At 40.0% G+C, this 144,179-nt stretch overlaps 6 protein-coding genes across 8 annotated transcripts; 2 read left to right on the top strand and 4 right to left on the bottom strand.

Annotated features, from left to right (window-relative positions):
- The first annotated feature begins 205 nt into the window (after positions 1–205).
- On the top strand, positions 206–9,087 carry lrrc47 (leucine rich repeat containing 47). Its single transcript, XM_079359103.1, has 7 exons — positions 206–812; positions 1,286–1,738; positions 1,836–1,952; positions 2,057–2,172; positions 7,794–7,896; positions 8,096–8,185; positions 8,595–9,087. Exons 1-7 carry the CDS (start codon positions 231–233, stop codon positions 8,814–8,816), a joined length of 1,683 nt encoding a protein of 560 aa, XP_079215229.1. The 5' UTR covers positions 206–230; the 3' UTR covers positions 8,817–9,087.
- A 1,197-nt stretch (positions 9,088–10,284) lies between these two features.
- On the bottom strand, positions 10,285–13,754 carry LOC306834439 (L-rhamnose-binding lectin SML-like). Its single transcript, XM_079360333.1, has 9 exons — positions 13,693–13,754; positions 12,399–12,431; positions 12,237–12,299; positions 11,976–12,111; positions 11,380–11,489; positions 11,251–11,295; positions 10,987–11,119; positions 10,727–10,830; positions 10,285–10,466 (listed from the first exon to the last, which is right to left on the bottom strand). Exons 1-9 carry the CDS (start codon positions 13,721–13,723, stop codon positions 10,414–10,416), a joined length of 708 nt encoding a protein of 235 aa, XP_079216459.1. The 5' UTR covers positions 13,724–13,754; the 3' UTR covers positions 10,285–10,413.
- Positions 13,755–14,444: 690 nt separating this feature from the next.
- On the bottom strand, positions 14,445–17,648 carry LOC306834431 (L-rhamnose-binding lectin SML-like). The gene is made up of 9 exons (XM_079360325.1): positions 17,544–17,648; positions 17,427–17,459; positions 17,278–17,337; positions 16,705–16,840; positions 16,494–16,603; positions 16,150–16,194; positions 15,922–16,054; positions 15,693–15,796; positions 14,445–15,076 (listed from the first exon to the last, which is right to left on the bottom strand). Exons 1-9 carry the CDS (start codon positions 17,566–17,568, stop codon positions 15,027–15,029), a joined length of 696 nt encoding a protein of 231 aa, XP_079216451.1. The 5' UTR covers positions 17,569–17,648; the 3' UTR covers positions 14,445–15,026.
- Positions 17,649–21,641: 3,993 nt separating this feature from the next.
- On the bottom strand, positions 21,642–24,886 carry casp9 (caspase 9, apoptosis-related cysteine peptidase). The gene is made up of 10 exons (XM_079359107.1): positions 24,575–24,886; positions 24,284–24,476; positions 24,070–24,153; positions 23,911–23,972; positions 23,616–23,792; positions 23,440–23,529; positions 23,204–23,351; positions 22,892–23,080; positions 22,661–22,770; positions 21,642–22,073 (listed from the first exon to the last, which is right to left on the bottom strand). The coding sequence occupies exons 1-10, from the start codon at positions 24,704–24,706 to the stop codon at positions 21,969–21,971; spliced, it is 1,290 nt and encodes a 429-aa protein (XP_079215233.1). The 5' UTR covers positions 24,707–24,886; the 3' UTR covers positions 21,642–21,968.
- Positions 24,887–25,135: 249 nt separating this feature from the next.
- On the top strand, positions 25,136–31,029 carry dnajc16 (DnaJ (Hsp40) homolog, subfamily C, member 16). 2 transcript variants are annotated; one of them, XM_079359098.1, is made up of 16 exons: positions 25,136–25,326; positions 25,735–25,916; positions 25,992–26,058; positions 26,195–26,367; positions 26,464–26,519; positions 26,631–26,815; positions 26,949–27,053; positions 27,123–27,281; positions 27,428–27,558; positions 27,673–27,856; positions 28,934–29,113; positions 29,205–29,281; positions 29,489–29,569; positions 29,719–29,808; positions 29,905–30,075; positions 30,191–31,029. In XM_079359098.1, the coding sequence occupies exons 2-16, from the start codon at positions 25,744–25,746 to the stop codon at positions 30,636–30,638; spliced, it is 2,280 nt and encodes a 759-aa protein (XP_079215224.1). In that variant the 5' UTR covers positions 25,136–25,326; positions 25,735–25,743; the 3' UTR covers positions 30,639–31,029. The 2 variants fall into 2 exon arrangements, with proteins under 2 accessions (XP_079215224.1, XP_079215223.1); XM_079359097.1 differs by having other exon boundaries at positions 26,195–26,519.
- Positions 31,030–47,643: 16,614 nt separating this feature from the next.
- On the bottom strand, positions 47,644–136,873 carry mtcl2 (microtubule crosslinking factor 2). 2 transcript variants are annotated; one of them, XM_079359089.1, is made up of 24 exons: positions 135,304–136,873; positions 130,185–130,286; positions 129,722–129,844; positions 116,640–116,789; positions 80,037–80,099; positions 76,267–76,434; positions 75,486–75,639; positions 74,541–75,111; positions 72,503–72,800; positions 71,500–71,733; positions 68,615–68,752; positions 66,354–66,470; positions 65,698–65,928; positions 65,436–65,552; positions 65,181–65,348; positions 58,087–58,239; positions 57,714–57,830; positions 55,445–55,509; positions 54,979–55,120; positions 54,102–54,695; positions 53,622–53,889; positions 53,234–53,452; positions 52,532–52,959; positions 47,644–51,475 (listed from the first exon to the last, which is right to left on the bottom strand). In XM_079359089.1, the coding sequence occupies exons 1-24, from the start codon at positions 136,264–136,266 to the stop codon at positions 51,329–51,331; spliced, it is 5,730 nt and encodes a 1,909-aa protein (XP_079215215.1). In that variant the 5' UTR covers positions 136,267–136,873; the 3' UTR covers positions 47,644–51,328. The 2 variants fall into 2 exon arrangements, with proteins under 2 accessions (XP_079215215.1, XP_079215216.1); XM_079359090.1 differs by having other exon boundaries at positions 68,615–68,749.
- Positions 136,874–144,179: the final 7,306 nt, after the last annotated feature.

The following is a 144,179-nucleotide window of genomic DNA, read 5'->3' as shown; positions in this document are numbered from 1 at the left end:
AAGCATAGTATGTTCCGGAAACTTAAAAGTCTTCAGCAAGCCTGCATGGCAATTCAAACTTAAAACTTACAAAGTATGTAGTTTTAACAAAAAATACAATTCTGCAACGAGGCAGCACATATGCCAATATTTACAGTCCATGGGTGTATTTAATGGACATTGAATTTTATTCTGAAATATTCAAAAGGAAGTGGTAATGCTTTTTAGTCTCTCTTCCTACTTGCCAACTGATGTCTAGCAGCATGGATGACATGGAGAATTGGCCAGAAATTGAAAAGGCAGCGACAGGGAAGAGACGTGAACTGGTCCTACAGGGTTCACCCGTCGATGAGAGAATCTCCTCTAGCGGGGGACTCAGCCCTGCCATCTATTCTCTCACTCTGCTGAATTATCTGGAAGTTAGCCAGTGTCCAAGTTTAACTGAGATCCATGAGGACATCCAGCGCCTGACAAACCTTCAAAGCCTCATCCTGTGCAGAAACAAACTCGCCTCCGTGCCAAATGTAGTCGGAAAGCTCAAGTCCCTGAAGGTCCTGGACCTATCAGCCAACGACCTCGGTGTTTTACCAGAGGGACTGACTGAGCTGAAGGAGCTAACCACTCTCAATGTGAGTTGTAACAATCTGCAGTTCCTGCCGGAGGGACTCAGCAAGTGCACAAAGCTCTCTTACATCAACATCTCCAAAAATCGCATCTCGGATTTCCCGTCTGATTTCTATTCTGAACGACTGGATCTCCTCAGCACACTGGTGGCCTATGATAACTCCATTGAGAAGCTGAGTGGAGATGTTCAAAAGCTAGCAGCTATAAAGGTGAGTTGGAATTTGTTCCCTGTTGCCCACCCAAACACACACGCAGCCAGGATAATGAAACACAATCTAACACGTTATTGCTTTCACCATACACCAAGCAGTTCGTACAGAAAATTGGATTTTTATGTTACACAGATTCTTATATGTTGGTTAAAAGTATAACCGAATTTGAGAGGAAGTGTCCCTGTTCGGGGTGTACATCTTTCATCCTAGCTATCAACTAGACAGACAGACAGACAACAAAGAACAAAATGCACATTTTTTTAAACAGAGTTTGGTCTGTACCATCCTAACAAGTTTGACTAACTACTGTAGCATTTATCAATGTACTCTCCAAAGCAATGCACTATTTTTTGTTGTGTTTTCACTCTTTGCCTGTTACTTGAAACTGTGGAAGTAGCTGGTACTTTTTTACCAGAGTTATTAAACTACCCCCTGGGTTTACTTTTTCCTCTTTGCACATATTTTCCCAGGTGCTGGATCTCTCAAACAACAAGCTGAGTGATATCCCCTTCACCCTGAGCGACTGTCCCAAGCTGAAGGAGATCAATTTCAAAGGCAACAAATTGAACGACAAACGTCTGGAGAAGATGGTCAACGGCTGTCAGACCAAGTCCATCCTCGACTACCTGAGGGCTAAAGGAAGGCAAGGAGAGGATGGAGGTGAGGCAGACAAGGGTCGCAACGCAGACAAGGGGAAAAGGCAGCAGAGGAAGAAGAAGGACAAGGTGGCAGATGATCCGGATGAGGTTGAGGAACTGAACAAGATGGTGGTGAGGGTCCTCCATTTTTCAGAAGCTCCTGCAGCTCTCACAGTCAAAGTGAGCGCAGAGGTGAAAGATGTGCGACCATACTTGGTGTGCTGCATTGTCAGAGGCATGAACCTGAAGTCTGGGAATGCTCTCAAACGATTCCTGATGGCTCAGGTAAGTTCAATCTCATCTTTCATTATTTGAGAAGTGCTTTTCTATTAATGAAACCAAGTGATTAGTCTCCTAACAAAAATGTTTCTTGTTTTTCTAGACGAAGCTTCATGATGACTTGTGTGATAGAAGGACAATTGCAACCATCGCAACTCACGATGTGCAGCTTCTCAAAGCGCCCCTGACTTATGATGTCAAGCCACCTACCGAGCTAAAGGTACAATTACACATAACGGTTGGCTCTTCTTCTTTACATTTTCTCTGAAAAGCTCTGGGGGGAAAAAATACGAAACGTTCACATAAAACTGTAATGTTTGTTAGATTACATCTCTGGGCCGTAAGGAGATGACGGCCGTCGAGCTGATGAGACACATCCAGCTGGAGGCTGATGAGTTGAGGAAGCAGAAGAAGAGGCAGAATGTCTCTGGACTCCACAGGTCAGTGCAGCATATCACTCCTCAGTTCAGAACATGCTGCCCAGCAAACACTGCGATGATTCAATTCAATTTAAAAAAAAACCTTATTTTTTACCAAAAAAAGAGAGGTTTTTAATGTTTTCAGGATACTATTTAAGGTCACGTTTTAAATGTGTCTTATTTAATGATGCCAAGATGAATACATCTACCGATTGTCAGTCTTATATTATACAGTACTACATATTAATCAATTTTTTAAAGGAGGTGTTTGCACATCCAAATATGGCAGGAGGTAGGAGTGTACATCAAACGATCACCCTGAAGAGATAAAAATCTTGCACACTGTTCCTGCAGGGCATCACTAACATTTTAAGACATACTGAACCTTTGTCAACACTTGAAAATCTGAAGACACTTTTTTTATGTTTACCAAATACTCCTGCCAGAAAAAAGAGCATGCACTGTCTCAGTTGCACAAATACAAAAATGTTGCAAAGATATTTGTGCAATTAAGATGGTGCACAGGAGTTAGCCAGTATTTTTTGTTGATTAAAAACATCACATAAAAATCAAAAATAGTTACATTTTGGTGTGGGAGAGTCTCAGTGTTCAATGTGTTGTTTTTTTTGTGTTTTTGCCCTCATATACTGTATGTGAATGGGTGACTACCCGTGTCACTGCTGTTGATTGTAATCAGACTAAATGTCACACACCTGATCACACACACAGCAGGTTTGCTGTTTGTCTTCTTAACATCATGGTGGGGAATTGTTTGAGAACGAACTTCACAAAGGTTCAGGGGGACCAAACGATTGATGATGTGATACTTAGCAAGAGCAGTGTGCAGGATTTTTTGTAGTATTGTAACAGGACCTTTGTTTGAATTTTACCAGTAACGTATTGAATTCCAGACAAAAAAATCCATCTACTTGAATGACACTTGATGCTGAAGTACGTGATATAGTTCTAAATGGATCGAGGTTCGAGGTCACTGAAGCTATTAAATGAAAATTGAATGTTTTAAGTGTACAAGGGCTCAAAGATAGCAAGATAGCACCTGTGCGCCGACGTGAGTGGCCGCACTTTCAGTAGCTCCGTCCCTGTCGCACTCGTCTGATATGTTATTCGTTTGTTGTGGCTCTGTGCCAACTTCTACTTTTATAGTTTTTATAGTACTATACTATATAGTTTTTATAGTACACCTTCAGTGTATAACTTTATGTATCCTATGGATACTTTTTCGTGCCTTCGTGGAAATAGCAGCGGAAAACTTTCCTATTCAAGGGAAACGCTGCTCTCGCTCCGGTCAGCGGGACAAGCCGGCATCGTTCACCCGATACCAGAGGAGCTGAGGCGGCGGTATAGAGGCTGTAGAGCTGGGGCTCTGTTAAGGGCTAAGCTCGCGGCTAAGCGATGGAGGTACAAGCCCTCGGTTCCGGTGATAGTTATGGGGAACGTAAACTGTCTAACCAACAAGACAGACGAGCTGGCTGCTCTTGTGAGGAACAACCGGACATTTAGAGAGTGCAGTTTAATGTGCCTCACAGAAACCTGGCTGACTAAAAACACCCCAGACGCTAACGTGGATTTACCGGGCTTCACTACAGTGAGAGCGGACAGAGACACGAAACGCAGCGGCAAACGGAAAGGAGGAGGACTCGCGCTGTTTATTAACAACAGATGGTGCCACCATGGACATGTTACTGTGAAGGAGGCAACGTGCAGCAAAGACATCGAGCTGCTGGCGGTGGGTCTCCGTCCTTACTACATGCCGAGGGAATTTTCTCACGCGATCGTGCTCTGTGTTTACATTCCTCCCCGGGCACACGCCGAAACTGCGTGTGACGTCATCCACGCGACCACCTCAAGATTACAAACGCTACACCCGGATGCTTTCATCGCCATCTCAGGGGACTTTAACCATGTCACTTTGAACTCCACACTACCGGACTTTCACCAGTTTGTAAGCTGTCCCACCAGGAAGAACAGGACAATAGACCTCCTGTATGCAAACGTGAAGGACGCCTACACAGCCACCCCCCTACCACCTCTGGGTAAGTCCGACCACAACCTGGTCCTACTAAAGCCACAGTACAAAACTATGATCCAGAGACAACCGATAACTACACGCACCTTCAGAAAGTGGTCTCCCGAGGCAGAGGAGGCCCTCAGAGACTGTTTTGAGACCACTGACTGGAGTGCCCTACAAGAGACTCATGGCGATGACATTGAGGGGGTCACACACTGCACAACTGACTACATGAACTTCTGTATGGACGTTGTGGTTCCCACTAAAACTGTGCGCTGCTTCCCGAATAACAAGCCCTGGATCACCAGCGATGTCAAGGAGATCCTTAACAGGAAGAAAAGGGCATTCAAGGAGGGAGACCAGGCAGAGCTGAAGCGGGTGCAGGGGGAACTCAAGGTCAGACTCCGAGAGGCAAAGGAGGAGTACAGAAGGAAGGTAGAACAGAAGCTGCAGAAGAACAACATGAGAGAGGTCTGGGAGGGCATGAAGACCATCACAGGCTGCAAAAAGAAAAACAACAACGCAGAAGACGGGGACCCTGAGAGAGCAAACCAGCTCAACTTGTTTTTTAACAGGTTCGACAGCCCCGTCGCTGCAGCCAGTGCCTGTCCCCCCAGCACCCCTCTACACACCCCCTCCCCCCCTCTCACTCCTCCCCCCCCCCCAGCACCCCTCTGCACACCCCCTCCCCCCCTCTCACTCCCCCCAACACCTCCACCAGAACAGATACAACCTCCAGTGACAATCCATCCCCCCTCCCCCCCACCATCACCAGAGACCAGGTGAGCAAGGAGCTGAAGAGACTCCGCCCCAGGAAGGCAGCAGGCCCAGACAAGGTGTGTCCCAGGATGCTAAAGGCCTGCTCTGCTGAGCTGGGGGAGCCACTTCAGCACATCTTCAACATGAGCCTGCGGCTCGGAAAGGTTCCTGTGCTCTGGAAGACCTCGTGCCTCACCCCTGTCCCCAAGAAGAAGAACCCCAGTGAGCCAGGCGACTTCAGACCAATCGCTCTGACATCCCACGTTATGAAGACCTTTGAACGGCTGCTGCTCCAACACCTCAGACCCCGGGTACAACACGCACAGGATCCCCTGCAGTTTGCATACCAGGCAAAGGTGGGCGTGGACGATGCCATCCTTTATCTTCTACACAGGGCTTACTCTCATCTGGACAAAGGGCGCAGCGTGATGAGAATCATGTTCTTTGATTTCTCAAGCGCCTTCGACACCATCCATCCCCTCCTACTGAGAGACAAGCTGACCGAGATGAGGGTGGACTCGCACCTGGTGAGGTGGATCACGGACTACCTCACAGAGAGACCACAGTACGTCAGACTGAAGGACTGCACATCTGACACTGTGGTCAGCAGCACCGGAGCACCACAGGGGACCGTGCTCTCCCCTGTCCTGTTCACCCTGTACACCTCTGACTTCCAGTATAACTCTGAGCTCTGCCACATGCAGAAATACTCGGACGACACTGCGATAGTTGCTTGTGTCAGGGATGGACAGGAGGAGGAGTACAGGAGCCTGATCGAGGACTTTGTGACGTGGTGCAGTGCCAACCATCTGCAGCTAAACACCTCCAAGACCAAGGAGATGGTGGTGGACTTCCGAAGGAACAAACCACATCTAGAACCTGTTTCCATCGGCGGGGTCGACGTGGAGGTGGTCAGGACCTACGGGTACCTGGGGCTGCAGCTGGATGACAAGCTGGACTGGTCGCCTAACATGGACACTACCTGCAGGAAGGGACAGAGCCGTCTGTACTTCCTGAGAAGGCTGGGGTCCTTCAACATCTGCAAAAAGCTGCTGCAGATGTTCTACCAGTCTGTGGTGTCCAGCGTCCTCTTCTACGCAGTGGTGTGCTGGGGAGGAAGCTGCAAGAAGAGGGACGCAGCACGCCTGGACAGACTGGTGAGGAGGACCGGCTCTGTGGTGGGCACAGAGCTGGACTCACTGGTGACAGTGGTAGAGAGGAGGTCTCTGGACAAAATGCTCTCCATCATGGACAACACACACCACCCTCTGCACAGCACCTTCACCGGGCAGAGGAGCATGTTCAGCGAAAGACTGCTGTCACAGTCGTGCTCCACGGACAGACTCAAGAACTCTTTCGTCCCCCTGGCAATAAGACTGTACAACACTTCACTGTCACGGCAGGGAAGAAGCGCACGGTGATCCCTGGACTCTTTTTTCACTTTTTTATCACTCCTCATCTGCACTGCTGACCTCAGAGTCAGCCCCCAGTTGGACACTGTAATGCATATTGATAGTCACCTTACTGAGCACAGGTCACTTTAAAGATAATCACCATAATCATGTCTGGTTTCATCCTACTGTTGTGTTATGCTACATCTGTAATGGTTGACATGATCACCCTAATTAGGTCAAGTTTCACTCTATTGTCTTCAACACTTAATGCTAATCTGCCCCTCAATAGTTGGGTACTTAACGACAATCACCCTAATCACTCCTGGTTTCACCATATTGTCTAGGACACGTAATGCTAATCACTGCTCCTTTAAGTTGGTGAGCCAATATGCATCCCTGCATTGACTGTTTAACGACTGTACTCGCACCTCTGGCATAAGCTCAAACACCTCTGTACATGCACATGTAACTAGTTTCTAGAAGGTCAGCACTTTGTTTTTAAGGCTCTTTAACTGTTTACAGGTCTCTTTTAACCAACACATGTTTTTCTCTCCTCACAGGTTATGTACATTATGCTATATTAGTTTTAAGTCTAACTGCTAATGCTAACTGCACAGGTTTAACATGTAATTATGTTTATTCTTAGTCACATAGGGGCTGCTATATCTTGTTTGGGGGATTTTGTATACAGAGGGGAGGGGGGACAGCGGGTGTGTATTGTAACTAATGTCTTGTGTCCTGCCTGTCTGTATACTGCTACTGGATGCCTTGAATTTCCCTCGGGATCAATAAAGTATCTATCTATCTATCTAGGACAAAATATACCACGGGCTTAAAGGATTGAACAGAAATAGAATGTATAGATATGCTGTACAATACATAAAAGCATGAATTGTTGTTGTTATGGACTCAGAGTGACAGGAGTCTTTGTACATAATGTGAACTTTGGTTCACAAATAAATGTCTGATTTTTTTAAACATTGTCTTCAGCTACAAGCATGTGCTGTATTTGCTGAGCATAGATCTTTTTTTCCCCCCTGTTACCTTCACTTTGACATACGGGTTGTCACAATCCTAGAGTGTAAAAGTTTTCATAAAAGTGTTATCAAAGTGTTGAACGACAGCTTGGGTTTGATGTATTTCATCCTCGGATATTTTAATGTTGTGTTTCCAGGTCAGTTCAGACCTTTTATTGTTCGCGGAAAGGAAATGTTGATCTACAGCAGTGGACAAAAACAAAGCAGATAAAAAGACATGGTTGAAAATGACCAAGAAAAATGTCCCTGTGTGTCAAAGATTACACTGGAATGGTACAGTAAGAATAAAAATAAAGTGCTGTAGTGCTTGAAAGTGCACTCATCATTTAATCCATATTAAGAGCATTAGTTGTACTTGTAATATACAAATGTTTGTTTCTGTTGCTCCTAGATAGTCTCTAAACTAATCACATTTTTCCACAGATACTTGCAGATTCTAAAAGGAAAGGCCCTCTATCCCTGCCTCGTGGATGCAGAGGGTCATGTGATCTCCTTTCCGCCAATCACTAACAGTGAGAAAACCAAGGTGAGTCTGTTGCTTTACTTGTTGCTTTTCATTATCGTGTCTTACAGTCATCTATAATCAAAGGCTTACAATGGAGCTGATTTTTCAGCAAACGAAAGAAAAAAAAAAAAAAAAACGTTAATTTTGAGATGCATTGTCTCTGTTTCTTTACATTAAACAGAATAAATAATAACACGGTGAGCTTATTGTGAACCCTCAGATCAGGAAGACAACCAAAGAGTTGTTCTTGGAGGTGACGAGTGCAGCCAGCCTGCAGACCTGCAAAGATGTTATGGACGCCCTGATTGCAGTAAGTTCAACTTTTCTGTCATTAAGTTAAAGATAAGTTTACAAAAACGTTATTTTTATTTTCATATTTATGTTTAGTTTTTCCTCTTGGTTAAAGCACCTAAAGTTGATCCTTATATTCCGAAGAGGTCCTACTGAGGGTAAAGCAACTCAACCCAGTATACTCAATACACTAGTTGACACTATGGATGTTGTACTGAGCTATGCTGAGGACAAACTGTAATAGAATTTATGGGTGTTAACAACTCAGAGCCTTTCTTTTCTTGTTGTTGTGTTATTGAAATTCAGCAACTCAGGAAGACGGCAGAGGGCAGGCTGCTGACATTTTCTTGAAAACTTCAGGAATGCATACGTAAAAATATGTATCGTATCTGTGATTCCATTTGTAAACATTTCCTGTTTCCACGCAGAAAATGGCAGAGTTGAACAAGTTCACAGCAGAGCATAAAGAGGAGGCGGGGTCAGATGGGGAAGGAGACGGCCCACAAGAACCTGCAGCCAGCTGTGAGAGCTCCGGTGAACTCACAGTCCAGCAGGTTCGAACAGTGGACCAGGACGGAAACCTGAAGGTGGTCTACCCATCAAAGACTGACCTCTCTCATGAAATCAGCAACTTGACTGTAATCTGGTAGTCGCTCAGCAGGGAAACTTTTTTTTACACCAAATCTCACGCAACATGAAGTAACACAACATGAAAACTAAGGTGTAATAACATGCAATAAAAATCAGTTCCCTTTACTTAAGGGATAGAGTAGAAAATCTAGTTCCATTAAGTTATTTTGTAATTGAAATAACAACGTGCATCTGTTTTCTTTTGTATTTACTAAAAGTGTCTGAATGTTTACATTTATGACTTATGTACTACTTTTAATAAATCCTTGTTTTTGCTGCTTCCTAAAATCACCAGCTGCGTCATCATATCCTTGTTTTTGTGTTTCTTGCAAACTGACGACACTTTTTCTTGCTTAGAGTTGTTTTGTATAGACTTGAGTTTGGTCTGGTTTAACTGTCTGTTGTAGTGGGAGACGTTTTTGATAATTTATTATTTAAGGATTGAATTTATTGGCTTAATCACAAACAGTCTGAAATATACTTCAACCAATTCATTATATTTTACCATCATTCAGTATAATGTAAACTGCAGAATGTTTGTATGTTCAGAAAAAGATTTCTTAGAATCAGTGGAGGTTCAACACCTGTAGGAGACTACAGGCCCTCTCCTTAGTGATGTTTTTTTTGCTGGCATGCAAGAAAACCATTACTATGATGACATCGTAGGTTCACTGACAAAATATGACTTTTTGGTTAAAAGCTCATGAACTGAACCATTTGGTATCCCGAGTGCCCCATTTCTGTTGAGTGCTTACCTGTATGTGCTGAATTAGAGTATTAGTAGTTTGACTGGTGATGCTGAAGTCATCTCCAGGAAAACTTTTTTTCTTTTTTTTAAGGTTTACTTTTGGCCTTTTATTCAGAGATTGATAGAGTGAGAGATCAGGGGGAGAGAGAATGTGGCCTTACATGCAGGAAAAGATCCGCAGGTCATGTTTGGACCGATTCCGCCCACTTGGTTTGGACCATAGCCTCCGCACATGAGCCATGCACACTGACGTCTAGGCCACAGGGTCCCCCCCCCCCCCCCCCCCCCAACAAATATATTCAAAAATTTGATTTTTTAGTTTGCCCAAAGATGTATATCCTGTGTCTGAGACAGATATAGACTGGAGCATCTGGTCAAACATTTTTTTTTTTATTCTCACATTGCACCTCCAAATCCAATTTTTTTTAGATCATCATAAAAAAAATACAATCTGTATGTGGTTTGATTTTTTTATTTTTTTTATTTTGCAAGTCTGGACACAAGAAGCCACATTTTCCAAATCGGATTCACAACCCCAAAAAGGGAAAAGCGGGAAAGATCAGGGATGGATTGAAACTTTTGAAATAACATGGTCCAGATAACAACCACAGCTTAAAGAGCTGAGTCCAGAATACGCTGATCTGGTTGGCTTCATGAAGCTTTGCTTGTGCACTTTTATTTACAATCTTTTAATTATTAGGCGCAGCACTACACAAATATTCATAAACAGACAAGACTAATGCTGTTCAAAGTATTTTATTGAAGACATGTTTATTGTATTTTATAGTAATTTTAACACCTCTGGAGTGCTTACAGGACATTTTCTACTGATTATTGTTTGTTTAATTCATGTGTAATGGGATCTTGTTTTATTCAACCATGTGTTCGGATCCATCTGGCATGCTCAGAGGACCCAGAGGATCTGCATCAGAACAAAAGAAGTGGGGAAAAGAATAGATTTGAGTGGTTGTGTAACTGCATGACAGTCAAAAAAATACATTAACTCTGTATCAGAACAAAGACTTAAATTTAAAAAAATTTAGTTAGTTAGTGCAAAGATAATTGTTTCATTTACATACTGCCTCTTTCCTTTAGTTCTATTATCCCATTTTACATCATGTTTTTTTTTCATTTATACATCACAGACCAGCTTTTGAAGGCATGAGAGAGAACAGTTCTTACATTCACACACGTAGGCAACCTCCAGGTACTTGTAAGTTCCCCCACAAGGGTCTCCAAACACTGAGTTGCTGGATTTCACCATACAGCTGTTCTTTCCATTGCACCTGTGGACACAGTGAAATAAAGAGTTAGAATAGGCTTTATCTACAGGCATTCTTCAGTAGCTGGCATTATGAGAGTGTAACCATCACCTTGATAGTATAAAGTGATTTCAGTTCCTTTAACCTCAGGTATAAGTTGAAAGGAAGTTAGACTTGTACCTTTCAGCTACTATTTGACTGGGTTGTGAGCAGTCCACATCTTCGAGTTGGGAGGGGGGTCTCATAAAAGAGCATGTGGTGTGGTCATGACGCCCATAATCGGCACCGTAGACATAAATAACCTGTCCCACATCTGATTAGAAACAAAAGAAAATTTTGGCACAAAGGGGGAAAATAGTCATTGTTTTTTTTTTTTTTTTAGATACCATCCAAATATAACTGTTTATCAAATGTTTCCTTGAATGCATAATAAAAGTCACCTACCACAATGCAAATATGCATACGAGTGCTCACATGTAGTAAGATGAACTGAAAAAGTAACACCAATGAATTAGACATTAAAATGAAGAAGATGCAGCGTCATGCATTTTTTGTTCCAAAGAAGTGACTAACAGGCTGGCAGGCAGGTGAAGTTGGTTTCCAGATATTTGTAGATGCCCTCGCATGGGTCAGAAGTACGGACTACGTTTAGGTTGAGCTCACACATCTGCTTGCCGTCACACCTGTGGGTAAGTCACACAAAAGTGTGTTTAACACAAAGCAAAGATGAATTAGTGCAACACCTTAGACTGATGTCAGCATGCTTAATATGTCCGAATTCAGATCACAAGTGTCAAACATCCCTTTTGAAAGAGTTGTCCACTTATTCCAAACGTCCTGTGTGTCAGAATGGTCATTCAACTTAAACTTGATTGCTGTCAGTAAAAGAAAGGGTTTACCCAGCACAGAGAGATAACCAGTAATCATTTCTGTGATGGAACAATTTAGAGCATTCAACAAGAGGAAAGACCAAGTCATCTGTTCTGTCCAAACTGCATTTCTGGTATGATTTGTGCTGGGCCAAACAGAGGCATCCTCAAGGTTATGTTGTTGTTTTTTAAGCCTCGTTGGCATCATTGAACTAATTAGGAACCTCAGTGCCAACAACAGCCACATTTAGGATTGAACATTGTATTTCTTTTTTTCAGCATTGTAAGAGTATTGTGTACCTTCTCTTGAGGACGTCCATTGTGCCTTCCTGAGCACACTCTGTATCGGCGAGCTGTTGTGGTGGTTTGCCATCGCTGCAGGTCATAGAGTTTGTGCGCCCGTACAGGACTCCCTGCACACTGATCACTCCATTGTCTGATTTACACAAATCAAGACATACGGGATCAAGACCCGAGAATGATGTGGATTTTGTCATGAAACGTCTACAGAGATGGCTGATGCTTACAAAGGATTAAAAACAATAATGAGTTCAGTCATACCACAGGTCAGGCGATGGACATTGTGGCTGTCATCGCAGGTCACAACTGTGTCCGTGGAAGCAACTAAAGCAGCAAATATAGAAGTGTAAGTTGAGACTGTTTCCATTCCCATATTGCATAAACAATAATAAACACAATCTTGTTATTTATGCTGATACTTACCTGATGTCACGAGCATACATATTGCTGCCAGCACTGGAAAAGACAAATTAAAACACAAATAAGTAAAAAAAAAGTGGAGAATAGGGTCACATGGATTTCAAAGTACAAATGTTATCATCATCATTGAAACGGTGTTACCCCTAAATCAAACATTAGTTAACATGGAATAACACTTGTTTGTCTTTTAATATAAACATTTCTGAGTGTACATAGGACTGCAGTACAGATAGCACAAACAGGTGTCTATATTGTCAGACAGGACAGACTCCTCCAGATGACAACCACAGAAAATATTTGAGTCTTGTGGGTCCTATATTGCAGTTCCTGATACTTTCAGGCGAACAGAACTGCCTGACATATTTTTCTTTTGATATGCAATGATGATCAGCCGCTATCCTTTTTGTCAAAATACATTTGTTACAAATAGCCGGCAGCAATAAGACACTGTTAAATGTAATATTTAAATAAATGAATACAAATAATTGCCGTCGTCCAGTTGCCTCTTTTTTTTTAGATTTAGCTATTGTTCATTTAATTTATTTTGTCTGTTATATTGTGTTCCAGTCTGTACAGCAATTTGGTCAAGCGAGGTTGTGTTTAAGTGAAAAACTTGGACTTGACTTGACTTCCCCGATTCTGTAAACTCCAGCATTGAAAGGACAGTATTTAAGTATTACACATTGCTTGACGGAATGTTTTACTGGCACATAAAAGTGATGCTAATAAGCAAAATTTTAGGAGTTGGGACACACCTCAACCACGCCTGTTTTGGCTATCCCATAAAATCAATTTGAAACCTTTCCTCCCTTTTTGTCCTTGAATTTCACAACCCTCCTTCAACTTGTTTCTTTCTTTCCTTCTATCTGTAGGGTCCGAAGGGAATTTGTCCTGCCAGCTGGCTTTATCAAATCCCAGAAAAAGCTTCTCTAATTCAATGATAGCAAGATGTTTAACATCGCCAAATTCAGATTAATCATTCCAGTGTATGAATCAACACTGGAAGAAAAGAAGCACTAAATCATTATGGGTAATATTGATTCAATACAAATACATTATATATGTATTTGTATATGTATATGTATCTTATACTGTTTTTTTATACGTTGTATAAAAATATGATATATGTAACTTATATAAACATAAGTGATCTAATTGTAGTCTCAGTAATAACTCCAAATATATCTAGACTTTTGAGCTCTTCATCAAGACAGCAACAAAACCAAAATGCACTTAATTCTCTGTATAAAATCCCTCATTAGATATTTTTAGTCCTCATCACACAGTGTGTACTCACATAGGGTGTTGCTGAGTCTGAAGTGGAGCATGATTGTTTTTAGAAGATCCTGTCTGGTGTGAGCAGCAGGACTGATGGTGGTTCATTCTGAAACACCTACATTTAAGCTGCTGTTGCTTCCTTGTTTAGCAATAGCTTGACATTTTGCAACCTGGCCTCCCTCTGTGTAGAGTATGTGAAAGCATCATTCAGACCAGAATGCACCCTTTGTTAGGTCACACACAACAGAAAATGGATGATTATTTCCTGGATAAGGACAATGGTGATGTACCAAAGGAAAAGATTGATCGATATATTGACTCACACAAGAGAAAACAAACACAAGATAAGACTTTCGCAATGCTGCTAAATGGGACTTGGCAGAGTGGCTGCTTCAAGTCCTGTTACTGACCAAGTCCATAATGGGGAGCAGAGTTAGTTTTCTTCCTGAGAACTGCCGAGGTGTGCTAGACCAAGGCACCAGACCCTAAACTGCTTGGGGGCCCAAACATGATTGCACCCACACCCTTACTCTGATATCTCTCTGCATGTGTCTATGAATCTGAGGCTTGTCTGTGTGTTACTTGTCTGTGCTTGTCTGACCAACTGTATATGCATGTAAAGCACGTCTCCCAATGCAGTACAATACAGTACATTTTACAGTTAAATGTTGGATTTCAACTTGGGGATTAACAAAGTGTGCAAAATAAAGAAATAAAAATCATTGGGGTTTTTTATATTATTGGAAATAATGAGTCATGAAACAGCTCTGATGAAAAGCACGGAATTTATTTCAAAAAGTGCAGGTCTAGTCTGTTTGCAAACATTGATCATAGACTTGTCCTTGCCTTTGAGTTACATACATCTTGCAGGGTCAGGTGACTCTTCTATGACTTTTCATTGAAACTAATGAAACAAAAAGGTTCTCCCATTGTTCTCAGCTTACAATAACATAACTTGGGTATCGAGCTGTTGCTCATTTCTTCATCTTAAAATAAAGTCCACATTGTTAACATTACTTTGCGTTGTTACCCAGAAGTGACACACACATGATGTGTTGCATTGTTAGTTTTGTGGGTATGTCTATTTTTTTTTCTAACTTCCTGGACTACTCTGAACCAGTCATTGTTATTGTGTCTGTGCTGTCCGTGGAAGAACCAGAATGACCTGATAAAATTACACTTACCATGATAGACCTTAACCTGAAGTTCTCATGAGGCTTTTCTTGAGCAACGTTTTCTTGGATTAATATAAATTCAATATTAATCCAAAAGCAAGTGATGGAACATTATTAAACGAGACAGTTTGTGTTTAATGTATTTTCTTAATGCTGTTTGTTCTGGTTTGTCGTGCTCTTATTGTTCATTCAATTGGTCAGTAGACTCATCTGGAGAGTTCAAAGGATCTGTAAAAAAACAACAACAGAAGATTAAAGATCCCCTTTAGATACATTTATGAGCTACTGGTTATAGTACAAAGGGATAATCTAAACAAGTGGTTCTCAAATGGTGGGTGGGGACTCACAGGTGGGTTGTGAAGCCATTTTTAGTGGTTCGCAAATTTGGGCTAGGAAAAAAAGTCTGTGAAGCACTTTTTTAAACACGTTTCAATTGTTCAGCTTCTTTCTTACATTCTCACATTTTGTATTGACTGAGGTCCAGAAGGCACAATTTAGTTGGTACAAATCTGATCGGTGAAACAATATCAGAAATTTGGGTTGGAGGAAAATAGGTTTTTGTAGTTTTAGTATGTTTTAAGGGGGCCTCAGTTTCGAGATAGGACTTATGGGTTACACAGGTGGGTCCTGAGGCTAGACAAGTTGAGAACTAATGATCTAAACAGAATCTACACTTTGTCAACACAGAAACTTCAACACAACTCTTATATTTGAATACTTTGATAAAGGGCTTCCATTTTGTGTATTATTAATGTTGCAAAGAATTGCAGGAACATTTGATAATGGTATGGACCACAGAGCAGCTTTTTAGTATGAGGTAGAAACGTTTTTTTGAACCACTTACATTCACACATGTAAGCCACTTCCAGGTACTTGTAAGTCCCCTCACAGGGGTCCCCAAACACAGAGTTGCTGGCTTGAATAATGCAACTTTTCTCCCCATTGCAGCTGTAAAAGCAAGGTAAACAATGTTGTAGTGAAAAGTACATAGTGAGAAGTAAATTCCAGCATGATTTTGATATTAACAGCCTTTCTAGATAGGCAGTTGTGCAATGAGGAGTTGGTAACTGGACCTTTCAGCAACTTTGCTAGTGGGAAGTGAGCAGTAGCGGTTTGTCAACTGAGAGGCAGGCCGTTTGTAGGAGCATTTGTTCGGGTCAGTGCGTCCGTATTTCGCAGCCTTGACAAATATAACCTGCCCTCCGTCTAAAAATAAAGGGAGGAGGCATTGTGATGAGTGCTGATGCTGAAGCGCAATTAAAAATACAACAATACATACTCTGAAGAGGATGTGAGCTTACCACACTGCAGGTGTGCAAAGGAGTGCTCACATGTTACTTGGTAATCTGTGAAAACACAGCAGGGTTTACAGAGATGAACAGATGATCATTTTCAAACCTTAACATGGTACATAAATGTTGCCAATTATCATCCACACATATTACACCATCATGTGCTGTTTGAATAATTTTAAAGCAATCCAAGCATGGCCAAAAGCCAAACACATATTAGAAAAGACAAAGGCCCTTCTTTAAAAAACATTTCTGTGACGAGTGATGTCCGTTCAATGTGTTGTAAAATCAACAAATGTTCAATTATTCAGAAGTAATTGCCCATGACCTATAATCTTCAACATGTGATTTACTTGCTGGAAGGCAGTTATAGTTGGTCTGCAGGTACTTAAAGGTGCCCGGACATGGATCAAGTTCAGTGAAGTGAGCTGTGCCAAATTCACACACAGTTTTTCCATCACACCTGCAGGGACAAGATCGAGGAAGACAGTAAGGCACAGTGACATTCTACTAATTAAAGCATACGAGGTTACACATGTGAAAAGAAACACAGTAGGGTTGTACCATGATTTGAGGACATCCTCAGCCTCCCTCAAAGAGCAATCTGTGTTAGAAGTCTGTCCTGGAGGTTTTCCCTCACTGCAGGTCAGCGTGTCTCCACGTCCGTACACTGTAAACTGAATACTGATCACTCCAGAATCTATTACACAGCAGAGAGGGAGAAAAAAGAGTTTTAAAATTCAATTCAAGTTTAGTTCAGTTCATTTAGGAAGAGGACAGTACAAATTAATAAAACACATGGTAAAACATGGTTTAAAATTTGTAGTCCCCTGGCCCCGATGTTAAAGAGGTGAAATATAAAGGATGGATAAGAGCATCTTATCTATCAATATATTTTTAATAAATTGTTTTTTAGAAATACGTGGATCAATATTACTGTGGCAACTAATCCAGTGACTCTATTCAACCCTCACAATCACATCTAGATGTTTGGCTTTTCATCCATATTTAAAAAAGCAAACAAAAGTTAGATGATTTAAAAACAAGAGCAAAACACAATAATAAATAAGCAAACAAGCTCTTCAGAGCTGCCAAAGTAAACTCAAGCACTGTGTTTTAATAAAAATCAATTCATACCACAGCTGAGGCGATGGACATGGTCGCCCTGACATGTAGTAACTGTATAAGAAGAAACACCTATAAACAGAAATTAAAGTATAGTTACGGTAATACAAAGGAACAAATGTGAAAACATTTCTTCCACCCTCATATTTATTTATATTTACCTTCACATGCAAGCAGGCAGAAGGCTGCCAGCCCTGGTGTAAAAAAACAGCTATTTAAAGTCATTACAGTAGTAAAGAGTTGTTGTGCATTTATTCTAGGGTTATCAGTATACTCACCGACAGTGATGCTGATGTGGAGCATGGTTATACAGGAACCAGTTGTGAGCAAGCAGTGAGACGTTGGGAACAAATACCCTCAGTATTTATTCATTTGGATCTTGGGAGAACTTTGCCAAAAAACTGCCTCCAGTGGCTCCTTTTCAGTTGGCTTTTTTTCCCCTAAGCATTTTTTAAAAAGAGAATAACACAACAATCCAATGTGGGATGGCAGGCCTCCAGTAATCCAGTCTCTTTTCTCAAACGGCTGATGCCAGAGGGGTTTGAGCAAGAAAACATTTGAAGACTTTAAGCTCTGTTTACATGTGGAGTTGTGAAATATGTGCAGTGCTGGAGGGGACAATATTGTTTCATTTAGCTGTGAGGGGACATCATAGGGGAAAAATGTCTTTATTTACTATTTAGTTCAGTTTCACGACTGAACTACCCTCAGGATCCAGATATACCATCAGAGTTTTAACTCCTAAAAAAAGGTGTTCCACAAGGATCCATTGTGGGTCCTCTTACAATATATCAAAAATATTGTCTCTTTGATAAGACACGATAATCAGTGCAACTCAACTACAGGCGTCCTTTCTTTCACACGGCAATCCAGACTACCAAAGTCCAACATGCCTTCTACAAGCTGTGGACGGAGGGCCTTAAGTCTTTGAAGAACAGTGACACATCTCTGTGAATGAAATAGGACACAGACATAAAGTCCATCCGTCATTGCACGCAGTTGTGCAACTTTCTGTTAAAGCCAAACATTTTCTTGCTTGACGTTTCCTTTAAACGTAAACGTAAGTTAAAGATAGATAGAAATCACATTCAGCAAAACCTTTTTGTCAAAACAGAAACAAATTCAGTTTTCGTTTTAGTATAAGGGGAAAAGAAACCTGAAGCAGCATTTCTTTCATTTTTTGATTATGGTCAAATAATCAACAACGTCTGTTATTGTATTCTGTCAAACAAAGTTTGTTGGTTCCTTCTTCAATGAGTTGTCAGTAACACCAAACATAACTCCCATACTAGATGTATGTCACTATTTCTAGCTTTTGGCTGGACAAGATGCACTAACTGCCTTATTTGTCAAGCCTCATGTTTTTTTCCCGAAGATTAAACATTGATCTAATCTTAGCATCAAGGAATTTCTTCCTCTTTTGTTGTGTTTTGTTAATACTCTGTATTCAAACATCATTGCAAATAAGGTTTGATTATCTGTTTAATAAATTAACAAATGAAAGAATAACAGAACCAAAATAAACCATCATAATATCTTATTATGGGAAAATGCAAAGGTTCATAAATAATTGATAGGCATCCCCTTTTTTTTGTTTATGAATAGCAAAGAACAGGTTTTGCAGTTTTTGTGAAGGATTAGGTAATCGAAGCCCCAAATAAAGGAAAAAGGTTGTACTTTTGTGATGAAGACAAGTAAACAATTCTGCTTGTTTTCAATACTTTACCGTGACCGTTCCAGGTGCTTTAAGCTTCCTGGACAAAGAGATATTATCTTTACATCAGGACACGTGAACACTTGGTTGATGATAATCAGTACAACCAGTTTAACACACCACTGGTTGTGCAGCAGGAGCTCATTGGGGTTCAGTGTCGTCCCTAGGGACACTTGAAAGGAAGTGTGACTGCAGAAGCTTGGGATCAAACCTTACAGTTTAAAGAAGAACAACCACTCCTATACGGTATATGAATAATGCAAGGAAAAAAACGATGAACTGTGACAGCACTTTTGAAATAAAAAGGCTCGACTATGGTACAGAATGAAATAAAGAATTTCTATAATCTGTTTCAGTGCACTTGCACATTTGAGAGCTATCATGTGAGGCATGTGCACAACCAGTTTTGGATAACATTGGGCTGAGTGGGTTTACAAAATACAACCTCAAGTGTACATAAATCATAGTGTTCTTGACATAATGAGTGGGGAGAATTAAAAAAAGTAGGATCCAAAATGAGGAGAAGAAATCCACAATAGCTGTTGCGCAAATGTTTTGTTGGTGCCTGGATGTCTCGGGGAATAGGCGTGTTGTGTAATACTTTGTCACTGTAGGTTTGATGCCAAAAGGGATTAAGTCTAACAGAACAACAAAAATGATGTATGACGAGTAAAAGGAGGAAGAAGAAAACACTTATATGTCATCAATACAATCACAATAAGGTTAAAGCAACTTTTCAAAAGTGAGACCCAGCCAGGACATGTCCAAACAGCTGTGTCCAGACAGCAACGTTTAAAGACCAAAAATTGATGACAAAAAACTTAGAGGCAAGGCCATTTTACAAATACTTTATTACAAGCACATTATTATATTCTCTCTGTTTGTCCAGTTTTATTTGACGTTTCTTGTCTTGTTTTACTTCCTCACTTCGTCTGGTTTCCCTCCTTTTTGATTGCTCCGATTGTCTTCACCTGTGATATTAGTCTCACCTGCGTCTTATTACCCCTGAGTCTATTTAGTCTCCTACCCCTGTGAGGGCTCTTCATTGCTGCTTTTTGTTTCTCCTGTGAAGTATTTTATGTTGGGCATTTAAAATAAGTATGCTTTGCTTTGCCTTTTGTCTGAATAAGTCTTTTACTTTTTCTTATCTGCCCTTAATTCCTCCTCTTTGCCCTTTTACAACCTGACATGATAACTAAACAATCAAAAACTCTAACATTAAATTTGGCTTATAACTTATTGAGTTTAGTATGCTCAGAGACTGTAAATATTAAGACCATCCTGCTGTATTTGATCCTAGGATCGTGAAGAGATGACCTGCCCCACTCTGTAGCATTCAGTAGCGTTGGCCCTAATCCCTTGGCTAACCTTAGCTCCCTGTGGGGCATCTTAGAGGTGCATTATTACGTCACCCCCCAAAAAAGTCTCATTTGAACAGAGTTAACTGAAGTGGCAATAAATAAATGTAGATATGTGTTTCTCTCAAGGTAATGGTGAGTTCTCAGGTGTAAAATAAAATAGTCATTGTTGTTTCAAATTAGGATGGACCATGTTTTTATTGCTAACCTCTGTGGGCCTCAGGGCTGGGCCCCATAAAGTTTTCTTCCTTTTCGGCTGCCTTTTTTTTCCCCAAGTATTGTTTTTGTCTTTTTGGCAACAAAAAGAAGCAAGAATACATGTTTCACTAATACTGCTTATTAGAAAATTAACAAAATAACTTGAGTTGCAAAAGCAGTTTCTTATGAACTTTGTTATAACAAAAAAGTAATCAGAATACACTAGTGTGATGCTTTGCAATGCATTATCCCCAACACATCTTAAGAATAAGGAATAGTTCATTCAAAATGCAACATGATAGAGTTGTGTCAGTCTATTGGCCATTTAAAATGACCAAATATGCTTATTTTTATTAATTTCAGAACGATCTCAATTACCTTAAGCAGCAGAAGTTGAGTAGTAATTGGCAAATAACGAAGGCTTTTTTTACGGGAACTAAATATGCCAGGGTAGTTTTTGCATGTCACTATTTAATTTCAAGATTACATAAGAATATATTCATTACTCTCCCAAATTTTTTGTTAGCAATTTGAACCCTGGAACATTGAAGTGGGTCTGCACAACTGTTGCTTCACAGTCAGTAGGATCCTGATTTGAAGCCACGTCGAGCAGGAGCCCTTCTGGGTTTCAGTTTGCATATTCTCCCTATGCATGCATTGGCTCTCTCCAGGTACTCCAGCTTTGTCCCACGGTCCAAATTCATCAATTAGTGACTCTAAAGTGGTTGTAGTTGTGCATGTGAGCGTGGCTGGTGGTCAGCCCTGTGACTATCTGGTGGACAGTCCAGGGTGCACCCCACCTCTCGCCCAATGACATCTAGGATAGGCTCCAGCCACCCCAAACAGGAAAAGTGTAAGAGATAATGAATGGATTGATACATTCAATTATCACATTTGACATATTTCCTGAAAATCTTTTCCATCGCTGTGTAATACGCTGAAGTTGGCACTTAAGAATTTAACTTAAACAGGACGCATCTAACTCATTTGTGGCTGCTATCTAGTCTTTTTTCCCCAGCAATCTCCATATTAAAAAAATCCCTCTAACTTACAGTCAGTCCAAATGTATCAACAAAATCAGGAAATAACCAGACTTGCAAAAGGAATCAGCAAAAACCTTTATGTTGATTGTCTATAAATGTACAAATTGAAGCTGCTGCGCTCAAGGAGACACCAAAACTATAAAAAAAACACCACAAACCACATTTTTCACAGTATGTAAATGTAAACACAGATCATTAATGTATTAAACGTTTCAAAGAGCACAGTTCGAAATACCTGTACCAGTATAAGACCACAATTTAGCAAGTGCAGACTTTTCAAGTCGCATCAGACAAAATCCAAAGAAATGTTGGTCGTGACCCATGATTGGGTTAAAATTGGCGGAAATTCCCTGAGAGTGTAAATGGCTGGTATTGCGTTGGATCTGGCAGCTAGGCTTGTGTCTGAAAGTGGAGCAGTTTGCGTAGGAAGTTGAAGGATCCAGGCATTTGCTTGTAGACGCCTTTTGCAGAGTTTTGGGAGACTTCATTGTTGACCTAAAAGAAAGAGCAATCATTTATACGACACATTTATTTGTTTGTTTGTTTGTGTTGTAGTAGTTGTTTTTTAGGCCATTTTTGCCTCTATTGGATAGGACTGCCGAAGAGAAACAGAAAATGGTGGCAGGCCAGGTCTTAATCTTGAGTGTTTATGTCTTCTTAAAGTTAACAGATTATTGTTATAGTTGGCTAAAAAAAAGGTTGTATGTTGTTTAACTGCTCAGATAACTAATCTTTGTTTCCTGTATCAGCGAAAAAAATGCAGATGTATTTCAGTGTCTGCTTGTAACAAAGCTAATAATTCATTACTGTTAAAACTCACAAATAGAGTCATTGAGAATCCACCTTAAATGGTAGGCGTATACGTGAAAATCTAATGAATTAGTTTGGGGCTGTTTCTCTTCATTGGTTAGGACTGCTGAAGAGAGAGAGGAGATGTTGGGAGCGAGGGATGAATTGCTGCAAACCCACAGCTACCGCTAAGGACGAGGACTATGGCATCATTACATTGGGAGCAGGACGTCACTATTAGGCTATCTGTTACGCTAATTTTGTTTGCATATTGCATCATAGAAGAAACTTACCATCATCAGCATTGTGACCAAGTCATCAGTGGCAGCATTTTCCTCAAGAACACGATCCAGTATCTCGACGTACCAAGAGCCTGACTGGGTGTCTCTCCAAGATACATAACCTTTTTTTGAAACATAGGCAAAGTGGAAAATGACATTCAAGACAAGTCTGTGACTCTGGTATGCGTCCAAAAACAATACAACGTGAATGCATAGATGCTGCTCACACACACACACACATACCAGGAAAAGTAGAGTAGGACACTAAAATGTCACTCGGGGTGGGCAGCGTGGCTCGGGCATCCGGCTCATCTGACATGCTCAGAGAGTCGCTGCTGGACGACATGGGTATGGCGTCGGTCTGATCATCTGCTCCCCCGAAGGATGGTTCAATCCCATCAGGGGACACCTCAAAACCTGTGTCTCTCTCGTCTCAAGGACAAAAACAAATGTTCCTTCGTGTAACCACTTCATGTTTAAAGTGTGTTGAGTGGGATTATGGATTTGTATACATGCGATGGTGCTTTGAGTTATTCACCGACGTACGTAACTCACCTCCACCACAGGCTTGGATGAAGAAAAGTTTGGGCTTGCCCTGCAGAGATGGACAATGCTGCCCATTGAGGAAGTTTGTGATGTGTTGAACTGGGACATGCTGCCCGTCCACACCGTACACAGCACCAGGGAAGCGACTGTGACTCACCTATAACCGTAAATATAAGCCTATGTTAGCTTTTTATACGTCATAGAAGCAATATAATAATCAGGAATTTTTACAAGGAATTTATTACCTCAGTTCCATGGGATAGCATGATGACCACGCAGCAGTCATAAAGTGAATGATCCTTCTTCGACAAAGCTGACAGTTCATGTTTGATTTGCTGAAAGAGATAAGAAACTGTGAGCAACCCCCCCTTTTTGAATCTGGTAACAGATGTGGAAATGAAAGAAGAAAAAAAAGTCTTACTCTTTGTTTAAGGTTTGTTTTTACTTCCACAAGAAAATTGAGCCCCTTGAATCTTCTCTCCAGCCTATCACAGTCTATGTTGGACCCTTTGCGATTGCTGAGCTCGCTTTCAGGCTCAAAGTCCACGTTGTTTATTATGAGGCAATGTCCACATGGGTTCGCATCCATTTTATAGCTCTGACACATAGAGAAAAGACAAATGTTGGGTTTAGGTTCAACAGGATGGAACAAAGCAAAGTAATTAGCTTTGCCTTTTTAATGGTTGGTAAGTGCATGATAATTAACTGGTGATCACCTGTATGCTATCCCGGCGAGTCCTGCCGGGAGGCCTTGGTCCTATGAACTCGCTTTCAGGTGCTGTGATGTAAGCATCAGTATGAGTTGAGCATCAAGGAAGTTGCTAGACTTCATCCTAATATTGTGATGATTATTTCAAACAAATGGCATGTCTTACATGGAGTTGGAGTTGTGTTAAGTTTCTGTACTGGAGAGACAGGAACATTGTCTTTTCTTTGCTGATCAATATCCACAGCAGGGGCTATTCAGGGAACAAAGTGTACAAACAGAAACAAAACATGACACCAAATATTTCACATCCAGATAAGAAGTCATTGCAATGACTTTTGTAGGGTGAAAAACCTGTATAACATATAGTATGACACACTTACTAACTGGGAGAGGTCGTAGATGTGGTGTTGCTGGCTGCACATAAACAGCTGGAGCTCCATTCTGCAGGTGCTCTGCCAAACTGTGCTGCCCTGCCTCCTGAAGGCACTCCAGAAATAATGGAAAGGCCCGACTCCCACGTCTCTCCAAGTCCCGAACTAACTGTCTGGCTTGGTCCCGTCGGGTCCCTGAGCTCTGAAAGGAGACACAGGTACAGGTGCGTTCATCACCATTTTCACAAACAACGATATCAAATAAAGAAAGACAAGGAACTGAAAGTGTGTGTGTCTTACTTTTATCTCATCAATCATGTCTTGTGTGAAAACTCCTTTTTCCAAAAGTAAGTCACACATACTTGAAGAGTCAAACTCTCTGACCAGATTGGTCCTGTTTCGCTGAAGAATTTTTTTGTGTCTTTCTTCCATTTTTCTAATAAATACAAGACAACCACAGAGAAGCAGATGGAGACGACAGCCTAAAATGCGATCAATCCACACACACACACACACACAGGTGCTGTTAAACGGCGAAATATACTTAATACGTATTTTAAGTTTCTCTTTTCATGTTATTATATTAGGGTTAGGCTGTACGTGCTCGGTTACGTTCGCTACTTCCTTGTTTACATCATCGTTGTCTGTTATTGGTCCAATGCAAGAGTACAGCGGGGGGGGGGTGCGTTTGATTACACAACTGAGCGCTGCGATATGATCAACCCACTCCTATTCACACGACACGACACGACACGACGAGCAATAAACCGAACATACTCAGGTGAGGGCTAAGCTGTCCCTCCATACTCAGTTTCCCAAAAGCACTTTCGGCATTGGACGCCTCCCCCCTCTCCTCCTACTCCTCAATGGATGTGCTCCTCCTGATTCGCAGCAGCTTCTTCTCAGTCTGCCCTGAAGGAGCTGTAGGATGCGACTGAACGCACCATTTGCAATCCGCTGACTTTTCAAACAAGCATTACCCAGCAATCTTAGGAACATCTCCTCCTCCTTTAAATATGTGGCGTAGTGCTGGTTGACTGCACCTGCTTGAGGTAAATGCAGAGCTGTTGAGACTACTCGACCGCTAGCTCGTGTAGCAACGCATCTAACCTAAATGAAAAAAAAAAAGATGCGAACATTTATAACCTTCCTCGAGGAATTGAGTGTTTCCCCTTCATGTCCTGTCAGAGTACTTATAATATTCTAGTGTTTGTTGCTGAATAATATGGCTGACATTTGTTACATCGCTTGCCTTGCTGCATAAGTTGAATGCAACCCGTGCATGCATAAAGAACCACTAGACTGTTTTGATCCTTTTGCATGATTACACAGCTGATGTCAGCGCAGAGGAAGAGCTGTATGACATGTGCATGTCAGCAAAAGTGTCTAGATTGAACGTTTGTCTTGATGAGAGTGTTTCCATTGTACTTGCTAGTAATAGTTCATCTGTTACTCTACAGGTAACAGTGATGGCAGGGTCAAACATCTTTATGACGTTGGCTCTCCTGGTGGTCCTCTCAGTGATGCTGGCAGGAGCATCCCAGGCTGGGCCTGAGATGGACCCGTACAAAATCTTAGGGGTAACTCGGAGTGCAAGCCAGGCGGAGATCAAGAAGGTCTATAAGCGTCTTGCAAAAGAATGGTAAATATTTTCACCTGTCACTGACTTGTAATGGTATTCACTTATTGCTAATCTAATTGGAATTTTCATTTTAAGGCATCCTGACAAAAACAAAAATCCAGGTGCTGAGGACATGTTTATCAGGATTACCAAATCTTATGAGGTCAGTTGTTGATAGTAGAAATTATAAATGTTTTGTCTTGTGTGTTCCCAAATACTTTATGATGTGTTCGGTATGTACGACCATATGCATAAGGAAACGGTCTGCCATATTGATATTTGTAATGTTCAAAATCTAGATCCTGTCCAATGAAGAAAAACGTGGCAATTATGACCGTTATGGGCAGACTGATGACACCCAGCCATACAGCAGCGGTCGCTACGGTCATCGCCATGACAACTTTTACTTCGACGAGTCCTTCTTCAACTTTCCCTTCAACAGCAAGAACCACAGGGACTTTGCTGACAGCAGGTACATTTTGCACTTCAATCAGTACGTCAGCGACGTGGTGCCTGACAGCTACAAGAGGCCATACCTGATAAAGATCACCTCTGACTGGTGCTTCAGCTGCATCCACATCGAGCCTGTCTGGAAAGAGGTTGTGCAGGAGATGGAGACTCTAGGTTCGGATAAAAACCTGTAAATTTTCCAAAATTGTCCCTCATGTCATGAATTGTAAAGGGCGAATGGAAGACACTGATGTGTGCATGTTTGCCAATATCCTGTGTTTGCAGGTGTTGGAATAGGTGTGGTCGATGTTGGCTATGAGAGAAGATTAGCAAATCATCTTGGGGCTCATCGCACCCCATCAATACTTGGAGTCATTAATGGCAAAGTGACGTTTTTCCATTATGCAGTAGCAAAGGAGCACCTGCTGCAGTTTGTAGAAGACCTACTCCCTCAGAGACTAGTGGATCGGGTAAATATCTGTGTCCTCTGATCACCTTAGAAAGTACAGTAAAGGAAGGGTGTTTAAGTGAATCATAAAGGACATGCACACGATTTATTGACAGCACAAATTCAAAATGTTTTTTTTTTTCCGTTGGTTTTAGGTCACAGACAAGAACGACCTTCAGTTTTTGAACAGCTGGCATGAACTTAACAAGCCACATGTGCTTTTATTCGACCAAGTTCCTGTAGTTCCTCTCCTCTACAAAGTAAGTTGTTGGTTTGCTGTTTTTACACCAACACGAACAGAAGAGTAATGTGTTTCTGCTTCTCCACAGCTGACAGCTTTTGCATATAAAGACTACTTGCAGTTTGGCTATGTGGATCAGGGCCTTTCAGAGACGGCCGATCTGCAGAAACAGTTTAATATTAACACTTACGCTCCAACCATGCTGGTGTTTAAAGAGAACACAGACAAGCCTGCTGACATCATACAGGTAAATCACAGACACAGGGAGCTCTAGAGAAGAACATATTATCAACATACCATTTCATGTTCAGGGCTGTCTATTAGCTGATCCAGTTTCAGTCGATTTCACTGACACGTCTTCTTATCTTTGTGTTTGTGCTTCACTTTACACAGGCTAAAGGAATGAAAAAGCAAATTATTGATGAGTTCATGTCAAACAACAAATTTCTCCTTGCGCCAAGGCTGGTCAACCAGAAACTCTTTGATGAGCTCTGTCCTGTCAAACAGTTCCACAGACGAAGGAAGTAAGAGAGCGTAACACTTAATCTCATGGCATCTGTTGAACTTGATAAAACAATCGAGATAAGGGATTAAGATTTACTTATTGCTAATAGAGTTCTCCCCCCCTCCCCCCTCAGATACTGTGTCCTGCTGATCACAGGTGATGAAGAGACCTTCTCTTTGGGGAACCAGGCATTTCTCTCATTCGCTTCTACAAACACCAAGGACATTTTGAGATTTGCCTATGTGTACCAGCGACTGCAGCAACCATTATGTGACATACTAGTGTCGAATAAGGACAGTACACAGTCACACCCTCAGGTGAACTCATTTATGTTCAACACTGTGAAATATGAGTTTTGCGGTGAATGTATAAAATCTATTGGAATTTAAGAATTGGTTTTGTTCATAGTATGACGTGTGTAAAAATTCAGCATATTTGTTAATACGCCGCCGCTAAATGTGTAAATTGATTGAAGAAAAAGTCGGGATTTCAGGCAGTTCTCAAACAACAAGATGGGCGCAAAAAATATTTTTGATTTAAAACAACATGTAAAACTTCATGTAAAAATGTTGTTTGATGCCCTTTTGTGCTCACTGAAGGTTTCTATGAGGGACCGAGGATTTTTGAGAGCGATATCAGGGGAAAAAAAAAAGTTTTATTTCTTTTTATGATCTATAGAGTTGGATCCTGCGTTGATCCTCCAAAAGCAGTTATCAAGCACGTGGAAAAGATTTATAACGAAGACAAGATGAAAGTGACTTGGCATGTCTGGCATCCCCACAGACTGAGATGATGCTTTCCGTATAACACACTCTGCTGGTGACAGCCAGAACGAAAAATGCTATTGTAATACAATGGAACTCAAATGAAATGCTATTTGACAGCCTACAGCCTGTTGATGAGACAACATTTGGGTAAAGATTGGATTCAAGCTTGAGACACATCTTGTATTTGATGACCTTAAAAAGCTGCTAAACATAAGAAAACCAGACAGATAACAATAGATGCTACGTCTTTATCTGTTATAAAAAAAATACCTGCAGGCATGTCCACTCAGCCTTCTAGCTTCATCCATCACCGGTCTCTTCCATGTCTCAGCCTTAGCCATCATATCAAACGGTATCAAAATGGGCTAATGAGCAAGTAGGCCGACCATAAAGCCGTAGGCTCTTCTCATGAGAAAATAGCAGTCTGCTGCCAAATTTACATGTGCCATAAGCAGGAATTCGGGGTGATGTTCAGACACATGCCATTCCATCTGACAGTTTCTGTACTTCTTGATCAACTTTGAAACTTCCTTTTAAGGTGGAAAAAGGACACGTTTTTGCTTTAAATACTCAAGGAAAGTGAATTATTCAACATTCATATTAATCAGTTTTAAATGTTGTCCTTAGGTGGTGATCCTGGAGAGGCGTAACGCTGCAGGCAAGGCTTTGTTCAAGTCTGTCACAGCCTGGAACGGCAGTGAGGAAGACAAGCAGCTTCTTTTAGAGGAGCTGGAGAGACTCCAGAAGGACCCGTCCATCCTCATCCATGACGCCGTGCTGCCCGAGCTCAACAATGAGTTTGCTTCTGTATGTCGTCTTATTGTAGAAATATTTATGACTATGATCCGTTAAACATCACCCACCAGTCCTGCAATTAAAAGAGCTCATGTTTTTATAGATGTTTGTAATCAGATGGATCTACGCGTCTTACGATTACCTCTCTGAAGTCATTGACGATATTCTGCACAACAACTGGTAGGTAAAAGTCTTTAAAGTTCAAAGTCATGTTTTGTTTCAGGTTGTTGAATCACTCGAGGTCAAATAATTTGATGCTAGGGATAAAATTGTAATAAGCCGTTTTAAATATGCAAGCAAAGTGTTTTCCACGGTGTATAGAAAAATAAGTTCTTGAGACGTAAATAAAATGTGTGGTTTCTCTTTAACATCTTTGATGGTTTGCAGGCGCGAGATGATGCCTCTTCTGTCCCTTATCTTCTCTGCCTTGTTCATTTTGTTTGGAACTGTGGTCATCCAGGCCTTCAGGTTGGTTGCTATATGATGCGTACTGTATATCACACAAGGCCAGCAAAATTGTATCTATGGCAGTATCACCTTTTTTGAGATACAGGATGTACAAGACACTGTTTAAAATGTTTTCTTTGGTTCTCCTTTGTGGGAAAATATTTTTGCAGCGATTCAAGTGATGACAAGCAGACTAAACCCAAGGCAAAAGAAGGAACAAAAGCAGAAAATGGGTCACCAGGGGCCAGTGGTACTTCAAGGCAAGCGTCGATTACTTTTTTTTTTTTCTTTTTTTTTAATCAAGTGACGGACTTATGGTTATGTGTCAAAGCTTTATTTTCTCTCTTTGATTTTAGTCGGCCTCCCAAGAAGAATTTTGTGGAGGTGACAGAGCTGACAGACATCACTTACATTAGCAACCTGGTGAAGCTGAGGCCAGGACACATGAACATAGTGCTGGTGCTCACTGACGCTTCCAAGAACATCCTACTTAGCAAGTTTGCCAAAGAGGTCTACTCCTTCACAGGGTAGGCTAAGCATCAACTTCTAATCACATTGAGCAAATAAAATTCATGTTTAAAGACATTTACAGTCTACTAAACATTCCTTCTTTACATGCATTCCTTCAACCCTTTCTCCCAGGAGCTTTACGCTGCATTTTTCCTTCCTGAACATCGATAAGCATTGCGAGTGGATGCACACGCTGCTGGAATACGCCCAGGATGCTACTCAGATCGATGCAGACGAGGATGATGGGAGCCACCACAAGATGGACTTCACCGGCTTTGTGCTCGCACTTAACGGCCACAAGAAGTACTTTTGTCTGTTTAAGCCGGTCTATACAGGAGAAGACTTTGACAATAAGTCATCAGAGGATGAAGGGGGCTCTTCAGGGGGGCGGTCAAGGTCAAGCTCGAGGGATGACCACCCACCACGCAAATCCAACAAGTCCCGCAGCCTCTCCACCCTGCAGATCCACCACAAGCTGGACCGCCTGGGGTTGTGGATGGAAAGACTGATGGAGGGAACTTTGCCACGCTACTACATCCCTTCCTGGCCTGGCCTAGACAAGATAACCCCTGGCAAATAAAACTTTTATCTGTTGTCATACTGAAATGGCTCCCTGATTATGGCTACCTGTTTTGCACTTGAGATATTTAATAGTTACAGATGTCTTTTAAAGTTGTTGTCAATATAACAAACTGGAAATTGAAAAAAAAAAAACCTTTGTACATCCATTTCGCAAGAAAGGTGCGTAGGAGAGCAAACGCGTGACAGTAAACTCCTGCACTCCAACTTGCAAACAAACATTTATTTGCAATGTTTCAGTACTTGTACTGTTAAATATTACATACTTTTGAGCAACTACTGTAGGACACGTCCTTTATGATATCCTCATACACCTGCATGCTGTTTTCAACTGCCAGTTGTCGTATTTATTAAGGCAAATGCTGCTACAGCCTTGTAAACGGAAAACAAAAGCACTGTGGCTTCCTGTCTCCTGCGATCATGAAACACTTAAGGAGGCAGGATATTGACCTTTTTTTCCCCATAGATGAATACTGTGAAGAGCAATGCATGTCTCTATACCTAAATGTTCTTGCCTTTTTATGTATCCCATTTGTCTTTTGTTATAAATGATCTTCTGAAAGCCACCATGCTCGTGCAATCTACACACTGCTGTAATTACAAAGCCTTTTAACCTTAACCTGGGGTGTTTCTTCCATGATATAGCAGACAGTGTGATCGCACAAAAAGACAGTATTGTTTGTTTGATGGAAACATCTGGTTGGGGCTTAAAATGTGCTTCACTACAAGCAAGACTCATTTTTTAGCAGCCTTGGTTTATTAAAGAACTTCAGTTAGCCAGTAGCTTTATGTAGCAACTAAGAAAAAAAATGCTGTCTATTTAATTTCCAATGTTGTCCAAATGGCACAATTTCCTGCTACTTTATCATTATGTCATGAGTTGTGTTGACATGAAAGTGACTACAAAGTCAGTGTGTACTTGTGTGTATTAATGTGTTGCATTAAGTACATTAAGAATATCAGTTTTTCAGCACTACGTGATGTATAAAATGTACATATGGATGATGAGATGAATGTTTTACATTGATTGGAGAAAAAACTCAGTGCTTTTTTATTTATTCAATTTATCATAGAATCAAGTATAACAAAGAATGTCTGCAAATGTCAGATGTTATAGTTTGTCCTCAGTTGTGTATTTAATCTCCTGTTGGTTGTAATAAAATGCTTTGTGTTTGTTTATGAAGAAAAATGATCAGAATGAAACCATGTCAAGTTTTGGATAGGACTAGATTGTTCCTTAAAAAGTTTGATTGAATCAAGTCAGTTTTATTTAGATTTTATTTCACACATTTCAGCAACAAGGCGATCAAGACAAACAGAAAAGAAACATTAAAAATATAACAACTAATAATAGATTCAATATAAAATAAATTGGAACGATCTGAATAATAAAACTAAAATACAACCTAAATTGGAAAAAAAGGGCATTAAAGGTCACATACACTCCCATGTTTTTCTAACACTATATGACTAGTCTGTATACAAACCATTACATTATGAGAGAAGTCCATGTTCTCCATCAATGCCTGCTCCACTTTTCAGAGCATGTGTGCTCAAACAGGTTTGTTTGGAGATAATCCCTTCATGATATCACAGAGGGCAGTGACCCCTCCCCCAGAAACGACCTGTTCTGAGCAGGGCTGAAATAGAGGGGTTAACAGGAATGATCAAATACAGGATCAAAGTGGCTTTATAAAGGAATTTTAAACTTTGTTAAAAAAGGTTTATATGTGACCATTCAAATACAAAAAAAAAAATCAATTAGTAATCGTTTTATGATCATCTACTTTTATGTCCCTGGTCTAGGGGAACCTGGACATAACATAAAAGCGGCCCCCACTCGTCCCACTCCCAACAAGAACCAGCATTCCATGCCCCTTTAGTTAACCTACAGCTTGTTTATTTTCAAAGGAGAGAAACATGTACCCTTAAAACAACAAACAAAAAAACATAAGGTACCCTCAACCTTACCTATCAAAAATAATTGGAAAATCAAAAACAATACTTCCCCTAACTTCTACTAAAACAAAACAGGAGAAAAATCTTTAAACAAAAGTAGGGCTTCTCTCATGCTGGGGTTAAGCAGAAAAATAACACATTCACAATTTACAACATCTTCCAACGTGGCTGGCCGAGAAATGGCAAGAGCAGAGAGGGGTGAGCAGAATGAATCCACTGCCTTTTATTCAGCTCCTCCAATCAGAGTCCACTCCTCTCCTCCAGTCAGCAGCCGCCTTCTCCTCCCACTTGACACATCCTAAAACAGACACGCCCACTCACACACAGACAGGAGGAGGAACAAATACAGCACAACACACAGGACCATAACATCCACTCTGCGATTCTTTTAATGTTAAAGTGCTCTGAAGCCCCTGACTATAGAGTCTAGTCTTCCCAACAGACACAGATTTACCTGCTGGTGTTGCCAAACTGAGATTGATTTAGGCTCCATCTGTGTTTGGGCACAGTCCGAGGTGTCCTATAAACCACACCCAAGGGTGCGGTGGTGTTGCAATGCTGCAGCTAATGTGGATCCTAATAAACTAAACTAAAGCCACATATTCTTGGGAACATTTGCATACAGGTAATTAAATCTGTCTGCCTTGCAAAGTCTTCTAAAAGTTACATTTCATTTATGGTTGAAGCTGAGGATGAGGGAACTGAGGATGTGCCACCAAGCAGTGTCCAAGGAAAAAAGGTAGAAAACAAAAGCAGAAATCTGGAAATCCAACCTTAGCCAGTTTGAGAGAGACTGCCTGCTTTTTTTCAGAGTGGAACATGAACGTTAAGGGAACAAACGTTCGTTCTGCACCTATTTCCTGATGATTGGCTAGATGACTGTACACAATAAAAACATGCATGAGCTAAAAAAAAAAAAAAAGAAAAGAAAATCTGGCTTTGACATCTGAAATGAAAAAAGATTATGGTCATGTTGTATGTCAGACACCCAAGATCATGAATGTATTGGTCATCAGAGGAAGGCTTTTGTCTATTGCCCTGACAGTAAACTGATTTTTCACAGGCTGATGAGCATCGACCAATGTTGGGTGCACTTGAGAAAACCTCCCATTCTGTCTATTCTGGGTCCTCAGAATACATGTATCGCTTTGAAGTCCATCAGTTTAGCTGGGTGTTGCTAGATAAGTGAGAATAGTCAGTATTGGAAGGCCATATGGCAATGTATCTCTAAAAATTCAAGAAAAAGTGGTGGTATATCCAACTGTTCTGTAACTTTTTGGCTGTGGCCAGCATCCTGGGATGCATCCTTTACCAGACACTGAACATCACACCACTTCTGCTAAAACTTCTGCTGACACAGCACACGAACATTCCAGAGGAGGCACGTAACTGATAACTATATAATCTTGTGACTTCTGATATTCGTGGTCCATTCTCTGTTTTTTTTTTTGGCTGACCTGCAGGTCAGCGAGGTGGACCTCTCAGCTGAGAATAACCCTAGGTATCTGCATTGTATTTCCTTGCTTTATTAAACCTTCTGGTTCATTCAATTTGTCTTGTCAAAGTGTCTTCTCTTCCTTCTCTGAGAAAACCAACATGCACAAGGAGACTTAAAAAAACCTCCAAACAGTTGGGTCTTGGCTATGACACTAGGGAAAGCCCCAAGAGCCATAAGCCTACACATTCATACCCAAATAGTTTTACGAAGCAGAAAACTTCTCTTTGAATACCCTCCTTCTAGATCCAAAATGATCTCCTGCACAGCACTTGAGCGTACACTTTGTTTTCATATGAAAACAATTGTGAGGACCACTTGTTATGGCTGATCTGTGTAACCATTGATTTCTTGATTTTAATTCTTCAAATATTGGGTTAATGTGCATTACATATATGAACATAGCGTGTATCACAAGTATGCAAATGCAGCATCAGTGCATTTACTGCCTCTACAGCACGTCCTGATCCATGGAACTTCTGTGTTGAGTTCTCTGTGTGTGTTTTATTTTCTAGTTTTTGTCCCCAGTGTTTATTGTCTTGTCCTTTCTTCCTGCCTCTGTGTGTGTGTGTGTGTTTTTTCCCTGCAGTTCTGATTGCCCTGATTGTCTTCACCTGTGTCGTTTGTCTCACCTGTGCTTGATTACCTAACGTCTAATTAGTCCCAGGGTGGATTGGGATTGTCCCTCCTATCTCCTTTCACTTTTCACTTTACCTTCACGCTGGGAAAATGTTTGATTTAGGCAGCATTGCAGGAGAGTGAAATGCCATTGGAGGACTATGGAGGACAACGCTATAACAATGGAGCGAATGTGTCAGGAAAGGTAAAAGGAGTGCAAGCAGATTTTAAAAGCCAATCCACTTGTGACAGAGTCCCTCTGTGCTTCCCGGTATCCTGAATCTGGGTATAGATGCAGCTGAGTCATGTCCAGAGGTCTCAACATTTTTTGTCACATTTAATCATCTTTACAATCTTTTCCACGCTAGTCCGGACAGATGAGCAATCTTAAAGGAAAAAAACTGGACGCTCTCTTTATGGTCTCTCTGACACCCAATGGAGAGCCCACATTGTTGTTGTGCGTGTTGTAGCTACTCACCTGCCCTCCATCATCGCAACACTGGAATCTATCTTAACAAGTGAAGCTAAGTCTGAGGCGAATGTTCTTAAAACAATATTTTAAGACATTCGATGTAGTCATCCTGTATTTGGAAAGGTACTACAGTGCATTGACAACCAAAACCTGATTCTTCAGACGGGAGACATTTCCCCTGACCTTGAGGCTGCAAACATCAAACTGCTGGAAGATGAAATGCACGTGCTGTGCAATGAATGGGACTCTCTGCTTGCCAATGCCTTGTGGTTCAAACACTTCAGATCTCAACCTCTATCTCACTCGCAGTTTTGGGGGTGAGGAAAAACGAAAGCACAAAAGGAAATATGCCTGATAAAGAGACGCACGAGGATGAAAATTAGGACGGCACAGAAATTGCTCTCTTTTGTTTCTTTATATATATATATATATATATATATATATATATATATATATATATAGACACATTATTTTTGACTTGAGCATAAGGTTCCAGACTGCAGCCACCATCTGTGAAACACATGAACCTTTTCTGAGGCTTACAGAAGTGAATGAAGAACAGATCAAACCAACCTGCCGGGCACTGACAAATAGGAACTACCAGGACTTTAATGGCTTTCAGTAAGTTAAAAGTGTTTAAACATGACCTAAGGTCAACCATGTCCCAGGATAGGCTTAACAGCCCTGCACTTTCTCGCTTGAAAGCAAAGTTGCCAAAAATGAAGACTTCAAAGAATCCTATCAATGACTTTGCAAATACGAAGACTCGCCATTGGACAATAACTGCAGAGTAAACCCCAGCATCATACTGTAAGTCCCTTCTCAGTTCTTATTTTAATCACTTTCACCTCCTTAATGGTTTTTAGACACTGTGCTGACCAAGTGTAGTGATTTCCTTTACAATACATGTAAAGGTCTGATCTATCTCTTCCATACACTTGTTGTCAAAACAATCATTTCCTCCTTCTTCCTGACAGCAGAAACACCTAAGAGGAGTTCTCTCATAAGGTCTCACTTTGTAACATACATAACCTAAATAAACTCTCCCAGGCAAATCTCCTTTAAATGACAGGCACAACGATGTTGTCTCCTCTCTTTCTCCTTCACAAAATCTTGCCAGTCTTCTTGCTTCACTCACTCCTCCAGGTGACTCAGCCTTTACAGAAACTGTCACGCCACTCACCACTCCCTTCTTCCTTGCCTCTGATCCAAGGAGAAACATGCAACAGCACTATATCCATCTCCAAAGACACAATTTCAGTGTTATATCTCTCTGGCGTTTATAGATAGAAATTCAACATCGACAATTCCACCTGTTGTTATCCTGATGGACCTTCTCCTATAGTTTTTCCCAGACAAATTTTCAGTCATGTGGATCTTTGAAAATGTGTACTCTGCCTCAACTTGCCACGGTTTTGGTGTTGTATTAGTCTGGATCCCTAAATGACACAGGGTCTATATGAAACCACTTACTATATACTACTCACTACATATACTCAAAGTATATGGCACACTAACCGACTATTAGAATACCATTAGCAACATACTAAATCACGTACGTGTCAAGCAACATCCTTACAAATGCTCTATCAGATGAGCTAGCATCAAGCTAGCGCAACTGTCGGTCAGAAAATATAATTGAACAACAATATGCCAGCTTTCATTACTAATATAACTATGTGGTAATTTAACGTTATTTGGCAAAATACAAAAGTCAGCACAGATTTTTTTTTTTTCCTTTTCTTGATAATCTGAGCTGGTAGTTTGTTTGTGTTTTTAATTTAATGCTCCCATACCACTGAACTTTGATTTTAAGCTACTAATTGGCTTCTTAGGCCAATGTACCTCCACTTTTAATGTCCTATATCTGCAGCACTGAACTGACTGTGTACTGAATGTCCTCATATTGCAAACCCTCAAGGACACCTTCTTTACCAGACACTGAACATCACACCACTTCTGCTAAAACTTCTGCTGACACAGCACACGAACATTCTAGAGGAGGCACATAACTGATAACTATATAATCTTGTGACTTCTGATATTCGTGGTCCATTCTCTGTTTTTTTTTTTGGCTGACCTGCAGGTCAGCGAGGTGGACCTCTCAGCTGAGAATAATCCTAGGTATCTGCATGGTATTTCCTTGCTTTATTAAACCTTCTGGTTCATTCAATTTGTCTTGTCAAAGTGTCTTCTCTTCCTTCTCTGAGAAAACCAACATGCACAAGGAGACTTAAAAAAACCTCCAAACAGTTGGGTCTTGGCTATGACACTAGGGAAAGCCCCAAGAGCCATAAGCCTACACATTCATACCCAAATAGTTTTACGAAGCAGAAAACTTCTCTTTGAATACCCTCCTTCTAGATCCAAAATGATCTCCTGCACAGCACTTGAGCGTACACTTTGTTTTCATATGAAAACAATTGTGAGGACCACTTGTTATGGCTGATCTGTTTAACCATTGATTTCTTGATTTTAATTCTTCAAATATTGGGTTAATGTGCATTACATATATGAACATAGCGTGTATCACAAGTATGCAAATAAGAGGTGTGCAGCAGGTGGAGGGAGGACTTTGCTGCATAACACCTTTGACTGTGGTAGATTGAGGACGACTGACTGAAATATGTTCCGAGGGAAGTAACCAGCTGAATTTTAGTAAAGAACTGGTGTATTAAACAGTGATTGAACTTGTCTGTTATTTTAGACTCAGCTTCTCCCACCTTTCTGCCTCTAGAATCTCCTCACCTGCCTGCATTCCCCTTATGTTCCCCATTGCCCGATTAGCTCCCATTACATGCACTGCCAGATTTTTTTAGTTTACTTTTTCTCAATCTCATATTTGACTGAGACATATACCTCAACATTGGACCCTGTCAACTCTGCCTATCTCCCCCTCAAATCTATTTTTGGGAGTAAAGACTTAGTTGATTCTGGACTGTCGTGTTTTTGTGTTTTTTTGCCTTCCAACTGTGGAAACTGTGTGAATAACAAAACAAAAGTATACTAAAATAATGGGCTTGCATCTGACAAGAATCTGCTGTATGTTTGTCTGCATGAATACTAACGTATCAACACAAGTAGGCTAACAGTGTGTGTGACATTAAATCATATAGAAACATAAAAGTTATTGTCCATTTACAGTATATCAATCTTTATATATATATATATATCTCCAGACACTTTACAAAAAATGGGTAATGACCTTACTCTTTGTTTCAATTATATACAAAGACCAAAATTAATCCATCATGAGCTCTAAACTAAATTTGGCAAAGTTAGAGTGTCAAGGAAAAACTTATTTTGAAGAGGCAGAAATCTTGAGCCAAAACCAGACTTTTGTTTTTGAGCAGCCATCTGCCAAAACTATGCTGGGCTTAGAAAGTGGGATAGAGGGAGATGCAGGAAGAAATAGAGGGACAAACAGAACAAAAACAACACTGAACAACAGAGACTTATACAACGTGTAGAATTAGCAGTAACAACAAAATGTAAATTATAGAAGTTGAAGTTGAGCAGCTCTACGATTCGCTGTAAAGTATATATTAATGATAATAGATGTAAGGCTGATATTAACAATTGTAGCTCTTCGATTCACTTATAATACCCGGACCATCTTATCATTTTATCTGTACTCTCCGATAATGTTTGAGTTTTACAGTTTCATACTGACTCATGTTTTTCTTTCTTTGATAATAACACAAATAGACCACAAGAGGGCTCTATCCCCTCAGAGATATAGGCTTCTTTTCTATCAGCACTATACACAACTCTTTGTTCTGTTTATTACTTTTCCTTACATACTAACTTCTGTATTTAAATGTAATTAACAAAAGTAAATCAACAATAATTATAAGCTTCATGTTACAGGGTGTTTGCTACAGTGTGTTTCCATATATAGAAAATTATGTCTGATTGACTTGGCTTCGAAAAATGATCATGAGTTTTTAAAACATGATGTAGCAGAATTTAACAATTTGAACCTGACATATTGTCCCTCATCGTGTGTGTGTGTGTGTGTGTGTGTGTGTGTGTGTGTGTGTGTGTGTGTGTGTGTGTGTGTGTGTGTGTGTGTGTGTGTGTGTGTGTGTGTGTGTGTGTGTGTGTGTGTGTGTGTGTGTGTGTGTGTGTGTGTGTGTGTTTCATCTGGTCTATGGAGTTTTAGTTTCTTTCTTCACAACATGTTTTTTTAATTGCTGGTGCCTCATTGACTGTATCCTGTGATTGTACCTGTCTTCCTGCCGTGTGTGCATAGCAGTAGCCAAGCAAAACTTTCTGGCTTAACAGCCATGAGAATATATCCTCTCATCCATTACTTGCTTGAACATCCATTTCTGTTAAATCAAATTGCTAATACTGATCTTACCCTCTGTGAATGGGTGAAAAGAAAGAAGAAGAGAATAATTGGAATGCATTTATTTTTTGGTGAATAGTATATCATTTTTTTCAGAAGCTGTAATTGGTGATCTAAAAAGTCAAACATAGAATCTAGTCAGACATTGTATAATTATAAACACTTTGAAATTATCATCTGTGTGATCATTTGAAAGACATACTTTAAGAGTATAATGCCTAGATGTTTGAAATCACATGTCCACTTGTGCAGCAGCTTCTTCACCTGCTGATCGTTACATCAACATGTGAAGGGTCTTAATTAGTGATTGGATGCACCTGTGGAGCTGACCACATGAAGAGAAACTCAGCATGCATGTCTCACTTAGTACTGAAAAAAGTCAGATAATGAAATGTCTGCACAAATCATTTGTTTGTTCTGCAAAACTATGAATCAAAAATATTCTTGTTTGAACATCTCTCTATTTTCTCCTCAGCTTGAGAAACTCTTAAACCTGTGAGAAGTCCTCCTCACTACTCCTCACAGTTTTACATCTTTGGAGCTCTTTTAAGGGCAAACACACTTCATGAATAACTTTAATTTTTACAAGGATCTAGACAGAGGGGTAATTCTTATAAAATTTCTTGAATTTTCGTAGAATTTTTGTTACTATAGGAGGACCTCTTCGTACTTAGAGGGCTTCCTGAATACGGCCCTAAACAAGTGACGTGGCACATCTAAGCAGTTTTGAGATTAATTCAAGTTTAAAATTCTTAGTGGATTACAGGCAGTAGTCTGGGCAGTGCAGGAGTGGTCTTACAGATAAAAAAACAAAATGGGGTGCATTCGGATTGTCCCTTCTATCTACTTTCTCTATCAACTTTACCTTAACTGTCATGGGTTTAAGGAAAGGCGTTAAAAGAATTCATAAAGGACCTAGTGAAAGGTGATCGCGTTGTTCTGACAATCCGACCGCATTTCCACTGGGCGACGTAATAATAATGTGACGGTGGCAGAGGTTATTGACATGGCGCTGGGTTGAAACTACAAAAAGATCATCAAAAAATCTTTTGATCTGCTTTCTTACTGGTAATAATCCTAATAACCACAAGGGTGTAATTAAAATAAAAGGTCTAAATAAAATACCAGGATATTCAACTTTGGTATTTTTTCATCATGTTCAGAGTTCACTTCTGGGTTTAAGATTGTTCAGGTAAATTATTGCAGTGCTAACTTTCATGAGCTGTGTCCCTTTTCTTTTTCATTAGCAAGGTTTTGTAGGCCTATTACAATTTTTCCTATTAAATGAACATCAAATAACAGCAAAACATCTCCACTAAACATGATACAAGAATGTACAAGTAAAGTTCACCTTCTATACGCCAAAATAAAAAGAAAAGGAATTCAAAGGCTGTAACAAATTAAGTCAAATCAATATTTGAACCAAATGCAGATTGTCTCCACATTTCTCCTCCAACAGGTCGTTAGTTTTCGTGAACAGTTTTAATGCGCGAGTCGCTTTAAAAGTTGCGGCAGCAAGTAATTGTGTGGTGGCACTTTCCCATCTCCTTTCATAAAGGATGGTCCAGTGCTTTAGTGGGAGAATTAACTCACTGCAGTCAGGTGTGTGTGACTGATTGGCCTTGATTAAATCCACTTGTGGGGAGCTTATATATACTCCGCTGAGTCTCCAGTTCTCTGTGTTGACTCAATAGCTTACCTTAAGAGGTAGTGAGGGGTTCACCCTGTGCTACACAATGTTCATTGCCCTCTCTGTTCAGGTGCCTTATTTAGTTCATGAAGCTTGTTTTGCGCCATTCCTCCAATCTATGGCTTGTGATTTTTATGGTTATCCTTCTGGGACAACTTTAAGTCAACCCTATGTCGGCACCTGCGTCCAACTTTCAAATGAAAGACAAATTGGACAGATACAGATGGGTCTTGAGTGGCAGCTTTTGAATAAGACCTGTCTTGAATAGTGAAGCTTTTTAGCTAAGCTTAGACTGCAGACACACACAGATACTGTATATATCTTTAATCTTAGTGCTTCCTGTCTAACTTGCAGATAGCATGACTTCCTTTGCACTAAGAATTCAACTAAATCCAGCTGTGAGTTCAAAGATAGAGGGATTTGAATTTTAACTTTTTGGATGGTTTTAGGCCAGAACAGATAAGATAACATTAAAATAAAGTTAGGAACTCAGGCTGTGGGATTACAGAAAGTGGAATAGGTAAAGTACATTATGCAAACATACCTCCAACTTTTCCTAAGAAGCAAAGCATCCTGGAGTTAAATCCCCACTTCACTTTGACTTCAACAGTTAGATAATTAAGTTAAATTGCTTACTGAGGAAAGACTTTGGAGAAAGGTTAAGTGAAGGAACACATTAATGTGTTCTTAAAGTGTACTGTGAACAGTTTGATGACATTTGATTGAGAAAATAAAAATCTCAGTACTTACTTGAAATAATACGTCAAGCACATTTTGAGAAATGGGTTCAATATTCTCAAAAGACCTCGCATTACGTTGCTTAATTTCTGCAAAATACTGGAGTTATGTTAGCATTCTCTGCATTGAAAAATTGAGTCAGGCTCTGGGATTTGGACAACGTATAAGTGTTGAACAGAGGTCTTATAGATACAAGATGAGACAACAGTACCACACAAAACAAAGTGATTTCATGATTAACGTTTCTGCTGTGCTAACCCTTGCGTGAAAAATCAATCCCCAGGGTGCGTTATATTTTTGGATACATTTAGAATTTCATACAACTTAATTCTCATTTCATGACTGAAACTGTACTCCCTGTATCCCACAAAAAGATATCTTAAATAATTCACGTTCATTATATTGCAGAAACACCAGACAGCTATACTGCCCTACAAAGCAAAAAGGCAGTAACTACGCGGAGTGCAGAACTGAGAAAAATGACTCTAAAGTTATCACCTCGTCCAGCCTAAGTAGTTGTAGGTATATTATTGGACATGTGGCATTTTTGTTACTTTATATGAGCTTATTCTTTGTACATATCAATCATCATATTTTATTTGATATTTTACCCCATTTTACAGTTACTGTGTTCTTGCTTTGTATTGCTTACCAAAAATGTGCCACAATACCAAGGGAAAAGGCAGTAACTACATATTCTTCAAAAAACATTTCATCACAGCTTGTGTTAGATACGCTGCATTTAGAATAATTGGAATCCTTTGTTTTCCTGAACATGGATATACTATGCCCAAAGCCATTTGACCATTTTTGGTCAGTGTTTTGGTGCTGACATGGCTGCTTAAAAAGTATTTCACATTTCAAGTTCCATGAAGGCCCAAATGGGGACAGTTCATTTGGAATAGACCACAGCATTGTGTGACTCAATTAAAGTTGTGACATTACTGTGTAGTAACATGGTTGTAATGTAGGCTAGTAATACAAAGCACGAGTAACTTGTATGAAACAAAGCAAGAAAACAGTAATGGCTTTTACTGTGTTTTTGCTTTGTTTCACTAGGGCTTTTTGCAGTTACTGTTAAAAAAAAAAATGTTTTTCTCCAAAACGATACACATTTAAGACAAGATATTTTGTTACATAATAAAGGATGCAATGAATGTCACGAAAATGATAATAACTCATTTTTGACCAAAATTGCAGTTACTGCCTTTTTGCTTTGTAGGGCAGTATAGGCAGCCTCTTGTTATCATGAAACAATGAAATGGGAATAAATTCTGCCTTTCCCCTGCGTAGGTACGCAGTTTGACAACTCTACAACCTCTCAATTTTCATCAAACTAAAAAACTGCTCCTTCAGCTTTGCCCACACTTGTGAAAATATTGAATGCTGGGCTTGTTAAACCAGCAAAGGTAAAACAAAGAAAGAAATGAAAAGATAAAAAACAAATAAAGTTGTCCCCAGGGTTCCTAGCATTGTTGTTGTCGTCTGTTGTTTTGTTTACGGCAGGGATTTCCTCCATCCACTTTTGGCCCACTTTCTTTTTTGTTTTTCTTTCCTGCCTCTGGCAACCAGCAGGTTGATCTCTCATATTCTTCTGTTATTCTGACAAACATGAGAAGTAGCCTGAGGTTCCCCACACTGTTGTTTTACTCGGTGTAAAGCAAACCTTTGTGCTTTTGCTCTCTTTTTCTTCCCTCAAGCTGTTTTCCTTCCACTGTATTATTTTTTTCCAGTACATTTTCAACTTCTCATATCATTGCTTCTTTTTTTATTCCTCAAAACATTACCTGATTTATCCCTTCCTATATAGGAGAACTAATATGTGTACCGTCTCTTAAAGCATATGTACATTAAAGATAAACAAAAAGGATAAAATTCAAAGCTTCACAGAAAAATAATCCAAACTGAGTTTTTTTAAGTGGTAGCAAACTTGCAGTTAACTACTGCTAAATGACTGTCTGTATAATTCCAGCTTTCATGTTGTGTGCTCTCCAAATGCTGGCTCAACAATACACCATCTGTCCAATCCACCTAATAGGTTAGGAGTCTTCTTAAGCTCTTCTGTATCCCTAGAGATAACGAGCACTTCCACAGATGAGGCATGTTAAGAACATTTTATTCCTGTGACCACATTATGTCAGGCCATTAATTGCTAGGGCAGAAAGTCAGTATGGCGTGGTTTGAAATCTGTTCATTTCTGAAACTGTAACCAGAATGTGAGTTAATGTGTGTAAGAAAGGCAACCTCCGGTTTTGAAACATCTAGGCTGATACAGAAGTGGAAAATCCTGTCTTATCAAGTGTCTACTTGAAGCTGGCTGCAGAAAAACCAAAAGTCACAAATCCTTTCAGAAAAGTCTACAGCCTCCTTGGAGTTGATGCGACTCCTGATTATGACAAATTGATGTTATTACTAAAACTTAGTCCCTTAATATTTACAGTCTATGGCCAAAATGCACTGTAAAAGCTATGTGTGCTTTAACCATTAATGTTTAACATGTTACCATGTAAGCATTTGAACCAAAGCATTAGATTAAAAAAGTTAATTTGATTCATAAACCTGTATTTTATAAACCTAAGATTCATAAACCTGGTTTAAACCTGGCATTTGCAAAATGTTATTTATTGTGCAAGTTATGTGTCGATCTTAATGCAGTTACAAATACGTACAAAAGAAGAAAAAACAACACGCTTAATTTGAACAAACATTTATTTGTGAATTCTATGACAAACAGGAGGCAGTTATAACATCTCATTTTACAGCTAGCTACATCCGTTGGAGAAAAAAAACTCCCGCCACAATAAAAATCCACATGGATCAAATGTTCTCATTGAATATTTGCTGCCTTTTTTTGTTTTTGTTTTTCAATACCTTCAAAATGCACCTATGTACAGAAGAAATGCTCCAGAGTATCTATCACAAGAGAGACAGCTACATACTTCTACAGCAACCTGGTCCAGATCAGCTGTTGATTTTCAGCTTTTCTCAATGAAATTAAAAGACAAGGAGTTAAAAACCTCTCCTTTCCTTTCAAGTTGCAATACAAGGGGCCATATTTCCTAAATGTGCACTTATTCTATATTCCTTTCATCGCATTCTCCTTTTAACTCGAGAATCAAGCGTTGTACAAAAAGACGAGTTGGTTATATAGAGCGCATATACAGGCAGGCAGTCTCTAGGTTATAGTTTGCCTTACATTATAGAAAGCTAAGAATTTATGTACACGTTGTCAGGGTGTTAGAAGAAATGAATGGCATGGAGACATATTTGAAAGGATGGGGAGAGACACACAAGGGGAAAAATGACACCCATGGTTGGTGCCGTGCAACCTGTATAAAGTCATCAGTCATTGGCTGGTGATGCTGTGTGACATGTAAAACTGTCTGTCATTGGCTGCACATTTTTTTTAGTACTCTTTATAACCTGAGGGGGTGGAGCAGATGTAGAACCTGGCAGGCGGGTGGAGAGGCTGGAGAGACATAACTGGCTGATGACATCAGGGAGCAGAGTGTCATTCTGACTGCATCAGATTCTTGACATAACATGCAAGAAAATAGGTCCAGGTTTATAAAATCGGAGTAGGAGATGTATGTCAAACTATGATGAAATCGGATGTTTGCTTTTTCAAAAGTCATTAAAAAATTATTATTCACTTTTAAAGTAATACAAAAGTTTTGTTTTGAGTATCAGTTAAAAATGTGAACTATGTTTCAATGTATTCCTATCATGTGAATGTGACATAAAACTCAGCATAATAGTTTCTTCCACAACTTGAACATGTGCATACTCTTCATAATCATCTCAAATACAGGCCTGCGTTCAACTTTGCAGAATCATAGGAAAGCCTAAGACGGGAAGCTAAAATAGTTTACCAAAATGTCACCTTGATACAAATCCTCAGTTCTTACAGTCTCGTCACCAGAAAGTGATGTAAAACTAATTTCTAAGGCATACTGTACTTTTAAAAACTGTGACACTGAGATCCCTTATTGGCTTGCAACACATATCGTCTGTCAGAATGTATGTACTGTAGTAGTAATCACTGAAGATCGATGTAAACATAAACGGCCTACATCCACTGCAAAACATCAACTTAAGACATTTAAACTTTACTCCAGACACTTTATATCTGGAATGAAGCACAACTAGACATTATGTTCTGAAGGAAAGAAAACATGTTGATTAAACATAGACATCTTTGTAGAGGAAAGGCACATGGTGACCTTCTCACTGTCAGATATACGAAAGACGATTTGGAATAAAGCCCTGGTAGCAACTATGTTGAGAGGACCAATGCACATCCAATCATTCATTTACAGGAATCTTTTATGATGTTTAGTAATGGTGTAAAATGTTTAAGAGGTAGTACAGAATCTGTTTAGCTTTCTCCGGATCAAGAAGTTTCACTGCTGTTAATGACTTCGGCAGCATCGGCAATAATTGAGAGATCAAAAGTGAAAAACCAAAAAATATCTCTGTGCTTCTCTTATCTTTGCACAGTAACTTCCAATGATTGATGCATTAAATATTTGAAGTAAGGGATCAACAATTGATTGAAATGAATTTCAGTCTTTTGTTAAAGTGGATTTGTTTCAGGTTGTGCTTGTAGGTAGGTGTCATGTTTTAAAATCTTTAAAACAAATGTGTCATGGATTTTACACCTGAAATTTGAAACCATATCATTTTACATGCTACTTCTTTTCATTTTAAATGCGACAAAATAGAAAAGATGAAAAGCAAAACCTGAAGAAATATGCCTGATAATGAAAGGATCCGTAGTTCTGCAGAGCATGGTTTGTTAAAAAAATTAAGAAATCTAATGAGGGTTGCTTTTTGTTGTCAGATTAGTCCGCCTAACCAAAGTCTGTGGGAAGCTTTGAGTCATTATTTGACAGTAGACACTAAAGACAAGACAGCCACCTCTGCTTGTGTTTCACTCAAAGCCTGTCTAAAGAATGGCCAGCACAACAATGCACCTGAAGTGAAGTCAGAACAATTATCCCTATTGACTGGCTGCAGTAAAGGTCATTAACCCTTACAGGTCAAACTCATTTTTACCAAACCTCAGTCATTGAACTTCCTTAACTGACACAGTAATCTGTTTTGCTGTCAATTGTCCTGCCCTGTGGGATCCCTGCTGTTAAATGGGCAAGTTAAATATGTGTTTTTGTTGGCGGTAGCAGCGTGACGTCAACACTGTGACTCTTCAAGCTGATCCCTATTGCACAGACTTTTTCCATATTGCCAAATGGGCAATATGTAAGCACCCGTGTGGAGTATTTTGGCTTCCTTCATATTTGTACAATGGAAGGAGGTTGAAGTGTGTTGTCCATCTTTATATACAGTCTATGGTTGCACTGTATCGTCCACTCATTACATGTAAGGGCTTGTATAATATGTTTTTGCTTATGAGCCACATTGATGGAAATGTATTTCTCTTCTGCCGCACTTTATGGTGTCTGTGCGTGAGATGTGTCCGGACTATTTTGAGCGTCGACAATAACATGTTGGTTAGCTTTTCACCCTTAATATGCAGGTTGTACTGTAATTTGTGCAAAAGCATATGACGTTGGCTTTGGTGGCTAGTTTCTGTCAAAAGTAAGGAGTATACCTCTTCCAGTCTCTCAAGTTGGAGTAACTTCAGATGTGTTTGTCTGACAAACTTTACAGATTCAACACATTTACTGCGTTGGTGTATTGAATTTGAAGAGTGCAACATTAGACAAGGGATCTGTGATCCCTGATGTAGTCCCACATATTCACTGTGGTTTGATGGAATACAGTAGACCTGACAAGAGATTCTTGAGGTAAAACAAACTTTGTGTTAAAAATAAACTTTTCCTCAGAAAACTTTCCCACATATTTGCATCCGTAGCACCAGAATCTGATTTCAACATTTCCCCTTTTTAACTGTTGTTTTCAAATACACAACATGCCCAAGCATCACAAAAAGTCTCTCTGCAGCGACTGCATTGTGTGATGCAACAACAAATCTTCAAAAGATACAAATAAAACAGAATGTAGAAGTGAGTGGATGAGTTCTCAGTCCTATTGGCTGTGCTTCTAGGGACTCTTAAAATCTTAAAAAATGAGGTTCTGGTTAACTTTATGTTCTGACTTTCAGCCAATCAGACTAGCTTGAATGAAATAAAGTTTGGTCAACAAATAAGATTTATTCATGTTGCAATTAGACCCGTGCCTTGTGTCGTGGTAACTGCCTCGGACTGGTTGATGTTCTACCAGCAGTGAGGTCGAGAGGGAAGGCAGAGAGCACCATTTAGTCTGCGGGTTTTCCTCACTGTTATTCAGACCCATGAAATGTTTTTTTTTAAATTGCTGAGTCAAATGTTGTCTCAGATGATCTAAGACATTGAAATAGATGGATAAATGACTTAAGCACATTTTAGCACCATGGTAACTAAATGGAAACAAGTGGAACAACAATAAAACAATGACAGAAAGCAGAAATATTTTACGTTTCAGGAATTCAATAACCATTGATAAAAAAAGGTATTTTTATATACTAGAACCTTCTATACCTGTAAACCATTTCCTCCCTCCGCAATGATACAGTACTTTGTTGTAGTTGTAGTACAGCCTGATCATAATAATGTGCATAAAACATTCTTACCCATGAACAAAAAAGGCTTGGTGGGGTTATTTGTTTAAATGGAGTCCAGTTTTGGCGTGAGCTGACTGATAGGAAACCTGACAGGCACTTTGAATATGCGTCGATTGATTTGAAAAGAGAAGGACATGGCAAACACAGAGCGACGTGAGAGACATGAACTCAAATCCTTCCCAAGATGATTGTTCTCAGTTTATAATATTTTTCCTTATCTTTTAAAGTCAGCCTTCAACTTCTTACAATAGTATTTCACTGGATTAGCACTCACCCTACTTCTAAACATCTTATCTTGCTGATGCTGGCTGCATGTAAGTACAAAAAAGATGAACATGTTTTAATTTAGAAAAACGTTTTTTCCCCAAAAAGGCTACATTTAAAAATATAAGTTCATAAAAACTGTTTGTGAATATGTTTCTTAAAAATGTAAAACTGCCAGTGCTTTGATTACTGTCACTGCAGATGGGCAGCAAAGACTTTTAGCATTTCATTTCACGAGATGACAATTTAATGCTACATTTTTGAGTTCGGGTCTGTTCATTAGTCTCGCTATAATTGTAATACTGTGAATTAAGAACAGATATTCAATGGAGAGGAGCAGAGACAAGGGAGGACTTTAGAGTTGAATATCCCATTCATACACAAACAACTGAGAGACTAATGAAAGAAATGCATTGACTGAATTTTCCTTGGATTTAGGAGTTAGTATGCAGTTCTGCTCAATGATAGTTAGGATGGTAGCAATTTGAGTTTGGAAAGCTCTGGTCCACTGAAGCTCTGGGAGTATGAATGTACCAATAAAGATGCTAGATATCAAGTCAATGTTATGAGTTATTAAAAAAACATTGTATAGCAGATTCAAAAGATAAAAACATCAGTTTAAACTTGATTCATTTTTTTGCAACTTCACCTTCCATCAATCCCTTGTGGGCTTCAGAAGTGAGACCTCAAACAAATAGCAGAGGCACTCTTAAAAACCAGAGAAAAAAAAATACACGATCGATCCATCAGAGCAAAGCTGAGTTTGCAAATGGGCTTTTAGGTTTCCATTTTTATCAGTGAAAATATTCCCCAATCCATACAACCACCTTCAATGTTTGAGGACAGTGTGCTGTAGGTTTAATGTGAGTAGTTCTGTATTGTTGAAGGAAGTATTTTTGTATTAGGTACTTGTCAATAAAAACTCCTTTTGTCTTGTTTCCCCACTTACACAGTAGTTCCACTCATACCTGTCAAATTTTCTCTTTTTATTTTAGTTTGGTTTGGAGCCGAATAGCTGATCAATTTGCATCAGACAGAATAAAGTGTTTGCTTAAAATACTGCATACACATCATCATGGAATTTTATGGTCTGTTTTTCTTAAAAAACAACCAAAAGACATGGTCCAATTTATCCCATCTTCTGTGATGTTAAAGCCCACTTTAGCTTCTGTGAGAGCACACCGGTGCGTTTCTCAATAAAGGGGCCAAGCTGATCAGCGTCCTTTTGATGGTATCGACAAGTTCCCAACACAGTACAACCCCCCCTTCAACAATACTGAAATATCCTATTAAGGAGTACTCTTGACATCAGTGAAATCAATTAAACATCCCAGAAATATGACACAGGCAGGCACTTTCTGCCGGCTGGACAATGGTAAACCAAATAGAAGTAGTTAAGAAGTACATTTCTTTGGAAGATGTCTTCCAAATACAAGGTCATAGCTACAATCCCACAAAACATTCCTGTACATGCTGTCAAAGTCCTGCTGGGGACATACTGGACAGATACATTAAAATAAGCCTGCAGAGTTGTTTTGGTTTTACTAAACATTTATCTCAGATCAGTTTAATGGTCTTATTTATACAGCCTAATATCACTCATGTACTCCTGGTCTGTTCAAAAGTTTGAGTGTTTCTTGTTGCTCCCTAATTCAGTATGAGAATGAAGAGAAACAGTTCTGTAGCTGAAGCAGATGCATCATCACAATGCAGAGTTTTCAGATCCTTGTTTAAGGTCGTTGTGCTAATCCATTATGAAGGCATGATTGCACTTCCCAGCACAGGGTGTATGTTCAGAGAGAAATTCACTCTTTTGAGGTCGATGGTTTCAGAGAATAAAACGCAATTTAGGATTTATTTTGTTAAGTTGTGATAGATGTTCCCTTTCCAGTAGTATACTGTAGCTTGCAGAGTGATATGCACTCTCACTGCGTATTCAAACTGGGTCAAAACGCTTCGTGCCTCCTCGCTCATCTAAATCCAAAGCTGGTCCAACTGCATGATGTCATCATTATTTGTAATGCCTCTTGAGAGTTTGGTGGGGAGCTCCAATCCTGACATCATATTTTTCACTTGTTTAACTCTATTCAGCTGAAAGACTTCTCGTAGTTTTAGAGTGTAAGATCAGAGTGTGTTCATTTGTACGTCCTGCTGGTAGTTGGTTGGACCCATTGCTGGGTGGGACTTTTAGTCGTCCCTGTCCTTGGCATGGGAATGTCATAGTCTAAGTCAAGCGTAACAAGGCCTAGGCCCTGTATGTATATATTTTGTAATATATATGTGTGGCAGTGTGTGTGGGACAGCATGTGCAGTGTGCTTGTGGTGTGAGTTATGTTTGGCAGTGCCCCTGTGAGGCATGTGTGTATGTACATGTGACGTGAGTAATGAGTTTTCATGGCAGTTGTGTACAGTGTTTGTGAAGATTCAGTGTTGCAGTGAGTTTGTTGTGTGTCTTTGCAAAGTGGCAGTAGAAGTGTCGTCACTCAGTGGAGACGTCCCCCTTTTCCTCGATGGCTGCTGGGGACTCTTGTGGGCGGTGCTTGCACTGGCCGAGGGAATGTCGTGCAGGAGCTCTTGATGGTCGGGCGAAGCAGGAAGGCTGGGCGGCACAGTCACAGGGTGCATCCTGGGGGGGGGAAGAGAAGAGTGTTTTATTAACCCTAACATGCAGGTAGGTGCCCGTATTCACAAATTCTGAGAGAACTCTAAAATTAGCTTAAAAAAATCCTAGCAAGGAGTCTTAGCCGGATTAGTCTTAGTCTTCGCCAGCATAATTCAGTATAATTCTTAGAGCAACTCTGAGCAAGGAAGAGACAAAAACTTTTATTTGATTCAAGACGCGTGGTTGACCCCGTTGCTAGGTATGACACATTTTTTCAGAAGCTGTGATTGGTTAATCTAAAAAAATTTGTTGGAAAAAGAGCCAACCGTAGAATCTAGTCAGACATTGTGTAATTATAACACTTGGTCGTCTGTGTGATCATTTGTAAGACGCTCTTTAAAAGTGTAACACCTACAAGATGTTTGAAATCACATGTCCATTTGTGCAGCAGCTTCTTCACCTGCTGATCGTTACATCAACATGTGAAGGGTCTTAATTAGAGATTGGATGCACCTGTGGAGCTGACCACATGAAGAGAAACTCAGCATGCATGTCTCACTTTGTAATGAAAAAAGTCAGATAATGAAATATCTGCACAAATCATTTGTCTGTTGTGCCCAACAAATAGTCAAAAATATTCTTTATGTAGTGTTTGATGAACATCTCTCTATTTTCTCCTCAGCCTGAGAAACTCTTAAACCTGTGAGAAGTCCTCCTCACTACTCCTCACAGTTTTACACCTTCTGAGCTCTTTTAAGGGCTGAGACACTGTGAATAACTTTCATCTTTACAAGGATCCGGTCTGAACTTTGATGAGAAATTCTTAGAAAATGTCCTGATTCTAAGAATTTTTTAGAATTTAATCACTGAGTCTTTTTGATTTTCAGTTAATACAGAAATGGATAGACACTAATATTATCTGCATTTTGAATTTTAAATTCAGCGGGTTGTGGCATGCTTTACAAAAGCTAATATTCTGCATCCATAGTGGATCTCTAAATAAAACATTCTTCATCAATTGTTGAAATTGTTCCGCTATGATGTAAGAGAAATGTGAAATAGCGTATCCATTGGCCATACCTCTATGCCAGATCCTGCAGGTCCTACGTTGCCTGTTTCTTTCCCTCCTCCCATGATGGTGACCATCTCCTCTCCAGCCGTCTGTCTCATAAACCTCTTATTGACAATCCTGGTGACATTTTCGTTGCCTCCACCCAACCCGGCCAGCACTCCAAGTCCTCCCCCCGCGGCTGACACGCACTCCGGCTTGGTCTCATCCACGGCGCCCAAGACACCCACACCTCCGAGGCCGCTGAGGGTTTCCCTTTGGGCTCTGTCTGCAGGCAGGGTGATTCCTGCCTGGACACGACTGCTGCAGACGTTCCTGAAAAACTCCTGGACCAGGCCGCCATATTGCTGAGAGCCTGGGTCAGGTACGCAGACAGACCCACCAGAGGGTTTCCCTGCAGCTGGTGGATGCCGGGCTGGACTGGCAACTTGGATGGCTCCTAGTGGCAAGCAGGGAATATTTGATGAAACCAAAATGTCCCATTGAGCTCTAGAGATTTGATCTGATTGATTTTCTTATTACATTTTCACTTGTGTTTTGAGCTTTAGCTCTGTAATCAATGCTTTAGGAAACATGCATATAAAAGCTATGTACTGTTGTAAAAGATGTCAATAAAGATTTTCAATGGTTTGTTATAAAAAATATTGCCAATAGAAAGACATCAAACACAAAGGACTGTACACATTTACTCTCCTATCATCAATCAATTTTACCTCCGTCACCCTTCCAGAGCGACTCGGTGCTCCCGTTGTGCTCCACTACACTGAACAGGCTTGAGAGACCATCAGTGAGGCCATTCAGCACTGGGCTGTCCCGAGTGGTGGTGGAGCGAGCCCATGCGGAGCCTCCTCCTCCACCCATGGATCTTTGCTGGAGGCTCCACAGGCTACGGTCCCTAGAGGAGGAACTCCCATCCAGTCTGGATGTCGAGCCTGTAAACAAGACAGTTTGGTTTCTAGGTCTCCCAAAAAAATAGTCATTTAAGGAGCCAGTTAAAAAACGCAGCTGAATGAATTATGACTTATGACTTGGCTTAAAAATAGTTCTTGTAATAAGAATCACTAAGGCTTCAAGGATGCTCAGCGATATAAAGATTCTTACCAGAAGACACTCTACGTTGTAGTTTGGGGGATCCATACTTAGGTGAACAGCACGGTCTCTCAATGCGGCCGTGAACTTTATCCAGGGATGTCGAAATCTGCCGTGCTCGGGCCGAGGCGAGAGGAGACGTTGTTGATGATGACGGGCGCGGTGACCAGGCTTTGGAGTGTAACCCGGCCCCCCTGCTACCCGGAAGGTTGTCTGTCTGAAGTCCAATGCTGACGTATTGGGCAGCAGTCTGTGTGGATCTGGAGGACATACCGACCCCCTGAGTGGAGAAATGAAATTGATGGAGAATGTTTAGAATGCAATGAAGATTGTCCGCAACAGCTTATTAAGCAAGACAGTTGTGAATATAAGCATTCCCTTAAAATGCACACAATGCAACCGCATGCTTTAGTATAAAGGCATGCATCTTTATAAAGATCTTTATACGCCTCTACATTGTTTGGCCTTTCTTTTTTCATTCGCTTGACTCACGGATTCCTTGTTGGCTTTCCTCTCGAGGGATGACGAGCGTATGGCCTGGCGTACACAGTTGGTCATCTCTTTCATGTCATCGCTTAAATTGGCTGAGATCTCGCCCATCTGAAGACCATGGAAAGCCGACGGGGAGGTGATCCCATCGACCAAACTGTTAGCAGAACCACCAATGCCATTGCTGACAACTTTGGGGATTGAGTCAGAAACACAGCCACTTCTGCTCTCCAGCAACTCCCTGTGCTGCTTGGACAGCGAGCTCAGCCATTGCTCGTACGAGGATGAAAAGGAGGATGAAAGCTGTTGCTGGTGAGCTTGCAGGCTCTCCACAGCAGACATGCCAACGTCTGAGCCACTCAGTCCTACAAGAGAGCTGCCGTTCTGTGCATGCTGTGGCTCTTTGGCCTCCTGGTTCCTATGTCGGTGCTCCATGCGCCGTACTGCAGGAGGGCTGTAGTAGATCCTGATGCCGGTGCGGTCTGGAGCTGTGTAGCTCCTCTGGACCAAATCCAGGTCGAGCTCTGATCCCACCAAGCTGCTACATGAGCCGCTGGGGCCATCCCAGGTTTTACAGGTGTCTCCAACATCTGGGGCCTGAGAGGGAATAAGAGAGTGGGAACAAAAGACAAAAATCTAAAATTATTATTAGTGTATCTATTTACCCTATGTATTCACTTTGAATAGAATAGCAGGTGGAGGCAGCGATTACTTCAAAGATATCAGATGTTTATAAGATGACTGTCTAAATTCCTTGGATAATTACAGGATTGAGAAATTTAATTCAGTTATTGTATTTTGTAAAGGAGTACATTGATCACTTACTTCACTTGTCTTCCCAAAGATATTAGAATAACCTGTAGTAGAAACTCATATTCACCTCATTGGTCAAGTAGGTCCAGTTTTTCCTGCTGAGGTCACCCAACTCTGGGCGAATGAAAACAGATGAATCTGCAAACTGGATCTCTTGATTTGCTGTTCCATTGACTTCTGCGACATTGAGTTCTGATGTGGATTTGGTTCTTTTTCAAAGACAGAGGTGTTGATTAAAAACATTTCTCTTTTCCAGATGAGTAATAAACACTCAAATTAAGCCATTCTTTTTTTCATTTTTATAGATAAATAGATAGATAGATAAATAGATAGATTATTAGATAGATAGATACACTTTGTTGCTCCCAAACTGGGAAATTCTAATGATAAAAGGAACTGATGAAAAAGTAAAAAAAAAAAGTAGTTTGTTTTTAGGTAAGGTTTTGGGTTTCACCACTTGGAAAAGATTACAATGTTTATTGACTGAAAAAAATATTTCAAAGCTAATTCTCCAATAACTTTTTAATTGTTACCTTGGTGATCCTGTCCCATTGGTGATGACTGTGTCGGCAGAGGACTCGCTGCCTGAGGGCTTGGACTGTGAGGAAAAAGAGCAGACTATGAGTGAAAATGGAAACAATGGGCCCACTTGATTTTACAGACAACAAAAGACCATCACCAGTGTTGCTCCTGTCACATTCTTTATTTCCTCACTTAAAAAAAAACAACATCCTGCAATACATCTACTTTCTCAATGCCTTCCATTTCCTCTGGAGCAGTTTGGCACGGGAAGTGGAGATCGACGAGTATCTCTCTGTGGCAGACACACATACACACGGATGAAAATGCTGAGTCAGCATGTTTCTTAATCTCTTGCACTGAAGCCATTCCCCCTCCGAGGAAAGAAAGTGAAACAGAGAGAGTGCATGAAGGGAAAAGGACATCTGCAGATTATGTGCTTAGTTGTGCAGATAAACGGATGGTCTTTCACCTTCAACTCACTGAACTGCAGACAGTGCAGAGTGGGTGTGTTCAATATACTGACCAGAAGATAAATATACATCTTTTATAGAGTACACCTTCCTACTCAACTTCTGCTGTTGTTAAGAGAGGCATGGAGCTAAAAGTTTGTAGACAGAGGCTGAAGACTCGGTTTGATAAAAGTAATGTGCTTTAATGGGTTAATCCATTAAGCACATTACTTTTACTGGAAAGTTACAAATCTAAAATATGTTACACCTCATTAATGTTTAAACTGTATATCCATCAACGTATAAAATTATTCACTATAGAACAGACAACTTTAAATCACTTAAGTTATGGTCCATCCATCTGTTACTCCTGCTTATTCAAGGCTGGATCGCAGTGGTGACAGGCTTTAAACATGTTGATCAAGATGTCAAACAATGTTTTTCAGCCAGGTGAGAAGTATACAGTATATCACTGAGCTAAACCACAAAAAAAATAAAATAATCGAGCTACCTTTTACACGAACTGGCCTGAGGGGGGCACTAAAATCAAATGTGAGGAGTGTTTGAAAAAACACAACATCATCAAAGCAGACAGTAGATTAGATTTATGGGTGTCAGAGCGTGACACAGACACACTCAGAGAGACTCAGACAGAGTGAATTAAAGTATAACATGTTTTGGCCTCCTGCCAAGGTTCCAGTGCAGGACACAGTCACTTAATGGACGGAGTCAGACGGGATCACACAAACCAAGAGAAGGGAAGAGGAGGTAGAGGGACAAGAAAGGGGCAAAAATAATTATTTGAAAGGGAAGAGGGTTATAACGGGAGGATAAGATTTAACCCAGACTGAACACCAAACAGAAGGCAGGCACAGCAGACAGAAGAAATAGGGTAGAGGAGCACTGAGTGGGTTCATGTCTGTGTGCCACAAGTAATGACCACTTCAAAACACTGATGTAATCTCACTTCAGCCATTGCTGACATGTTGCAGCAGCTGGGCAGTGACTGTACTGGTGTATAATCAGCCGATCTAAATGACCATGTTTTCCTGGAGAGTGCAGAGTAACATTAAACTGCAGCTCAACCACTAAAACCAGAGAGGGTTCTTATTCAGGCTGTTGCTTTCTGTTGCTTCTGATGGCGTCAGCAAAGTATCCTTAGAGGAGAATACCTCCTGTAACACAGCAACTGGAAACCTCTTAAGCAGTTTGTGAGCTATGATCGGATTAAACCCCAAGGACAAGCCTGTAAAAAGCATTATTATTATTGGGCATTATTTTGAAATTCTAATAAAAATGGTAGACACGTTTGCCTATGGGTGCAAAAGGATTGTCTTTAGGTATTGACATGGTCAGTAAGCATACTAAATGTCAAACATTAAGTGAAAGTTTCCCTCTATGGGGAAGGCTTATTAAAAATGATAAATGTTTCTGCAAAAGTCATCCATAAAACCTCCAAAAAATTAAAGAGGCCTGATGCATATTCTGAATTTGCTTCCTATTTGGGCATTTTCAGGCCCCCAATAAAGCGATTTATGTGACGGAGAGACTCCATAGTATCCCCCCTCTGAGATCGGAGCTCTAGCCTTGATTAACTAACAGAGAAATACGGGACATTGTCAACATTCACACTAAATGACAACGCAATACACATCTTTATTTACTGAATAAACTTCAATGTCCTCCTTATCTCAAGCATACACCCCTCTTCCAGGCAGATTGTATTGTCTCAACATACAGTATACTCATGCCTTTTTTTAAATTTATTTAGGTCTTTGACATTTCTCTCTCTGCTTCTTGCACACACTCCAAATCATGCTGCTCCGCATACCTTCCCCTGCTGTGCTGTGGCCTCTCTCAGCCTCTGCTCCCACTGAGCTCTCTCCTGGCTGAACCTCTCCAGCAGCTCCAGCTTTTCTCTGCCCCAGTTCCTCTCTCCAATCTGAAGCTGATTGGTTCGTGGGTTGGCCACAACAGAAAGAGAGGTAGAAGAGCAGATCATAAGACGGGGGAATAGGGTGTATTTGGAGTGCACACCACCAGAATAAGTCAGATGAATACTAAAAAAAATCACATTTCAAATAAAATACAGCTCTCGAGCCAACTTGCAGAGTTCAATCCTCTTTCTTAAAACAGTTTCCAAACACATTACTAGCTTTGTCCCCTTCTGACCATAATCCAAACTCATAAAAGCACACATTTACCTGTTTAGTTAGGTCCATCACAGCTGCATAGGAATCAGCCAAGAGATGTTGGTGTTCTTCACGCTCCCTCTTTAGTGCCACCTTAAGGTCTGGAGGTTCAAGTGCATCACTGGCAGACAGAGTTGCTGCTGGTTTCCCTGCCTTGGTTTCAAGCTGGAAGCAGAAAGATATATACAGAGCTGAGGTCAAAAATGAGACCTCAAAAATGCTTCTTTGGTATCACATTCTTTCTCATGTTTTTAATTAATCTATGCTTAGAATATGTGTATACAGGGAGCCAGAACAACAGACCAGCCTCAAACAGATGCATAAAGTTCTTTGAACCTGCATCAAACGATTGCACGCAATTTGCCTTTTTGTTATCAAGACATCTTTTTAGAAGCCTGGGAAAAGTTAACTGGGTATGCAAACACATTTAATCAGCCACATCACGGTGGATGTTAATTAACAACAGTGTTGCCAGGTGGCGGTGACATTTAGTCTGGCCAGACCTGTAATTTATGCACAGACAGTGACTGGGAATAAGTGGCACCTGTTCATTGGCTTCATCAAAGAACACAGTCTGGAACAACTCGTTTGTGAATTACTTCTAAATCTCCTCCTAAACTGTGAGCGACAGGGAGGAGACAAAGAAGCTATAAAGTAAAATCAGCTGCAATGAAAGGATTTGATTCTTTAGTCTGAGAAAAGTATTGTGATGTGGAATACTGTTATATAACCAGCATACTAATGTCAACCAAGCATCCTAAATGTTACTGTATAAAAAGTCTTATGTAGCAATATTTTGGACGATAGACTGATTGACAACAGGGATGTAGCTATAGCACGTTTAGGTTAAAAAGGGGCTCAAAAGTTAGATACTAAAACTTGAATACTAAAAAGTACAAGTTACTGTGGTGCTGCCTGTGGTCAAGAGCTTAGTTTGTGCAGCTTATGTAAAGAGGCCACAGACCTCGAGCTAGATTCAATTATAAGGTGTGGCTGTTCCGCCAAACGTCTTTCCCCACTGTTGTTATTCCTGATCACTTTCCTGTCCATCTAATAAAGGCATAAAATGCAGTACAAGATATTACAAATGTAGCTTCAGCACTGCCCTTTGGTAAATGTACACACAACCTACCATAATCACACAAAAATAACCTACAGGTTTAAAATTGTACTTAAAACTTAAGACTCATTTGACCACAAAGAGATTGTTTATGGGAAGTCATGGTGTGTCCATTTAAGGACAGTCAGTAAAACAAAATGTCCACACATTTGAAATCATCGTCTCAGGCTGAGGGTATAATGAAATATGGAAATCGTTAAGTATTTTCTCTTTTTTTACTTTTGTGCCTACAGATTTCTCAGCTCATTGTTCTTTTTCTCTCAATGCTTCTTTACCTTTTTCCTCTCTCTCCATCCTCTTCCCCCTTCTCTCTCTCTCTCTCTCTCTCTCTCTCTCTGTCTGCAGCTTTCCCACCCTCTATTTTGAGCTTCTTCACACCCTTTTTTCGCTCTCCATGAATCTGGCATGCTGTCACTGAGCCTGTAGGTGGGACTGCTTGAATTTTTTATGAATAGCTCTGCTTTCCTTCTTTTCCCCTCTGTCTTAGCGCCATAGTTCACACAGCCGACACTAGCTGGCCCATCAATCTGATACAGAGACACTCACACTTAACATGGACACACCCACCTTCCCCAGACCCATCAATCCCATCCCTGCCTGTCTTTGACCTGACTCTGTGGCAGTGGCGTCTGTATATGGTGCTAATGGAACTACCTTGCAACCAATCACAGTGCAATGCGATTGAGCATTGCACACCTTGAGCTCAGCTCTCGTCTCCCATGGCAACAGAGTAAATGACTAATGAGGGACGCGGCTTAACGAGCCTCGTGTCTTAACTAGGTTTACTGCTGATGCATTAAAAAAAGCATTTTTACTGGATGACTGGCGTTTATTGGTTGATGAAGGCATCTGTTTCACAACTGGCTGAACACCATTTAGCAAGTTCAATTACTTTTATTTATTCAACTAAAACCTTGACTATAAAACTGCAGATTTATTAATTAAGTTTAAGCATGAAGAGATAACTGCAGGGTCTAGGATGTGAAGAAATGTCTCAAAAACCCTGGAAATACAACAAAAAAACCAAACAGTCTAAAGCCATTTCTTTGTTGTTCTTTTTACGGCTTGTCGTGCCCCCTTGTCCCGCCTCAATCCTGTCCCACAGGGGTATCCTCTCGATATACAGTGCATGTGTGAACAAGCCAGGAAAGTTTCAGGGGCCGCCTGCCAGAAAGTTCCAGCTTGCATTTAGAGAATGGGTTAATTCTTAATAAACTGTAAAGTGTTGAAGTAAATATGATCGTAACTCTAAGGAAAACAATAATAATGTTGCAGAAACGCACAGTTTATAAAATTCTCTTTAATGCATAGTATTATTTGGCTGAAGCAGATTTCTGCCCTACAACATCGTGTTATCTGTTTTGCATACCACCCCTCAGCTGTTAATTGAGGAGAATACAGACCCTCTGCAGAGCTGAAATCTGTGCCAGATTTAGGAATAAATACCATAACCTAGATATTATATAATACACACAGAGGGTAAATATAGTAAGATATACAATGCATGTTGTGTAATTAAATCTGATGTTGCCATGACGCTGTGGCACTTCAGTGTTTGAGTCTCTCAAAATATTTCTCATTACTTGGCTAGACTTATATTCTATTATATATTTACTACTAATGGTTTAACCGACTCTGACATACACTGCTACAGTTTGTTTAGTTCAATAATGTTAACTAAAAAATGTAGACAAGACATCACACTGTGATTAGAAATACACCTGCTTATAGAAAGGATGTGTGTAATACTAAGTATGACTAAGTCATTTGATTAAAAAATACAAGTAATGATGTTCATGTGACCCTAAAGAAGGTGTCTTCATAGCCTGAAGGCTCACAAGTAATTCATGCTTAAGACTATCCTAAATGAATACAAACCTTGCCCACACTTTAGCTCTGACTCAAATTCAAGTTGCATAAAACCTTTTAGCAGCAACAATCAGACAGAGATGTCAAGTTGAGGATTAGGTAATAGTTTATTGATGTGGGGACTTTATAAGTGTTCCATCACCAGCCATCAAAACTGAAATTGCTTCACAATTTGAAGAGGATATCGCAGGGCGGCCAAATGATTCTAGAATTAGCGCCTGATAAATTACAGCAGAGCAGGTTTAAACGTTCTGAACTGTCAGATTTCTTTGCATGAATACAAGTGTATACCCTCAAACTCGAGCAGGAAAAAAAGTTATGTTTATGATACATTTAAAATATTTGAAGCAAATGACTAGTGTTTGACTTTACATAAAGACCGATTTAGTAGCATCTGCACTTGAGACGACTTCTCCACCCTCCTCTCTCATCTGCCCATCAATACTGAAGTGTGCTGATCTATCGATTAGCGCCTCCAGCTGCTCACTCTGTGTCATCATGGAAACAGAAGGTGTGAGTAACATGTCCTAGACTCACGATGGCTGAATAAGGGGGAAAAAAAGGAGGCATGAACTGCGTGTTCTCAAGAATCGAGATGTCTTTTCTACTTCACTGACACTGTTTGTTCAGCATGCTGAATGCAAGAGATAATTTGCTGTCAAGAAAAGTGAAGGGTAGGAAGGAGTTTGAAAATTGATTTGACTTGTTCGACAAAGAAACAGCTGGGTGAGCTGCTGCACGCTGCCAGGACTCGTTGGCATGGATATGATTCGGTTGGCTGGTGGATGTCAACACTAACACCCACACACCACCAGGGCAGACTAATGGCATACTTTACAGTGTGCACTGTTGGCAGAGAGGAGACGTTCCAGCTGTGGAATCTAGGCCACACAAGTCTTTTTTTTAAGGGATAGATTACTGGGCAAGTGTATAAAATATGTGTGTGTTCACTTACTACACACTAATACAAGATATTTTTACATGACATGAGAATATAAAACTTGTGCTTCAGTGAGTTAACATACATGATAAATGAAGGTTAAATAGAAACCAATAAAATCCTTTTTATCTCTAAAGAAAAACCTGTGTCTCCTTCACATTCAGCGGAAAGTGTTATCACTCTGAAACACTGTACTCGCATCCTATTGGCTGTCAAAGGAGCTGACAAGCCAATCAAAAGACAAATGATCTTGTACGGCAGCATGAGAGCCTCTCTCTGTGTTAATGACGATGATTAATGACAGCGTTGTATGTGTGGGGGGTGGTCATTTGTTTAACTGCCTTTATGGTGAGGGCAGTCATGACTTCACAATGGAGCATTTAGTTCTTGTATTCTGAAATCAATAATTAATATGGTAATGTTTGAGAAATGTCATATAAACTACCTTTCACTAAGAAAAATCTACCTCCCAACTTTTTTTGTCCTATTGCATCATTTAGGTTTAACATTTTCTTAACTTTATTTTGTGCTTCTGTTCCCCTGTTTGTCCTTGTCTTCTAATGTCATTTTTAAATGTGATTATTGTTTCTTCTGTTAACGTTTTTACATTAATCTATGCGTTGACATATTTTAATGTGTAACTAATGTCTATGATTTTCCACTTTTGTGAATTGTTTGTTTCGTTTGCAATATCACTTTTCTGTCAACTTGAGTTTCTTTTGGTCATCCAAACAGATTCAACAAAGACTCTTGTAATGCACTTTTCAAGTCTTTCGACTACTAAAAGAGCCTTTTCATCGCAGGTCACACCTGCACATTCACACTCTGATGGCAGAGGTTGCTATGTCAAGTGTGCATCAGTGTTAACTCATTCATACACATTCACATGCTGCTGATGCCGCAGCAGTGGGAGCAATTTAGGGTTAAGTGTCTTGCCCGAGGACACATCAACGTATGGCTGCATAAGCTTGGGATCCAACCCCTGACCTTCAGGTTGAGAGATGACCGACTTTGAGCCACACCCTGCGCTTGTACATTCATTAAACTAAGGGGAAAAAAAGGCAACACCTTTGTGATCCTCTGTAAACGTGTGAGCAGGAAACTAGAAGGCCATCTTTATGTGGTTACCATCTGAACCCATCTCAATAAAAATATGGGTCCAAAAGTGTAAACCTTGCCTTTAAAGGAAGCTTCTTGCTTTACAAGTAGAATATTGATTTGTGGGTGAAGGCACTATTTATTTATTTATTTATTTGATTTGATTTGATTTAGTCATAAATGGTGAGAGAACACAACGAGAAAAAAGTGACAGAAACAATCGAGAGAAAATTGATGAACAGACATTAACAACAGATGCTACCGTGATGGATGATGTCAGTGAAAGACACGTCTGTGAGAGTGAAGAGAACATATGAATAATGGCTGTTATGCAGAATAAGAAGGGGATGGTGCTATTTATCATGCAGTTTAATCATGTTGTTTTAGAAAGAGCCTAAACTGTAAACATTTGAAAGATTTAATGAATGTAAAACTCTTAATCTACTGAGAAAACATCCATAGTAGTAAATGAAGAACTTGTTTTTTTTCTGACTCTGAAGGAAGTATTGATGACCACACTTTACAATGTTATCAAGAAGAGTCACTGAACACCTCTCAGGTAAGGTTCACTTGAAGAGGATAAATGGGAAGTATTGATTTATAATAAAAGTTAAATAGCATATCACAATAGAAAGGTAATTGATCGACTCTGAGGTAGCAGGTAAGAACACATGAAAAGCCCTTTTCTAATTGCCAACCTTTAACAGGCCTCTCGTCGTCTTCACCCTCTTTCTTTTATCGCTCTCTCTGTCTCAATTACCAAACGGCAACACACAGGCTGCGTTCTATCTCTGAGGCTCTTAATTAACACTTAAGAAAATTACTGCCTCTGCTGCTGTTATGAGACAGACAGAAAACAATGAGGAGGAGAGGTGGAACAATTAAAACCATTAATTACTGTCTGCAATGACAGCTTGATATGAGTTGTGTGGATCTTTGCAATGCTGAATCTCCTGCCTGCAGAACAGACTGACCTTTCTAGGTACCAATAAAGACACCTTGAAAGTTAAAGACAGACTGACAGACAGCCAGACAAACAGACAGACACACGAAGACAGACAGGGTAAAAAAAACCCTGCTGGGACAATATGTAGCCCCACAGATAAAAAGGAAGCAATCCACCTTTTTTTGACATGATCCATTTTGAGATCAACTTTTCTAAATGAACGTTGGCTTCTTCAGAGCAGAAATACAGTCAATCATTGTCTTTTCATCATTCCTTTAGTGACCACAAAAGGAGCACAGGCTTGAAAGTTTGCAAGCAAAAGTCCCATAATGTAAGAAGCTTGTTTGTTTTTACTTGTGAGAGTTGGTGGTCATAAACTTTGCTGCAGTCGATAGACAATGTGCCCTTGCACTGATTTACTGCGGGGGCCGTATTGCCTAATCTTCCCACGACTCTCATTTTTTCCTGTTGCACTGAATTCATTTAGCTTTGCCCAACTTCCTCAGTGTCGAAAGGCTTTTAACTGTGAATTTATGTCTCCACTCTCCAAAAAACTGCAGACTAACCAAAGAAAACTAGATCTGCCTGTTTGATTAATGGACAACACAGTGCTGTAGCATGCAAAATCTCAAGAGTGGGGTTAATTTTTAACATTGCTGCACCAGGGGCTCGGCCTTATTATTCCAATAAAGCATTGTAATGCAGACACACAGCATTTCATTTTAAACAGAGAAAAGGGTTTGTGCTGAAACGTCTGCATAAAAAAGGAGGATAATTGGTTTCATATAATCGAAGTTGCATTACAAGTCCTTAAAGCCTCTCAAAGCTTAAATAGAAGGGGAACTTCTCTACAGCAGTTATACTGAAGAGAAACAATGAAAGCAAATTCTATTATTATTCATTGTCATATGGAGTTGCCTAGCAACATGCAGACACAGCACAACAACCCTCATCAGATTTAGCTTTAATTGGTGCCTACTCCTGATTGAAGTTTAAAAATATATATGACTATCTTTTTCAGTAAAATAATCAAGTCTGTTCCAAAAATGCTCAGAAATTGCCGTATGAATCCTGCATCACTCCGTCTTGCAACATTCAGTCTGGCTCTTTGTTTTCACTGTAACCTTTCTTACCTGTGTGATGAGGCTCTTCAGTTCAGTCCTCTCCACCTCCCACGAGGCCTTGGCCTTTGCAAACTGCTGCGTCAGTTCCTGGGAGCCTTGCCTCTCCTGTCGCAACTCTCCACTCAGATCCTGTAGCGCCACCTTCAGGTCTGCCAAAGTGCTACTCACTGCGCTTGACTACATAGAACGACAAGTAACGCATGCAAGAGTTTACGATGTGAGCGCCCTGTGTGAGTGTGTGTGTGTGTTTGTTCCATTGTCTACCTTGATCGTTGGGCTAGGTGGTTGTGCGTCTGCAGCAGCCCTCTTGTCGGTCTGGTGGGCGGGGCTTGTCAGGTTATCCTCCTCCAACAGCAGATAGAGGTCCTTCAGGCTGTTCATCTGAAGAAAAAAAAAAGACAGTAAAGTAGCAGTATATCCTGTTATTCTTTAATCTCTGCTTCAGATACAGTATCTAATGAATGTTAGTGATTACATTTTACATTTGGATTGAAAGGTTGCTAAACGTTCCAAACTTCACTCATACCTCCAGTATGTCTTTCCACTCTGCGTCTTTCTTGCAGCCCAGCCTCCACTGTTTGAGGAAGCAGCGCAGTTTGAGGCTCAGTAGTAACAAGGCCTGTTTGAGGTGCTGAGACTCCTGGACCAGGAGACTCCTCTCCTGGCTCCACAGCTTCCGATGAAGCCGAGCCTGGAGGCCCAAACTCTGCAGCTGGAAGTCCCGACGGAGCAGAGCCTTCTGGTGATCCTCGCGGAGCTGAGAGGGGAACACAAACCAGGGTGACATTTTTTTTTTTAATGTTTGCTTCTGAGGGTTCAAACCAGGACCATCTCTTTGCTTCCTCTCAAAAACCCATGCTAAATAAAGAGTTTATTGTGTTCGAAATGCAAGAAATTGAAGAAGATGGTCAGCCTCCTTTCTCTGAGAGGAAAACATTTTTCATATTGTCGGGTATGGCAGATCATGCATTCAAAACTTTTTTTTTTAGCTAAATGTCACAAGACAGAAAAGACCAGATTTGGTAATTTGAACTTGATTGGAAAAACAGTGGGTTCCTCTTGTTGTACATTTTTGTTAAAAGTAGTCCCTCAATGTGTGTGTGTAAATTTGATGTTGATATATTTTTCATAAGTTCAATTCTCAGATTTACGTTTATTGACTGTTTGATGCTGCAAACTGACCTGTGTGAGTTTGAGATTAGTTTCTCTCTGAGCCTGCCTTTCATTCTCCAGCTCCTCCTGAGGTCCGAGACCAAACGTCTCCGCTTCAGACAGCTGAGTCTGGAGATCATCTGCAGGCTGTTGGGGAGAAGGATAGATAGCAGAGTATAAGAGTTGGAGATAAGGTAAAGTAGGGGATTGGGTGAAGTATATGTAAAGAAAGAAATAAAGACAAAAGAAGTGGGTAGAGTTTCAAGGATGTGTAGAAAACAAAGAGGCAGCTTCGAATGAGAGGAAATAAAAACAATCTTGGCAGAGAAGAGATGGCACAAGCAAATGAAAAAGTGAGACACTTCATAGTGTGAAAAGAACATGACATGGCAGTTTTGTGCCAGAACACCCTTTAAATCACACCTCAGCTTCAGCACGCTACTGTATGACCCCACACACACAAACCTCACTCATGCACACCACTGTCTCATGCCTGATTTAGCTGCTGAGTGAGTGCGATCCATCGACCCACCGCTGTACCATTAACGTCCTCTTTCACCCTCCACTGGGCTCGGCCTCCACCCCCCCCCATCACCTTCCACCCTGAACACCACCTGGTTGTTTACAGCCCTGACTGTCATCCAGAAATACGACTCTGACCTCTGTTTCTAAATGACTCTCATGTTGTGAAAAAGTGCAACTGAAGCAACCTGACAGCAAAAATATAAAAAGTTTTAGTACCGTACTCTGTCAACATTGTGTATTATAATTGTATTTTTGAATGAATATAAAGGGTGTGTGTGTCAGTATAATAACGTGATGATGATGATGCCTTCTTTACATTTCTGCATTTAATCAAAATGGTTCTAAATACCTGAAACTGTATAATCTCGGCGGGCTTACCCACCATTTTTTTTTAAGCTAATTCATGCACCAAATCAGCACCCTATCGGTGAGGCTCACTTATTTATAAGAATCTCAAACTGATGTATGGAGGCCGTGGTCCTCCAAGAGGGCAGCCTGGGTTTGAATTTGACCAGTGAATCCCCCTTCTCTCTTTAACCTATCTCTCTAATAATGGCTAAAAACCCCAAAAAACAACTTCAAAAAAATCATTTTGGACCTTTAGTAGATGCTACACAGTAGAAGTGTTTGCTGTCTGCTGGGATGCGGTTTACTTCTGCATTCCAAGACCCAAATAAAGCTCATGCAAAAAAAACCAAAAAACAGACTAGTGATCATATACTACATACTACTGTCAAACATACGGCACACACGATCAACAGTAATATGTATTAGACAAAAACAGCCCAAATTTAACAATCCACCCTCCAGCTGGTGACACTGCTCAGATGAACATGGCAGATAGAGAAACTTGCCAAAATAAAAAAAAACTCTTTACGTAACTTTTTCTTTGTCCTTAATGTTCTCTCTAACCCCTTTCTCTCCAACACACACACACAGCCCTGGTTACCATGGAAACAGGCCAGCAAAAGGTCAACCGAACAAAGGTTTTTTTTCTTCATGTCAGTCTCACATCTGACGGGGAAGCCACTGTTTGTATGTTTACTGTACTGTGTTGCTACCATGAATTTCCAGCGCTAACCCACATCAGTGACTTTCAGTGAGTGAATGCGTGTGTTTTTTATGCGTGTATGAATGAGCCTTTGATAAATCTTTTCCGGACTGCTTGTTGTTGCGTGTTTGCACGAGGGTTTGGTGGACGCTAACACAGCAGTGTGGTTATGAGGTTTATTTTCTGGAATGTCAAACAAATACTGCAGATAGGGGTTGAACTTATTTCTTAATATTTAAAACGGGTCTAAATAAAGCGTCTTATTCTTCAATACGGTTTACCTAATGAAGGCTAACATGCTAATTTCAGGCTACATTTTTTGAAATATTTTCTCATCTACAAGATTTAAATTAATTTAAGGATAAATCAATAATACTAGTGTAAGGGCAACATTATTTTGAAAGACAAAAACAAAAAACAGTAGAGATCTAAAATAATAAACAAGCTATTCGGATGCAATTTTATGCATAGGGCGAAACATTCATAAAGCTACAGTATGCGTCATTTACTGTGTTCCTGTGTTTTTATCATAGACTATAAATAAACATGGATGAAGCCTGAGCCAAGTCATCTTGGTCACCATGCTGGAAAATGCTGTCTCAATCTCATTTGGTTACAGGAAGGACTGGGGATACAATTTCAGGCTCCTGTTTTTCTTTGGTGAAAATGTTCTCTCCCATCATGATGTGAATGATTGTCACATCGAGCCACTTACCAGCGCTTCACCTGCCTCCTTCTCTCCCTGTTCCAGCTGGCTGAATTCCTGCTTTTTCGTCTCACTGATGTCTGATTGGCTGCTCTCTTCAGTTTGACCTTTCACCACCGCCTCTGATTGATCCCTATAATCAGGCTGCTGCATGCATGTATGGGCAAGTTAATGAAGTAAAAACAAACAAACAGAAATAAAATAGAGAGGGAGGGAAGGTGTTGAACCAACAAACATGATGGAGAAAAAATAAAGAGAGAAAACAAAAAAACAAACACACAATAAGAATAAAACAATACGACCAAAACGGCGTCCATCCTTATGACAACATTGAGAATAAATGAAAAACCAAACGGAAAGAGTTGGTCATGGTTCTCACAAGACAAAAAAAAGGATGTAGAGGAAAAAGAGCTTTGTCAGAGACGAGAAGGAGAGCGTGGAGAAGAGAAAGAAAAGGAGGATGGAGGGCAGAATGAATGGCTGAGAGGAAGGTAAAAAAAAAAAAACATAGACGGAAGAGAAAAAAAGGGAAGAAGAGAAGGACAGGGGAAAAGAGAGGAGGAAAGGGAGGAAGAAGGAGGGGAGAAAAGGGTTTGATGGGAAGGAAAAGAGAAGGAGTAAGACAGTTAGGATGAAAGGTAAGAGCAAAGGTCAACAGAGGTGGAAGAGGTGTGAGAGCAGCGAGTGCAGATGAGGAAGCAAAGCAGAGACATGGGAGAAGACGAAGGAAGAGCAGGAAGAGTTAGGTAAAGGATGTGAGGCAAGCAAGGAGAAGTCAGAGGAAATAATGAAGAGGAGTAGGAATGAGGAGTGAGAGACAGAAGGTTTAAAAAAGGAAGGGATGGCAAACATGAAGGTGAAGTGCAGAAAACGACAGTTATGGTGCCCGTGCAGAGAGGAAGAGGGAAGGAGGAAGGGGTGCAGGGGGGGAAGGGAAGAAAGGAAAAGGGACATCGGAGGGGTGTTGGGACTCAGAATTGGCCTCTAATGGAGTCTAAACATAATGTGTCCCCTTCAAACAGGCAAATTAAATGAGAAAGAAAAAAAAAAAGATTTCCTGTCATACATTTTTTTAAATTATGTTCCTGAGAGTCAAGGGCCTGGGAAAACCCAAGAGAAAGATGCTCATAATGGATCAATTCAAAGGTGATTCTAATTCCAATGTGCTTTTTATGTGCTAAATGTTACATGTAGTAATATAATTTACAATGCAGTGGATCGTTAGCATTGTGCTACTCGAGATCGGTTTTAGTCTCAAGACTGGTTTCGAGACCACTTTTTGAAGGTGTTGTTTTGGAATCGAAACCTTTGCTATCTTGTCTCGGTCTCGGCCGACTGGGATTTTAAATCAAGACCAGTCAAGCCCAACGCTGATATTATTATTTTTCCATGTCATTACTGTGAATACAAGGTAAACAGCACTTTCTAAAACAGCAGTCTAATTAAGTGAGACACCCCTGTACACGAGACATATTTGTCTTTGTGTTTCAGCTGTCTAGTCTTGGTCTCAAAGCACTCTGGCCTCGAGAATGTTCTGGTCTCGTTAACTGTGGTCTACAACACCAGCAAAGAAACTGTGGATCAATTATGACTGAATCTGTGATTAATGGAGTATGATTGGAAATCTATTTTAAAACAAGTTTTCTCATATGCTGTGAGAAACCCTCTGAAGCATTGTCCACGATTATTGTTACATACAAAAGATCCATTTTAATTACTCTGATTATTTGATCTGTGTATTAACGCTCCAGAATAGCAATAGAATTATACAGGCGATGTAAGTGGTTGTGTGTTGTTTTCATCTACAGCATCCATTTTTAGTCTTATCAGTCTAATCAAAGACAAAATATTCACTTTTTATTGACAGTGCAGCCTCAGTATCTTAAAAATACAGGAAAACACCAAACTCTCTCCTGAAGATATGTTTTGTCCCTCACCATTTTTCAATTCAAAGGTTTTTAAAGAAAATATTCAAACCACAACAATGATTAATTTTTAAGAGTTCTGTTACGCTACGACTCCCAGAAACAGTTTGTTACTCAATAAATCTGAATGAAACATAGAAAACAGCCCAGACTGATTTTTATTAATTGTATGGTATGTTGATAGAAGTATAAATAAATACAAAGGAGCCCTTAAAAAGTCTTCTTTGTTCATGCAGAGAACAGGCTCCATTCAAGGCCTTAAAGCACAACTCAAAACTAGGTTAGGAGTCAATTCAAAAGCATGCACAGGACATGGATGGCATTAAGTGGAGAGATTTACACTTCAGGTCAAATATGAGTTAAACTTACAAACCAAAGGCAGGTTTTTTCCAATTCCAAATTTGTATTTGTCACTTAAAGGGTTAATTTTCAACACCAAATCTTGTGGAAGAAGAATAAGTCTTGGAACAAGACGTGGATTGGCAAGAATTTAGAGAGCTTTCTGGAAATGTTCTGCCGACTTTGGAGCCATTTTTAAAATCCCCAGTATTTGGAAAACACTGGTGAATAGCTGTTTTTTCCTCTTATGAATAAATCCTAATGAATCTTGATGATCATCTGCAGAGCCAAAATAAAACATGAAGTTATCTTTTCTTATTCTCACTTCAACTCTTGCTTGTTTTTATTGTTAGAAAAGTCTTTGTCTTTAAATTTGAGCGTTGAGCGTGTAAATCCATGCCCCACTGTGAGGAGAAAATAAGATGCATGTTTAGATGGGATTGGGAGTCGTATTCAGCCAAACTAATAGTTGTCAGTGGACCAAACACAAAAAACTGAGGAAAAGTGAAAACTAGTGACAAAATAAAAATAGAAATCCAACAAATGTCAAAGCTTTCAAAGAATGACAGAAACTTAAAAGAGACAGAGAGACCAGGTGTGAAAAGGAGGTTTGTGTTCCTTGACTTTTACCTTCTTCTCAGCTGAGTTCAGCCCATTTAGGTCGTCTCCAGAGAAAGGGAGGGAGGCGCATGGTGAGGCCAGAGGAGACGCTCCTTGCATCTGAGGGTCCCTCACGCCTGCAGAGGCTTTACCCACGACGTCCACTCGTTCCACAAAGCACTGTAGCTGGGCATGTAGAGCTTGGAGCCTGCTCGTAAGAGCGCCGACGAGAGGCCGATCCGCAAGGTCAGACAGCTCTGAAATCTGGGAAAGAACACAAAGAACAGAAACGATCAAGTTCTCAGTTGCCATCGGCTGTCAGGGAACAGCTTGGTTTGATGAATGACAAGTTGTGGAGCTGGTACTGCAGTATGCTCTGAAATCATTCAAGGAAGAAAAAAAAACAACAGTAACAACTCTACCATTGTTCAACAAAACATATTCAATTCAAAAAAATGTATTTGTCTCCGGGGGGCCATTTAAAGGCACATATGACGCTAAATGTCTGTCTACAAACCCTTAAACAATGATACAGACAAGCTAAGAATAGATTTTTAATAATAGGAAGTCTGGCCACATAAACGTTTGGTTTTTCATGAATAAGACTAGATTAAAATGTAAGTGGTGGTCTGTCAGAAATTAAACACCATTGTTGTTTTCCTCAACAGAGGGGAGCTGTGTGACATTTCCAGGTAGAGATCTTGAGGAAGGTGTGTGTTAGTGAAGCATAAATTGGGAAAAGGGCATTGGATGTTTATGTTTTAGCGCAACTGCTTAATCGAGGGAGTACCAGATTTGACTCGTAGATGATTCTTTTTTTAAAGGCAAATTTTAGAGTTTAGTATGTTGTGTTTTGTCTCCCTTTGTGTCTCTGATCTGTAACTTTGTGTTTTTGCTGCTAACTCTTATGGTCAGAGGTTTATAATCTAAATTTGAAGTAAAAACAAGAGACAGCGATCACATAAGCTGATGTGATTATGAACAAACAGGCTCAGCTGACAGGACTGCGCAGAGATACACACAGGACGTGTACCTGACTGTGAGGCTGAGGTTTCTCCAGGTCACACTGCTCTGCTGCCTCATTGCAGACCTTGTGGTAGATGGATGGTGAGGAAGAGAGGCAGTTCGACTCGGGGGAGGTCAGGAGCTGTATCGCCGTGGAAACCAAGCGAGCCTGATCCCTCATGGCTAGCAAGGCATCATGGTCCTTCTGCCCCAGGCAATCAGGGAGCGAGGTTATTGCGTAAGCGTTGTCCTCGATGTTCTTTTTCTGTTCCTTGATCTCCAGGGCTTCGTTCTCACCCCCGACTGGCTCTTTTCGGTGGGGCGGACTGAGGGGAACAGAGAGAGAGCATTCAGGACTCCTTCCCCTTGCTTAGATATCGGGAGTACAAGTTCAATGTTGCCCACAAAATGTTCGAAAATAGGGTCATATTATTTGATGTTGATTTAGCGAGACTCATCCGTTGACCTTTGTTTCCAGTGCCAAGCATTGCCGATCAATCTTTATAATATTTTACTCCTAATGATGAGCAAACGTACATCGGGTTGCTTCTCATGCATCATCAGCTCAAGTGTGAAGAGACACTCATATTCCTGTCAGGTCGCATTGTGACAACATTAAAAATATAGAATTTTAAATTTTGCAATACTTCAATATGTCCGGCTGAAGACTTTGACCCCTGCTGAACATTCTTTCTGTGTCTATTATGATGATTCTGTGGTGCCTTACGTAACGTAGAACAGCAACTTGGCTTGTTTCCTCTCAAACTCTTCAATTAGACTTTCAGGGCCCGTAATCCTCTCAGAGAGCTCTTAACTTATCTTAAAAAATGCTAGCAAGGAGTAATTAGCTTTTGATTTTGAAACATTTTAGAGCAACTCTGTCTGAGCAAAGAAGAGACAGAAACTTTTATCTTAGTGAGGAGGCATGGTTGACCCTGTTGCTAGGTATGACATTTTTTCACAATAAAAAATTGAGAAAAACTAGCCAATCATAGAATCATCATCTGGGGGATAAAATGTTAGACATACTTTAAAAGTACAAGATATTTGAAATCACATGTCCACTCGTGCAGCAGCTTGTTCACCTGCTGATCGTTACATCAACGTGTGAAGGGTCTTAATTAGTGATTGGATGCACCTGTGGAGCTGACCACATGAAGAGAAACTCAGCATGCATGTCTCACTTTGTACTGAAAAAAGTCATAGATAGATTTGTGTCTGTTGTGCCCAACAAATAGTCAAAAATATTCTTCATGTAGTGTTTGATGAACATCTCTCTATTTTCTCCTCAGCCTGAGAAACTCTTGAACCTGTGAGAAGTCCTCCTCACTACTCCTCACAGTTTTACACCTTCTGAGCTCTTTTAAGGGCTGAGACACTGTGAATAACTTTCATCTTTACAAGGATCCGGTCTGAACTTTCAGAGGAAAGTCTTAGAAAATGTCCTGATTCTAAAAATGTTCTTAGAATTTTGTCACGAAGAGCAACTTTTAGTACTTTATGAATACAACCCCTGTGTCTTTTAAGGTAGACTTTCTTATCTTTTAAGCTTTTGGAAGAGATGACATGAGAAACGACATGTTTTGTCAAATTGTTGTGTTGGAACCAAATTAAATAAATAACCTAAAGAGCCTAAAGAATCAGGGAATTACTACGGCTTTATTAGAGCGCACCATTGTCTATAAAGGCACAAGTTAGTCTGCTGGAGGATGAACGTCTCTATAAGTGCTTTCACATAGACTTCATTAACTTATTTTTTGAATCCTTTTTTTGTGTGTTTGGCAACATAAATGTCATATCCCGGTTTAAGAAACTGGGAAAATCCCCTATCCCAATTTTGAGAAACCTGACTCTGCTACCTGTAGAACTCTGAGAAATAAAATGGGATACTGTAGAATTTGTTACAAATGTAGACAGTGTTTGTTTTTATTCATCAAGTTTTCAACATTGTTGTTGAGGTACTCCAAAAAAAAAAAATCTTACTGAAACATGAGAGAGATCTAAATACAGTTCTTCGTTTAGCACCAAAACAACACCCCAATCCTTCTTACAAAATGTGATCATACCTGGTTGGGAGGCACTCAGCTGAGTCTCCAGCCTCGGCGTCAGTCTCCAGAGCTAATCTTAATGAGGAGGAAGATGAGGAAGAGGAAGGTGCATGGTAGGAGGCCAGATCACAGCGTTGCAGGTTGGACAGAAGCACTCTGTTCTCGTACTGCAGCTTTTTCACCTTTCCACTCAGCTCTCCGATCTGTAACCTCGCCAATCTGAGCTCCTCCTCCTGGGCCGGGGCATCGGTGCTGATAAGAACTGCCCCTTCTTGTATGGAGTGCACCGGGCTGTCATTGAGCAGCCCGTCTGTCAGTGATGCTAATGAATTGGACGAAAGTGTGGATGTTGGCGGTGGGATTTCCGATTTATAGCGGTTAATCTCGTTCATCAGAAGCTTGTTTTGTTCTTCCATCTCGATTAAAGACCGCCTCAGAAGTTCCGCCTCTTCCTCCACAAACTGGAGGTGTCTCTGGAGCTCCATAACGTTCTCAGATGAAGCCCCTCCACCAAGCACCATGGCCCCTCCTCCAAGACCAACACCTGTCCCAAGGCCACCACCAACACCTGAGAGTTCTTGAGGACCATCTATGGGAGAGGAAACAATGAGAGGTCAAACCGTTTAGAAGTAGGTTGATATAACTATTATTTTTATACTGACCAAAGAGAAACAGCTAACCTGACCAAATACAAAAAATCAGAAAGTTCATTGAAGAGGTAAACTCCAATGTGTTCCTGCTTGTTTCCCAGGGTTTGTGCCAAGCTAAGCTAACTTGCTGCAAGTACTATGTTTTTGTATAGACATGAGAATGATAAGGACGCCAGTCAATCTAAGTCTATCAGAAAGAACTAAAGACACATTTTTTTCAAAGATGTAGCCTTTTGGTAACATGTGAAATTAAAGTCACAAAATTCACCTTTAACGAGTTGCTTATTAGCATGCTAATTAGTAGCGTAACTACCTTGTGGTCCCTTCATGTCCTCCATCTCAGCTCGGAGTCCCCTGTTCTCCACCTCCAGCTCCACGATGCGTCGACTCAGCAGGTTGGCCTCCTCCTCCACCAGCTTCAAGTGGACTCTGATCTCAGCCTCACGGGTGTGGGGAGAGTCGGCAACCTGGGTGTGGGTGTGAAGCGCTTTTGTTTATTTCTTCTTAAGTCTATCCTAAGATCTGTACAATTTATTAAAACACTCATCGTAAAAAATTGCAGTTTTATAACAATTGTTAAGAATATGGGAAAACGCTTCTGTTTGTTGTAATGTTTGTTCATGCTGGCTTTATCGAATTTGTCAGTGAAATGGCTCAAAATTGAGAGGCATAATGAGCGAGAGAGCATTTTGGGCTGTTTCTAAAACAATGCAATTACATTTTACAAGAATTTTCCCAGGCTTTTCAGGGAGTGGTGGTGAGATTTCACTGCCCTTGGTCTCAATAAAAGCCTAGTGGTACTCTATTGCAACTCATAGACAGTTCTACAGAGCAGAAGTTGAGTATCACATGGTTGAGCTTTTCCAAAACTTGTTTCCAGGAAACACTTCCAATGGCTGTTTGTCAGCTCCAAATATGAGCGAAGATCCGTGAGAGCGTTTTTTGGTCATACAGTGTTCTGGACACAACAAGCTCTCGTTTCACGGCCTTGTTCACAGACCACTAATTTGTCCCTGCTAATTTCCTCATTAATCACCATGTGGCAATGACAAACTTCTTCCTCCTAGGTCTTTACATCCTCCATATTCCCTTACCTCCTCCACGGTGAGCGAGGCGTTGACGTCTCCATACAGCGACCTGAACTTGGCGAGCTCCTCCTTCATGGCCTCGCCGTCCTTCACCAGCTTCGTCAGCTTCTTGCACATCAGGGCTGATTCTTCTTTTGCAAAGTGGAGTTGACACTTTAAGTCAGAACTGTCCTCCTGCAGTGACAGGGCAGAAAGAGAGGAGAGCACTGAGATGACATAGTTACAAAAATCTGCTGCATCAACAAGAGGCTGACATGCACGCATCTCATATCATGAAAGGTGCAGTTGCAACTTTGGGTCTCTCGTTAATGATTGAAGGATGGATTCATGCATTGAGAGCTTGACTGATTGATTAATCCTCTTGGGGTCTTTAAAACTTGTTTTATGGAAATTCCTTACAGAAAGTAATCAATAAAGAAATGTGTTGCTGCAATTGCCGACACAAAGAAAAATGCGCTAACGGGAAACTACAAAAATTATGCGCATTCTTTTTTAAAATACAAACTGGGATACAAAAGGGATTCAACAATTTTGAAATAAACACAAGATATTTGTGCCCTGTCGAAGGAGAAGTACTGAGTGAGGACCACTGCAATTGCCCATTATTCCCGACAGTTAATGGCAGTTTACGATGAAGTTTGCCTGTGCTGATAATTTTCGGTGTACTGCAGAAAATCCTACTTTTCATGCAGTAGGCAACCCTTCCTCCAGTCATGCCCCTCCATCCTACTGATAAGTTACATAACCTACCCTCAAGCAAAACAGACAGACCCAAGGTCTGGACATGCAAGCTCCAGGTAGTGACAACTCTGACACTACCTAACCCTAATCCTCCCCACAACTCAACTGTGTAGACCCACTGGCAGCAAGATCCAGGACGACATTGACAGGGTTTTCATGTGGGGAATCTCCTTACATCTGTGTTTTAGTGCCACAGCACCTCCAGAATGCTGGACAGTTAAACTCTGGCGTCCCAGAGCAATTATAGTCCTCACAGCGACCTCCTTCAATTAATCCATCCAGTGTATTTTTCAAAGCAAAGAGATTCTCCTGAAGTCATCTCTGGCGTTTATAGGAGGAAAATTAACATAATTAAGTTGAACACAAGCCACAACCCATTATAGCACCGCAGCTACAGTGGGATGGACTGGCTTTTAATGTTGCTTAAAATGGCCCTGAAATAAAGAGATAATGACAAAGAGGTTCCTGATGAACTTGTGGTGAAATCAGAGTCTGACTGTGTTTGAGGTTTTTATGAAAAACAGACAAAAGCATGACACTAAAACACACTCATTAGTGCTTTGCCATTTTCCAAACCTACCAGTTCACAAAATAGAGTACCGTGAGATTAAAACAGTTCACAGACAGTTGAACAAGCAAATCACTAGAACTATGCAGAGGAGAGGAAGCAGTCGGCTGTCCCAGTGGTTCCCAACCTTTTTGCTTTTGAAACTCCCTGGACCCAAACGGAAAAAAGATAATACATCGCTGCTGCCAAAGATGATCATGTTTTTTAGTAATGGCTCTCATTCCAGGTCTCAACATTTTTTTTCCAACACAGTAGACCTACATACACTTGTTCTTATTCAAATAGCTTTGTATAAACTATCCAATAAGGGTTTAATCATGTGTTGAGGTAATGTGCAATTTTATTTCGTGTTTTTCAATTGTTATTCTCACGATTTTATTTTAGATCTTTTTGTGCCTTTATTTGAGAGACAGGAGAGTGAGTGGAGCTAGAAATCGAGGAAATACAGAAATTGGGGAATGACGTGCAGAAAAACAGCCAAAGGTCGGATTCGAACCTGGGCTGCCCACTTCGAGGACCATAGCCTCTGCATATGGAGCATGCAAACTAAACACTCTTACATGTCAATGTGTATGAAGGATTAGTTAACACTGATGGAAGCTTTACAAAGCATCCTCTGCCATCACTGTGTGAATGTGTAGTTGTGACCTGCGGTTTAAAAGTGCTTTACGTAGTCAGAAGAAAAGTGCTGTACAAGCTCAAGTCCATTTTAACCACGTTTATCTGACTACTAAAGGCCAATGGCAAGGACTAAAACACAACTACATGATATAATCAGATAATAATAGCCATATTTAAAGGACTCTTTTTTGTTTCTTGTTTCTTGAAGACAATTTTTAGTCTTTAAAGTATCTTTTTCTTTCATCCCAAACTCAGCTGAGGGCTGCTGACCCTGGATGATCCTGTGCTCCCATTCCTAAGAAGCACTTCTGTGGCTGTATTTGTTTTACAGCCCATGTGGAGCATTTCCAACCACATTAAGCAAGGCGAGAGCCAGAGAATTTATAGCCATTTATGGTATGTGGCTTGGAGACTCAGCCTGGTCTAGTGTAGCTCAGCATCTCGTGAAAGATGATGATTGAGAAAATTAGTTTCACCGCAAACACCTCATGGAGTGATATATCACACCTGTTTGTTTTTCATTTGTATTTTTTATACCCTAAACACCAGAGCATGTTCAGTTCTATATACTTAAATGCACATTTCACAGATTGGGAAAAAGTGAATAGAGCAGTGTGTGAGCTATTTAAGTGACATGTAACTGTAAAAATGTAAGAAAACTTTGGGAAAGTGTAGCCACAGAAACAGCATTATTTCTATGCAGAACCAGAACCAGGAGGAGGCATAGATTTAAAGAGAGATGTCAGGGCCTGATCTATAATCCAAACATAAACAAAGGCTGCTATTCACAGATTATATTAAACCCAAACACCTGCAGAAACAGACCGAGGGCAGATAATAGAACGAGAGCACACGGAGACGAGTAAGGAGTACAGGAACTGCTGATCTGTCTGCGTCAAATGTACAGAGCTTGTTTGTACAGAGAGAGTGTGAACCCCTGAGGATATGGGTCACAAACACAAGAGACACACAAACTGCACAATCATGAACTGTGAGGCAGGAACACGCTAAATACTGAAACGTGTTTAATTTCAAACATAGCAGTTGGAATCTGCAATCAACACCCGATTCTGTTGAATCTACAATAGGCAACCGAAACATAAACTCCTCTTACACTCAGTAGACTCTGCCTCCCATTGTTTTGATTCCTATTGGCTATGAAAGGATACATTTACATTTGTGCTTCACTGCACCAAACATCTTGGTGTTGTTGCTGATTGCGATCATATGTGGCGAAGGTTAATGGTGCAAAAGTTCATGAGGGAGTGGATTTGTGAAATAACAGGTTCAGTTTCCAATCAAATCTTATTATTTTGAACGACTGCAGCTCTCTTGATACAGGTTAGTGGAAATGACAGTGAGTATTGATGTCTTTTGTCATCTCCACTGCAGCACAAGCAATCACATTTCTGGCCCCCATCTGGCCTCAGGTGATGCTGACAACACAAATGCTACATGGAAGCTGGGATGATATCATTTATTATCTAGCAGGACAATGACAGATCAAATGAAAACACAGAGTAGGCTTATTGGAGAATTATTTGGTCCATCCATCTTACAGAAAAAAATAATCTTGTAAAGACTGTAATGTTGTTGTCCTTCACCCCTGTTTGATTTCTTCCAGATCGACTTGTCTTTATTTAAAACTCACTTGTATGTTATTTTTTTACGTTACTTTTCGTCAGTTTTATTCTGGCCTTGTGGTGTGTGTGTTATGGAAGGCATTGTCTCTCTTTGTCTTTAATGGATAGGGTTAGGTTATTGATTTGTTGTTAAGAAACATAGCAGAGTGGAAGCATGTGTGTGTGTGTGTGTGTGGGTGCGTGCGTGTGTGTGTGTGTGTTACCTGTGGAGCAAGCTTCTTGTCAGGTTTGTTGTTGGGTCGTGCTCCTCTTTTCTTCTGGGAGTTCTGAGACGGAGAGACAAACAGACGCTCATTAGGAGGACGTGACACTGCATCGACTGTGAAACATTTCAGTGAGCTGTGGAATGAATGTTTCCTGTCTGACACAAAACAGGCTAAGTCATGAGAGGACCTTCAATCAAGAAGTAAAGTGGGACATAAATGTATTTTCAAGAGGATGCGTTGTTGCCTTTCCATACGTGCAGAAAATCACATCAAGCAAGAGTGTTCAGAGTCTTTGGTTTACATTTGAAATGGAAATACAACACATTCTCATGGAACAGTTTTCACACTGAATATTTTCAAAATGACAAGACACTCATTGTGTAACAAAACACAACTATCCACAACCTACCCACCATATGATTTTAATCTGATCTCATCTGGAGCCTTTAAGCTGCCTGCTTCTGCACAAACGATAACACACTCAATATCACATTGATCTTGTCTTGAATGAAATTAATTACAAAGACCAAAACAACTCAGGCCATTTACATATAAAACAAAGAGGAATCTATTAGCACTGCTCTCAGCTGCATGTTTAATTAATAAAGATGCCAAATAAATGTGAGATATCCTGATTTTATCTGGAGACACATTTAATCAAGGAAATATCATCCCCATCATTTGAAATTAACCTATGCAAACTGTTTGTAAATATGCATGTGGCCCTGATTGCCTAATGGTTAGGTCGCACTATAGGTACGGAGGTTTTTGCCCTCCAAACGGACGGGCTGGGTTCAATACCGACCTGCTGCTCCCTCATCATGTCACTCCCTCTCCTCATTTCCTGCTCTATCCACTGTCCAAGGCACAAGATTAAAAATAATACTGTTTTAATCTACCTTGGGTAAATGAATCTGTCAGCTACATGATTACATTATTTATGTCTTTTTATTTTGTTTTGATTTGATTTAGGCCAAGAAAGACAATCCAGACTGTGGGAGTGTTCCTGCTCATGGTACGGACACATCACACTATTTCGTTAGGGCAAGTGCTTTGTCTTTTTTGAAACTCTTATATCACAGGGCAGCTTTCCACTCCATCATTTTTCACCCTGTGTTCATTGCTTTGGTGATGTTGATCCTCCCCGAAGTGATTATGATCACCACGGAGACACTGATGAGAGTCTGAAGTTACAGCTCTGATGTGGAAGTACGAATGAAAGAGAGAGAGAGAAAGAGAGAAGAGGGAGGAGAGAGGAGAAGAGAATGAAGGAGAGAGATGCAAAAAAAAAGACAGCATAGCAAAATAAGGGAGGAAATCAAAACATCAGTATCAGCATATATGACAAAGAATTCTGATGCATTACTAAACCTTCTCAAATCACACACATGCCTGAACACACGCAACCCTCTGTTCATCCAAGTGTCTGACCAGTGAATTAGACTCTCATAAATCATTATCCTAGTCCACACACACACTCACACACACACACACACACACACACACAAAGACACATGCGCAGCAGCGGCAGGATGGACGCTGCAGTGAAAGCAGCACAGCTTATCTCGCTCAGTCCGTTTCCATGGAAACAAGTTACTCTGCAATGAAACCAGTGACAACAAAGAAAGAAATGGAGGGGTAGAAGAAAGAAAAAAGATACAGCAGGAAGACAGAAATGTAACTTAAAAAAACCCTACTTTACTCAATCTCTGTAGTTTAGTTTTGTAATGTTATGTATAGTTAAACTTAAGGAGAAAATTGTTAAAATAGTTAACCTTCACACACCTTTTAAAATTCCTCTCATGTCCAGTTTCGGGTGCAGTGCAGTATGTGCATGACGGGTGTTTCTTTACTTGTTTCTCTACCGTCCTCACCTATTCTTTGTCTTCCCTATGAACTCCCAGCGTTCCTTTCTTCTCTCTCTTCCCTCCATAGCCCTTTTTGTTCTATTTACCAACATTAACATTTTTCACCTAACACTGTTTGTCCCTGCCCTTTTCCTCTGCTCTACCTCTCTCTCTCAGTCCTAACCCACTTTAACATCAGTTTATCAGGATGCAAACAGTCTATTAATGGCTCTAAACTAACTGATCAATAATCCTGCCCTATAATGGAAACATTGATTCTGGCAGGATGTTGAACAGATGTCGGTACTATTGAATCAGGCTTTTTAGCTGAGCAGCATTTAGTTGGAGAAAGACTTCCACGTAAAGGCGATTCATTCATGCGAGAGTGTGCACATGACCCCCCAGCAATTCTAAAAACTGAAAGTAAGAGGGAGACACATTTTTGATTTGCTAATCAAATGTTCAACTTTTCTAAACAAAAGCCTTTCTTGCGATATGAAACTGACTTGTGTTAAAGCCCTCTTCTGCTTAAATATGTTTTACTTCAGAAGAGTAGGTTTAACTAACTAACTTGCCTAAACTTCTCAAATATGACATAATACACATACACAACAAAAACCAGCAGAAAAGGCACAATTAGATACCTGAACAGCCAGAACATAAAACTGCTGAGTCCGATTGTGAAACACTTGACTGAGCTGATAATAATCTGTCTGCAACGTGTCTGAGTTGCCTCAAATTACCAGTTATATGAACAGGTGAGCAGCAGTGTCAGCTGTCAGCGTATCTGTTAAATTGGGGACTTTTTTGGCCAATAATTGAAGCCATAGTTTGATGGATGCTATGTGTCTGTAATGATATGATCAAGTGCTGAATTGTGTGTTTTCTTCTAATCATGAACTCACACTTATAACCAACAGCATCTGACACTTTTTTAAAAGATAATGAAGAGGGAGAGGAAATATCAGGACGAGAGAGTGGGGGATGACATGCAGCAAATCGACGAGGTTGGATTCCGGCTCACGACCACTGTTACGAATACGAGGACTACAGCCTCTGTACATGGGGCACAACATAACCACAGGCTACAGACTACTCCGCATCTGATAAGTTTAATTTCTTGAAAAAAACATTTTAACTACCTCTTATTCTGACTTTTACAAAAGAATGCCAGGAGCTGTTCATTACTTATTACATAATTCACACACGCGCGCACACGCACACGCACACACACACACACACACACACACACACCGTGAACAGAGCCTTGTTCTCATGTTCCGGAGGTTGCAGGTCTCCAGTTACAAAGCAGATAAGATAACAGGTTGAGTCCTGTGCTATCTGATCACATATTTAACAGCTTTTGGCCATGTCCTTTGCTACTTCAGTTTGCTGCAAAGCTTTTTATCAGGTAACATTTCCCTATATTCAGACTATTTGGTGACGAAAATCTGACGAGAACAGAGAGGGAAAGAGAAAGGGAGGGCATATAAAAAGAGAAAAAAGTCTAAGAGAAACAAAACAAGAGCCATGGCAGAGGGAGAAAAAGAAGATGTTGTCATTCCACTGGCATGGATGAAGAAGCACAGCCCAGCACAGCGCTGTGAACTCTCCTCCTTCCAATCCAATCTGATCTGCAGCTCAACCAGCTGTGACACTCACAACAGGGCCAGATCAAACACAGAGTGAGAGAGAGCTGATGAAATACCCTGTGGACGGTGGGGAAAGGCTGGTAAACTGGCTTATAAAGGATAAAAACATGAAGAAAATGATGAAATCGAGAAACTCTTCAAACATTAATGATAGAACCACTGCAAGCATATTATGATAGGACTGACCGAGGGGTAATGAGGACACAGGACACAAAGCTCAAACTTATTAAAAGATGAAATCAGTCATTATAGTCAGTCAGTCAGCTGAAAATAGAAACAAAGGACTAAAAACAGTTCTGTTTCACCTCAAAAGGCAGCAATAAACAGAGTAGTATTTTTAAAAAGTGCTGAATAGAGAAGTCCTCGTGCTCTCTGGTTGACAGACCAGAGACACTTTTACAGTGTGCTGATATAGAAATGATTTTAACAGCCCTGTCAGGTTAGAACCCGTCACACAGGTTAACTGCTAAAAGATGAGATGGCACTCTGGGGATGTGGAGGTAGGGAGAAAGGAAGCAGCACACAAATCAGATTTACTCTCAGCGAACAGACTAATGTGAACCACGCAGCCATGAAATCCTGGGAGCTTCGAAGACGAGGAGAAGAATATCAAGTTGGAATGGATTTTAGGTGTATTTTTTTCAATTGACTCTGCTGTCCCTTTATGTTAACCCTAACAAGCTTTGAACCTGTTGTTGTTTTGATCTGTATGGTCTTCTAAAATCACATGGTATTTTCTTACATAACTTATACATAAACAACCAGGTAGCATAGGAGGTGTTGCCCTCAAACCCTCTCTAAACAGTTTAACTATTCTGGTATTTTTCCCCTACCCCTCTACTTCCCAGATGTAAACAAGCACAGTGAACAGATAAAGTACTATAAAAGCAATGCTGTTTGGCAGTATTTCGATCCAATAAATGGAGAAAAAGTCATATGTAGGCTGTGTCAGGATAAACTGTTAAAGTGACCAAAGCAATGCGTGACCACATTTAACATGGGCATGTTGTGTTAATCTGCAGGGAGCACAGCAGAGGCTGGCGGGGCTAGTACTGCTAACATTAGCAACACTTAGCAAACCAAACAACATAATTTACCTGTAAAGGTTAAATGATGGGTAAATTATGCTGTTATGAGTGAGTGTTTTCTTACCTTTAAATAATTGGTAAGTCTGAATTCAAATTTCCCTTAAATTATTGAAGCTAGTCGCTGAGGAACATCCCTCATTCCGAGGTGACCAGGAACAAGGGATGCAAATCTAGCAGGCATAGATGTGTCTATTTTTAAAGGCACAAGCAAGCTCAACACCCTGCAAAGTTGCATTTTTAATAGAGAAGATTTTATTTTTATTTATTTTTCAATGTGGGGTTTTTATTTAGTCACTGAATTACTACAGGAAATATTTCTTCAGAGGGCAGAACTGATATCAAAATGCTGAGCGAAACTGTGCATGTGTACGCAAGTGACAGTGTGTGCACATTAAAAGAGTCCGGAAAATGAATTGTTTGATGTGCATACAACAACAGAAGAACACACACACACACACACACACACACACACACACACACACACACACACACACACACACACACACACACACACACACACACACACACAAACACACACACCTACACACACACACATCTCTTGCTCTTGCAGGCAAGGGGCCATTCTCAGCCACGGGGAACAAAGCATTTCTGTCTCTTCATCATTACCACCACACAGATTCCAACAAAGAGTCCCCACAACACAACACAACACAACACAACACAACACAACATGGGTTACATAACTAGGGTCTGTGTGTGTCTGTGTGTGTTTTTGGGTTAGCCTGTGTTGCATGTAAGCAAAGAAAAAGATACTGACGGTGACATTTCTTTGATCAAATCCTGCCATTTACCAACGGACAACAATTGAATCATGTTTGTTCAACTATACAAATGGATGTTCTGTCATGTTGCACGCAGATTGTAAAGTCATATTTATCCTTCGTTACACATTATAACAGCTCTTTCTATGATTCCTAGGGATGCAAATGCAGTGTAAAGCAGCCCTCTCCGGTTGTCTGCTGCAGAGGAAAGCAGCTCAGAGCACAACAGAGCAGAGCAGATAAGAGGAAAGCAACACAAGCGCTTCACAAATCCCCAGTCTGCTCGGCTCATTACGACACACTCACGCTGATTCTACACTCTGCAGTATAGTATAACACACTTTAACCCACACGTTTTGTGAAAACACCATAACACCCTGCGAGCGCTGAATTAGGAAATAAACAAACCATTCATTGTCAGCGCTTCGAGCATGAAGCCTCTTTGTTGTGATGTTGTTGATGTAGCTTTATTTAAGGATCAGATATCAAATCGATCGAAATTGTTCATGAATTACTATAAAGCAGTTATGCTTTCTCTATTCATTTGAAGACAATCTTTATATATTGACAAGATATTAGAGAAATCTAGCTGAAACACTCATGGATAACACTAACTGGACTACAAACAGAAACCAGACAACTTCTGAAATCTAGATCTATGTCCTCATAAACTGAATCTGTGAATAGAGGACTTCTCAAGGTGGAGGAAAGGAAATGAAAGGTATTTCACAGTGATGTGTGGGGAAGCCGAGGTCAACATGACTGGCTGGTCCTGAAATGTAATTTCATTACACACACATACATGCAGACTGAAAAATGACAGAAAAATATTAACTTAACCGTCTCACTCCGGTTGTCAGGGAGATAAGGTCGTGAACCGGCACACCGAGACAGACTGAATGATATAAATCAAGTGTTTTTTGTCCTTTGTGTCTGCAAGCCGAGCAATGAAATGAACAATGAAGCTGAGATTGACTCACAAGGGAGATCCATAATGTCAGAATTGATTTCGATCAGATAAGATTCATACAGTGCCGTTCATAGGCCTTCACTATTTTCAGGGTAATTTCAGAATGGTGTCATGAATGAGGGATTTATTCATTTTCATCTGCAAAATAACACACAGCTGATTGGTTGCAAATATTCTAAACATTAATTTCTTTTGAAAACCCACCTAAATTCTCTGAGACCGGATGAAATTTCCCACAGCCTCATACAACTGACCATATCAAGCTGAAACTTAATAAAAGATCACATGAAGCTCAACTGTCCCTGTTATTTTTCTAGATAGTGTCCAAAGAGCTTAATTTGTTTTGTCTTTATTATTTAAATGGAGTCAAATCAAAGTATGATTATTTATACATTCAAGCTCTGCTTGATGCAACACAAACAACATCATTTGAGCCTTTGTGTGTTGTTAAAATTTCCCAGCATGCCTGTTGTTTTTTTCTTAAATGAACACTGTCATGATGTAACACTACAGTGATTCAGCCAACATTTATATCAGTGTGGCTAAAGCCAAGAGAAAGAATGGTCAATTAGCATGGCATTAGCATGGCATTAGCACTGCAAAAAAGCATCAGAATACTGATAGGGGACGGATGTTACACTTGATCTGCAGGAAGAACACACACATATACACAGATGCACAAAGTGTGTCAACAGTGTGCCTCTTTCTTTGTCATTGCCCTGACTTTGTCTTTCCATCCTTTTCACTGTTTATTTCAATTTCTCTGTCTCTCCTCTGATAAGTAATCATGACAACAACAGGCTGTATTTCAGACAGGCATAACCCATCTTCTCCTCTTCTTCTGTTCACGTTGGCTCTGCACACACTGGCAAAAATACAAAACAAAAGATCAATGAAGAGAGAATGAGAAAAAAAATGATAACAGATGAGAAGAGTAGGGAAGGAAGAAGGGAGGGGAAGGAACGAAGGAAGGAAGGAGGGGCAGAGGAAAGAGGATTTGCTGTTCTTTGTTAGCAGAATTGCTGCTCACTTCCAGCCACCTCCACCAGAGAAAAGCCTGTGTGTATGTCTGCCAATGTGCGAGCGTGTGTTTGTGTGTGTCTCTCTCACACTCTGTTTATTAAGGCAGTGTGTTAGTAGGTGACCTTGCACAAACAAACACTCCTTCCAGCTCAACCTGCTGCTTTGTATTGATCTGAATTATTCATGTGTGTATGGCGTGTATGTTGCATTCATATGTCTGCTACAGCTGTGTGTTTATATGTTTTTGTGCAAGTGTGGCATATTTGTGTGTGTGTGTGTGTGTGTGTGTGTGTGTGTATGTATGTGTGTGTAGGGAAGGATTTGTGTGTTTTATGTATGCCCAGAAGGGTTGGAAGCTGAACAGAGCCACGCCTGCTACAACGTAGAGAGTGCGGAGTACATGTGTGTGTGTGTGTGTGTGTGTGTGTGTGTGTGTGTGTGTGTGTGTGTGTGTGTGTGTGATAAAATAAAATAAGTGGGTATCAAACCTTAATACCTTAATGCCCAACTACCCCCACCCTCCTCCTCAAAGCTGCCCCCCTCCATCACTCCTCAGGGTCCTATTACTCCAACAACCTCATTAAATGTCTAATTGTCTAATTTCATGTAGAAATAAGCAAATGTTTGTTTCGTCGACATTAATGATCTCAGATTTTATGATTTAGGTGAGTTCCTTCATTGGCTCATTGTTTCAGCCCCAAAATACAGACTAGAACTTATATTGACTGTGGGGGAAAGAGTAGAGTTCTTGCTGAGGGCAAAAATGGGTTAAAAGGGACTCGTTTTACAGTTATGACCTTGAAGCTTTTCTCTCCAGTTACAGGTACTCTTTATTCTTGTTCCAGGGCAATTGATCAGATGCAGCTCCCTTTTTCAGCCGAAGCAAACTGCTGCTTCAGCGATCGACCAGCTAATGTTTGAAGTACCCTGAGCCTTGCATGCTCATTGCACTGTTCCCTGATCAAACTGTGTGCACAGTCATTCAAATTCCAAAAACTTTATTTGTCCCCGGGGGGCAATTCAAGAAAGTAGGTAAGTAGGAAACAAACTCTAAACCTTCAACATGGAGTGTGCATACAACAGAAAAGTGGAGAACATTTGATTATGTGTTACTGGGAGTAAATGTATTCACATTACGTTAAGTGAGAAGGAAGAGCGGCTTGACTAAATTAAGCTGAATAAGGCGTTTTTTTTCTCACCGTGGTATAACAGTTTGTACATGTTTCAATGTCATGACTGTGTAAAAAAAAAGCCCTAATAAAGGATTCTAATGCATTGCCGCATTAGACTAGAAAACAAAGACAAGGTGTATAAATAAGGTGAAGATGGGGGCGGGGAAAAAGAAAAGAGCTGGAGTAAGAGATGGAGAAAGAGCTAAGCGTGTAGAGAATTTAATATTTGATTGTCTGGCCTTCACTTCTCTGAGGAGCAGTTTCAGCACGCAAAGGATGTAGCCCCCCCCCCCCCCCCCCCCACCCCCCAACACCACCCGCCCCTGCCTCCAGACAAAACGCCTCAACAACCACAGACTATGATATGTTGCCGTGGCGACAGCTTCTGCAGCCTGTCGCCAAGATGCCCTGCTGGCATCACATTAATGTAAAGACAGAAAGAGGAAAGAGAGGAAGGATGGGGGAGGGGGGGTAACAAGATGGTTGGATGCAGAGAGGAGAGGAGGTGTTTGGATGGAGTAAGAAACAAAACAAGAATACAACAAGACCATTCAAAAGGTCTCAAAACAAAGAATCCCCCCCCCCCCCTCTCGTTCAAATCCAAACCCAAATCATCATCAAGTTGATACTACTTCCTCTCACCCAATTTACAAAAATATCACCAAGAGCTAACAGTGAAATACCTCTGTGTGTATTTGAAAAATGATGTTGGGTTTACTGAGATATGATCGTGTTTGTCTGTAAACGGTGTTTGATGAAACTCTGATCAGATTCCTTCTGTGCTTTCTCATAAAATGACCCGATTTCATAATATGTGTGGCTATGCGACAGCAGTTAATGCACAACACAAACAGCAGAAATGTTTCACTAATTGTATTGCAAGCTGATTTTGTTTCCCAACTTGTTTCTTTTTCTCTAACTCGTTTTTCTTTTCCTGCTTTCTCTCTCGGAAATATTTTGCAGCTCAAATGCAAAGCAGTGCGAATGTATCATGGACATGATGTATCGTTCAATATCTCTGTATATTGTGCGAGGTTATTATTTTTGTTAATACGAACAGAGCAAATGGTGATGATCATGATACTTTAACTTTCAATGTAGTTGAGGAAACAGAGAGGGAAGTATTGACTTCAAAATCTGGATGTCACATGTGTTACTTTGGGTATTCTGATTATCTGTTTGTGTTACCAGGTGATTGCTGGGACAGAAGTAATATAACTATCTTTCTGGTTGTTGTTCAGTTGTTTTTTTGGTCTGGTTATTAGGGTTTTAGGCGGTATTACCAAGTGGCAACCTTTGGTTTTAAAAATGAGGATGACACTATAGAGCAAATTTGGGCAAGCTGGCAACAAAAGCCCCAGAGTCCCAGACAGGCGTTACGAAAATCTGCAGTTTTTCTCCCCTCTTCTGTTATCTTCAGCTCTGATTGCACAACGAGGCACACCTGGCCTCAGTGTTTAAAGGCTCTGTACTGCGCTCTGTTGAGGGTTTTGCCACTCAGTCAGGGGTTGTGGGGTCTCTTGTTGATTTAGTCTTCTGGTGACTTTCAACTTCTAAGATAACTAGCTAAACAATCCCTTGGTTTTGACTTTTGAAAGAGTTTTAAGTCACTTCATCATGGGTTCAGTTGCGGGTTGTTTTTGTTAACCTTAAAGGGCTGCCTTATGGTGGGGTGTAACAAACAACCATGTGGAAAATGTCCATTTTAAAGGCAGAAAAAAATAACAGCCCCATGAAACAGTTTTGGTCTGAAAAGCTAATACATGTATTTAACACACTGATCAAGAGGGGATTTTTTTTTTTTTAAATAACTCAACTGTTTTCTCCTATTAATCCTCGTTGTGCATAGTTATGGTGTGGCTGATCTGAATAACAGGTGTTTCCAATATGAATGAATATAAATCAGTTTTATTGGTCAGGTATGTTTAGCACACAAGGATTTTAACTTTGGTAGACTGTGTTCTTAAATGTAACATTAAATATAAAAAAAATAACTAAAAAATATAAACAAGAAATTACAAAGTAATACTGTATGTACAAGACCAATAGGTAAGGCTACTTAGCCTACTTCCATGTTTTATACAGCGTATGATTACTTCTCAGTGCCCCATCATGCTTTAAAATATATTCCACAAACTGTCCCCTGTCTTGATATAAACCTGAACTTCTTTATTACTCATACAGGGACTTGTTTGTATCCCACCTAGTGATTTACAGCCTAATCTGAACAGAAGGCTAATACTACCTACTGGCCTACAACAGTCAAGATCTGTTACTTCTTATCTGCTGCTTAGAAAGGATTAAAACGACTCGGTGCGTGTGAAGTAGATGGATTGGTGGTCAGTTCAATTGGCAGACGGCTTTAGAGTAAGAGGTAAAATACTGGACTTACATTAACAGCAAAAAGACAATCACAGCCAATATTTAAATTCCAGAGAAAATGTTACTTCCAACTTAGGCCTTCTTGGTCATAGTGTTTTATTTTCCCGCCTCAGCCAATGAAACATAACGTTAAAATAAAATTGGAAAGAACTCACATTTAAATTGTTCCTGCAATGGCTTAAACATTCTGAATTGATTGGCAATTGCACTCTCCTATGAGTACATTAATTATAACAGCTGCAAGGTATATAGGTGCTTTTTCCTTTCTCAATTCCCTTGATGGTCATTTCTTGTTTATGTCATTCTGACTAGTTCAACAAGGGTTAAGCTTCTCATCATCCTCCTCCCATCGCTCCCTGTTTTCTCACTTGCAGACACCTGAGCTGCCAGCAACTGTTAGCACAGAGTCACAGAGAGAAACCATATGTGAACAAGAACACAGAGACACACACACAACACAAGCTTCTCCACCAACACAGAGAGCATCCATCTGGTGAGTGTGACAGAGGGCGTCCCAGAGAACCACAACACAGCACCTCGTCCTGTTATGTCCTAATAATAGAGTGTCATGTGCACTAACACCTCACTGCTCTCCAAACGAGAGGCCTTTTAATCTCACTGCACAGTTTACGTTTGGACAAGAGTCCTTTCTCATGCTAACATGCAAATACTGATGGTATGGGATCAAACAATATGTTTAAAAAAGTCTTCCTGCTGAAGCTTTCAAGAAAAATGTGTCTGATTTTTTGGGACATATAAGACATTTATGTTTGAATGCACAAATAATTAGCCATAAAACATTTTAGGGTTTTGTATCAAATTTTAAACAAAAAAAACATTGCTAAGGAAGGACTATAAAGGAAGTAAGGTGGTCATTTCACAATGTATGCAAACCTCACATACTGTATGTTCATGTAATCTTTAAGAACACGAATACACACACACACACACACACACACACACACACACACCATATGACCTCCATATGGCCTGTGGGTTCTTGACGATGAACATGGTTAAAATTTTTAATGATGTCTTGTCATATGATGTTTCACACCTGACACTTACTAAACACACACACACACACACACACACACACACTCCAGTGAGCATTGACAGTTATAGGCATATCTGTGTGTGTGTGTGTGTGTGTGTGTGTGTGTGTGTGAGAGAGAGTGAAGTGAAGCGTGTATGACAGGTTGACTGGAGCGGTCCACTAATTAGCATTTGGTTGCATTACTGCATCTTTTCAAATCTGCATATATTAAACAAAACCAAGTAAAAAAACAATTATTATTTTTCATCATGAGTAATGATGAACATGTCAAGTGAAATACAAAATATTACACATAAAATTTACAATGGAACACATACAACCAATCAATGCTCGTCAAAAATAATGTGTTCTTTTTACTCTTATTAACAGGAGGGCTTCTTCACTGCAGCTCCATTATACGTTACAATGTGTAGCACGGTAAAAGCCCATTGTGTGATTCATAAAGGTAGACTCAGGGTTATTAAGCCCTTTGTGCTTTAAATAGTCAAAGCCTGTTTGAGCTCCCTGACAGCAGAACAAAGCCGGGCCCTGATGGACATGTCAGAGCTCTGGCGACCTTAAGGTGTGTCTGACTGATCAAACACACAGACAGGGATCAAACACAGACACCTCACACAGGTATACAGAGATACAAAGGGAGCACAGCCTGACATGATGTCAATAATTTCAGCAACCTGTATGACACTTTCACATCATTACCCCACCTTGACTTTAACAACCTAGCCACCAGGGCCTAAAGGTACAGTTTTCTCATTTGTATTAAATTTAAAGGAACAGACTGAGATGTTGGGAAATATTCGTACTTTGGCTGCGGCCCAAATGAAAGAGCAGGCTATCCACTTATCACAAGAACAGGGGGGGTTTGATCCCCTGTCGTCAGCACACCGAAGCAGTAATTGGATCCTGAATCGAAACAGGTTTATCCATCAATGTCTGACTGTGGCTTAATGTGGAATACGATCTGGATGAGATTTGTCATTAGTGAATGGTTATGTGTGAATGTGTGAAAAAAAGACAAAAAGGGGTCTTAGAGGTTGCAGACATAAAAACATATTACATGTACCAACCTATAATTTTATAAAATGTATATATTAGGTATAAAGTTGGAGCCTTGCCAAATCCAACTATAACTTAAGCTTAATGATTTATCTTCAGACTTGACTTCAGGAGGTCCAAGTCCAAAGGCTACGTTCCTCCAAGCAGGCGTTCTGGGGTTCGAAACCAATCTGTGGCTACCTTCCCGCATGCCATTCCCTACTCTCTTTCTTCACCAAATTTCCAACTCTATCTAGTGTCCTCCTCACTCTACAATAAATGCCCCAAGAATCTTTAGAAACATAAGAAAGGCCATTATGAAACTTATAGGCATTCAATTTTATGCAAATAAGTGCATCACTTCTTTCCTCTTCTGTTTATAGAAAAATCATTAAATGTTAACTCTGCCTTTTGATGTATTCTGAGTTACAGTCCATATGACCTACAAGTCCTCAGTCCTGTTGCTCAATGGAAATGATGCACAGTCATAGCTGTTATCATGCAGATGTAGCTAATTTACATACGATGGTTTGTTTTTCCCCACGTTTTTTTGTAGTTTAAAACAATGCTTTACAAAGTGTCTTCAATAATTAAGTAATACAGGTGTGAAACTGTCTCAGGATGATGAAGTCTGTAAAAGGCTAATGAAGAAAAACAACATGTTTTCCTCCTCAGTTAAGACAAAAGATGGGGGAGAACAGAAGACATGCTCATTACTGTCACATTTATGGGAAATGATGGTCTTACCTTTGAGAGGCATTGCTACAAACAAGGCCACCAATCACCTTGTGTCACATAAATTCCACCAGGCAAACATAATTAGTTTAGACTGATGCTACATGTCGAGGTCTACAATGTTTCACATCTTACTTTCATATTTTTCAGTGACTAATGTATGCAGTTGATCTGAGAAGGTGGAATAACGTCACTCGTAAAAATGTACTTTTGCTGCAGCATGACAAGCATTAACCCATGAATGTACACATGCGAAGCCATATCCTCCTTAAAGCATCAGGAATGTTCCATGCTTCTCTACAGATAATAAACACATCGTGCGTCTCTCAGCCTGTCCGTTTTTTTCCACAGTTTCAGCTCCCATCTTCGCCACCTCCCTTCTGTCAGAGTTCTGTAATCCTTGTTATCAGCCACTCTGACAGGAAATCAAACGGGATGTGACAAGCCTGATTGGAGCCTTAACCTCCTTGCTCCCCGAGGAGAGAAAGATGTTGTGACCCCAACTTGTCCCCAATAATAAGTCACCTCATGGGAAAGACAGCTCTTCCTGTTCTAAATGCTCTGAACAGAGCATTTTGAATATTGTTTGTCTGTTTATCTCTTTTGTTTGGTTTTGTTGTTCTCTTTTTTGTTCCTTCTTCTCTCATTTCATATATTCTTTCTTTCTTCCCTGATCTCACTTTTTAACAAGCTTCATCCCCCTCTCAGAATTTGCAGTCTATGACACACACACAGGATGCACACTAATCCTTTTTTTTTTTTTAATTCTTTGTTTTACTCGGACATTACTCGATTTATCCCCTCCCTGAAAAAGTGACTCAAAGAGTTTAACACAGCATCACAGGCAGAAAACCACAACAATCCCTGTCTAATTAATGAGGGTGGTCAGCATGCCTTTGATAATAGCATCATGAAAAGGAGTGGAAACGAAGCAAAACAAATGTTCTCCACATGGCACATGCAGGTCGACCTCATTTGTGCCGTTACAGGCTGCTGCGGCTTGATGATTGTACCTGACGTGACTCATGCAGATACAACAAACGCACATAAACATACACAGACGTTAAAGTGTTCAAACATTGGCTTTCAGTTAAGGGATGAGCTCAATATGCTTTTAATGGGCCAACCCGATCGACCCGCTGTCCGGGTGAAGTTATTAAGAGAGTGCGAGAGAGAGGCGCTGAGAACAGACAACATCCCCGGTTACTGATAAACAACTCTAATAAACTAGATGATTACATGGTGCTGTTGTGTTTTTATTGTGTGGCTGTTACCGTCTGTGAAGCAGGATTTTCCAATGGGACAATAAAGTTAAGGGCTGCATAAATTACAAGCAGAGGAGAGCAGGAACATGAGAGGAAAAGGGAATCGAAGACTGAGGGGAAAAACGAGAAAAGGAAAAACAAATAGTGAGCGGTGCTAGATACAAGTACTGAATTTCTGTTATTTCAATCAACAGATGTTAATTCTCTGTGTGATGTCAAGATGGGTTGAGGGCTCTTTACTGTCCACATCATCCACATCAGGTTGACAAAAAAAAAGCATGTGACTGAAAATGCATTAATTTCAGACCTTTACTGACTGTGACTAATTACTTAATGCTGAAAAATAACAAACATAAATAATCACATTTAAAGCATAGCTGTATGCGGCTGGAACTTTGGAAACTGTGCCTCCATTTAAGGACCCATTGTATGAAGTGAAGTGCTGATCAAGAATACATGCTGCTATCTTTCCACCACTAGCCTTCACTCACTTAAATAGTAGTGTCTCTGAGTCTGTGCTGCAATAAATTACCCATGGTGAAACCTTAAGCAGCGATCCAAGCCCATACACACACAAGCACACTCACTGATACCCACAGCCCACACAGACCACTTCGCTTTGCTCCACTACTCTGATCAAATCAGTTCAGGGACCACGAGGAGGTAGCCATTAATTTCTGACCTCAGCTTGACAGAATAACACAAACCGGTTTTGCTGAACCCTCAGAGATCTGGGGGATGGGAACCCATTGGAGTGCTCAGAGTACCCAAAGATAACTCAGAGAGGGAAATTACTACCCAATTGCTCATAAATCCTGACTCCAGCTGGCCTGTCCACACTTAACAGACGATTGAACAGGCAGCCAACTATCATTCTGACATCTCATTGCATTCAATAAACCTGGAATGTTAAGTGTTTGACAGGTACATTTTAGGATTCATCACCAATCCTCTACATGAGGAGTTCTAATGTTAACATGATACTTAACCCACAACATGATGTCTCTCTTTTTATTTCAATACACCACAAAACAGCTCCGAAGTCTGGCAGCAGGGGATAGTAATACGGAACATATATGGGACTTCATTACCCAAGAAGTCCAGTTATGTACAGTAGTGTTGAACCTTTTAAAGTCAAGTAGGGCTGAGATGGAAATGAAGATGTAATTTCTTCAGCAGTTTCTGTAAAATCAGGCTTTCAACGGGTCTTTTTTTTCTTCTATGGTTAGCGTTGTCCTGCAGCTTACAATGATAGCTAGCTCTTTGCAGGTCGATGTTTAATGGCAGAGGATTTTGATTATGATTCCATGGTTTAGGCCCCGGGTTCACACTGCTGTCATGAGCGATGTTTGTGCAAGTTATGAGAAATCCTATTTAAGGGGAAAATCCAGAGCCTGTTTTGGAAACATGATATCAGCATTATTCTGAGATCATTTAAACCTTCATGACTCATTGATTTAATAGTTTCATTTCTCTTACATTCCACATCTCAATGGCAAGCAATTAATGGACTCGCACAATAACAGACCTTGAGACAACAAGAGAGCTACAGCTCAGCAGACTCAGACCATGTTCAGGTTAATGATGTGTAACACTGTGGATATTGGCCACTTAACCAGTGCTGGTCTGGCCTTGTGCACTGCACTGATGTTATAATTCCATTATTATTGGATCACAATGACGTCAGTGAACGACGAGTGTGCAGAACACAAAGGCAAAGCAGCTGAATGCAGGTGTCTTCCAAGGGTAGATACAGTGTAATTAAAGGACAGGCCTTCAGAGAAGTGTCCTTTACAGTAGGACACATTCAAATGACTCTTTTTCCATTTAAAGATGTCTTATGCAGAGTCATGCTTGCCATTCTGTACCACCTAATGCTTGTAATTTCGCCTAATGCTTGAAATCTCTTGAGTGTCAAGTTTGGTAGCTAACTTTTAAAGAAAGCCTGTGTCCAATCCCAACAACAACAATAGGTTTGCTTATTTTAGAATATTCATATTTATTCATGTGAGTCTCTTTTTCCATGTCAGTTCCACATTTCTAATGTAGTTAATGGGTTTCAGCTATTTCAGTACAGCATTACTGGGATGACCTTGCCATCACACCACTGGGTTTCTTTGTCTGGCTGCTGTTTTGTGTGTGTGTGTGTGTGTGTGTGTGTGTGTGTGTGTGTGTGTGTGTGTTGCAAGGGGTGTGTGTCTTTGTGAAGGTCATCAGCAGGATGAGTTGCCTGGTACAATCTGCCCTTAAAGATCTGCCGGTTTCCCTCATTGACTTCGTCATGACTATTTGCGCAAATCCTGGCTCTGGCATTAGGATTACATTTCCTACAGCAGGCCTGCCGATAAATGACTGGTTTTGTCTTCAATTCAGAGTTTACATCTACATTCACCCCTTTACTATCTACTGATCACACACATTATATTGAGTATATTGAAATAAATTGCCTTTTTAGAATTGTCTCCCTGCTCTGTCAGAAACTTTGAGCAGGTTTTAAGGTGGCTCGTCCATGTGTTGTTTTCCCCCCTGGTTAGCGTTTGTGTAGCACAGGTAGCTGTAGTTAGTTTTTAATGGGGTAGAAACCTAGTGTTTGTGAATTCAACTGTTAGTTATTGTTTCAGTGTCAGTGTACTTTAAAATACTGAAAATTAGTAAACAAATTTTGTAAACTGCTCTTACGTTCATATTGTGTTGGTATATAGTTTCCAGCAAGATTCACTGCAAGCAAAATAAACTTTTTCTTTGTCATTTTGCAAAACATTTTTTTTTATTTCATTGGTGCCTTTAAAAGGAAGAAAATGACCAAAAATGTCCTTTCTTTCACATTGTCCAATACAGTATATTGACATTCATATTGTAACTGTGATTTTCCCAAAGTATGAAAACGCTTAAAATACATCTTCTGTTGACTTGAAAAACACAATATGAAGGCCGCAAAGTCATCACAAGCCAGTCATCATACTGTAGGTGTTTGCTGATAGAAGAGTTTGACGGCTTTCAATGGTCCACTGGTGTCCTTTGCCATCGTATAAAAGGACAGAGATTAATCTGTCCGACTGTTGAATTACAGTCATCCACTCCACTGAGCATGTCCATCCATGACATCTAACACACCATGCTCATCCCTCACTTCATACCCATATTCCATCATACATATATCCATCACCATATTTTTGCCTTTAATTTCTTACTCAACCTTTCGACTTTAGTCATATGTCTTTCCACACTGCCTTCATCTCACTTGTCTTTGTTCCTGTGTTCTTCAAACCTGCAGTCTCGCAAGGTTGTTTACTTGTCCTTCACTTCCTCTCGATAGCCACTGACTGTTCTCTGTACAGCTCTACATTTTGTTTCATACTGTTGTAAAAGTGGCATGAGCATAAAGAAATCCCAATTTCTAATGCATTAGCATTCTGCAACTGACTCAATATCACATACAGTATAACAGAAAAATGTTGGTATTTATGTATGTATGTATAGGTTTGAATCTGTAATCCCATTTACTTGTGCATGTAATACACTTAACAGCTGTTTGGACTGTATTGCTACAGACCCAAATAAATCCTCCAGGAGCATGTGTGAAGTTGCTTGGATGATTTAAGTTATGGTTACTATCAGAAGGACTTTTTTAGCTGATATTTCGTGCTCTGCTTTGCAGCTGAATGGTCACTGAGTTGCAAAAAATAGCAGACAAAGTCATGTTGCTTCTCCTTTGCACCTTGAGATGCAAATACTACTCCATGTTTTACCAATTTGTTTCCAATACTTCAACTTTTGGTTAAAAAAAAATGGATAAAATGAGGCTTAAAAATAGCAGTCAACTTATCAAATTTTGATGTCAAAGGGACCGTTTACTTTTTTAACAACAGTCTATTACTTGGTCAACCTCAGACTTGGCAGATGCATTTCTACAGTGCAGTATTACAGTAGCCTTGCAGCTGAAGTCAATCATATGTGCAGTTCTGAGTAAAACAATGCAATACTGTGGTTCTTGACATTTGGCACAAACTAACTTTTACAACACACAATCTAATACGTTTTCATACATGTTCTAATGCATGTTTTTTTCTGTAAGCAGTTACACAATCAGGCCCGTTGCCACCACATAATAATCCCTTTTTTTTCGGTCTACACCAGCTAGTCAGTGAGTGTGTGATTACATTAGTGCTTCTCTTCTCAGCACACTGGAGCTCCAGATACCCACTGCTCCATTCTGCTCAATTAACCAGCCGTGGATTGTTTCTGCTCTGGATGACTGGTTAAAGTTCACTGTATCGCTACAAGTGAATTATCACACCAGGTATAGCTGGCATTATGAAACATTAGAGGCAGGGTTGGTTATTTACACTTTTAGTTGAAATTGTTTTTAGGTCCTGACAGACATTAATAACTCGTGCTCTGAAGAAACAAAGAAATCCATCATTTGTAACAGTTACAAGCTTGTAAAAACTTGTCTGCCACCAGTTACCAATCTGATGAATCAATCATACCTTCCTGTCTGCCTGGTCGTTCTCTACCCCATGAATGCACAAGTCCACACTCAAAGCATGAAGTGAGTTACACTTCTTGACCAATGGCGTTTGTGCATGTAAGGGAGGGGCGAGGCTTTTGAGGGAGCACAGAGGGGAGGGGAGGGGTGCAGGTGGAGCATGGAGAGAATGCTACTTTATAAATCACGCTAGTTTAAAATGAATTAAATACAGTACAAGATAGAATAATTATTTGATTATTTGTTCAATCTAGTCGGTGAGCAGAGCTAAAAGATCTTAAAAACAAATGCAGTCCCAAAAACGTTTCGAGCCCTGTTGTATGCACGTGGTTCAGTAATGATTTTTGCTGCTCTAGATTGGAAATGAAATCCAAATGTGAGGGTTGCTGGAAGAAGAAATGATGAAAACACTTCTTGTTGTCATGCAAGACACTTAGGACATTGTCTTGCTCGTGCTTCATTGTGGGAAGACCAAATAACTGAGGAAAAACCTTCCCGTCCCTGTCAGCTCTTCTTTCCTGACCTGGACAGAATAGGCTGTGCAGCCACTCGGCAACTTTTATATAACCTCATCATCATTGTGATCAAAGGGGCTGAGAGGGAGACAGAGGAGGGCAGAGAGATAATGTGCTTTTGTCCCCGTCCATCCATCCTACATAATTCCTTGAAAAATGAGACAGGGATTAAAGGGACTCTGTTACATACTGTAACAGTCATTAGTAAATGGAGAAAGTAATAGAATTTAAGTAAGAAGACCAGATGATTTGATCATGATAATTTTATCATAAAAGGTTTGGCTTAAAGGGACATTTTGTAATATTTACATGATAATTGCTAATAGAAAGTATGTTAGCCACAGCTCTGTCCATTTAAGGTTTGGCTGCATTTGTTGTGTCTTTTGAATCCTGCAGACCCAAACAGCTGATCAGAGAGAACATATATGTATATTATGTGCTGAAGTGGAGCTAAATAAAAATTATCTTCTTAAGGTAAAGTGCTGAGAAATTAGCGTACATTTACTCCGACGTTGCTTTTTAGCTCAGTGATTCTAATCTGCAGCCATGAACAGCCGACCTTCCCTGCCTGCACTCCAGCCACTCTCCTTGGAGAGGCCATGCTGATTGGCTTCTTCTTTGGCTTATATACTTACTGAGAAGTACCTTGTACAACCCAACAAAAAACTATCCATTTATTGCTGAAGAGCCACAATCCGTTTCAAAATAAAATTTCATTATTAGGCTTAAACTATGAGCCAAACAATTGAGTATCTAAACTTAACTACGGGCTGAAGTTGAAGCTGTCTCCACACTTGACAAAAAACAACAAAGTAGTAAGTGATTGGAGTAATATGGAATAACTAGAGAGACGACATGGTGGACAGGAATGAACATAACTAATGAAGGTAGAGTGAAAAGGTAAACAAGGGACAGAGAGAAAAAGAAAAAATCATCCTGTCAAAACAAACACAACCGATTCATCCTAATGAGCACAACCCAAGGGAAGTATGGGAATTACGCAACACAAGCCTTCAGCCGTTAAAATGTGACACTAAAATACTGTGAATCATCATCAAGAATTTCTAAAGCAATAAAATAAATAGTCAGCACTCAGCACTAGATTGATTAGTCGGTTCAATTAATTGTTAATGGCCCCTCAATGCTAGACAACTGTTGGAAATTAGTTTCGAGGAACATCCCTATTACCTACCTGCCTATCTATCTTACTGCCTAGTTAGCACACTTAATGCTAACTATTTATTGTATACTGGCTGTGCATTAAATAAGCAGATGTGTAACTTTTCCTATTATCTATTGCAAAAGCAGTATTATATAGCAGCAATGTTCTGTACTATTCTTGGGGTGCTCGCTTCAGAGCTGTGTTGATTTTGTAGCTTTAATGCTCCACACAGATAAAAACACAACAAAGAGAGGCAACAGTAATCCATCACTTCCAAAGTGAATTATTTTGTATCTCATTTCTGTACCAATATTTTTCCTACATGAAACAATCAATGGGTTAACAGCACAGAGGCTGACTCTCTTTCCCCGCTGGGCTTACAGCTGCTGTGGGACATCACAGTAGCAGGGTAACTATAGCAACACACCACTCCGGCAATGTAACCATAGTAACAACAGTGCAGCCAGACAGGCATCAGCGGGAGGTGCCAGCTCCTCATTTTCCACGTCTCCACTTCCACATCACAACAAGAGCCTGCAGCACGGTGATGATGTCACAGCCTCACTTTGGGATCAGGAAGAGGGCAGTGGAGAGAGGAGAGCAGGAGAAATAGAAAAACAGAAATGAGGAGAAAAAAGGAAAAATACAGAGAAAAGGAGGAGGGAGAAAGGGAAGATATATCTATGGAAAGAGAAGAGGGACACAGACCAACACACATTTTTGTAGTCTATGTGTTTTACAAATGACCTGCCGCTGCAGCACATGTTTCTCTCTCCTCTTTCATACAGCCGAGTGCTGCGACTGCAGAGCGACGTCAATACCCAGCAGAGCCCACATTCATCATCAGCAGTAAACCTCCTCATCCATCATCCATCATTAGAATATAAACCTCTCAACGGCTGGCTATAAACACGAACAGGGTCGGCCAAGTCTTCTCAGGGGAGAAAGTGTTCGTTTCAGTCCTTCCACTACCTCATATATGACAATATGGCAGGATATACAGAGTATATCAAAAAGTAGCTCTTATAACCTCATTGCAGATGTGTTGACAGTTGTTCAACTAAGTATGAAAACCCTGATTAGTGACATCAACTCATTGCAGGGTTCACCCCCGAGATGTTAGCAAATTAAGAACAAACGTCCACATTGCATTGTTTAGTTCAGAGTACCGAAAGTTGGCTAAAGTTGGCTTATTGACTCTCACTTCCTTCGAATCAATATCTGTCTCAGCCCATAAAACTGTAATTCTGGGCTTTACTAGGGCTGCATAATGTAAAGTTTTTACGGTAACACCATCCCTGATTGGCGTGTGCGAGAGAGTGTTTACATCAACAGAGAACCATGTATATATAAGAAAGGAGAGATATGAAAAGAGAACAAAGACAGAAACACCCCTGTGTTTCAGACAAAAATCAACTAATAGTGTGCTGGTTTTGATTTCAACACTAGCACAATGTAAATGGCAAACAAAGATGAAAAAAATAAAATAAAAACAGCCATAAATTGCATCCTAACGCTGCTTAGGGTGCAATCCTCAGCAGAAGTAGAGGCTCAACATATTGTTTTCAAGGGATTACAGGAGAAGATTATGACTTCAATTTGTCATGTTTTGTTTATTTGGGCAATTTAAATGGAGAACAATCTCTTCAATTCAGCAGCCTGTAATTTGAGCGGCCCTGGGCTATAATCATCTTCTGGCAATAACAGAAAAGACAAACGTAGTTTAAATGTAATATCTTTTGCAGAAGTTTCTAGAGGATTTCCTCGCACCAGTTGCTGCATAATTTCCCTCATCTGAAGTTAAAACATTCAATTCCTCTCGAACCACCAGTGATCTTCATCCTCATAGAGAGGAAACATTTGGATTCTATCGCTCATGTACACAGATTAATAATGTAATATAGTCTATACAAGATGGGAATAGTTATGATGCAACTCATTTAGGGCTCTTCATCCATCTTCCACTCAGCATAACTCATAAATCCCTGCATTATCTAACTGCAGTGTCATATAATAAGAGAAACGATCAACTGAAATGTTTTAACCAGCCAGACCACCAACACTATGACCTTGTGATCAGACTGAAAATTGAAATGTTCAGTCTGACTTGAACACTGGGGCTTGAATTGATCTGAATGTCTACAACAGGTACTCAAGGGATATGACATTATACAATGGAATCGAAGCTTCCCTCCTGCACAAAAAGCATCAGAAAGGAGGGCCATTATGCAGCTGCTTAAATGTTCTGGTTTTGTCCCCCACAGCTTCATACCACAGCGTGGCATTTTCACTTAGCAAAGTGTGAAGCTATTAAATTCAAAGGCACTCAGTCCTTTTAAAAAATTCAAATGCTTTTATTGATTTGGCTGCGGGCAAGCTCGGCTACCCTCCATCCTGCTCGTTTTATCTGTCCGACAGGGAGAGCGCAGCAGTATAGACACAGACAGGCCGAGAATGATGCACCGTCTGCTGTGAAGATTAACAAGCATCAAGGGACGCCCACAAGACACTGGAAGAATTCAGAAATGTCATAATGAAATGGGCTCGATGTGGGTGCTCACATACGTTAGTGTACAGGAGCAATAAAACAAACAGAATCAAAATTATTCTACTGATAGGTAGATATGAGTACATATAGTATCATATGACTGTGTATATATGAATGTTTAAGTAAAGCCTGAGAAATAAACCTCATTACACACTCACATGGAGAGGGGAAAGCAAATCACAGATCTCAAGGGAGAATAATTGGATAAAATATACGGCTCAAATAACCCTCCAGTATGTGGTTTTGTATGTGTGTGTGTGTGTGTGTGTGTGTGTGTGTGTGTTTGTGTGTGTGTGTGTGTGTGAATTCAGGTGTGTCTTTTATCTCCAGACACAATGGGTCCCATCAGAGACCAGACTGCAACCTCTTTCGGAGGCCCCTTTGTCACCGACAGGTGAGATAATCTGCACTCCAGCCAGCATTCAACATTTTAATGGGTGAGAGGGGGGGGAAAGGGGGATAGAGAGAGAGAGAGAGAGAGAGAGAGAGAGAGAGAGAGAGAGAGAGAGAGAGAGAGAGAGAGAGAGAGAGAGAGAGAGAGAGAGAGAGAGAGAGAGAGAGAGAGAGAGAGAGATCCATTTCCTCCTTCTAGTCCTCTCCTTAAAGTCGAGCAGACAAGGGGAGGATGACAAGTGTTTCCATCTAAACCTCCGTCCATCTCCATTTAAAATTCCCTTTAAAAAAACAACAGGCTCTTTTCAATTAGTTCAGTTTCCATGGTTATGCCATTGCTGCTCAGGTAAATCCTCTCATTACTACAGGACAAGTTCGTGGGCTTTTTGTAATTTCTAACAATATAAATCTATAGGCTGACAAAGATCGATTCTGTTATGACCTGATATCTTGGTGTTTAAATTGATCTTTTACGCCTCCTTTTCCAAAACTTCGAAAATTTAATTTAAAATCTTACCAAATCTGTGATTTAATTTCTTAAATCAATCTTGTTGTCCTTTTATTGAATCTACAAAGAGCCTGTTTGCTGCCTCTTTTCTGTATGCACTGGACTATGCAGATGTTTTATATGATATTGTCTGGACACATCTGGCTGCAGATGTTCTGCCTGATAAATGTTTTGATTGTGGTTGATCTTGAGTGATATTTGCTGGTTCAATTTGTTATTTCATGTCTTTTTAATGTATCATGTTAATATATTTGTGTGTATGGCTGCTCATTGTTTTTCAGAAACACACTGTCCTCCCACAAACCTCTTCCCTATGTATTGCAGAGCCATTACATTTCATTGTATTTGGGGTTTCTTTAAGTGAAACAGCTGTTAATGTTAAGAAGTAATGATGCCCTTTGACAGGATACCATGAGGCTTTTTTTCTTATACGTTTAAATATATATTGATGTATGACAATGATAAGCCCTTTTTGACTGTTATTTTCTACAGATGTGACTTTTTATTGAAGGAAGACTTTTCCACCTTTTGGTATTAACAGACACATTGGCAGCAGAGTTACAGTCTGCATCTTATCCACCTGCTGCATGGACGATTATGTCTGACATTTTCAACGCTTCGGTGAGTGCATGTGTCAGACCAGCGACAGCGCCGTAATGATAAATCAAGTCAAATCAGATGACAACACTTATGTCTCAACAAATATGTTTCAGTGTGAGCTGGGAAATTCTGCGGTTCTTCCTACGGATGACATTTCAGAGAGATGAGTTTAACACCTCGCAGGAGCAAAGCAGCAGCTGTGAGGACTCATTTGCTGCTAATGCATGAGCAGGGAAATTAAGTGCCCTGTAGTTAAAGGTGAGAATTTTTCTGCTATTTCTTTTAAAGGTTTATGATGGCAGAATCTAATATCTACAGGCTGATCTCTCTTTACCTGTGCCTTTTTTCTGTTCTTTTCTTGAAGCCCAGCTCAATAAAACTGTCTGCAAACTATCGAAACATCCTTCTCATCGTTCTCCACAATCTAGACATTATGAGGTAATAAAATAAAGTCATGTATTAATGTTACGGCATAGCTGTTCCTGAGAAGTTTCTATTGCATGGCTGTCAATCTAGTAAGGGGTGGAGCTTCCTGCCTGATTAAGGCCAATGGTTGGGGAGCCACCTTCTTCATTAGCTATGGCGGGCAGGTGTGCAAGGAAGGATAAATGTTTTGGACCGTTAGACGCTTCTTGGAAGTTTGGGCCGAGAGACCGTTTCCCCGTTTTCTTCTCGTGACAGTGATTAAAAAAAGACTTATTTTTTCATCTTTGAGCTTTGATAAAAATAAGAACTTTATACGTCACAAACACGAAAGCGGAAAAAAAGAGGAAGCTTTTTAGGCTGGATGTCCTACCTGCAAGGTTTCTATCACTAAATAGTGTCCCCACTGCTCCCTATCTCAATCTCTTTATCCTCCCTCCCTCCCTCCTTCTTTCTGTTCCCCCCTTGATCTTCTCTCCTTTACATTCCCTCTTGTGTATTTCAACGTTATTACTCTCCAGTCACCTCTAAGTATCTCCATCAGCGCCTCGAGTAACTCAGGGTGCCCTTCTGAACATGGGGCATCGCAGACTCACTTGTGTTCCAGCTACTGAGGCATGAAATTACCTCTGCACCCCTGCGGGGCCCCTAAAAGATGCTCAACTCTCAAAATTCAACACAAATATTAGCAGGATAGAGAACGCGAACGCAGAGGCAAACACAACGATCTTTGTGTAAAAGGATCAACAAAGAAGCTTTAATGTATGCTGTGCTCTTCTTCTGGGATCTTGAGTGTTGAAAAATTCATCAAACGTGTACTTGATGGGAAAAATAAGGGATGCTGCACATCAAGGGTGTGCAAATCAGAGTCTGTGATTTTACCTTTTTGAATTCAAACAAGCACCAAAACAGGCTGATTTTATTTTACCTCTTAAACAAAAGCAGCAGCTCTGTTTTCTTATTGGTCCACACTCAATGACTTGTTTATGTCTTCATTAGCCAAAGAAATATAGCACCATGTCCAGATATATACAAGATAATGTATTATTCTACACTGCATTTGAATTACTCTCTGTCTATGTGTGTGTGTGTGTGTATGTGTGTGTGTGTGTGTGTTTCTATAGGATCTTTAATTGCCCATAGAACCCTCTACTCTTATATACAATGCAGCTGTGTGTGTGAGTGAGTGTGTGTGTCCTGCAAAATGTGTAAATCTACCATAATATGAAAAAGCACAAGTGCATAGATCTCTCTGTGTGTGTGTGTGTGTGTGTGTGTGTGTGTGTGTGTGTCTGTCCCACTGGTACCAGTGAAGCTCCATGCAGTCGACCCAAAAACCCATACTGGCATGATTCCCCTCGTCTTCTCCGTTCCTCCTGCTTCTTTTCCTTTTGGTGTTTCCCTCCTCTTATGTTGTCTGGCACTCCTGTGTTTACAAGCTGTCTTTTATTCCTTTTTTTCTCATCATCTCTTTGTCATTCTTTCTTTGTCTGTTCTCATAATATAACACTGTTATTCTTATTGTCAGCCTTATCTGCCAGTCTTGCTCTAAAAATAGTCCCTCTCTTGTTCTTCTCATCTCTTCCCATTCCCAGTTTTCTAATCTGTCACTCATCTAAGTCTTTCCCAAATCTATTGTTTTCTATCACTCCCTTTCATCATCCATCTCTCTGTCTTACTCCTTCTCTAGTCTGACCCGTCTTATCATCTCTCCTGATGTTATCATTCCTCCCTCCTTTCTATCTTGCCCTTTTTCTTTTTTCACAACACAGAATCATGCATGTTTATATGTGGCTCCCTCTTGTCCATCTTTTTGCACCTCTCCTGATAATTCAATTACACAATGCACTTTATAGATTCTTGCAGCTTCAATGATAACTCAAAACTCAGGTACTCCCACTTGAACAAATTCCTTTTATTCCCCAAAAGTATGTGCTGCTCCTCCACAAAAACCCCCAGAAAAGATCTCACTTTTCTTCATCTGATTTTCTTCTTCCCTTAACACACGTGTCACCGCGTCTCCAGTTTAGAGTGGGGGATGCTTCGTGCCCAATTTTACCCCTCTGTTCTTCTAAGACCCTCTTTACTCTAATCAATCACTCTGACCCACATAAAGCTAAGTTTAAACCCCGGCTGCTTTGATGCTCTGACCCATTTAACTACTCCTGTGTCCCTGCAGACAACACACTGCTTTCTCCTGTGTCCTGTTGGCCTCAGAGGTACAGAGGGGGGAAATAACACTAGTGTTATGACCTGCAATGCTGCAGAGGAGCAGATATGTAAGGGGGACTGAATGATTGATACTCTGTTTGGCTGAGACAGGAAGAAGTTGAGGTGTTATTATTAAACTCCAAGCTTTTTACAGCATCAGAGCAGTCAGCAGTGTTTGAGGCACTATTTTTAATTCCTGCACTGTCTTACTCCTGACATAAGCTGTTTAACTCCCACGACACCCGTCTGTATTTCAGGTTACCTTTCTTTAAAAAGTAACACACAGGATCTTAGGCTGGAATAGAGGACAGCATACATCTTTTTTTATAACCACTGAGAGCATTACTCTCTATTTCTGAAGCACACCGCCTCATGAAATATGTAAAGAGGTGAATAAGAAGGGTACGGAATAGAGGACAGGAACACGCTTGTTGAGGGTATGATGTCCCATCTGTTCAGGGAACTTTACAGCATGCAGGCTTCAGCAGCAACAGCAAGCTGATTCATTAGCTGAAAATTAATGTACACATTTTTTTTCAAACTAAAAGGATGAGCAGCTAACACACAGTAAATATTCAAAGTTTGTATTTAAAGAAAATGAAAACCAAGCCTAACAGTCAGGGGATCAATGGGTTAATTGAGGCCTAACATAAGCACTCTGCTTTTACCCTCAAATTGTCACTAACTTTACAGCTTAACTGACCTTCCATTAACCCTGAGTCGACGTCTGCTCTCTCTCTCTTCTACATAAAATGCAGCATGCAGCATCCAGACATACATTTTAATTAAGGCATGAACATTCACATAAACTTAAAAATAACCAGCATGTGAGAGTGACGCCCAGTCTTTGCTTTTATAATCTCCTTATACACAGTCAAAAACAACAAAGTCTCACAAAGAGTCTCCAGTATAATTTGACCCACATCCCTCAACTGGCTCTGAACAATAGGGAGCACTTCCTGAAAGTCAGAAATAACAGGGAACAGTTTCCTTCAGCACTAATAGTGGAGCAAGAGTGAGTTACTGTGTCAAAAACATTCCCCCGTTTTCTAATTTATAAATCAACAGTAGCTATATTTTGATTATATTAAGAATATATTATAAATTTGTCAGACCAATACAAATCATGAAATGACAGCATGATTTTTTTTATCCATTAAAATTGAAGCAAAATGTAATAAGTGGAAAAAAAAGTAGTGACGCTGCTTTCTTCCTCCAATTGTGCAAAGTTCAAAGGGCACTTTAAAGAGCTCATATTTCACACTCTGTTTTTTGTGTTTCCATCCCTCGAGCAACAAGTTGTTTATCTTAAGACAGTAATGTGCTGTTATTTCTGGAAATGCAATTAAAATAGCATGAAAATTCAAACTAATTATTTAATAAAGTGGAAGGACACAAACATATCACAGCATTCAGTAAAGGGGCATTAATGGGTATCAACTTCTGTTTGAAAGCCTGGCAGACATCAACATTGTTCCCAATTATTCAAGTTTCTCATCCAGAGAGAAACTTAGTTTCAATTGATTTTACTTGTGCTGGTTAGCTCATTGCACATTGCTGCAAAACACCAACTTTCTTGAGTTAGAAACACAGTCCTGTTTTCAGCTCACCCAGTGGGGTTTATATGGAATATATGGAAAAAATGTCCTAATCCGAAGTGACACTTTTGCACATTGTTGGAAATAACTTGCTAGCTTTTTGCTCGTGAAAACAGCATTTCAAGGCTCTCAAGAAGATTTTTTAAAACTCATTATACAGAATAAGATGTGACATGGCTGGTAAATGGGCTTGTATGCAACATTGGCATCAGCCCAATCAGAACACACAATATTTACACCCATGTTGTGTCTCACCTTTGATATGAATGTTGATCATCATTAAGGGACCAAGTCGCCTCACCTCTTTACCAACAACTGAGGTAGAAACAGAGGCATTGAGAAAGGCTCTGCAGCGACAGCACTGAAGAACATCACTGTGTGTGTGTGTGTGTGTGTGCGTGCGTGCATGTGCAAGTCTGTATTTTGAAGCTCCTGATGTCAATATTCTGCTAATATTAAATACAGAATGGGACGCCAATATTACTCCACTGTGGAATCAATATGCATGTACAAAGACGTATGACGACAGACCTAAGTTACACCACGATTACTCAATTGCATTCTCAAAATGAACAGGGTTTTAGTTGGTGTCCAATATCAGTGTTCTTCTTTCACTCCTCTTATAGCTCTTTTCAGATGTCAACATTTCTGATAAAAGCTCGTAAAACGTCTCACTGACAGATGCATTATGGGAAGAGTGTGTTAAAGTGACAGAGACGGAGAGCATAAAAATGTCCATTTTATATATTGAATGTATGCCCAAGCTGACAAAGTGACCTTATCATCCTCTGTAGACTTACTCTGAATCCACTTGCTTTTAAACACAAACACACACACCTACACACACACACACACACACACACACACACACACACACACACACACACACACACACACACGTACGTATTCCCAAAGAGAGAGAAAAAACTCGACCTTTGGAGAAAGCTGAAGTGTGCAGAGGAGCAGAGAGCGAGGGAGTGTATTAGAAATGTACCTGTTAGGGAAACAAAGAACCAGCGGCTTCAATGAGGAAAATTAGAGAAAGAAAGAGCAAAATTGAAATAAAAGGAGAGACAGAATGAGAAAAGAGCACAAGTGAGTGACATGCTGCATTTCTCTCCACCCTCCAGTCACAGGTTTTTTTTTTTTTTCAATTAAGGCTGTTATCGCCTATACTGGCAGCTCTCCTCAGACTGCACATGGTACAGTCCCTTCTCCACTCCACCTCTTTTTTCTCTCTCGCCCTGAGACCTCATTATATATTTCTATGGCTTTCTTCTCCTTGTTTTTATGTTGTTTACCTCCTGTTCTCTTCAGAACACGTTCAGTTCAGCCAACCAGCCCTGGCTTTGTATCCCTCCATTTCAACTCCATCCATCCATCCATCTGCCTCCCTCATTTCATCTCTCAATCTCTCGACTGCTCCTTTGTGTTTGGTAACCTTCAGGCAGTATGGACACAGCAGGAATAAAAAAGTGTGGCCTCATAAAAAAAGCTTTTTGGGTCAATTTCTACTGCAGTTGATGGAAAAGAGCTGCAGGACTCGGCCAGCAAACACAGCTGTACGATTAAGTGATCTTTCTGTTAGAACAGTTTGGCATCTTTATATTAAACAGTAGAAATAATGTTAATAATGATCTGAAGAAGACTAATGAGGGTTAATGTCAAGCTGCAAGTAATTTACAGCGAGTGGGTTCAAAAGCAGATCTTTTATTCATAATTATTAATATTGAATAATTGTATCTGATTGCACTGAGAACGTTTAGTAAGCATTCGTCATTTTGAAGTGCTTACAGTGATTAGATGTTGAATAAATGAAGCACAATGCACACTGTGACTTGGACTTTTCTATTTGAAAAGAACACAATTTCAAGTTTCTGTCATTACAGATTTATTACTTATTTAGCGAAAACATTTTCAGGGCTTTGATTTTGTAATGAAGAAGGAAACTATTCATTCAGAATAATGTTGTGAAATGTAAGGGAAGTTGATATAGCTATGATCAAAATGGTTAGAACGCATGGCAGTGACACTCAGGCCTCCATCCAAAAGGTAAATGTAAGAAAGATGATTGTTAACATTGTAAATCAGAAGCAAAAATACAAATAATGTTTATTGTAGATAAAAAAGAAATAGCAGCAGCAGCACAACTTGAGAGCTAAGGAGCTTATCAGTCTGGTTCAGGAAGTGAAAATCCCACTCGTATTCTCCACAGCAGATTTCATAAACCACAACCATGAAGGTGGATTTACTGATAGCTACCTGAGTGTGAAATGATTGTATATTCTCCTGTAGAAGATGCAACTTTGGATAATATCAACCTAAACATGGTTTATTTGCCAACTCTAAAAGAAGAACTACACTACCCACAATCCTAAAGTGTCACGGTGGTACCTCTGATTTGGTGGAACTCGCTGTTACCGTGGCAATGTTAACAGCCCCCCACAAACTTCAGCTGTCGGATGCAGCAACTTTAGTTCTTGGTGGTTCAGCACAATATATATTCACACAACATCATTATCAACTGTATATATACTACATTAAGTGAAGTTAAGTGTCTGTTTATAGGACGTTTAAAACTGCCTCAGCTGATTATAGAGATAAATACAGAAATAAGGTGTGTGTACATTTTGAAAGAAAGAGGCTAAATATCGTTTGCCGGGTGGAGTCAGAATTGCAATGCATTGTGGGATCTGTAGTTCCCCCTGTAGAAAATCGTTGTACACATCCTGTACCTTTGCCTTTTTCTCTATTTTCCAATCGTTCTTTTGGGCCAAATAGGTTTTATAATCAAGAATATTCTAGGAGCTGGTTGGCTCTGTTCCACAAATAAAAATATTGAAACAAAAATTTACTGGAACGTTACTGGGGGATTTCAATGAGAACCAGAGCTGAGTTGAGCCTGTTTGCTCTTTTAATATCCTACAAAAATATGCTGCAACAAAGTAAAGACTCAAAGTAAGGAGTATGCTTTGTCTGCGATTGTTTCTCTTTTATTCAAAACAAACGTTAAAAGTCATCATCCATGATTCAAGCTAATAAAAGTCAGCACAATTATGTCTCAACATCCCTTTGTACACCATCCCTCCAGTGAGTTCTTCCCTTGTGACAAAACACCTGGAAAAGATATGCCTCATCCATCCTCCTCTCTATTTCTAAACCCACAGAGAGCCTCCTTCTCTCCCTTTCTGTACATCCTAACCTATATTTCTATAACCAAACCCCCTCCTCTCCATCACATGTGACCTTGCCTCTTTTTAAAGGTCAAACAGCTGGAATGGATCGATGGTTTCAGAGATGGAGGGAGAGACTGCAGCAGAGGAGGAGAAAGAGGTGAAGGGAGGGGAGAAAAACAGAAATGAAGAGATATTTTAAATGAGGGAGGGAGAGAGTGAGGAGTGGGAGAGGACGGGAGGGGGCGGTCAGAGAAAGGATTTTGAAAGAGAGGAGGGAGACAGGATTAGGAAATCCCTGCATCAGCATTCCTCACAGTCTCTATGGGAGCAGCGGGAGAGGAGGGAGGGAGATAGAGAATGGAAGGTGATAATTAATATGAAGATAGAGATGGAGGGAAGGAGGAGGAGGTGGCATTGGACCAAGAGGAAGGAAAGGGAGGGAAAACAGGGAAATAAGAGCAGGAAAGAAAAAAAAATAAGAGTGGGACCATTCCCTGTGTCCTTGTTCCACTTAGGAGCACTGATTGTCACTTCCACATGGTTGTAAACATTCGACGTGTGCCAGTTAGGGAAGTTATTACGGAGTGTGAAACATACAGAAATACAACATACAAGGTGTTAAGAGAACACAGTTTAAAGTACTGCAATAGCAAATAGCTTCACAAACAGCAAACACTACAATGTAAACAAAGTGTGAACCAAACACAAGACAATAGCAGTCCTTTAGACAATTGGCTCACTTACTGTCATGGTTTGGATTTGTTTCTGTGTTTCGTCTTGTTTTAGTTTTCATGTTTTCCTTAGTGTTCTGTTTGTTTCCCTTGTGTGTTTTAATATTTCATATTCTTGTGTTTACGTTAGTCTTAAGTATGTTTCACTGTTGCCTGTAAGTTTATTTCCTGTTGTGTGTTTTAAGTCTAGTCTTTGGTGTTTCCGGTTTTATTTGTATATCTGGTTTTGGTGATGTCAGTGTTGGGTTTTACTTTGTACTTGTCCTCTTGTGTTCTGGTCTTGTCTTCTTTGTTCCTTGTGTTTCCCGCCTGTGTGATTACCCTGATTGTCCTCACCTGTCTCGTTGTCTCATTAGTCTCACCTGTGTCCAGTTAACTCTGTCTATTTAGTCTCTGTGTTTTTCCTCAGTCCCTTGTCGGTTTATTGTCTATGGTTGTCAGTTTGTCTCTTGTAGTGTTAGTCTGTCATCATGAGTGTCATTTGCTTTCCTGGATATACTTTGTTTTTCTACAGTCGGTGTTCGAGACGATCTGGATTTAGTTTAAGTATGTTTTTGTTTTGTGTTTTTGCCTTTTGATTTTGAGTTTGCCTTAAGTTAAATAAATCTTTTGTTGCTGCAATTGCGTCCTCCTGCCCTGTAATCTGCCTGCTACTCCGTGACACTTACTGTATATTGTGTCTACATGGAAAGTGTTTAAGCTACAGTTTTCAGTTTTACATGTCACCAAAATCTGAAGGAACAGATAGGCTCCTTTGTTCTAAATAATGTAGGCATACGGGTTACTTGATCTAGAGCGCAGTCTCAATATAATGTATTTTTTTTCTGCAAAAAGTTTTGAGCTGCATTACCCAACCGAGTGACCTTTGCTTAATTCTGTGCTTATAAATCCAGCATGGTGGACTGGCTGTGTAATCTATTGCAAAAATATTGAATATAATTATTAATTTTCTTCTTTGCTGATTGCTTAATAGAAAATACTATCTAATGAAACATTTGTCTTTTATATAAGCTCCAAGAAGTCCTGTCATGCAAGCATTTACAGACAAATTCTGTTTGGATACAATCAGTATTAATTTTGAATTAAATAATTAATAAGGGAATGCAGATAATCAATCCAAATGTTTGGATTTCGTTTTTGGAAGCTACTTACTAAATGCAAATAAACAAATGAGACAACTAAACAGAACATGCCGCCAGTAGCAGCTACACAAACATTAGCATACATTCCAGCATGCAGTCTTTACGACAGCTTTAGCTTATACGCTAAGGGTTAGCGTTAGCTTTCACAAGGCTTTTGAAGCAGCTAATGTTAGCGTATCAAAACAAAGACTAACATACAGGGGTGTCAAAACATTGCTAATATTTTGCCATGCAGAACAGCATATACTTTTTGACTTTTCTAAGTTATGGCTTACTATTTTTTGTACACAAGTATCATTCTAACTTATAAATTAATTGTTATGCTGTAACATTTTTTAACATTTTGAGATATTTGTCATCCATAGCCTCTGTGTGAAGACGAGCTAAGACATTGGTACTTCAGTTTGTCTGTTATAATTGGAACAGTGTCTCTGTGTATCTGCTCATAAAGGATTAACACAGTTATATCTGCAGACACAAATCCCTCCCCTGTAAATATCAATGGCCTGCAGCAACACAATAACGGTCTAGCCAGTAACCCACACATCATGGATCTGTTTTTTAAAGCCTGCAGTTGCCACAAGAACACAATCAATAATTCAGGAGCCTTTTTTTTCACCTGTGAATCAAAATAAAGCCTCCATCGTCCGTCTTTTTTCAGTCTCTGTGGTTGAAAGCCTTTTTGTCCGCTTTGTTTAACCTTTTACACACATTTCTATAGTTGTGTTTATCTCCTCATAGCATGTTGTCTCTTTCTAAAGGTCTGGTTTAGGTGTTTCTTATCGCTCCTTCATTTATCAGTGGGACTGTGCAAGTTTATACTCTTTGACAAAAGGTGTGACACAGATGAGTGAAGCATTCCTGTGTGGATGAGCACACACAAACAGTTCCATGAACCATATAGCACATGTGAAGAATTCCCCTCGGCACATATTTACATTCCGGGTCAGCATAACTTGGCACAGCAGACACTAACACAGCTTATGAAACCATGTGAGTTAGACTGTCAGCAAACAACTGGACAACTTTTTAGCATGGCAGTCGGCTGGTCAGTCAACAGTTTGGAAGATGAATGATCTAATTCAGTGCTTTTAACAACCTTATGTCTATCATCTTGACAGATTTCTGGACTGATAATATAACTGGACCAGAAGATTAGGCAGTAACAGAGAGAGCTTCCCTGCGAGCCTCAACCTAATCTTCTGTTATTGTTTTGATTGAGAGCCTCCTACCAGTGGATTTTACGGTTTGTTCTGCATAAGTACGGAAGCCCTAATGGGACATACAATCAGAAACAGTATTATGTACTAGCCTATGTACTACTACTATATGAAGACAATTAGAGGAAAAAGTCAACATCTGGAGACTTTAAAGGTCTCTCCCAGCCATCCTTAAGCTGCTAAAAAATTTTGACAGAGAGAACAGACAATCCAGTAAGACAAGAGAACACTAAACCAAGATCCCATGCCAGCTATCTAACCATCCATCAAGTGTGGACCCACATCAGGGCCCCAGTCTCGGGCCACTGCCTTGACAATTGGCCCATCCTATAGACCAACAGAAGCAAAGAGCAGAATCTAGAAAGAGAGAAATGTGTGGGTAGCTGGTGTGTTTTTATACTCTCCACTCTGCTAAAAATGCCTTCAGGAGGCCGAGGAGAGGGATGTTGCAAATATAGATGCAACATCAATTTATTTTGATTTATTTTCCCTTTCAACAGAGTGCCACGCTTGTTTGTTTTGACTTCAGCTGGCCATGACATCGAATTGTATCCCTGCTTTTCATTCCAAAGCTTTATTGGCTACATTTGGCCAAGCAAAAAAGACTCTGGAGTAACTTCCAGTTTAGTCCAAAGTAAAATCTAAATTGAGACAAGAGAAATGTTCTTCAAATAGGAAATGTGTTTCATAAAAAGGAAACTAATAAGTGGAACAACTAACGCTACTAAAATGACACAAGGACAACTCGAAAACTGCACAAGTGCTAACACAAAGCATTTATCCAATCCAGTGATCCGACTGGCCCTGTTGATAGCTTGAGCATGGCCTCTCCTGGCCTGGACCAATACAGCACAGTCATGATATTTTTTATCTCACCTTGTCAATCTCCTGTTGCAGGACCTGCTTGGCGACCTCCAGGTCCTGCAGCTTGACCCTCAGCTCCTCATTCTCCTGCTCCAAACGACTCCTCTTCTTCTCAAAGCTGTCCAACTGGCTGTGGAGACGGATGGACACGTCCTTTGCCACCTGAGAGGGTGAAGAGGGTCGTAAAGAAGAAGGACAGTTTAGATCAATGGTCCAGGTCTCAGCAGATGACTACTTGCAGTCTACATCTGAGTCTGGTTCTGCTCGAGGTTTCTGCCTGTCAAAAAAAATGTTATTGCCAGTTCATGTTGCACCAAGTGCTTACTTAATGGATTAATGTTGGGTCTGCTTATATAACATTACAAACAAACAATGAGCTACGGTATAGATTTTCAGAAATGATTGTAGAGCGAGGGAGAGAGTCACTTAAGATCTCTGAAGTGAATGTATTTGCTGCATCATTTTCAGTCATCATAGACTGTATAACACAAGCACGTTGACTCAGTCTATCATTGGTTTCTGAAGAACTCTCAAGCCTAACAATGAGCAACTCCATCTTACTTTTGGTCAACTAGAAACAGGCAAAGAGGTGGAGCTGAGACGGGCCTTAAGTCTTTTGGTAAACAGCTACAATGCACTCACCTCTCAGTCAACTCAACCATGCCCAAATTATGCAATTCTAAGCCTTGATAAAATGTGTTATAAATAATCCTACATTTAGGTATACATCTATACATATAGTTTATACAAATAGAAAAATGAGGCATAGAGAGAAAAAACTGCTTTAAACATATTTTTTTCAGAATTGTTTTTACAATGGCCTAACAAGAATTGTTGGGTTTTTGAAGCAAGCCTCAAATGGACAGCTGAGAAACTGCAGTTTTCCCCCTCTCGTATTGGCTTAATTTTTCAACACTGGGGGTTGCTGCATGATTAGTTCTCTGCACTCTGTTTTCAAAGCCTACAATGTGTATAGGGACTCCTATTGGTTAAATAGGAACAGATTGATGTTAGTTATTTGAGCAGAGTCCACAAAGCGTGTCATCTTCATCAGCCGGAACTTTGTCTTTAATCAAGTAAAGCCTAAAAGATTATTAATTCCACTCTGGCAGGAAGTGATTCTTCATACATAATGTGGTCTTATGAACGTCTGATTGTTTTTCCCTGAAGGGGTTTATTCATTAAAAGTTTAAATGTCAAAGAGTCAAACTAGGACAAAGTCAAATCTCTGATGTCTCAAATGATAACAACGCTACAGGAAATGAAAGACAAGAGCAAAGAGTCATCTGATATCGGATTTATGGTTTAGTGGAACTAATACCATTATAATGTTTGAATATCCAAAATTTTGAAAGTGTGTTTTATCTAAATCGTATTAGGGATTACTTAAGTTATCATTGTTTGACATTTTCACCAAATGAAACTTGATTAAACATTAATGAAGCATAAAGAACTTTATGTGCATGAGTCTGAGAAATATAGGAATATTTTACAGTTAATGTTTGAGTTTAAAATCTGTTGGACTGATGAAGAAATGCTTCAGTCAAAGCTTTTATTTGGAAACATAAAGAGCCAACATTACACAACAGGATTCATTTGTGTGTTTATTATTTCTCATTGGTTATGGACATTGTGGGTTCTTGTTTACCCATAAATTTCACCTCAGGACTCCATCAAGCCCTGGCAGCATTACAACGGAATAACACTAAATATTTAGACCCATAAACCGTCAATTTCTGACAATATGCAATAGTTTCTGGTAATGCTAATCTTTAAGCAGAATTACAAGCTTTTTTCCATCACAACAAACTATTTTGTTGGCTTGCCATGTTAATATCATCAGATTTAAAATTAGGCTAACAGAGTCACTCAAACTACTGCATGAGTTTTTTTGTCTGAAGCAGCACAATCCTTTGACCTCTGGAGAGACACTGCAGAACTGTAGCAAGTTTCATGCTAAAACAAAGAAGTGGCCTTAATTGCTGACCAACAGAAGTGCTAGTATGTGAATGTTTAACAAGTAACTGGATATCCCTAACCCATTCTATTCAATCACTCATTGGCTCATAAATGTACACACGTGTCATCATGATTGTTGAGTTTAATCTGAGACCACTGAGTGATGTTGAGGTTATGTTTTCACAAATACTCCCACATGATAAAAACTTTAGCTTTAACTGAGAAAAGGATGGAAGCGTCTCAAACATACACAGAGTGGTGACCAATGGAGAAACATACAAACATATTGTTGTACTGCTCTGCACAAATGGCCAACAAGCTGCTTTCATTTGATTATATGAAAACAAGCTTGGCACATTCAAAGCACAGCAAAACTGGTGATGAAAATGACTGTGATTTCTGTACCTTACAGCGGCAGCTGTTAGGCTAACCTCACACAACTGATCATATACACACGTTTCATCGGGTAACTGATTACAACATAATTCACATATTTCACACGTACATACTGGATGCAAAAAGATCAACTTTACATCTGGATTATGTTTAACAGGTGTTACCCTGCAGAATTGTAATGAATGGGATGAATGGGAGAGAGGAAGTGTGCAGCAACTAATTGGGCAGGAGCAGCTCAATAACTACTTTTAAAATGTGCAATACTATGTGAGTTGCTGTCAGCTTAGTTTCTGTTTGTGTGTAACGTCTGATTGTTTCCTCATAACGAACTCACATTACTCACAATGGGTGTCTTCTTTGCAGAACTTCAAGGGAAACAATTTGTGATTGTGTAAATTTACTGTGTTTCAGTTTGCCTGATATCAATGTGTTTGTGCATCTTTGTGTCTGTGTGTGTGTGTGTGTGTGTGTGTGTGTGTGTGTGTGTTTGTATGAACCAATGCCAGTATGCAGCTGAGTCCCACAATGCTCCTCTGTGCTGCCTACTCTCACTCCTACCAGTAGTTCCCTGAGCTCCACCATGCTCCAATTCATGCTTCAGATCATTTTGTGGGTGTATCTGTGTGTGTGTGCGTGAGTGTGTGTGTGTTTGTGTGTGTGCATCTGTTTTAAGATTTATCTGTCATGCATGTTTCAAAAGATTCCCTTGTCTTCTTGAACTTCTATAAAACTCACTTATCTTCTAATTGTGTTACCCATGTGTTACATTGCAGGTTTATGCAATGGTTTGTCCTCAATGCTTCACTTCTCCTCTTCCATTTCTTTAATGTCGTCCTCTTCCGATCTCCTTTGTAGGTGTTTGACTCCTCATAAATGCTGTATTGTGCTTCTATGTTTAAAGGGAATCGTGAAGGAATGTAACACCATTGAAGCTTTGGTTTTACCCAGCAACAGAGCTATAGGGTGTAATTAGCATTCAGTCAGGGTGCTCACGAGCGGGGGTTGAACATGTATGTGTGACTGATTGTGTGGGTGCGTGCGTGCCTGTGGGGGTGTGTGTGTGTGTGTTAATAGAAAGTGTGTGCGTTTGACAGAGACAGCATGGAATCAGGAGAGTAAAGGAAAACCCAGAGTAACGGAGAGCAGAGGGAGTTTCTTGGCAGTTTCTTTAGTCACAAACACATAATAAACAATGCACACATGAACACACACAAACACACACTGGCCACAGGGCAAACAATAATACCATTTAACAAGTGGCAGTTAGTCATTAAATGGATCTCTTTCTTATGTGCTGAGTTTGGATGTGTTTCTATGCGTTGAACAACCAGATTCTTGTTCCTCCTGTTATCCAGCCAACACACACACACACACACACACACACACACACATACATAGTGCATGTTAAACCACTTTGATAAAATCTACAGGGAGGGAAGTCGTTGGGGAGATAACCGTTATGGAAACACAACAGCTGTGTGTGTATTTTCTTTGTGGCCTTGTATTTATCTTTGTGGTCAGGTTTTGACTTAACAGAGTGGCATTCTGTCGGTCCTAACTTCCTCAAAAGGCTATTTTAGGATAAGGGTTAGAAACAAATTGAAGTTACAATTTTTCACTATTTCATAAACAGTTCCTGAAACAAGTACCCTGTTTGTCAAAAGTCCACACAGACCAACAGCACATACAGAAATGACTTTACATCTACATCTATAGCAAAAACAAGCGCACCATTCAAACCTACATAAACTCTTTTAAAACTTAAAGCTGTTTATGTTATGTGTCGTACTTTTTATCATTGCTGTTGATTGATCAAAAGCATACGCTCACTGTGCAATAAACATGGACAGCAGAACTGCTTGCCGGTGGTGAAGCCAAGATGTTTAGCCTTTGCTCACTGGCTGCAGTAGAGGTCATAAACGCCAACTCTTCCATGTTAACAGATGGCCATTGGTGATTGATTTATCTTCAATCTATCTTTTTTCTGAGAAGGTTCTTTAATTACCTTGTTTCTTCAATTAGTTACCTGATTATACATAAAGACAAAAAGGTAAAATGTCATGATAGAAAGCTTATTTGCCACTCCTGTGTGTGTCGGGTGAGCTCCTGTGCAGCTCTGCAACCAAATGTCGGATTGTATTTGGACACCAGTGCAAATTTCCATTACAGCACCCATGACGGGGTATTTTTGCTTAATTTTTTTTTACAAAGGGGGAGGTGTGACTGCATTTCTCCTGAATACATTTTACCTTTACTGACGACAGAGAGCTGTCCTGTTTTAAGCTTAGCTTAGCACAAATGGTGAAAGCAGAGGAAAACTGTTAGCCAAAGTCATTCTTGATGCATAAGTAATAGTTTAAATGATAAAAGTGTATCAAAGACCCTTACAGAGATTTATTTTTTTATGCTTGGCTAGAATAAACATATATCATCAACTTCTCCATCCATTTTAAATTCAAGCTAAAAGACAACCTGACATCCAGCACTTTCCCTTTATTTATGGTGCACTTTCTTTATAAAGAGAGTTGCAGTATAGAGTTTATAAGATCTGTAGAGGAGAAGTGGGTAGCTAGAGTGCAGTGCCTCTAGGGAGAACTACTGTTTTGCCAATGAGCAATCACAGAGGAACTCAAAACACTCGCTAAAACATTAATGCCTTTGGTGTGGGAGGACACATGCAAACCTGTGAAAGGCTTCAGTCAGCTCTAATGGGAACATTCTTGCAGGAGACAACATTAAATAAAACGTCATTCTACTTTAAATGAATATATAACACCACTCTGGCTTTGACTGTCTCCACAAACAAACATTTTTTAAAACACTTTTTTTAAAGTCTAATTTTTGTCTCAAAGTATTTAAAAAAAAAACTTCACATGGTATTTTATACACTGATTTATAGCCCAAGAACATGGCTATTTTTGTTGTTGGATACATTTTGGTGCCATCATTTAAATTATGGATGCATAGACTTTATGTTTGAGGTTTAGCCATCAAATATTGCAGTGTTCCCACTGTGGTAAAATCATTACGTAGGACAATAAAAAACAGTTTGATAAAAAACCTGACAAAGACGCTCTTTCAGCCTATAGTTAAATAATTATTTTTAAATGTAGTTATATCATACATTGTTTTATATATATATATACATATACCTCAACACTCTTCTGTGGCTCAGATCCAGCATGTTGAGTATTAAATAACTAAAGAATGTGGCCTCATGTTGGGGAACGATGACTCCACTGAAAGTGAAAGCTCCCTGGATCTTACTGTCAGCCTTGGAGGCGGCTGTATTGTTTTTTTAATGAGCTTTAAAATGTGCTTACAAAGTGCAGCGCCCTGAAGAATTATCGACGGTGTAGTGTTTAGCTGAACCTTTAACTTTATCGGAGGCGAGTTCTGCAGGATCAGCTTTAACTTAGCTTAACAGACAGATCAGAAGTGATTTTTAAAAACCAACTTTCCCAGTCACACCAATAGTTCTTAAATAGCCTAGAATCATGAATACAACTTACAACCTAGCTTCCCTACAAACAAATGAATTTAAATATTGAAAAATAAAAACAATTTGCAGCAACAAAATCTGACAAAAAAAATCTGATGACTGAGCTTATTTCATGTATCCATGTTTTACTTGAATGTCAAATTTATCATTTCTACTGTTCCACCCTTTTTAAAAAAACATTTCTGTTGTGAAGTTTTGTTTCACATGAGACAATCCTTGCCAAATTCATCAGACAAAATTAAAGCAATCATGCAACAGACGTGCCTGTAACACAATCAACACCCTTTTACAGTTCAAAGATACACAAATGTAAAGTTAATGGGTCAAATGAAAGAATAAAAAAAATATATATTTTACTCAAGTCGACTCAAAAGAATGAACAGGAAGATGTACCGCAGAATAAGCACTGATGTTGATGTAAGGTGTTGATGCTATTGACCTTCGACATTAATCCACGGCCCTCTGACAAACATGTAGAGGATGTTACATCACATGTAATCTGCTCTGTGACTAGTTACAAAACCAGTGTGTGTGAACCATCCAGTCAAAGTGAAGAAGAGAGCCACTAACGTGACAGTGTTCTGTACAGGCTGTGATCCAGCTTACTTAAGATAAAGATAGAAAGAGACAGAAAGAGAGAGAGAGAATACAAAGTCACAAAGGGTGAAAGATGTGATGAATTCCCACTATCCTTGGCATGTCATTTGGCAGTAGTAAATATATAATCTCACCGCCAATATCACCAACTATCATCCCATCTGTCAACGTGTCCACTCATGCATACACAGGCTTACACACACTACTGTAGATACAGTACTTGATACCATGGCAGTGGTATTAGTAGCTGCAGAGAGCATGCGAAAACAGCAACAGCCAAGTTTAACACTACATTTGCCTGCTCAGTTAGCCGTCTACAGCAGTAACGTGGCACAGTTTAAAGACAAGAGGCGAACTTCATTATTGTGAAGGGTTTCAGCTTAGTCTTGTTCTGGACTGCAGCATGCACAATACAGCAGCCAAGATGCTACAGTAACAGAGTTTAGTGTAACAAGAGCAGCTTTGTCCCGCTTATTATTTACTTTGGGGACGTTAACACTCTAGTTACTTCATCCAGAGTCATGTAGAGATACTTTATCCATTTTCATATATTTGGACAGTAACGTTTGAAACATGGACAAACTTTGATCTAACCATTGTGTTACTTGAAGAAATGTTTGATTTTCTATATATTTCATTCTACTTGTTAATGAAGAGATGCGTAATCCTGTGAAAAGACAAACAGTGGATCTGAAATGGTAAAGACAGTCAACACATGCATCAGGGGAAATATTACAAATTTGTTCCTACAATGTGTGCGTGACACATAGTACAGGGGGGTGCAAGTGTGTGTCATTGAAAAAAGAGGGATAGAGGCGAGAGGAAAACTTTACTCAGGCTCATGCAGGGCTGTATGATGAGAAGGATGGGAGCTGGCCTCGCTCAGATTAATGTACCGGATACTGCTGCTTCCCAGCTCAAATCAAATAATTATGTTTGTGTATTTTAGTGTAGTGAGATTGTGTACTCTTGTGCTTCTGTATTGTGGGGACCAGAGTTTGAGTTCAAGACCTTGAACGTGAGGACATTTTGCCATTTGAATGTAAAATTTGTGGTTTAACATTAATTTGGTTGATGTTCATTTTGATTATATAGTTTGACCCATGTCCCATCTGTTAACATGAAGGAGGCAGGTTTACGATCTATACTTTCGACACACAGAAGAGGGAGCTCTAAATATTTTTTGGCTTCACTCCCATGCAGCTGTGGCTCGTTCCATCTTAAAGTATAGTGTATGATTTGAATACATCATATGGGTGCTGAAAGGAAAGGAAAGAATTATTATATGACTGGTTTTACAAACATTGAAATACGTGAAATAACTAGATGTACAGTATATTAATTATTTACATTACCAATAGTACAAGCTTGTTTTTGTTGCCATGTGCTTCAGTATAACACATAACATAAAGCTGTCATGGTTAACAGTGTAGCGTTCTCAGGTCCTCTCCTTTTTAGGTCTTTAAGAGAACAGATGGAGACGTCAATGTTCACACTGTTACCAGTCTGTGTAATAAGTAATGCTAAACACATCCTGAATCACTCTTGGTCCTAAAGTTACACAGATAAAGAAGTCATGTGTAACTATTTTCATGAAGGATTTCAGCAGACATTTTTTTATTTTTTTTTGGGGGGGGGTTTGATAACATTGGCATTGCTGGCTACTTAATAGTCGACCCTTTGTAACAAAAGTATAACTGCTGTGTCGACAGCATGGGAATCTAAACAAGTATTTCCTGTGTGTGTGTGTGTGTGTGTGTGTGTGTGTGTGTGTGTGTGTGTGTGTGTGTCCAGATGTACACAGCCTGTGGGAATGAGAGCAGTGTGTGAGTAGGACAGGAAATGATGTCAGATATTCTCATGGAGATTCTGACAGCATTAGGCCGATTTCAAACCCTACACACACACACACACACACACACACACACACACACACACACACACACACACACACCACACACACTTGCAGAGTCACATGCCAGTTGTCACAGACAAACACACACACACACACACAAACACGAGATGTCTTTAACAAAAAAAGTAGAGCATGTGATGAACATAAGTACTTTTGTCCCCAAATTTTCATGTGACAAACACACACTTCTTATTCAATGTTTTAAACATCTGTTTATCACCCTCATCAGCCCCCAGATTCTTCTTCAGTGAGAATTAAAGCTCAAATGAAAAGAAAGACAGATAGAGATCAGGATGAGGGACTGACACAGTTTGTGCGAGGGCAAATAGAGTGTGAATGAGTTCAAGCTTGTCAGTGTAAGTCTCAGTGAGTGTGCGTGTGTGTATTTGCCCGTTTTGTACATTTGCATGCCGGTGAGTCATCAAATCAGGGCCTGAATAGTAGCTAAGCCAATTTATTTGTAAAGCAGCTCAGAGCTCAGTAAGTCAAGGTCAAGTTGAATCATGGAAGAAAACTATCAATCAACATCCTGTCCAACAGTGAGAAAAAACTATGGGACATAATGAAACTGTTAACAGGCATGCTGACTCACTTTCTTTTACAATTAAAAAGCCAGTTCATTGTCATTTATTGTGCAGCCTGACATTTAGTCAAGTTTAAAACTCAAGTTTATCTTAGAATTTAAAAAAAAAAAAAACAGTTAACGTATCTAAACTGCAAAGCACATAATATATACACACAAAATATACAGCATCATTTAAATGTGTTTAATTGGGTTATTCCTTGCTTTGTTGTCAATTCCTGGCCTCTGTATCTTTTTATCTTCCATTTCTAACCTTGTGCTTCTCTTTTTTCTGTGTGTGTGTGTGTGTGTGTGTGTGTGTGTGTGTGTGTGTGTGTGTGTGTGTGTGTGTGTGTGTGTGTGTGTGTGTGTGTGTGTGTGTGTGTGTGTGTGTGACGTGTATAGTCTTCAGTGCTTCCTTTTTTTATTGATATATTGATATACTTTTCATGGCATCTGTTTTTTAACCTGTTTCCCTTTCCCTTGTCCCTTGTACTGTTTTATGTCTGACACCAGTCTGTCGTGTTTTCTGTTTTATTTGTGATTTTTTTGTCCCCAGTGTTTCTTGTCTTGTCTTACTCCCTCCCTGTCTGCGTTCGCTCTTTATTGATTGCCCCGATTGTCTTCACCTGTGTTGTTAGCCTCACCTGTGTCTGATTACAGCTGTGTCTATTTAGTCTCAGTGCTTCTTCTGTGTCAGTTCTTTTTCTCAAAAGGTTACGATAAAAAGAAAATGGACCTAAGTGCAGAACTCACAGAAGAATGTTTGATAATTACAAAAAAAGTAAAAAGGGAAAAATAAGGCCTACTTATTTTACAGCAGGTTAAACAACAGTAACTTGTGGCATTTATATTATTTCTGAGTATTCTCAACACAAAAAATGTTTCTTTCTATTTTTGGATCAAGCTTCACTGCAGTCATGAAAGTCAGATTAAACACACATGGGAGGCTTCAGTCAGTGCTTATTAGGGATATGCACATTTGGTTGACTATATTATTCCAATTAATACCGTTACGAGTCAGCCCAAACATTTCCAGACAGTTAGACATATTGTTTTAACATTTTTTTGTATTGGCTATAAGCTGTGCAGCCAAGCGCCCAGGCTGTAACTTTGGTTAACATCTATTACAACACTTCCATAATTCCCTTGTACTGAGATGTGAACAAGCACAGTGAGTGGACAGCATTGTAGGAGCAGTATAATGATATAGAATAATGAGATATAGTTGTACTCCGGTTAAATTTGTATTTAACTACTGGACTAGAGTATTAGTAACCAGCACAGATATGGACTTGCAAAGAGGACAGAAAGCTGGCATTTCCAGCACTGCTAACATTAGCCACACTTTGCAAACAGATCCCTGCAGATGCTATGATTCTTGGTTTAGCCATTGAAGCTGAACCCCCTATTTTAGCACCTTCATTAAAAAAAAGTGTCTACTTGTAATCACATACCACAAATTATCAGCGATATGTGACAAGTTAGAACAAAGATAGATTTTTCTTTACCTGTACATTTTTTTTAAATAATTTTAGAAACATATTCTTTATCAGATCAGAATTATCTCATACTGTAACTCCAACTCATTTACACAAGCCTTGGAGTCTTTTGACACAGCTGGTGTAACTGTCTTTGTCTTTCAAATAAACCTAAACAATTAGACTACGTTATGTTTCTTTCAATCTGTACTCAAAAGTAAAGCAGAAAACCTGGAAAGAGAGCTAATTAACTAAATATTGTGTTAGCATTATTGAGCAAAATTAGCATTTCAGCTGAATGTTATTGTATGTAAGTATAGAATCACTTCATGCTGTTAACAAGTGAGCTTGTTTCATGTTATGTGGTTATATGGCAATGCTACACTTTGCTTGCTTGGGTAATGTAGTTCAGGATGAATATTTGGCTGTTATGGGTTGGTAGTTTCCATATTGTTAGCTTGTTGTTGGCAGCTAGCTTGCTGTTAGCTAATTATGGCAGAGAACATAGAATAACCAGGATCTTCTTGTTGTGTTAAGACTGTGGATTCAGGGAGTAGGTGTATGTTGACTCTGGGATGCTGGAACACACTTCAGCATTTTCTCAACTCAAATTATTTTTTCACTGGAAACTTTCCTAATTTGTTTGGGAATTTGGGGGCTTTTTGTAGTTCTACTTTAAGTATTCACACTTTAATCAACTTAAAGGGCTTTTCCAGCAGAGATGAATAAGTGATGAGTCACAGAGGCAGGAGTGAGTGTCTTGTTTTTATAAGCTAAAGATAAAGCCATCAGTATAAACAAAGGAGTGACTGTGAGAGGCTTGCAAAAGAGAAGCTGAGCATGGAATTAATGCATTCATGCACACAGAAGCACATACTCATCATGGTGTAACTTGACCTGCCGTCTCAGTCTGTGGCCCCAGTGGCAAAAAGACACAATCAGCCAGATGTTGTGAGAGAGGTTTGACTCCCTGCAGTGTGTAATTTTTCCAAATCCTGTTTATAATTCTCAGCTACAAACTCCAGCTTTGTCTTTCTGTTTTTTCTTACGTTATTGCTGACCCCACTCATCCACTTTTTATCCCAATGTGTCTCTGTGTTTTTATTGATTTATGAAATACACTCCAAACGTCTTTCCTCCCAGCCTCATCCATGATTGGCTGATTTGAATTTTCAAACAGTGACCAACCCCCCCTTCCTCCCGAACACACTCAACACTCACACTCAGCAACACAGGATGAACGCTCTTCCTATCCTCTCTTTACTTCCTTCCTTTCTTCCTTCCAAAACATCCAGATGGTGAGACAGACGAAGAGAGACGGACAGCAACAGCCGGCAGAAAGTCCAAAGAGTGACATCACAGTCTCTCTCTCCTACACTCACACCCTCTCTCTCTCTCTCTGTCTCTCATTTAGAGGATATAAAGACCCCATTGTATCCTCTATGACATGGAAAATGTTGGAGGACTGTTGTGAATTTGACAGAGTGTGTCCATGGCCTGGGGTCAATGTGACAGAAAACAGCCATAGAAGCTGTAGTCTGCAGCAAGCATTTGTATATATCAGCCCTTGAAATGACTGGAATGACTATGTATGTGTATCTATAGAGTGAAGGACACTTGTAAAAGAGAGTGCTATCTTTATACCTAAACTGGTTTTTGGGGTTTTCTGTGTTTGCAGTTGGGCTACTATTATTTGTGTGGTTTAACACCCTTGGTCGATTGAGAGTCCTAATGTGGCACACAGTGCAACTATTAGTGAATAGTCATTATAACATGGGTTTTCCTTTAACAAGAGGAGACGTGACCTGACCATGTTCGCATGACTTCTAAAGTGTGAAGAAAGTGGGTCAGAAGAACTGTGTCTAAAAATACATAAACAACATTCATGTATCAACAACCAGGCAAGGTCCTTAAATCTCGAGATACTGTGATTCACTTTTAATCTGCTGGTTTTAACGCTAATCTGGTCATGCCATAACCTATACATTAGGAAAACTCTCTAGCTCAGACAACTGGTAGAAGTGTTAGGATATTATGATCACACACAGGAACTAAAAAAATCTGCTTTCTCAGTTTGATTAACTCAGATATTTATTTCATCAAAGTCAGACTAAAAACAACTGTGACTTAACGGATCAGATGTCAAAAGTTAAAGACCCCATATTATACTCTTTTTGGGGTCTATATATCTATTGTACGTGCCTACTGAAAAATGTTCACAATTGCAAATGTTGGAAAAGTGTCTGTTTTCGGCTTTGTTCTCGGATATGTCCTGCCCCTTTTACTATATTGGGAATGCTACAGTCAGTGGAGGGGAGCATGTGCATGCTACAACATGCCAGTGGGCTTGTATCAGTGGTGTCATGGGTTTGTGATGTCACAAACCCATTTTCAAAAAGGGGGGGCTAGGAAATGAGCGTTACATGCGGCTATTGTGACTGCTAACAGGAGGAGGTAGGAGAAGCCACGTTTCCGCGGACTTTAAAGAATATGTTTTGGCTGAGGTAGATTTTTGTGAAGAAGACTTGCAAAACTAAGTTTTTATTCTAGTGAATCTTGTGTTTGAAAGTGTTTAAACATAGAGACACTACCCCAAAAGCTTTACTAAGCTTTAACATCAGGTATATGGCTTTCTTCTATTCCATTTTGTGTCTTTAATCAGTCTCAATCAAATACACTTACTTTGACGTCTTGCTCCAGTGTTCGAATTAGTTCTCCATCGACCTGTCCTGTTTGAGCAACACGGAGAGAGCGCCGCTCTGCCTTCCTTAGCCGGTATTGCAGGATGCGGCAGGTCTTATTTGCCTGTGACAGTGAAGCAGAGTGAATACATGAGGTTTTACTTTTTTATGCCTTTTAAGAAAAAAAGTCTTGCACCAGCCATTAAACACTGTAGTCAAAAAATAAAGTATAGAAACAAAATAAATAGTGGAGCAAGGTTGTTTTGTATTAAACATTCAAATTGAGCTGTCGATGATGCACCAAACTTTACTTTGCCATGAGGATCTCTCTTGCCTGTTTAAAAAAATGTGATCTCTATCCGGTAATGTAACTTAAATGTTCCGATCCAATATGTCCCAGACAATCAAATCACAGACTGAATGAGAGAGTTTAACTTCTTCAGTCTGCACACCCACATCCATACCTGCTCTAGCTGTTGTCGAAGTTCCTGTAGCTGGTAAACGTCGTCTTCCATGTACATGTCTCTCATCTCCAGCATCTCAGACCTCAGCTCCTCCATCTCATCCTGGACACAATGAAGAAAAGAGACAGACTGTGAGTGCATCTTTTATTATTGGAAACGCTGTTGTGACTTCGAGCTCAGCATCTTAAACTGTAACTCGTAGTGCAGACAACATCATGTGCACATGTGGGGGTCATTAGGGAACTTTAATGTTTAACAGGAATCATTAAAGCTTTAGTAGCTTCATCAAAAATGCAAGACAATTATCATAAAAAAACTGTCCTCCATTAACCTTGTACCCATTGTTATCAATTCAATAAATCACTGCTCACTGTCATCTACTTCTCCATCATCCTCATTATGGGGATCACCATTACAACAATTAGTGTCCTCTGAAAATGAACTGTAATGTAATATTCTCTCATGTCAGATAAAAGGGGTCATCAGAAATAGAGATCTACATGTAAGTAGCAAAATGGTGAACTGAGTATTGCACGAGGACACTGTATTGATTCTTTTATCTCCCTCACAACGAGGAGGAGGGGTAGAGGAGGGTCAAAGGAGAAGACCATCAACAGTCCCACGAGGGGATTCAAAGCAAAGGACAGCAAATTCCTTCACTTTCAATAAGCAGATGTAAAAAATATATTTTTTAAAATACTTCTCAGAAATTTTAAATACTCAAAAGAAAAATCCAGAACATGTGTGTGTTACATGCATGATTCATTTCAGCCTGAACGCCTCCTTTGCATCATCCCTCTGAAAGTAACTTAAGGTGCAGCTCTTGTTTTAGCCTGTGTTTCTGCACTGACATGAACCACACCCCACATTAAGAAATCTGGGTCGCTGGGCTTCATGGGCTCCGTGAAAGAGTAAGTCGGGTGTTACACAATGATGTTCTTCCAACAGTGTGTAATGTCTGCATCGGCGAAAGTCTTTGTGCGAATGCAGAATGAGTGAGCGTGTTAGGCAAAGGGAGTCAGAGCTGCTGGGATAGTAGTAGTAGTAGAAGTGCTGTCATAATTTACTACAGTGCCGAATGTGGGTCAGCATCTGCATAGCTTGAAGAGTAGCAACAATGAGCTCTGGGAATATGTGAGTGCGTGTGTGGAAAAAGACAGCATGAAAGGTTATGAGAGTAAGTGGGAAGGGTGTGACTGTGCTGCTAGAATAAACAAGTTATTAACAAACTGCGGGGAATTTGTTCACAATTAAGCTAATGAATGTTGTCTTGCATTGAGCAAAATCTGTGTTTGTGTGTGTGTGTGTGTGTGTGTGTGTGTGTGTGTAATCTCGTGGAAGAGATTTGTTGATCAAGTTAAAATAGACTGCAGCAAAAAGAAGTCTGCACGACAACACTGACCGCTCAGTTACATTTCTGCAATACAGAGGGGAAAAAAAGAAGGAAGAAGGCACAAGACAGAAACAAAAGAACAGAAGAAAAGAAAAAAGGAAAGAAAATTCTCAACAGGTCATGAGAGGTAAAGGTAGAGAATGACATGAAACTCAAGGACAGAAAACAAGGCAGAGGAGAGGAAAGGAGGGGAGAGGAGAGAGAAAGCTGAAAGGGAATGAAAAGTAAGGAAAGGGGTTGGGGAAAGGATGGACAAAACAAGGATGGAAAAAACAGAGCATGAGGAAAATGTAGACAGGGAGGGACATACAACACGACAGTAGGGAGCGAGGACTTGAGGACACAGAACGAGGGAATCACAAAATGAATGTTGTGAGAGACAGAGAGAGAGATTTGTACCACTGACCTGCTTATCACAGCTAACTAAAGGCGGTGATTCAGTTAGTTTCTGTTTTGTGAAAACCAGACAGTCAGGAGAGTAAAATCAACCAATCAGATGTCTGTGTTTCATGAGCCAGAAAGGTTAATGTTAGAAATTAGAGCTGAGGCACATCTGCTGTGATAACAGTTCTCACTACTAGAGGACTGTAAGCTTTGTAGCATATCATGTTTTAGAGCTATAGACCAATCATATGCTATAGAAGTTCTCCAATACTCTGAGATTCTCTTTGTTGAATAAATACTATCTCTACAGCTTAGTGGTTGGTGTATGTTTTTCTTTGGGAGAAAGACAACATATACCTTGTGTTCCAAGGTATATGTAGCTAAAACAGATGGACGTATTCTCAGTCATGTCATCTAATCGTTTCTTAAGTGCAGATTTGAAGCCCAATGATTGCATTCTCCATGTTAAAAATCCTGACTTTTCAAGCTTCTTGTCCGAGTAACAGGCAAAGAGTCCACGTCCTGTTATCATCAGATTAGATGAATTCTAAAGAAATTCCCCCCCAATACAGTTTTTGCCAATAAAGACATGACCTACTAGTTTGCACCAGACTGTAAAGTTGTCTATTTCTGCAGTAAAATAAATGCCTTTTAATATGATTGTGTATGGGACTTTCAGGTCTTTTGGAGCAAGCCTCAAGTGGACATTCGCAGAACTGCAGTTGTTTTCTGAATTGGCATAATTTTTCTACCTTGAATCTTCAGAAATGATCTTCTTTCAGAACATCATCTTTTAAGAGAAAAAAAAACATCCTGAAAAGAAGACTGATAAAGATCATTTAATAAATTCTTCCTTATATGGTAATGTTAATGTTATAATTCGAAATGCAGTCAAAGTTTACAGAGTAAGAACATTTTGACAGTAGTGAGTATACTGTATGGCTGAAGGACTTCTCAGTTGACTGAGCGTCCTCACATGCTAAACTGCTTAAATGACAGTCACAGGACGCACATTCCTGATGGACCCAGAAGGCTCTGTCTCTGTGACTGTGTGAGCTTCAGCTGTAACATGATGCCAGTAGTGAAGACCTACATGTTGTTTATCATGTAGACCTGAAGAATGGCTTCTTTGTGAAGGTTTCTGCTGAGTTAGAGCTATGTCAGAACGGTGTGTGGATGGTAGGGATGACTGTGAGCATTGAGACGACAGTAAACTCTTGATTGCCTGTCACTAAACAATAATTATGATCTGTGATTAGGTAGTAAAGAATAATAATTGTGATATACTCAACGGGATTAGAACAGTTAAAAATACACAGTCGTCATACGGTAGAAACATGCACGACAAAGAGAGGAGATTGGAGTGTGCAAATCATAAGCTGAATCTCGAAATAAATCATGGAGACACACATGTTGTTTTGATCTCGATAACTGAGCAGGTGTTCTTCACAGCTGCAACAACAGACACAAGCAGTCTCACTTCACTGCGAGGCCTCCCATGAGGCTTTGGGGTGGTCCAATAAGGTAGCTCTGGTGTGATGGTGCCCTATATATTCAGGCTGTTTCTCAACATACAATAGACACACATACAAACAGCTGCAGATGTGCACCGATACTGGAATCCTGATTACACTTTAAATGAAGGGTTTTTTATGATTTAACTGAAAAACCTAGTGAGCACGGCATTACAGGATGAGATGCATTAACAGCTGATGCTGGAGGTGATTCAGTTAATTGATTCTCCTCTTGACTTTCATCCTGCACTGCTGGCTGTAGGATCCTCAGGAGGTGGCATCCCAATCATCAGAAAGAGAGGAATAAGGGAGCAGGAACTGTCTTCCCTGTTGCTATCGTTTTAACTCATGAGCTTCCATGAATGACGTATCTTCTAATGTATCCAAAAAAATATTAAAAGTCAAACATCTGAACAATTTTAAAAACAAAGAAAAGCAGTTCAAGCTCATAAATTAAGAGACTATTTATGTTAAATGATTAAATGAATATTAGAAAATTAAAATTAACTTCTTTACCAGCAAAATAAATGTCAACCTCAACCAAAGCGACACCCATTATAAAGTAATAATTTGAAGTAGTTTTTCAAAATAAAACTAATAACAAGGCAAGTTACATTATAACAAGCATGAATCCAAATGTTTTAGACACAAGGTATCAAGGTTGGTGTTTACTTGAGGTATGCTGATAAAGATGTCAATGTAAACAAATCTGTTTCTGTATACAAAAAAGAACGTTCACCTGTGAGAACCCATCGAGGACCAACTAAAATCCAAAGTCACCACAGCCATAGAGTATACCCTCTGTCTAAAATACAAGGGGGTCTTCCTTTTTGTGCCTCTGATCAATCATCCCACCCCCCTCAATCAATCCCTGATAATTATTGGCTTGTCTGGTAACTGCCAGTTAGTGCTTAGGGACGTGCTCACGTAATCAATCCTAGTCATCAATCACTCTCGAGGCAGAAAGGATCTGCTTGGCTGCTGGATCTGTGTATTTTACATCTCATTGTCTGCGGGTGTGAGAGCGGTGAGATGCCTTTAGTGTCAGGAATCAGATGACCTGCACTCTGAATATGAGTCTGGGTATTTGTGATGAGGCACTGTTCTGAATGCTGACGTGAATAAAACAACAACATTAATCAAGTGGGTAAATGATGCTACCATTGGGCTGTTTTTCAGAATACATAATAATTAAACCTAACATACAAATGCACAGACATTTGGCATTCAGAATCAGAATCAAACGTTTTCCTTATTATTCAGGATAACATTTTTTTAACAAAGGAACACATGTAAAATTAGGCCTACAGGGTTAAACCACTGCTGAGCAAATATTTGCACAAAGGTAGAAAAGGGCAGATTCCACTGCAGGCTTTAGGGACTGACAACCCTTCAGGCTGTAAAAACATCCTCAACTCCATCACATGTACTCAGAGAAAGACAGCTGAAAACACTGCATTCACATGACATCTTTAACTTTGCAATGTTATTTCCTCTATGACATCCCATTTGAAAACAGCCATACTGAGACAACAAGGCATGTTTTGCTCATTTGCTGCTGAGATGCAAACGACTCATAACATCATCATCATCATCCATGTATAAGTTGATTTTGATGGCGACTTAAAGTATCTTAAGATGCCTTTTGAACCAGTAAGAGTGCACATAATCTATACAGCCTGAAACTGAGGGAGGATTATTGGCATGCATCTAGTTGGAATTAATAAAACTATATAATTTGTCTATTTAAGGCTGGACAGCCTGGGGTGCAATCAAGAAGGTAACTTTCAAGAAATCGTAATTACAAACGACACGACAGTGGACTTACTTTGAGGTAATCATTCTCAGATCTTAACTCTTCTATCTCCCGGACAAACTCCTCGTGCATGCCGTCCATAAACTCCTCTGTGAGGTCTGAGAAAGCCAGGGATGTACTGGCTGGCACCCTGCTGTCAAACGAGGTGACCGAGCGCTCTTCTCCAGGGGAAATGCTCCCTTCTCCTGTTTCCACAGCCACGGAGAGCCGGTCCTTGCAGTCCTTCTCCGCATTGGATGAAAAGGTCTTACAGGCGGCTTGTAGGCTCGCTCTGTCCGCCAACACACCATCCCTGAGCGGCTTGTCTCCATCCTGCCCTCCACCCCGGCTGCTCCTGGATTCTGCATCACTGCTAACAGCATCCGTAGAGAGCTTGTTTTCCTCCGAGGCACAGTCTGATAGCTCGGAGCTGCTGTCGGTTGGGGACAGTTTCCCAGTGGCGCAGCCAGAATCCTTGGATAAGTCGTCTGATCCAATGCTGGCGTCGGACACCTTCCTCCTCCCTCCGGCGCTCTTGGCCCCTTTCGCCACCGAGGACTTGGACAAAGCGCCCGAGGAGGTGGAGGATTTGCTCGATAGTTTTTTCTCTGCTTTACTGTCCTTCCCTGAAATGCTCCCCACGGGGCTCCGCCTGGAAATGCGGCTACCCAGGTGGATGGCGCCCGGCTTTACGCTTAGAGTCGGGGTCCCTATCCCTCCGCGGATCTTCGTGAGGGACCACCCGGCTACATCCTTCGGTCTGGCCGGGGATGGAGCCCGGTTAACCTTCTTCTTCCCGCCCTGAGGCTGGCTGGACGGCGTCGCAGAGAGCTCCGCGGATTCAGGCTGCTCCATACCGGCCACCGCGTGCTGCGAGCCCTCCGTCCCGCCTCCGCTTTCCATCTTCTGCCGGAGATGGAGTCTCCGTTCCTTGGGCGAGGCGAAGAAGAAGGGAGTCGCAGAGTTATTGACATCAACCTCCTTTGTTTTTGTCATTCATTCCGTTAAGTCAGAAACCAGAAAAACAGAAATGAAACCTCCTATTTAGGGGAAACAGGAGGCAGAAGTTGGAGTGCGAGTAAACAACTGCAGAGCAACACAAAAGGAGGCGATCCTCACTCCACAATGAGAGCTCTACAGAGCAACAAGGCGAAGAAGCAGGAAGCAGTATCCAAAAACCACAGAGAAGCTAATTATAACCACCCTTTTCACTGTCTTTGTAGTGAATATGTTAATAATTCCGTTTTGTTCCAATAGATCCTGCCTCTTCAGAATATCTGTCTCGATGGCATGAAGTAGGACCGGCTCCTGCTCTGAGGAGTTGTGGGTGAAAACAGAGAGCCAGTGTGCTGGATCAACCCTCTCTCTCTCTCTCTCTCCCTTTCTCTCTCAGATAACGGGATGTTGCATTGGAGGTGAGAGAGAGAGAGGGAGAGGGACAGAGAGAGAGAATCTCGTGTTTGCAGCTCTCTGTCGCCACCATGGTTGGATATCAGAAGGACGGATGTGCAAGAAAACAAAGAAAAGCCTGTCAGTTTTCGGGGATGCAAAAAGCAACATCATGGCTTTTTATGCATTGCTTGAAAGCCAGGTGAATGTGCTTGATATATAATATATTATATAGTGGACCATCGTGTTATTTTTTTAGGAAAGCATGTTCCAGTGAAAAGCAGTAGAGCCTCATGTGTGACAACAAGAAAGCCCCCCCATAGATTATCCGCATGCCTTGATATTGTCAGCATTTTTTATTTTTTTGCATTTAGAATGCATCCAAACATTAGATAATTACATTTAAAACAACATTAAAATTAAAAATCAATAAAAAGTTAGCAAACCAATGTTATAAAGAAATGATAGCCTACATATTACACACAAGCAAAAATAAAATACAAAAAGAATCAAGTTAACCCTAGATTAATTGTAAACACCGTTTCTCTGATAAAATAATACTCCTGTATTTGTTGTTCCATCCACTGCATGTTTTCACAGCTGACATTAAAGCTGCCATGTAGAGTGTGTAGCTGGTTATTAAACAGACTCAAATTTAGACTACTGTTATATTTTTTGTGTAATAAAAGCAAACAAGAACATTGCTGACTGATTATTTCTACATTACTGTTATTGGAGCCTGAAACAGCTGCTGCAAGGTTGGTGTCAGGCAAAGGGTGATTACGCTCTCCAAACGGCCTTTGCTTATATTTTACACTGCAAAGACAATGAGTGATTCATTTATAAGGATTTTCTGCTGTGAATACATATTTTAAAATCATATTACTACATACTACATACTACATACCTATCTAGGCCTAATGGTCAAATATTTTTTCAATAAACATCTAATGAATTGTATGTAGTTCAGTTTGTAAAGATCATTATGTATCGAACATAACTTCTTATGGAACACAGTCAGTCTCAACATTATTTATTCACCACGTTCTGTTGTGGGAGACAAAAGCATGACTCCATTTGGGACTCTGTGTCTACATGGTAACACTGTACAGTAAGTTTTAGGTTACCTGTCCTCCCCCACCCTCTCTCGCTCGCTCTCTCTCTCTCTCTCTCAAATAAAATCCACAGGTTTTTTACATAAAAATCTTAAAAAAGCAGACATGCTGCCTCTGGTTTATCTCTCAAAAACAAATAAAAAGCGGTGACCATCACAAGTAACTAATCCATTTAGACACAAGATCATATTCTGCTGATGAAGCAGCGGGAGCCAATTAGGGTGAAATGTCTTGACCAAGAACATATCAAACATGGCTGCAGGAGCTTGGGATCGAACTCATCAGTTAAGAGATGACAGACTCTCTCTCGCCCTATTATAAGCCTATTGATATATTATTACAATTATTACAAATAACGCGAAGGTTAACTGCATATAAGCTAGAAAAAGTCAGGAGTTTACCAAATGATGGATACATCCTCTGGGAAACATGCCTGCCTGGAAAAAAAGTCAACACGTGGATTCAAGGAGATCTTTGAATATTTCACAGACATTTATTCTTTCAAGTGAAATGTTTTGCTTGCTGATGGTGCTAAAGGAACAGTCAGGGGATCTCCTAAATGTCACCTAATAGGAACAATGAATATTGTGGATGTTTGCTGAGACATGCCAACTAAAAGTCAAAATGTTTTTTCTCCAAAAACAAGTTGACCATCGCTCTTTTAATGTACTTATACTATTTTTAAACAATGTTACATTAACATCATGAATAATACACATGATCATACTGTTCCAAATGTTCCGTAAGTGCATCTTCTACAGCATGTTTCTTGGTACATACTGTATATAGACTGGGTAAGTTTCTGCAGTAGAGGAACATTATGTGATCTCCAGCTATTAACAGATGGCCTGTTTTATTATTAAAAGCTTGAAAGCAGAGTTTGATCTTCAGTCTATGACAATGTACATTTGTTAATAGCGCTCTAATAGTGATTTTCTGTAGTTGTAGTGGTTTATGAGACTGTGACCACCATCAGAGTTAAGTCTCATCACATACCCGAGGCAAGATATCGATACATTCTGTCCTGGCAGATTCGCTCTGTATGAATGATTTATGAGCTGAAATTCTAGACAGGCAAACACAGAATTAGAGCAGTTCAAATGGATTTTACCAGTGAGGCATTAGTGTTGGTGATTTTTTTATACAGCTGACCAGTATTTTCTTCAGGGTCATACTACAGTCTCCCAACCATGTGATTGTAATACGTCGGTAATGACAAAAATGCAGGATTAGGATAAAACTGATACTGATAATATTGTGCTTGGTAAATGTTCATCAGTCATGTATCACAGTTTACAGATGGGCCCGTTTGGTTAAACTCACATCACTTCATCAGGAAAACTAAGGACTGAAAGGTTGCCATTCAACGTTTGTTAGCAACTTAGACAGTGTGCAGGAGTTTACATTTAAAGTTTTTGATTAATGCATGTGTCTCAAGAAATGGATGTGCAATGGATTGTCTTTATGATAAATGAAATTTCAAAATCTTCAGGAGTACACACCTCCTTTATTTGTGTCCATCACAATCTTACAATGCAAAGTAGCTCATAGAGTCCACTGGTCTTAAAGCAAATTGGCTCATATTTTCATATCCCAAATGTTATAAAATTACACAGAGGACCAGCTATTCTCGCCCACATGTTTTGGACCTGTTGTGCACTGTTTCTACATGGGAAGTTTGTATTTGATTGCCTCTCCACCATCCCATCTGCCATCATCCAATCCCTAACCCCTGATTGACCTGTTTGGTGTTCTGTCCACTGACCACACACAGCCCTCCCATTATGTGGACTTTGAAACTATTCTCATTTTGCTAGCCAGGCTTGCTTTTTTGATGCACTGGACAAACTGTTATCCCCTCTCTCATACCATGTAGAGGATGCCCCAAACTTTATGAAATTAGAACAAAATTAAATACACCATCTGATGCCTTAATGCAAAATGTGGCTACCCTTTGGCAGTGTTCTCGATCAGCTGTGGTGTCTGTCTGATGTTTAAGGCAGATCTGTAAAGACACTGTTAAACTAATCAAGCCGACTGAAGACAAAAGCATGGACAAGTTTTTCCAAGTCCTGTTGGGACATAGGTACCCTAATTCTTGATATGTTCTTCAGTTGATAGTTTTCTGATTTTGTAATTGTCTTGATGTGGCTTTTAAATGCAGGTCTGGGTCCATTACTACGCCAAGGTTTCTTGCCTGGTCTGTGGTTTTGAGTGGATGACTACACATGACTACGGTATATTGCCATGTCAAATAGATGTCCAGTCCACACTTAGAGAGATTAGTGCCCATTTGTTGTAAGTTATAACTTTAACCTTTAGGAGCAAGTCAATACAACTGTGACCTTAATTAGTTACATACTAAAGTAATGTAACAACAAACCTGTTGGCATGTTTAGCAGTTATGAAGTGTCTGAGGCTGGAAAATAATCTTTGATTCAGTCAATCAAGGGTTTATTATTGGCTCTATCCTGAATCCCTGCTGTGCTCAGATGGTGTTGTTAATTTACACTTAACTGTTGAATAAAGACAAAAAGGGATATCTGTTGTGTTGTCAAAAAATATATAATCATTCGCCAAGCTCCACTCATCATTTCTTCCTCCTGTAACATTTTTGTAGCCATACTGCCTCTTTCACTTATGTAAAGATATTGCTATGAGTAGGAGGAATTTGAAATCAAGCAGTCTCTAAATCATTTATGTCCAATGGTCCTGCAGTGGCAATCACATCCGTTGGGCCAATGATTCTTTATCTGTTCCCTCAGAGCCCTCTGTTACTTGTATTAAAAAAAGAAAAAAGAAGAAGAAGCTTATTTTTGCATCATGAGGTCAGTCATTTAAACAACCAGCCTTCAGACCTCTGACCAAGAATTTGAGAGTAAAGACAGGGTTGATTACAGCTGGAGGCGTGACGCTTTATGCTTCCTGCTTTTAGACCTCATATAGGAAGACAGAGGGAAGCAAACTCAGCTCGCCAACCAGCAAATACTCATCAACGATGTGCATATTTAAGTAATTGTCTGTGAAAAAAACCCACTCTGATGTGCCTTTCATTGCCATCCAATCTGAGCATTATTAGAATGCATGTCCTCCAATCTGCTTTGCTGGGAGAGAGAAAAAAAAAACGATAATAGGAACTTGCTGTGCTTGCAAGTTATTTTCAGTCCAGTAATTGGAAAGCAGTCAGTGTGTTGGTGGTTATGGAGGCAAGCTGCATCAGCAGAGCCACTGCTCCATTCTGCCTGCTGACATAAGGAGACTGACATTCTGGCTATAACTTTGAACTCTTGATTTCTCATTTCTTTTGGTTAGTTCAGACACTTTTTTGATAAATTGTATCATCTGCAAGTTATTATTTTCAGAGACAGAATGTTTGTGATTAAAACACAGATGATAAAATAAAAATAAAAATACTTAGTCAAAGTAATGAAGGGGTTTCTCAGGAGGTGATACCAATCCAATACCTTGCTGTATTCTTCTTTTTTGTTTTTGTGTCCAATGTTGTTGTTGTTTTTTTTTGTTGTTGTTTTTTTTTTTAACAAAAACATGATTTCAATGTTTTTATTTCATATTTAAACAGTGCCAGGGTTGGCTCCAGCTTCATACACGTGTCCGAAGACATGACATGGGCTCTCTTTTGGCTCCACCTTTAGCTTAAGTTTCTGCTTGTGTGAAGAATTTTCATCAGACATGAGAGCGATACTTCTATTTTGACATATTGGCATATTGTCTATTTCCCAATTATTCCATCTTTTTTTTAAGTTTTCAAAAAGACTTAAATACATACATGTTGTGCTCCCTAAACTGTAAATCTTATATTTAGCATTTGATAACACGACCTATTTAAAATCACTCTCTCATGTTTGATTGCCGTGCAGTTATAGTGGACCGAACCTCGGTTTTCCCCTGAAGTTGTTGATCTGTAGCACTGTACCTATTTTGAGCCTCTCTGTGAGAAAACAAGATCTTTTATTTTTCTTCTGAAAGTGAAATGAGTGTCATTTTGCTCTCTTTATCTGGAATAACAAGTTTCTTCTCAGCTCTCCCTCCCTGCTGGGTACATTATGGCTTTTATGTAATGATATCAAATCACTGAATTGAAACTACAGAGTTGAGCCTGGGGCTCTGCAACAGTGTGGCATGTATTTATGAGTGCAAGTGCCTAAGTGTATTGGTCTTTTGTATTTGAGTGTAGGCCTATTTTAGTGAGGGCTTAATTACATCACTGTTTAACCTATTAACAAAGGACATGCATGAATATCATGATTCTGGCCGCATTATTTGACTGAAAAATCAAGTTTCGATCTTGTTGTGTTCTCTAACTTGCTGAAATGTCCATGCACAAAGCATTCATTCCCAGTGAACAACAAGTGTTGTTGTTTTCTTTGGTGATGCTCTGCCGGGCCTTTTGAATTTAAACAAAATACCAGCCACGCGTGATCTGCAAACCAGGGCAACGGTATCTATAGTTAAGGGTCCCTCATTCACAATTGATAATGGTAAACCAAGGAACTACCCTTGGGTCCCTCCGTGCTTAAAGGCAGGGTTGGTAATTTTCGAAAACAAGCATGATTTTGATAGTAGCATTTCTTCAATGCTCCATCAACCCCCTGGGGTATTTTTGATATCTTGTTTTAATTTGCCAAAATGGTATTTGTTAATTTCTATGTATAGCCTTGAATGTGATTGCAGTTGCTGCTGTGACAGTGTAATTTCCTGCAAAGGATTAATAAAGTATCTATATATCTGTCTATACTCCATCTTCAGTGACGCCCTTTCAGTGTACACGCAAGAGATAGAGAATGAACATTGAGGCAGAGAGGCGTGATTGGTTCATCAGATTGGTACCTCGTGGCAGACATTGGTAGAAGTTTTTAGATGCTTACAACTACAGATGACAGGTTTTCTTCATTCCTTTTTCAAAGCACATGAATAATTAATTTCTGTCAGGACAAAAAGACAATTTTAAAGGAAATCTTTAAAAGTGGAGCTGGAGAAAAGTACCAACCCTGCCTTTAAAGCATAATCCATCATAGTAGACGTCCATCCAAATCGTTTTGTTTCTTTATTGTACCATTTTTTTTAATTAGGAGGATTTATGAACACCAAAGTTGGATGTTGAACCAGTTACCTAGATTTAGTTTCATATCACCAAAGAACAGTGTGTCCTCTACCATATGGGAGCTGTGTTTATGACCATCTGCCTCCATCGTGTGGTCAACAGAGGCACCTGTAGTGGGAGCCCCACACAGACATGATGACAATGAAGTGCAGGCTATAACCCAAGAAGAAGAAAGGGACTATTTGTTAAAGTTGTAGGTGTTAAATGATAAATATCAATGTATCATCTTAGCCAGATATGGTTTCCTGTTGTCAAGTCGATTTAGCAAAGGAAAGAGAATATGTGAAATTGTATGACATTACTCTGGTGTAGGGATTGATGTTGAAGAAAGAGAAACTTATACAGTATTTGTAACACATGCAACCTCCTCTTTGCTACTGTGAAAATATCTTTCATTTGCATGATCTTTTTTTCAGCCTCCAGTCATAAAACAGTTCATGTACAATGGCAGGAATTTCAATGTTTAGGCTGAAGGACCGCTATTTGCACATTCCTAATGTTTATGTAAGTATATGTGCATGTGTTATTCTGTACGTACAGCAAATGATTGTGTGTTTGTGTGTGTGTGTGTGTGTGTGTGTTTGTGTGTGTGTGACTAAGCGTCCCACTGTGAGCCTGAATGGTGACCATTTTCTCCTCTGTGTGATTGTTCTCTTGTTGACCCCCCTCCTTTCGTACTTGTTGTCATTCTATTCTCTGTTCTTCCCTTTCTCATGCTTGTTATGTAACACTGAGAAAAGAATTACACTGCTTGTCTGTCAGGCTCTGCTTACAAGAGCAACTCATTATTGAGGATTCCACTTATCTGTGGGCAGTCATGTGTAGAGCTGAGTATTAAACGCAAGTAAAACCCTCTGAGAGTGTATTAATAATTTACAACATGTCATTTAAGCGTGAGTTATTCCTTGATTAAGTATATTTCATGTGTATTATTTTTTTACAGAGAAGATACCACTACAAATGCTCCTCTTTAGCTTAACTCCAAAGTTTGTTTATGAGGAGCTTCCAGTGACCAGTGACTGTTTAATATGTAATTCAAAATTCTGTGAAATTGAATATGAGCTTAACCGAGTACTTTTTTATAAACCAATGATTCGAGAACCAAACGGGACATTCAATTATGCAGGAAGCCTCTTCAAGATAAACAAATTTATTAAAGTGACACACAAGCGAGAGCACCATATAAGAAAGACTAATATTGACACTGTATATGCCTAATAGCTCGTCATGCCTGTGTTACCCTCAAAGCAGGCAGCCAGCTGTAAACATATCAGTGACTGCAA

This window comes from Symphodus melops, assembly GCF_947650265.1.
Source record: "Symphodus melops genome assembly, chromosome: 13".
NCBI lineage: Eukaryota > Metazoa > Chordata > Actinopteri > Labriformes > Labridae > Symphodus > Symphodus melops.
This window is presented reverse-complemented; position numbering and strand designations above follow the sequence as displayed.

Coding starts and splice junctions, on each gene's coding strand:
- lrrc47 (XM_079359103.1), top strand. CDS start 231: ATGTCTAGCAGCATGGATGACATGGAGAATTGGCCAGAAATTGAAAAG. Junction 2,173..7,793: donor AATGTCTCTGGACTCCACAG/GTCAGTGCAGCA, acceptor ATTTTTCCACAG/ATACTTGCAGATTCTAAAAG. Junction 7,897..8,095: donor CTAACAGTGAGAAAACCAAG/GTGAGTCTGTTG, acceptor GTGAACCCTCAG/ATCAGGAAGACAACCAAAGA.
- LOC306834439 (XM_079360333.1), bottom strand. CDS start 13,723: ATGCTCCACTTCAGACTCAGCAACACCCTAT. Junction 12,432..13,692: donor CAGACTCAGCAACACCCTAT/GTGAGTACACAC, acceptor TGTCTTTTCCAG/TGCTGGCAGCAATATGTATG. Junction 12,300..12,398: donor ATGTATGCTCGTGACATCAG/GTAAGTATCAGC, acceptor TTGCTGCTTTAG/TTGCTTCCACGGACACAGTT.
- LOC306834431 (XM_079360325.1), bottom strand. CDS start 17,568: ATGCTCCACATCAGCATCACTGTCG. Junction 16,195..16,493: donor CTATAACTGCCTTCCAGCAA/GTAAATCACATG, acceptor GTGTTTTCACAG/ATTACCAAGTAACATGTGAG. Junction 16,055..16,149: donor CTTTGCACACCTGCAGTGTG/GTAAGCTCACAT, acceptor CTTTATTTTTAG/ACGGAGGGCAGGTTATATTT.
- casp9 (XM_079359107.1), bottom strand. CDS start 24,706: ATGGAAGAAAGACACAAAAAAATTCTTCAGCGAAACAGGACCAATCTG. Junction 24,154..24,283: donor TCTACGACCTCTCCCAGTTA/GTAAGTGTGTCA, acceptor TTCCCTGAATAG/CCCCTGCTGTGGATATTGAT. Junction 23,530..23,615: donor AAACAAACCTTAAACAAAGA/GTAAGACTTTTT, acceptor TATCTCTTTCAG/CAAATCAAACATGAACTGTC.
- dnajc16 (XM_079359097.1), top strand. CDS start 25,744: ATGGCAGGGTCAAACATCTTTATGACGTTGGCTCTCCTGGTGGTCCTC. Junction 27,559..27,672: donor CAGTTCCACAGACGAAGGAA/GTAAGAGAGCGT, acceptor CTCCCCCCTCAG/ATACTGTGTCCTGCTGATCA. Junction 29,809..29,904: donor GGGGCCAGTGGTACTTCAAG/GCAAGCGTCGAT, acceptor CTTTGATTTTAG/TCGGCCTCCCAAGAAGAATT.
- mtcl2 (XM_079359089.1), bottom strand. CDS start 136,266: ATGACAAAAACAAAGGAGGTTGATGTCAATAACTCTGCGACTCCCTTC. Junction 130,287..135,303: donor CTGAGAATGATTACCTCAAA/GTAAGTCCACTG, acceptor CATTGTGTCCAG/GATGAGATGGAGGAGCTGAG. Junction 52,960..53,233: donor GCTCTGGAAGGGTGACGGAG/GTAAAATTGATT, acceptor GCTTGCCACTAG/GAGCCATCCAAGTTGCCAGT.